The sequence below is a fragment of the Equus asinus genome, chromosome 12 (genome assembly GCF_041296235.1).
Source record: "Equus asinus isolate D_3611 breed Donkey chromosome 12, EquAss-T2T_v2, whole genome shotgun sequence".
Lineage (NCBI taxonomy): Eukaryota > Metazoa > Chordata > Mammalia > Perissodactyla > Equidae > Equus > Equus asinus.
Window position 1 is genome coordinate 76,519,556 of NC_091801.1, and position 121,896 is coordinate 76,641,451.

The following is a 121,896-nucleotide window of genomic DNA, read 5'->3' on the forward strand; positions in this document are numbered from 1 at the left end:
CACTCGCCAGGGACCGCAGAGTTCTCTTTTCCTTCCTCCCCTTGGGTGATGGGGTCCCCCAACGTGAGAATAGAGCGGTCTTAGTTGCAGCTGCCCCAAGCCCCCTGTGGGCAGGTGAGGAAACTGAGGCCCAAAAGCGATTAGCCAGGATCACACCGGGAGTCACTGACCAAGATGAGAGCCCAGCCAGAGGCTCAGGTTCTGGATCTTTGTGTCACCTGGGGGAGGACCCAGAGGTGAGAAAGGATTTGTCTGGTTTGAGAAACTGAGAGGAGGTCAGTGCGGCCAGGTGACGTGGGCACTGAGTGAGGTTAGGGCGGGCTGGGGAAGGGCATGGTACCCATGGGAAAGACTGGCTGCCTGCCCTGTGATCTGGCTCTCAGAGGGGCAGACCCCCCCATTCCGGAGATCAGAGCTGCTTTCAAAGGAGATGCAATACATCTCTTCATGCAAAGGCACAGAGAGGTAGGGACGGTCAGGTGGACCTTTAAGAGGCACAGCCTTCTTTTGGCCAGATCTCTGAGACGATGTCACCTGTAGAAACCCCCTCAACCCCTTCTTGTCCCCTTTCTCCAACAGACAAGGAAGCTGGATTCAGAGAAGGGATGGAACTTGCCCAAAGTCCACAGCAAGTTAGTGGCGGAGCAGAGACGGAGCCTGGAGACACCTCCAGGTGTCCTGGGCTGTTCCAGCAATCATGCAGCCTCTGCATGGAACTCTCCTGTCCCAAAGTTCGCGTTTTGCAGATGAACAAGCTGGGGCTGTCCACTGAGCATTTCTTTGTTGGTTTGGGAACAAAACGATAAAAGAACGTGTTCCGTAGACTCCTGTTTCACTCCAAGCCGAGGTCTCCCTGGCCAGAGTTTGCTGGGCCCCTCAGAGTTGTTGATTCTGTGCATGAAGTCCCTGTTTGGAACTTCAGGCCACTGCACACCAGAGAAGAGGAGAGACATTCTCTGGGTCAGGGGTGGAAGGAGGGCATCTTCCTCCAGCCCCTGGGGACCAGTCCTTGGCTTACGACTCTTGACCCCAAGGCCACTTCTGCCCTGACAGTCGCTTCAGGGGGCCGGCCACAGGGGCTCTGTGGTCTGACAGAACTGACTTTGTATCCTGGGTCCCCTTTTCCCTGCTGTGTGACCTCAGGTGGGTTGCTTGACCTCTCTGCTCAGCGTCTCTTGCATGCCCGGTGTACCGACGCCTGGGAGTGAAGTCCTAACCTTTCCTTAGTGAGAGCTAGTTCCTCTCTCCACTCCCACCTCGAGGCGGTCCCTTCCCAGTGGTACAAACAGGAATGGAGCTGGCTGGAATGGCTGTTTAAATGAACTTTCTGGCCAAGAGGGTGTGTCTGTACAATTTGATTCTCTGCCCCTAGGGCTCTGGGAGAAGTGCCAGGCCTGAGCAAGTTTATCAGATTCCTTTCTTTACCCACCCAGCCTTGAATTTCATGGAAAACAAAATAGAGAAGAAAAAAAACAAAGCCGTCTAACAGTTGATTCCGTTTTTGCGTGGATTTTCAAGTCTTTTAAAGCTGGGTTTCTGCACCTGACCACCTTCCAAACAGGTACTCTTGGGCAACGGATTTCAATCTCTGCGAGCCTGTTTCCTCGCTTCCTGGGTGTAAAGTGGGTAGAAGAACGAAGCTCCTGCTGTGTGTTTAAGGACGAGCATTCTGTCCTGGGGAGCACGCCGCCCTGTCCTGGGCATGGAGCCCCTGCTCATGTCGTGACAGAGATGGCTGGCGTTGTTCTGGCAGCCTTCCACACCCGCAGCCTCGCACACGCCCCAAAGATGTTCATCGTCTTAATCCCTCGAACCTGTGAATATTTACATGGCAAAGGGGCTTTGAAGATGTGGTTCAGTGAGGGGTCTTGAAATGGACCAATAGAGTCACAAGGGTCCGTAAGAGATGGAAGCAGGAGGATCAGAGTCAGAGACGGAAGGAGGCAATGTGACCATGGAAGCCGAGGGAGAAAAGGCGATGGGATGCGGGGCCGTGAGCCAAGGAATGCGGGCGGCCCCCTAGAAACTGGAAAAAGCAGGAATCAGCTTCTCCCCTGGACTCTGCAGAAGGAACACAGCCCGGCTGACACCTGGATCTTAGACCTCTGACCCGCAGAACTGTAAGACAAGAAATGCGAGTTGCCTTAAGACACTGGGTCTGGGGGAAGTTTTCCAGCAGCCACAGGACGCTAACACAAGCCCTGAGGAGACAGCGACCCTGCTCCTCCAGCCTGCTCTCTGATTCTTCCGGCCTCCTGATGCTCCACGCTGCCCACGCTCCTGGCCACGGGCCGGGCGCTCCCGGGCTCTGCCCGCTGAACGTGTTCCCTGCCATGTGTGGTGCTGTTTACTCCATGTGGCTGTTCCTTTGGCTATTTATTTCCCCCTTCGGTTGGCAGTTCTGACTCGGCTGATAAAACCTGTGCGGCTGAAGGTTTGTTTGGACTTGTTGTGAATACTCAAAGGAAGACTATTATGCTGGATGCAACAAAAGCGAATATTCAGGTTCCTGGAGCTGCCCTTTCAGAAAATGTTAAAGAAAAACACAAAAGAAAGATGGGTGGGTAATTCAGGTCTGGAATCTCTCTGCAGCCTGCGGAGGGTTGACTCCAACTGTGTGAGTTCTGCAGACATGGCACCACCGGTCAAGCCATGCTGTGGCAGGCGTCCCACGTATAAAGTAGAGGAAGATGGGCACGGATGTTAGCTTAGGGCCGGTCTTCCTCAGCAAAAAGAAGAGGATTGGCAGCAGATATTAGCTCAGGGCTAATCTTCCTTAAAAACAAAAAAAATTAAAATTAAAAAAATAAAACAAAATAAAAAGAAAGGGAGAATTAATTTATATCTTTATTGTACTTCAAACGTGTAATCAATTTAGATAGCAAAATCAAACCAAATTTAGCAGTATTTAAATTGGGCTGACTATGCCCACTTCTGTGCCCACATACGAGCTTAAAATAAGACAGAAATATAAAATTACCTTTTAAAAGAGAAATGTAATCACTGTACTTTGTCACTAAAGTATTTAGAGTTGCAAGGAGTGAAAATTTTACCTTGTCTCCCTAATTTGCGATGCTCACACTCATCTAGAAAGAATCCATCTCCAGCCGAGGGGATTTATAAGGAAATTATACCACTTATGTTTCACCCATTTGACATCTGAGTGTTGTTAATTCTGACCTTGTGTTTCCATCATGTGTTTATTTTCGTTTAATATTAAATCTAAACTCTCCATAAGACGTATTAGGATACAAATTGAATTCTATTAGAATTTATCTAATATACTACCAAATTAGAAGGAAAAAAAGACATTTCTGGTGCTAAAGGGCTGAACCTCTCAAAGAGCCTCTAGTTACTTACTTAATTCCATATCGCTCTGATTAGACCGCGAGTTCCTAGAGGTCAAGAGCAGATTCACCTTCATCTCCAGTCCCCAGCACCTGGCACGAGCCAAGGTCCTGGGGCACAGTGGGTACCCAATGGACATTGGTAGGCTGAAGCTTTTACTTCTCTGGCTTCTTCTCCTGAACTAGGCAATCCCTTACATCTCCAACACTTCACATTCACCAAAAACTATTAGGAAGGTCCAGAGGAAAGAACACTGTGTCTGAGTTCGAGTTCCGATGGGATCCATGACTTGGCCTTTGGGAGGCCACTCGCACCCTGGCTTGCCTCAGCTGTGGAGTGGGTGATAACACCTCCATCGGGGGGACGGGTCTGTCTCCTCCAGGAGCAGCTCTCCATGGGAGGACCCCTCGGTGTTGACTGTATCCCGTAGTGCCCAGCACAGGCCCGGCATAGAGTGGGCGCCATGAGTGTCTGTTGCTGGAACTCGGGAGGGTGTCTCTAGACACCGTGTTGTCTCCCTTTCCTCATTGTCTTCCTTTCTTACCTGCACCCTTGGCCCTTGGCTTCTGGTGAGCCTTCCCTTCTGAGGCAGAAGTGATCTGCCCAAAGGGCAAGGCAGAGCATGGATCCCCTCCTCTACACCCTGGAAGGTTCCCCTTTGACCTCAGCCTAAAGGCCCCGCTCTTAAGCACAGCTGGCAAGGCCCTCCCTGCTCTGGCCCTGCCCTTTCCCTCCATGGCCCCATTGCACTCCTTGCTCCAGCCACATGGAATGCCCCTAGCTCCCCACCCACCTTGGGATGCTTAGGCCTCTGTGCCTTTTCTCCCACCCTTCCCTCTGCTGCCATGCGGGGCCCAGGCAGGTGGTAGAGAGCGGTGGTTACAAGGGCGAGCTCTGCTGTGGTCATAACCTCTGTTCTTCCACCTCCTAGCTGTGTGGCCCTGGGCATGTGACTTAACCTCTCTGGGCCTCTGTTTCCCCATTGGTCTGATGGGAGAATAACATGCCTCCCTCTGAAGCGCAATGGGCTGATTTAATGAATTTCTGCAGGTAAAGCTTAGCACAGGGCTTGGTATATGTGTTATATAATTACAAAGTTGTCCCTTGAGCTTGGGGACTCTTTTCCAGTATTTTGCATCTCAGCTCCAGTGTTAGCCCTTCCATGGAACCTTCTTTGAAATCTCCTGCTGTTTTTGTGTTGCAGTCTGTTTCTCCCTTCAATTCTGTCGTGTTGCTTCCTATATTTAGGAGCTCTGATGTTTGGTACATAAACATTAATAATCGCGGCATCTTCCCGGTGAATTGACCCATTGATCGTGACGTGGCATCCTTCTTTGTCTCTTGTGTTGGTCTGACGTCCAGTCCATTTCATCTGACGTTAGTATAGCCATCCTGCCTCGTCCGGGTTGCCAGGTGCGTGGAATATCTTTTCCATCCTTTCATTCTCAGCCTATGTGCGTCCTTAGATCTAAAGTGAGTGTCTTATGGGCAGCAAATCGTTGGAACCTACTTTTCTAAATCTATTCAGCAAACTTATGCCTTTTGATTAGTGAGGTTAATCCATTGTGGAGCCTGCTTGACCCGCCCTCTCTCCAGGAGGGTGGTGCCTCCTTGCTGGTGCCCAGGGAGCCCGCACACCCCCAGCTCAGTGCTCGACTGCCCGCGTTCGCTTCTATCTCAGGATTTCACTGAACGCTGTGGGACCTTTGAGAACAGGGATTTTGTTGTTTCCCTGCCACCCAGCACAGGGCCTGGATTTAGCAGGCATCCCATACATCTTACCGAATGAATAATATTGATGAGAATAATAATAGCGAACTCTTAGTGAACACTTCTCTTGGGCCAGGCGCATTGTGAAGTTCTTTAGTTGCGTTATTTCTGTTAATCCTCATCACGAACCTATGAGGCAGGGGCTATGAGCATCTCCATTTGACAGATGGGGAGCCCAGGTTCAGAGGAGTAAAGGAGATGTTCAGACTCATCCAGTTGGGAAATAGTAGACCAGGATTCCAGTCCAAGTTGGCCAAGTCCAAGCCTGGGTCATTACTCACTGCCCTACTCCATCTGTTAGCGTTAGGTCTGCCTGCATGTGACAGAAAGCCCCAGGGACAGTGGCCTAAATAGGAGGGAAGTTATTTCTCTCTCGTGTAAAAGAAGCACACAGAGAGAGGCTGCCTGGGCTGCCGCGGCAGAGCAGCAATCTCACCAGGAACCAAGATTCTGTTTTCTATGCTCCATTTTCAGCATATAGCTTTCCTCCGCCAGGTCTCATGGCCCAAAATGGCTGCTCCAGCTCCAGCCACAACAACACCTATAGTCCAGGTCACCAGCAGGAAGAGGCAGGTTAGAAGGGGACTCTCTCTCTTTAAGGCAATTTTCCGGAAATCTCATGCATGTTTTCCATTGCTGTCTAACAAATTACCACAAAACTTAGCAGCTTAAAACTAGGCGTTTATCACACCCTAGTTTCTATGGGTCGGGCGTCCAGACACAGCTTAGCTGGGTTTTCTACTTCCTGATGTTGGCTAGGGCTACAGTCTCATCAGAGGCTCAGCTGAGGAATGACTCACCTCCAAGTTAACATGGCTCTGTTGAGAGCATTCCAGCTCTGTTGTTGTGGGACTGAGGGCTTCCGTTTCTTCCCGGCTGGTGGCTGGAGGCCTCCCTCAGCTCCCAGAAGCCACCTGCAGTTTCTTGTCCTGTGGGCTCTCCCCTAAAGGCCACTTACTTCAGCAAACGAGCAAGGAAGACAGAGGCTGCTTGGAAGACAGACATTACCATCTTCTGTACGTAGTGATGTACGTATGAACACGTAATCATGCACATGGAGTCACAGACATCCTACCACATTTGCTGTATTCTCTACCTCTAGAAGCAGGTCAGAGCTCCTGCCCACCTCCAGGGGAGAAGATCACATGAAGATGTCAACCCCTGGAGCCGAGGGTCACGGGCATCGTTGTAACAGTTGGTCCACCACATCTATGTGACACTTCTATTAGCCTCCCATTGGCTAAAACCTGGTCATGTGGTCATCAGAGATGCAAGGGAAGCTGGGAACGTAGTTTCTTAGCTGTTCAGCAATGTGTCCATTTAAAAATTAGTGTTCTGTTACCAAAAGAATGAGTATTAGCAGCTAGAAGTCACCTCTAGACCATTTTTCCATTATTTGTAAGAAAATACATGAAAGAGATTGTCAATAAGCACAGATATTTTATCCTTTCCCTCAGTTTGCCTATCCCTAATAATATTAATTTAAAAAAAAAACCCACTAAAATGGATCAGTGGGATGTCCCCTTGTTCTTGAGAAAGTTCTGGACTGACTTTGCCATGCATTTCTGTCTTCACTGGGTTTTCTGGGTTCCTTGTATACTCTATCATAATAGTCTGATCTCTTGAGTCAATATTAGGGGTGGAATCCTAAGGAAATAACCTGAGAGCTCTGGGCACGAGGATAGTCATCAGTGTGTTTGTTACAATGCAAACATTTGACAACCTCGATGTCCAGCTATTACGCACTGAGAAGACCAGACAAAGATAACCCACACGTGGGCGTGATAGGCAGCCATAAAAGTCATGTTTGCAAATGTTTACTTAACAAGAAAAAAAAATCCTCAAGATACGTGAGGTTAAAAAAAGCAGGACAGATAACTGTATACATAAAACTATGCCTTCAATCATCTCAAAAATGTGTCACGAACAGAATCTGAAAGATTAATTGCAAAAATGTTAACAATGTTTATCTCTGGGCGATGGGACTTCAGGTGTAATTTTTTTTCCTTCTTTCCACGTTTTTGTATCTTCCAGACTTTATATAATGTGAAAGTAATGCTTCTAGAGTCATAAAAAGGGAAGAGAAATACATCTATCTACATGCACTGGCAGGAAGCAGTTTCACCCGGTTTGAATTGCATGGGTGGGACGGGGCTGAGGCGGCAGCTGGTTTTATGGTTCCCTCAGTCAAGCTGAAAAGGAGCATTCCTCCCAGAAAAACCATCAACTGGTGGAGAGGGAGGGACTCAGAGCCCCTTAGACCAGAGTTTCTCTTCCCACAGCCCCCGCGATGATCAGAAGTGACAGAGCTGGCCTGAAACAGGGGCAGGAGCTTACACAACCCATCAGGGCCCTGTGGTTTCACACACTGGCGACAATATGCCCAAGGAAAACCTCTGCACCCTTTCCTAATGCTGATGGTGTCGGTGATGGCCCACCCATTTTCTCTCAGTGACCAATTGTGTCTCTCCCCAGGACCTGCAGTGTTGTCCCCCTGAGCAGGAGCAGCTCAGTCTGTGCAGGGAGCCGGCCAGAGGAGACCAGGAGGTCCAGGGGCCACCCCCCAACCAAGGGCGGGTGGGCGTGGGTGGACTCTCTTGGGGAGCCGGCGCTGAGTCAGGCTCCCGCAGTCTCTCAGAGAACCACAGCAGGCGTGGGCCTGGGCGCGGATGCAACCAGCATTGGTCTCTCTTCTTGCCTAACTTTCCCACTGCCCAGTGCTTCTTGAGCTCATTTTTCAAATAAACTATCTACGTGCAAATCCTCGTGTGAAAGTCTGACTCTTGAGAAACTATCCTGAGCCTTAGTATCTCTCACTGGCTCTGCTTTGCATTTCGAACATTCTTTTCTCCTCATACATCTCACCTCAGGGACACATAAAGGCAACTGTCTCGCCCCAGGCAATCACTCCTTTCCCACATCTCTGGCTTGCCCCGTCCTCATTTCTCTGGCTTGCAATAGTAGCACCCCATTTCTCCAGTGGCCCTCGTCTTTGCATGAGGACCCATCTGTGCTTTCTTTTCTGATTTTGCAAAATTGCCGGGTTTTATGCCCAGGTTCTCTTCTCCAGCCATTTCTCCAATTCCTCAGGTGTAATCACTCTGCCTAAGCGATGTCAGTTGCTGCTCTCCTCCTGCCCCCATGCAATTCTCTCTTCCTTTAAACCAAGTGATAAAGATGGAAGCCTGCCAAGAGTTAGCTGGAAACATTCGGTGAGATGATGGGTGGAGGAGCCAAGCACAGTGCCAGTAACCACGAGGTGCTCCGTTGGTCCCCCTGCTGGTGACACACTCCGCGGTGTGCTGGCGCACCGTGGATTCAGTTCTGCTGCTTGTTTGGGGCCTGGGACCAGAAGGGTGGCCCAGGGAGGCAGCTCAGCCTGGCCCTTGTGGGTGGAGCGTTATGATTCACAACATGCACAAAAATCATACCATTGAGTGGATTCCTAGCAGCCCAGAAAAAGGGTCATATTTAACCCAATCGATGGACAACAACTGGCTTGAAGTGACCTATGGCACAGCAGCCATCTTGCTAACAACAACAACAAAGACAACAATAATAAAAGCGGATGTTCTTGACCTTCTAACGGCTTTCCATCTCACTCAAAGGAAAAGCCAAAAACTTTGTGGTAGCTGCAGTGTCACGCCTGACCTGCTCTCCTTCCCTTCCTTTCTGATCCCACCTTCTCCTCTCTTTTCCTTGCTCCAGCAGCATGAGACATAAGATAAAAATAGAGGAGAGAGAAATAAGGAAGACAGAAGGTAGCGGACATATTCTTAATTAGGGTTTCTGAGAAAGAAAACAGAAAATGGGAGAAAAATTATTCACATTTGTAGCAGAATGAAACTTTCCTAAAATAAATATACAGATTCAATGGGCAAAATACCAGGAAAAAAAAAATAACGCCTGCAAAAGAAGCAATGCCAAGATACACTTACTGAACCTGAACGCTAGGAAAGGAACTTGGAGACATTCAGGAAGAAAAAGCCGTGGATACAGGAGGGGACAAAGCCAGGCTGACTCCTGATTTTTCCAGAGACAATGGCAGTGAAAGGTTGAAGGAAAGAAGTGGGACCAGAACATGTGAAATCCAGCCAAGCTGACTTTCGTGTATGAAGACAACAGACAGACATTTGCTGTCAAGCAGGAAATTAGGAACCAGAGTGTCCATACGCTCTTCTTGGGGAAAGAAAAAGAAAACAAGAGAGAAACCGGTTGATATGAGTTCCTGTCACTGAAGAGAGAAATCAAGATGTAGGACCCTAAGATGTTGGAGAAGCCGCCCTAACAGGCTGGTGAGGAACATGGAGTCCTTTAAATGCCAAAGTAATTTAAGACAAATACAAGAATCATGGTTCTGAAACACAGTGCAAGCGGCATCACACTTAATATTGAAAACATCAATCATAATAAGGATAACAGCCAGGTGGTAGAAATAAAGAATGTTGGAAACATACATAAGGGCACAGACTTCCTTTTCATCATCCTTCGTGCATCATTCATTCATTCGACAGCTCTTAGTTGTGCATTTACTTTATGTCGGGCCTGTTCTAGTCTCTGGGGACAAGAGACGGAAAAAGGCAAAGTTCCTGCCCTCGTGGAGCTGACATCCTACTGGGCACGGGGACAATAATTCCTGCTACTTGCTTAGTTTGGGCTCTTGTTAGGGGTCCCTCGAGGGATTCTAGAACCCACAGGCTTGTTCACGCTTTTAAGTGTCCTCTCTGTCTGGAATGCTTTTCCACTCTTCTTCTGTTTTGCTTTGTTAACTTCTACTCAACTTGAAATACTCAGTTTAGGCATTGCCTCTTCCGGGAGGTCTTCCATGATCTCACGCTCTGGCTGGATTAGGTACCCTTCTCCCGTAGCTCCTTCAGCCATATCCACTTCCCCTACTCCTGAGACCTTTTGCTATCTTGATGCCTGTCACACTTAGTGTAATTGGCTTTTGTTCAACCGTCAATTCTTCTAGAAGCTGAGCTATTCAAGGCAGAGATTGTGTCTTTCATGTATTTGCCTTCTGAGCACAGTGCCAGGCAGAGAAATAGGTAGTAAATAAATGTTTATTGAATGGATAGATGGATAGATGGACTGAGAATGAATGGATGGGAAGAGGGATGGATGGATGGACGGATGGATAGGTGGGTGGATGGATAATGAATTAAAGAATGGATAAATAATTTAATGGATAGATGGATGGACGGATAGGTGGGTGGATGGAGGGTGAATTAAAGAATGGATAGACGTGAGCCAGCCCAGGTGGCCTAGGGGTTACAGTTCTGTGCTTGCTGCTTCTGTGGCTGATGTTTAGTTCCTAGGTGTGGAAACACACTGCTTGTCTGACAGTAGCCATGCTGTGGTGGCAGCTCACACAGAAGAACTAGAAGGACTCACAACTAGAACATACAGCTATGTACTGGGGCTTTGGGGAGAAAACAAAAATGGAAAGAGAGAGGAAGATTAGCAACAGGTGTTAGCTCAGGGTGAATCTTTCCCAGCACAAAACAGCAACAACAGCAAAAAAGAATGGATAAATAAATAGTTTCACGGGTGGGTGGATGAATGGATGATAAAGAATGGACAGATAGATTAGTTAAATGTTTGTGTGTATGTATATATTTGCGGATGAATTAACGATTGGATGGATGGACGGGTGGATGGATGTTTGATGGATTAAGGAGTGGTTAGACAGGTAGTTGAATGCATGGATGGATGGAAGGCAGTGGATGAGCTGGTTTTCCCCATGTAGCATCACCCTCTATAATCCACACTCCATCCTATCAATGTGAACTAGGAATCTAACCATGTCACCCAGTGCTAAAGAAAGGCCAAGCTCTTTGCTGTGACATGCAATGCCCTCTATGATCTGTTTTCCTCCTTCCTCTCTGCGTTCGTGTCTCAGGGTCCCTTCAGACCCTGATCCAACACATACTGTATCTAAGAATCGACACGTTCTCAGCTGGAGTTCCAGTCAACTCCTCGACATGGCCTCTAACTGGCGTCTTCCCACCTTCGTGCGTCTGCTCATCCCGCTCCCTCCCCTGGGATTGACTTCTCCCCTCCAGCCCTTTTCTCTTCCTTTGTCCCTCCGTTCTCTGTGTGCAATGACATCTGTACATCGAAGACTCTTTAATTTGCTCTCTTGTTTACCTCTTTGCCATCTGCATTAGCCTGCGAGTTCCTTGAGAAAATAGACTCAAATCCTATTCTGTTCAGAATAAGACACTACAGCTGGCAAAGACGGGGTATCAACATGTGTGAACAGATAACAGTGTGAGAGGCAGAATAACGGCCTCTACCGATGTCCATGTCCTAATAGCTGGCACCTGTGAATATGTGACTTTACGTGGCAGAAGGGACTTCGCAGATGCGATTAAGTTAAGGATTTTAAGATGGGGAGGTTGTCCTGGATTGTCCAGGAGGACCAAGGTAATCACAAGGGTCTGTAAAGGACAGATGAGGGAGGCAGGGGAGTCAGAAAAGGCGATGGATTGATGGAAGCAGAGGTTGGAGCGATGGGATTGCTGACTTTGAAAATGTAGGGAGGGGCCACCAACCCAGGAATGCAAGTGGATTCCAGAAGCTGGAAAAGCCAAGGACACAAAATTTCCCCAGGTCCCCCCGAAGGAACGCAGCCCTGCTGACCCCTTGATTTCAGCCCACTGAGTCTCATTTAGGACTTTTGAGCCCCAGAACCCTACGATCCTAAATTTGAGCTGTTTTAAGGCACTGCATTTCTGGTCCTTTGTTCCAGCAGCAGGCGCGTGGTAACCGCGAACACTCATTGAAGGCTCCCGGTATGTGTCCACTGCGCTCGGCACGCTGCATGCGTTATTCCACTTCACACTGAAGGCTGCAAGAAGTGAAGTGACTGTCACGTGGGTAGTAAGTGGCAGGTGCGGTGGGGAACCCAGACAGGCTGGCTCTGGAACCCCAGCTCTTAGTTGCTCTAGCAACCTTCTTCTCTGGGCTGCAGAGATGCATTTGTTGGCTGTTTTAGTGTCGATTCTGAGGGAGAATCTAGCAGGATCCTAGTTCCTTCCGACTCCAGACCTCAGAGGCAGGAATCTCTCTGACTTCTTCCACTTTTACTTTTTATCTTCTCTTCCTGCCTTCCTGGAGGAGGAAGCCACAGCCCAAAGGAAAACAGCCTGGAGGGGTGGCGGCTGGTCCTTGCTGGGAACCAAGCAAGCTGGGAGCAGGTCAGGGAGCCAGCCAGGCTGCACCTCACCTCTGCCTTGGCTCCCCCCTCCCCGAGTCCTGGCCTCCCACTCAGGTGGGGAGGCATCAGGGTGCCAAGTCAGCTTCGGGCACTGGCCAGGTGGGTTGTGGCTTTTCTCAGAAATCTTCACACTGTGCCAAACTTCTCCTGGAATCTTCACTGCCCAGTGTGCCAGGCAAAAATTCTGGTTCATCCTCAGGAGAGCAGGCAGCACAGGGGGGCTGGGGGCTGCGGCATGTGGGCCTCGGGTGGGAGGGGCCTTCCAGAGCAGTGCCTGATGCTGCATCCTCCCCTCCAGGCACAAAGCAGAGAAGGAGGAAACGTCAGGGGCTCATAAATAAATGCAAAACGCAATTCCCTCCTCCAGCCATCAGAGAAACACCCGCTGGTCACTTGTCAAATTTGTGAAGTTAAAAATGCTGATACTCACTGTTCTTGAATGTCCTGGGACAAATTTTCCAGAAATCATGTATGTATTTCTTTTTTTTTCATTGACATCTGAGCTAACATCTGTTGCAATCTTCTTCTTTTTATTTTTCCTTCTCCCCAAAGTCCCCCAGTACATAGTTGTATATTCTGGTTGTAGGTCCTTCTGGTTGTGCTATGTGGGATGCTGCCTCAGTGTGGCCTGATGAGCGGTGCCAGGTCCCCACCCAGGATCTGAACCGGCGAAACCCTGGGCCTCCAAAGTGGACCACGCGAACCCAACCACTCGGCCATGGGGCCTGCCCCATGTATGTATTCCTTATGTATTACTTTTAAAACTTCTTACCCTCTGACCCACTGATTCTGCTTCTATAGGCTCATAATAAAAAGAGAAGCCAAAACCAAAACAGACATCTGGACAATGATTTATGTAGAAAAATCATCAGTGCGCTATTTGTCAGAATAAACAGAACAGCAATAAATAACACAAATGGCAAAAATTAGGGGATCCGTTAAATAAATTTTGGCAATTCCCTATGATGGTATGCTATAAAATGAAGATTATATAAAACTGCAATAACAGGAGAAATTTTTTCTGATAAGAGGTGTGAAAATGACAAAGTATAAATGTGAACATACTGTGTGATTCTATAAGGATACAGACACACACACACACAGAAATATACATGTGCACACACCTATGTTTGAAAGAATACACCAGAATTAGTACACATGGTTATCTCTGTGGCTGGGATATAGTTTTTACTTTCTTTCTTATAATTGTCTATGTTTTCCAAAATAACACTGTATTAAAGCTGACATTACTTTTCAGTCAGAGTTACTAGTTTAAGCCACATCAGAGATACATGGTCTCATTCATTCATAGCGTCCACCGAGCTCCTGCGATGAGGTAAGCGCTAATAAAGCCAGGAGTGGGCGAGACAATTCAGGCCGGTGTGGGCGCCGTCAAGGAGCTCTCGGCTTTGAAGAGGAGGCGAAAGCTATGGCTGGCCGAGTGACTCAGGGCCCTTGATGAACCACCTTTTCTTCTAAAAAGAAACTGGTCTGTCTGGGACCCTGCCAGCAGCTGCACACGTAAGCAATCAGCCCGGGGGGCATCTGCTGACCTCACCTCGGAACCAGCTTCAAACGTGCCCTCCTGGAAGGACCCCGGGCCTCTCAGGTGGACGCTTCTATTTATGCAAACATTGTGACCAACCACAGGCAAAAGCCTTTTCTGCCTCTGCCTTCTGGGGACCTGGTCCCGACTTTCAGAAACCCAGATCTGATCTCACAAGGGGCCCATCACAAACCCCTCTCTGGCCTCGCCAGGCAGCCCCGGGCGTCTGAGTGCCCGGCTCCTTCCCTCCTCCTTCCTGTAGTGTAGACAATTCTCTTTCCCCAGAAGACCCGGCCCTGTAGACCGGGGGATGAGAGCAGAGTTCAGGAGCCAGAGACGTGAATCTGGAGTCCAGCTTCACCATTTAGAAGCTGTAGGACTCTGAGCAAATTGCTAAACCTCTTCACCTCAGTTTCCTCGTCTGAAAAATGGGCCTAATGTAGTGCTTCTTTCAAAGAAATGGATGGTGCGAGTGTTCGCCTATCTGGGGAAGTACTGACTGAGTTGTTAGTGCGTGTGGCCCCTGACATGGAGGGACAGAGGCCGTGCTGGGGAACACACTCTGCAAGAGAAGGAAAAAGCCCTGAGAGGCGGCCTTCGCTGATGTCTGTGTTGGAAACAAGCCCACCATCGTGGACTTCAAGCTGCAGCAGGTGAACTGGTTGGCAAGATGCCGTGTATTCAACAGCTGGCTTTCAGGGTCTCATGACCTTCTGTACACCATTCGTCCCCAGAGGGCAAACTCTGTCCTGGTCTTCCCAGCTCACGGTTTAACAGGAGGAGACCAAGAGTGATTGGTATAATTATTTAATATATATCGTCCTACCTCCAGACTAGAGGCTTTGTGATGGCAGAGACAATCGATTTTTAAAAACACTTTTTCTCGCCATGTCATCCTCCATCCTGGCAGATAGTAAGTACCCAATAATATGTGTTGAATGGATGAGTAAATGTCTTTGATAAAAAATAAAAGGATGGAAAGTTAAGTGCCAAGATGAAGAGTAACAGGAAATAAGTTTTTCCAACAGGTGGCCTCTCAGAGGAAGAGATATTTAAGAATTAAACTGGGGCCGGCTCCGAGGCTGAGTGGTTAAGTTCACGCTCTCCACTTTGGCGGCCCAGTGTTTTGCCGGTTCGGATTCTGGGCGTGGACGTGGCACTGCTCATCAGGCCATGCTGGGGCAGCATCCCACATAGAGCCAGAAGGAGCTACAACTAGAACGTACAACTATGTTCTGGTGGGCTTTGAGGAGAAGAAGAAGAAGGAAAAAAAGAAGATTGACAACAAATGTTAGCTCAGGTGCCAATCTTTAAGAAAAAATTAAATGCAACGATATATTTAAAGGTCATAGCTCAATGTCCACTATCTAGAAAGTACTCAATAACTCAACACATGGTAGCTAAAGTTCCCTTTCTTTGTTCTTTGACACTAGATCTCACAAATATCTGGCTCAAATGGTGTGTCACTTCCTGTCACAGCATCCTCCGACTTCCTGTCTCCCCCATTGCCCCCTGTGGAGACCCCCATGGTGGCCCTGCCATAGCTTCCTGGAGAACCTGGGTCTTTCCTCGCCCATGGCCCTAGTGGCTGAACCAAGGCATCTGAACATGCTGCATTTGTGCTCTGGAATGTTCTGGCTGGTGGCGCCCAGAGTGGAGCATTGGGTCTTCTCTCCATCAGGGCCAGCCTGGGTGGCTGAGGATGCTGAGGAAGCCTGCAGGGTTAGAATGGGCTTGTGTGAAGTCACAGTTCTGTTCTGGGCACTGCCCTGCTTATGCAGACCTGGTTGGATTCCGGGCTGTCACCTTGGGCAAATCCCCACCCCTTGGGGTCTCAGTTTCCTACTCTGTAGAATGAGAGTTTGGACCTGACAGTGTCTGCACCTGCTTCCAGCTCTAACATGCTATGATTGCATCAGCTACACTCTCTGAAGTGTCCTTGACATCTTCAGATTCTCTGGACCTCAGAACAAGCTGTGCCTTTCCCACGGCCACAAAGGAGCCTCTGGCAAGATCACACCGCCTGGACCCCCGTGTCCTGGTGGAGGGCAGGTCTGAGGAACAGGGGCGCCCTCCTGACCCCATCGCCTCTGCTGCTTTCTCCCTCCATTGCTCCCTGTCTCCTCAATGGCCGGCCTCCCTGGAGGGCCCTGCCAGCAACAGGTGGCTCAACAGGACCTCAGACCACTGAATATGCCCATAAATGCCAATCTTTCCTCAATACGCCACATATAGAAGTCTGATCTCTGCTGGACATCTATCCACGGGGAGCTCCCTACCATACAGAATGAGGTTTTCCATCGCTGGGGCTCTGAGGGAGCGGAGCTGAGGGAGAGGCGGGAGCCACCTTCTCCCGGGCACCTGCCACTTGCCAGCACGCAGGACGCAGCTTTCTGTAAATCGTCTCCTCGAGGCTCCCAAGCTTCTTGGGAGCCATGACTAATTATCCTCATTTTAGCGATGAGGCAACTGGAACTCTGAGATGCTGGGTCACTTGCTTGGGGACATAGAGCTGGGATCTCTGAGCCGGGCTCCTTGCACTGTGCCACAGGCAGTTGGGTGCACAGAGCCCAAACCTGACGCCACGGGGATGGCGACCTTTAATATGCCCCTTACCCACTGGAGATGCCTCTCTTAGAGGCCCTGGGGCTCTGGGGGCCTCTGAGGGCAAACTCACACCACTGTTATTGATGCCCAGGGACTGCAGGGGATGGAATCTCATTTATTGGGTAGTTATTAAGTGCCCCCAGTTCTCTCATCCACTTTCCTTCCATTATATCATGTGCCCCTCAGCAGAGGCCGTTAGAGTTCAGGGTTAATCAGCATTGGCTGAACGACAAAGGCAGGTCCCTTCCAGAGGCAGACACGGAGCTTCTGAGAGGCTGGGTGACCCCCAGCAGGTGAGGAGGGCTGGGCCCTGAACCCAAGTTTAGCTGGCTCAGGGCTCAGGCCCCCATCCCCACAGGAGGCCACATGTCCTCAACCCCAGCCCAAAGTCCCTGGGGAGATGGGAGCTGTCAGCTGTGTGTATAAAAGGCAGGTGTGGAGGCCACAGGACCCTGGTTACTCATTACACTTTATTAAATGCTGATATGGCAAACCCTCAGAAATAGGCCAAAGGGTGCCAAGTCACCAAAAGGCTACACCAGACAAACAAGAGCCTTACTCATTAACCAGCCCTGCTGTCCACCCTGCCAGCTGCTCAGCAGTCCCGGAAGCCAAAACCACCACCTCGGCCAAGGTCGCCGAGGATGGAGGGCTGGGCTCAAGCGGGGCCCGGCTCCTGGGGAGTCTTGAAAACCAGCTTCAGAAAGGCCCCTTGGCTTTGGCGCCGACTCCTGGGGCCTCCGAAAGGCCTAGTTGTGGGGTATTTTTCAGGGAAGGTGTCCGTGGAGTCCTGGCTCCTCTGGCCTCATGAGTCCCACTGTGGGGAAGCTGGCTTTCCTCTTGCCCTACCTCCAGGCATTTTGGGGTTTGGCTATCTCCCTCCCACTGGACCCCGGCCACCACCTCTACTCCGGCCCTCAAGCTGGCTCGGAGTCAGGGACACTGGCAAACATTCTCTGGCACCCCGAGACGAGCCCACAGGTCTTCTTGGCTTCAAAGTCTTCATGAATAATATTTGTAGAGAAATAGAAAAAGGGGAACAAAAATGACCATCAAGAGAGGCAATGGCAATTAAAGAGAAGTCCTGGGACGTTTCAAGGTCCCCACAGCACTGTCTCTGTTGACGGGTGTATGCGTTTCCTGTGGCTGCTGTAACAAACGGCCACAAATTTAGCGACTTGAAACAACATGAATTTGCTGTCCTCTAGTTCTAGGGGTCAAGGTCCAAATTGGGCCTCTGTGGGCTAAAATCAAGGTGTGGGCAGGACCACATTTCTTCTGAAGGTGGGAGGAGAGAATCCATTTCCTTGCTCTTTCTAGCTTCCAGAGGCTGCCTGCTCTTCTTTGGCTCAAGGCCCCACATCGCTCCATCATCACATTGCTCCAGCATCACATCCGTGTCTGGGACTCTGCCTTTCCTGCATCCCTCTTACAAGGACCCTTGGGACTACACTGGGCTCAGCTGGCTAGTGCAGGATGAACTTCGCATCTTAAGACCCTTAACTTAATCATATCTGCCAAATCCCACTTGCCACATACGGTAACATATTCCCTGGTCCAGGGTTAGGATGCAAACATCTTCAGGGGGCCCATTATTCAGCTGAGAACAGCTGTTTTTGAGCTCTGTCTGCAATGATCACTGACAGACCTTTTGTCCTAAGGTCACCAAGCCTCCCACTGACCCACAGGCACAGGCATCCAGGACTTCTCCTTCCACAGGGCTCACTGCCCAGGGCTGGGAGCCTTCCCTCAGGGTGACAAGGTGCACTGCGGGCTCATGGTGTGTGGCACTCAGGCTGCCAGGCGCTGGCCTCTCCCCAGCATCCCTCTGGGCACTTCCTCACTCTTGGATCCTGATGGAGCTTTGGCTTCTGTTCTCCACCATGGCTCCTCTCTCGTTCTTGGGTTGGGAAGTAGACCTGGCCACGCCAAGGTCACGAGTGAGCATAGACAAATGACAGCAGCTTCTGACCCTCCAGTTCCTCGTGTGCAGAAAAGGCTCAATGCCACCTGCTCCCCAAAGCTACCATGAGGGTTGGAATGGTAAGCTGTCATTCAGATAACTCAGACACCCGAAAAGGCCTCCTTGCCCTCTGGAACAAGGATAAGAGCTTTGAAAACACAGATCCTGGCACAGCCCTGTTTTACCTCCTCCAGTGGCTCTCATGGTCAGGATCGAGCTCCCTCCAGGAACGGCAGGGTCTGCCCCCTGCCCACCCCAAATCCTCCCACAGGCCCACTTCCCGTTCCTGGAACACACCGAACCAGGTCCCGCCTCTGTCCAGGATCGCCTTCCCCAGCCATGCGAATTGCCAGCTCCCTCTTGCCCTTCAGGTCTTGGCCCAAGTCCCCTCTCCTCGGACAGACCTGACTCAGCAGCTCAGCGTGGATTGGTTCCTCCGCTCACTCCTTGTCTCCATCCCTTCTTTCCTTCCTTCATAGCATTTGTCACGTTCCTTCTCCTCCTGGGCACCCAGCTGGACCGTACCTCCCAGCCCGCCCTTTGGTGGCACGGGTGCATGAGGATGCCTCCATTTCCAGCCTGGCTTGTGAAATCTCCCACGTGGTCCTCTATGCTCGGTCGGTGCCTGTCTGCAAGGTCAGGTACGGAGGATCCTACTAAAGTGTCAACTCCATGAGGGCACAGGCCCTGGCGTCTTGGTCCCTGTTGTTGCCTAGGCTCCTCATCTAGTCTATGGCACAAAGGTAGGTGTATGTCCGAAGCTTATGGGATAAAAGAATACACGAAGAACAAATAAAATTGTCCTGAAACCTCTGTCTGAGCTCGATGGAAGTCCAAAGACCGCCCAGGGTTTTGCAAATTCCCAGGGACTTGGGCTCAAGGGCTCAGAGCTCAGCGTTTTACTGTCTCTTCTGCTGGATGAATTAAGTCTGTCTTCATTCCATCTTTATTCACTGCACGACGTTGGACATGGAGCTCTGGAACTCCATCCCTTTCTGTGAAACGCACTTGCACGCACACACGCACACATGCACACCCCAGCCCCAGGGCCTTTGTGTGTACAGGATACTTGACTACAGTTTGTGGAAGGCAGAGGACAACATTCACCCCACAGCAATGCCTACGATTTCCAAATGAAGTTGACACCCCGTTTTTAAGTCTGTGAGGCCACCCCACTCCTCTGCCTGGGGACTTCTCACTGCCATCCCCTCCACACAGTGTTCTAATCGCGTGTTAGTCTTTTGCTTCTCTTTTCACTTCCTCCTCTCCTCTCTCTTGTGGCAGATTGTGCTTTTCCCCAAAGATGGTTGTAACGATGTCTTCCATCTCACCTGCTCTTCTGCTACGTGACCGAGCCCCTCTCCAGTAAGACGTGGGGTCTCTGTCCCCTTCCCTTGACTGTGGGCAGGCCCATGCCTCCTTCACCCAAATAGCACACGGAGGAGGTGATGTTATGGGGTTTCCGAGCCTGAGTCATAAAGACAGCACAGCCTCTGCCTAGTCCACTGGGATGCTTGCTTTTGGAAACCTCATCTGGCCCGTAGCAAGTCCAGCTCCCCCGAGACCACCATACTGTGAGGAAGCCCAGATCCCACAGTGAGGCCGTGACAGATGCTCCAGTCACCAGCCCCAGCGGGGGCCGCCTCTGCCCCCAAACTGGCAAGGGCGATACCTTTGGATGTTTCCGGCTACCTGCTGTTGAGACAACCCATTCTGCTGAGTCTTCCCTGCTGAGGCCCAGACCCCCGGGAGCAGACACAGGCCCCCCTGCCAAGCTCGATCCCAATTCCAGACCCGCAGAACCGGTGAGCAAAATAAAATAGTGGTTTACATCACTAGGGTTGGGGGGCTTTGCCACATTGTAACACAGCAACGGGAACATCCCTTCCTTGCTCTCTCAGAGGCAGAAAAGAGTTCCCTCATCTTCTTAAGTGTAGCAGGTTACCCATGTCCTTTCTTGGGCCTGTCTCAGAGTCTCAGATTCCACCTCATGTGGCTTGTTAAGGTATTTTCCTAAACAAAGCTTCTCTCTGAGAGGTGCCCGGATGCCAGCAATTCAGATCGCAAAGCGTTTTCTCTCTGCCAAGTTTTTGAGTACTTGGCACAAAGAGATGCTCCATTAATGTTCGTTTTGAATTCCACATTCTTCTCCTTTGAACTCCCGGGGAGCTGGAAGGTGAATAGAGGCTGGGGTAAGGAAGTAACTTGAGGCTTCCAGAAATACACCAGCGGCTCCTGTTGGACCCGGCATTTGCATCGAGCAGGATCCCGAACAAAAGAACCCCTTCCAGGAAGTTTAACAAGGGACATTGAATACAGAGAATGAGGTACAATGGTGTTGGAAGAGTTGAGAAGTCTTAGATGGAGAGTTACCAGATAAAATAGAGGATTAGCAGTTAAATTTGCATTTCAGATAAACAGCGCATTTTTTTTTCTCATGTAAGTATGTCTCCTGCAATATTTGGAAATATTTATACTAAAAAGTGATTTGTTGTTTATCTGAAATGCAAATTTAACAGGGCTTCCTGGATTTTTATTTACTAATTCTGGTAAACCCTGCTCACATGGGACTCTGAGGCAACCTAAGAGTTAGCAACAGCAGGAAGCACCCCTTCCTGGGATGGCGGACAATCGAGGATGGACTGTTATCCGGGCCCAGGCTGAGACTGCCCTGTGGAGCTGGCCCGCTGGCAGGGAATGTCTGGCTGGAGCTGGGACCAGGCAGGGGACACAGCCACTGCAAAGATGCTGCCTACAGCAGAGAGAGAAATACCATAGCTTCTTCCTTCCTCCTGCCCAGCCAGAAGCCATTGGCAAGGGAGGCTGGGAAATGTAGTTTGCAGGAGTCAGCCCTCTGGGACACGGGCAGAGCAGGGCATGGTACAGTGTCCACATGATAAATTTCACCATATTTATCAAAAATATGTTAGACTTCTTTGGCCATTTCTTGAGCCCTCACAAGGTCTGTGGCACCATAATGAGCAATTCATTTGCGGTGCGTCCTTCAATCCTTAACCAAATCACGAGGAAGCTGCTTGTTCTTTTCCACATTTTACAGAGGAGGACAGTGAGGCTTGGAGATAGTAAGAAATTTGCCCCAAATCCCACACAGGAAGTATGTGGCAGGATTGGGTCTCACTACACCAGCAGGAGGTGCTGCAGCCTGTGGGAAGGTGGGGGAAGTGTGCAAGTGAGATAATCAGGCATAGCATGAATTCATCACAGACGGTTGGGTCTGGAAGGGGCGCCATCTTGATCTGCGTCCATGTGCTTCTGTGACACTATACCTGAAATGCCTTCTCCTTCTCTCTCTTCCTAAAAACATGAAGTCCATCAGTTCTTTCCTCCCAATATTCAAAATGCAGGTGTTGGCAGCCAAAAGTGGTAGGAAAAAGCAAAATGTAGCAGTTAAGAGCCACAACTCCGGAGTCAGGTGGCTGGTTCAAATCCTGGCTCTGTCATTTCCTAGTTCTGTGTCTTTGGGCAAGTTACTGAAGGTCTCTGTGCCTCTCATTCTTCATTTATAAAATGGGGCTGATGATGATGACGGTGAAGACAAGGATGATATCTGCATTACAGACAGGTTCATGCTATACATTCCTGCCTATTGCTCACTGCCCAAGGCTGCCTCTCTGTGTAACGGGCCAGCAGCAGCCCTGACCCTGGATGTGAAGGTTCAGTGAATTCATGCATGTGAAACACCGGGGCAGTGCAGGGTCCATAGTCTGCTCCTGTGAAACGTCGGCTGTTACCGTGTATATCACAGAATCAGCTGAGTGTGGGGCCCTGTGCGGAGGATTGAGGACGCGAAGCTACAAGGCCCCTCGGACTGTGTGTGGGGGGAGGCGAAGGTGGCAGGGAGCCACACCATTTTAACAAGTTGTCCTGAGTGCTAATCGAAGGCACTGTCATTAGCCCAGGGGGACAGAGCAGAGACGGGACCCATTCTGGCTGGGAAGTGAACATCAGGACTGAGGAGGAGCTGGTCTTAGAGAGAGCACAGGAAGGGCATCGGAGGTGGGAACAGCCAGGGAGGGGCACGGAGGAGGGCAGATGCGCAAGTCGGGGGAAGGGTGGGCATGCTGGAGAGAACCATCCTATCCCTAATAGGAAACCTGCCTTTGCCCATTGACCCAACTCCCAAATCCGTTCCCCCTCCCCCCACTCCCACCTCTCTCTCAGCCATCACTTTGTGGCTCCTCTGACTCCCTGCCCTCAAATGGCACTCAGACTGGTAGGACACTGTGCTCCGGAGCCTCCCAGCACAGAGTGACCCCTTCAAAATGGATCTGACCTCTGTCTGAAGCTCCGGGGCCCTGCTGGGGGCCAAGGAGGGCATGCTAGGCAATTTACACAAAGGGTCCTGGGCATCCAGACCTACTGAGCTCCTTCTCCAACGTCAGTTTTGCCTGTGAACAGAGACCTTCCAAGCCAAATCAAGCACAGCAATGCTATTTGTTGTGGGGCCTTGCTAAGTCACTTCACCTCCCTAAATGTGGAGCTGGTGGCTTCTGCTCCTGGCTGGATGCAAGGGCAGCCGGTAGCAAATAAGAGGATGGCCGCTAATAAATATGGGAAAAGTGAGAATTTGGAATACTGCACAACATTCCTGGCGACACCTGACTCTTAGCACCAGGCTCACCCCTGTTCTAGGTGGACACCCTCCTCCCCATTCTAGGCAGACTTTCCCAGGTGGGGCCACTGTGCAGAACTCCACCAACCTGAGTCTTCGGTCTTGGGAGGGTCCATCCCCTCCATCCCACCTGAGGCCACGGGCTCCGAGTCTCATAGAGGATCAGAGCAGGACAGGCCTTCGGGCATTGGTCCCCCAGACCCCTTGTTTTATCCATAGAGAGCGGGGGTCAGTGCAGGGGCAGGGTGGTCCCGCAGCTTCCCAGGGAGTCGGGAACCCTCTCTGACCTTCTGATTTCCAGTCCCCTGTCCTTCACACTGTGTTTCAATGCTTCCGTTTACCTGTCTACCTATCTACCCAACGTTTTAAAAAATGATGCCCTTTTCCATTCAGCCCGCACTGCCCCAGCCGCCCCAGCCCCCACTAGCTGCCAGGCACTGTGCTGGACACTGAGGACACAAGGAGAACCCACACACCTCTGATTAAGAGCTCCCGTGGGATGAGATGGACAGAAAGGCCAAGAAACAATTCTGATAGAATAAGCGTGTTTTTCTGAGGGTGGCTGGCTGTCCTGGGGGCCTGATGAGACGTGGGCTGGGGGTGCAAGGTGGAGAGGGGTGATGGATCCTCTAACCAAGGCTAAGAGGGTGGTGGATGACCTTCCAGTGGCCTAGAAGGCTGCTCCCCTCCCTGTCCCTGGTCCTTGTCCAGGCTGAACCAGTGCAAAAGCAGGAAAGGAGGCACCCGTGGCAGCCACAGCAAGGAGCTCGGCAGAGCCGGGGTCAGGGGCTGGCGCTGGGGTATAGCCTTTGCTGTCAAGGCTGGGACAGGGGTGGGAGCCCTGGGAAGAATCTGGCAGAGGCATCATCTCATCAGCTCTGCTTTTCCTGACACTCCCACTCAGCTGTGTCTACCAACATCAAGCTGAGGAGACTTCTACTGTCACGCAATAATGACTCAGAGAAGCTGTGCTGTGCATTTTCCACCTGTACTGGGAAAGCATAGCTGCTTAAGGGAAGCCATGCTTACATAACAGGAAGTCTGACTTCCAGGACCTGCCATGCAATCACGGCTCTGTTTCTGGAACAATTCTTCAGGCTCCAATGTCTTTAGAAAACTCAAATGAAACCCCACAGGGCAGTGGACAATGGAAGGGTTTGGCTTTTCTCTCTCCTTGTTCCTGGTCTCGATCCACCCGCCCTCCCTTCTCTCCATCCCTCCCTTTCTGTCCCAAAGGCCTGGCTGCTGGGAATGTGTAACCTATACCCCTTCGTTCAAGGCTTCAGGAAGAACCCCCGCCCATGGGACACAAGCTGGACGGCAGCCCCAAGACTCGGCCCGGAAGGGGCTCCTGCCTCCCTAACCTCTGGCTGTGGGCCCAGAGATGCAGACACTGGCCCCTTGATTCTTCCCCAAAGCAGGACAGTCAGGGAATCTGGGTTTGATCTTCCTACTACTGCTGAGACCCCACGAGACTTTGAGCAAGTTTATTAACCAGCCTGGGCCCTACTTTCCACATCCATGAAAGGGGATTATTAACACATATTCTGCCTGCCACATAGGGCTCATTCTATCAAATGAGAAAACACATGAAAAAAATTTTCATTTATTACTATTTTTAGTTACTTATTTTTTTTAACTTGGGTGAAATCCACATAACATGTAATTAACCATTTTAAAATGTGCTATTCAGTGACATTTAGTACTTCCGCAACATTGGGCAACCATCCCCTCTATCTAGTTCTAAAACATGTGCATCAACCCAGACTATAACCCTGCACCCTTTAAGCATTGACTCCCCCTTCCCCACCCCAACCCACCTCGCAGTCGTGTACCTGGAATCTGCTTTCTGTCTCTGTGGACTTTCAAATGATGGATATTTCACATAAATAGAATCATACGATACGTGACCTTTTATGTCTGGCTTCACTCCTTCATTCACGTTGGAGCCTGTATCAGTGCTGCATCCTTTTTCGGGGCTGAATAATATCCCCTCGTGTGTACTCATCACGATGTGTTTATCCATCCTTCTGTCGATGGACACTTGGGTTGTTTCCACCTTTTGGCTCCTGTGAACAGCTCTGCCGTGAACATTCACGTGCATGTGTTTGAGGACCTGTTTGCAATTATTTGGCGTGTACACCTCGGAGTGGAATTGCCGGGTCCTACGGTAATTTTCCCTTTAACTTTATGAGGAGCCACCAAACTAGCTTCCACAGGAGCTGCACCATCTTACATTCCCACCAGCAATGCACTGGGCTTCCAGTTTCCCCACATCTTAGGCAACATTTGTCATCTTCCACGTTTTTGTTTATAGCCATGCCTGTGGGAGTGAAGCAGAACCTCACTGCAGTTTTGATTTGCATTTCCCTATTGACTAATGATGTTGAGCATGTTTTCCTGTGTTTGTTGTCTATTTATACATCTTCTTTGGAGAAATATCTATTCAAATCTTTTGTGGGATTTTTTCCTTTTTTTTTTTTTGGTGAGGAAGATTCACCCTGAGCTAACATCTGTGCCAATCTTCCTCTATTTTGTATGGGGGATGCCACCACAGCACAGCTTGGGGCGTGGGGTGTAGGTCTGCACCCAGGATCCAAATCTTCGAACCCTGGGCCATTGAAGCAGAGAGCACGAGCTTAACCACTACGCCACCAGCCCAGCCCCTTTTGTGCATTTTATAATTAGGTTGTTTGCCTTTTTGTTGTTGAGTTGTAAGAGTTCTTTTTTTTTTAAAAAAAAAAAAAGAAAAAAATTGGCACGTGAGCTAACATCTGTGGCCAATCTTCTTCTTCTTTTTTTTTTTCTTCTTCTCCCGGAAGCCCCCCAGTACATAGCTGTGTATTCTAGTTGTAGGTCCTTCTGGCTCTGCTCTGTGGGACGCTGCCTCAGCATGGCCTGATGAGTGGTGCCATGTCCGTGCCCAGGATCTTAAACCCTGGGCCACCGAAGTGGAGCACTCGATCTTAACCACTCTGCCACGGGGCCGGCCCCCAAGAGTTCTTTGTATATTCTGGAAAGGACTCTTATCAAGTGTATGATTTGGGAATATTTTCTTCAATTCTGTAGATTTTTAAGAAGAATTTATTTTTAATGCTAGTTAGAAGCCATTGTTTATTATATATTAGTAGCTTTAGCATTATCTCATCTTCCTTCTTCCTCTCCCTCCTTCTTCCCTCTTTCCCTCCTTCCTTCCTTCCTTTCTGACACTAGCTACATTCTAGAACCTGTGCTGAGAGCTTACATGCACTTTTCCACTTATTCCTGAGCCAGAATTCCTACTTTACAGACAAGGAAGCAGAGGTACAGAAAGGCTCTGCCCGTGCCTTTCTGCCTGCCTGGGACCCCCTCCTCTGCCCTCTTTACTTGGCCAGCTCCCTCGACCTCAGTTGCCCCCTGAGCCGCTGTCCCCCACGCTCAGACCTCAATTGCCCCCTGAGCCGCTGTCCCCCACGCTCAGACCTCAATTGCCCCCTGAGCCGCCGTCCCCCACGCTCAGCCTGGGTTTCCTCCAGCTGAGGGAGGTGCCCTCTGGGTACCCGAGGCGCCCTGCTCCCTCCCTCCCAGGCTTACCTACTTAATTGTGAGGTTCCCCCCCAAGGACCCCCAACCCCAACAGTCCCCGTCCCATCCCTCCCCATCTCTCTGTTTCATGACACCATGCCAGGCGCACAGTGGGCACTCAATAAGGCACGCCGCCTCCCAGACAGAGGTTCTTACTGCCATTAATATGGTGATGAGGAGATAACATTTCAAAGGAGAGAATAATGGTTACAAAATAACAAGTCAATAGAAGGCAAAAATAGATCCCGGACGACTGCAACTCTGTTAAAATACACCACCTTCACTGCTGCCATCTCCACGCCTCCACAAATGGCAGTCACTGTGCACCAAGCACTGAGCGCTAAGACCTTTACATCCCTGAACCGTTTAATCCCCACAGCCACCCTCTGAATTTGATAGTAGTGCTAAACTCGTCATCTAAAAGAAGGAACAGATATCTGTCAAGCGCCTACCGTGTAGTAAGACCAGGTGCTAGGAGCCCCCAGCTCTGGCACAAGGCAGGCAAGATGGAAGCTTGCAATGGGCTGGAACAGTGAGGGAAAAACAGAATGGACAGGTGTGGTATGTTTTGGTGAGTGAACTCATAGATTATGTCGATGGATTGAAGGCTGGGGGTGGGTGAGGGGAGAGGACTCAAGGTTTGGGCACTTGAGCGATGGATGGTGAAGAGGCCCTGAACTGGGCTGGGGAAGACCGGGATGACCAGAGACGGCGAGGCTGACCCACCGCGGCACAGAGCTCCGGGCACACCACCTTCTCTATCTGTGCTGCCTGATCCCAGGTGCCTGGAGCCTTCCTCCATTGCGGCCTCATTGTAGGATGAGGCTAACAATGCCCTTGGCTGCCACGATGATTAGAGGTGGCCCATGGAAGCCCCCAGCACAGCGCTTGATGGAGTAGGTGCTCATTTTATATTTATAGCTCCTGTCGCTGGAGCTTCTCTTTTAGTTTCAGCATGCGCCAGGTTCTGAGGATGTAGTGGTAAATGAAACCTGGATCCTGGTCTTCAGAGGCCCCAGCCTAAGGATAGACATGAATGAGTAAAGAGATGACCCCAAGAGCATCATAAGGAAGCTTGGAAGGATTTAGAAGGCTTCAGAAGGCTTCTGTGCTTGCATGGGAAAATCAGAGAAGGCTTCCCAGAGGAAATGGCCAAAGCTGGGATCTGAAGGTTGCGTAGGAGTTGTCCAAGCCAAGAGGAGGGAGAAAGGCATTACGGGACATGCTGATGACAGACTCTCAGTCTCGGAAGTGAAGGACGACATGGACTATCAGGGACTTTCAAGTGGCTGGTGTGGGGGCCTGTGGGGCGTGGTAAGGAGGAAGGTGGGCTGGGACCAGCTCTTGGTTCTCTTAAGGAGCTTGGTCTTTATCTTGATGGGGGAGCCAGGAAAGGTCTGAGTAGTTGGACATCATGGTCCCCATGATGGATTCAATGAGCGCTCCCAATGCTTCATTCTCTCATCATTGAAGTAGGCATCCATACCGCTGCCAGGGCTTCCTACTGGGAGGAGAGTCCTTCCTCATCCCTAACTTTGGGCTCAGTCACCTATTCTGGTATCTATTACTGCGTAACAAACTACCCCAAAATGCAGTGGCTTAAAACAGCAGTACTAATTGACCCAGCTCACCAGCCTGCCATTGGGTTAGGTCTTGGTGGGGATGGCTCGTCTCTGCTCCACGTGGTATCAGTTGAGGCAGCTCGGCTGGTGCTGGAGAAATCTCTTCCAAGATGGCGCATTCACGTGGCTGGTAAGTGGTGCTGGCTGTCGGTCGGGAGCTCAGCCAGACTGCTGGCCAGGAGCTTGGTTCCTTTCCACACAGCCCTTCCACGGGGCTGCTGGAGCTTCCTTGCACTATAGTGGCCATGTTCCCAGAGCAAATGTTCCAAGAGACAGGAAGTAGAAGCTTTCAAACTCTTGAGGCCTGAACCCCTACGAGGCATAGTCACTTCTACCATTTTTCGATGGTCAAAGGAGTCACAGAGCTTGTTCAGATTCAAAGGGAAGGGCCACTCTTGATGGGAGGAACATCAAAGAGTTTGTGGTCGCCTTTGATCTGCCTCACCATGTTAGATTCTGCAGCTAATCTGATTTTAGAGCACAAGATACAAGCAGCAGCTTAAACGTGCTTTTATGAAGAGTCTTGTCCCCTGGGCTGCTGCCTTCTGCAGATGTGCTGGGCCATGGAAGATGAGACACATAGAGAAGATCTGGATCCCACCTGTAGCCGGAAGCCAGGCTCAAGTTAGCTAGAGCCTCACCCTGAGCCTTCCCGGTTGACTATGGCCTGGTGATTTGTTACGCAGCACTATTGTGGCAACAGCTGACTGATACAATCAGCTATGAGTTTAGTACATTAGTCTACAGGCAGGTGGGGAATGAATTGGAGAGTGGGAAGATGAGAAGCCGAAAGAGGGATTTACAGTTAGTAACTCCTTGATGTCACCTAGTTGGAAGATAACAAGGGCCTTATTTGGGCTGAGGGAGTGGGGCTGGGGATGAGAGTAGGTTTGAGCAACACACACGACAGAAGCAGAATGGACCTGGTTTGGTGATGGGATGGCTGTGGTGGGCAAGAGAGGAAGCCCCAGGGACGCTGCCTGGCCCATCTGCCTTGTGTATCAGGGTGGTCTTTCCTGTCATGGAGACCCCAGGAACAGCAGAGTGAGGAAGGTGACGAACTTGGTTTGGATTTGTGGAAGTTGAAGGGCTCTAGGATGTGGAAGGGAAGATATTTAGAAGATGGATATGAGGACCTGAGTGATGGGAGAGGAAAAAAGAGGGAATGTGACCCCAGCAGCCAGGAGAAGTGTGAATGTAGTTTGTAGGAAGAGGGCCAAAGATGGCGTCTTGGGAAGCCCAGATGTTTGAAGATGGAGTGGGGGATGGGGCAGCCGCAAAGGGCCTGAGAAGGAATCAGAGGGGAAGGAGGTGGGCGGTGGAAACCACAGGAGGAGTGCTGGCCCTGCAGCTAGGGAGGCCCTTTCCCTCCGTTCCTCTTTTTGGTAAACTCCTCTTGTACCCTCAGCACCCAGCTGGGTGTGACCCCCCTCTCCTTTCTGAGCTGGACCAGTGCTGCTGCACCCCTCCTGCCTGGTCTGGTCAGTGCTCTTGGCCAAGGTAAAGATTAACCTTCTGCAGCCCTTGTCATTCCCTGGACTGAGTTGGCTCGTCCATAAGAAATCAGCCCACAGGGCACACCTCCAAAATTCTTCAGTTTAGAGCGAAACGGACAGTCCCCTGTCCTCATGGCCTTGGTGAGGGATGGAGCACACATAATCATTAGTCGTGACTTATATCATTTCCAGCATCTTTTCTCTCCAGGAGTTGGTCCTCTGCTGTGCCTCACACAGCCTCAGGGGCCTCAAAGGTGCATTTGACAGCTATTTCGGGGGACACTGAGAGGAGCCTAGGGTAAGGGTTCAGAATGTAAGCTCAGAGCCTGAGCATCTGGTCCACATGCAGGGTCCACTGCTGAGGCGCTGTGTGACCCTGGGCAAGATGGTTTCCCTCTCGGAATTAAAAAAATTTGTTTTTATTTATTATTTTTTTAATTGAGGTCACATTGGTCTATAATATTACATAAATTTCAGGTAACATCATTATATTTCGACTTCTGCATGGACTATACCATGCTCACCACCAACAGTCTAGCTGCCATCCGCCACCATACACAGGGGCCCCTTTACCCCTTTCGCCCTCCCCACCCCTTCCCCTCTGGTTACCACCGATCTGTTCTCCCCTATCTTCATGTTTGTTTGCTGCTGTTGTGTTTTTGATCTGTAAAACGTGCATGCCGGTAAGATACCCGCCCCCAGAATTGTGTGAGAGGCAGGCGAGTTCCACCACACAAACACCGAGGAGAGAGATAGTCCATAAACGTGAGCTTCCGTTCTGTTTAAGCAGAATAAATCCCCAGAGACCTACTAGTCAGCCAACACGAGTTTTATTCGAGTGTGTACTATGTGCCTGGGACGGGAAGGGAAGAAAGAGTTGTTCTGAGCCTCAGGAGACTGCTGTGGGGGACTTTGCTTGGGCAAGTTGGGTATCAGGGGTCTTTGGATGGAAAAGCTTGAGACGTACAGATCTTGTCCAGGACCTCCAATATGCAGATTATAGATTTGGAAATGGAGGCACCAGAAGTAGCGTGTGGGAGCGGCCACCAGGGCAGCCTGCTGGAGCGGAGTGGCTTGGATTCATTGCACGGTCTACCCGCCTTCCCCAGTGTGTCTTCCCTGCCACCCAAATTGCCCTCCAGCATCTCCCAAAGGTGGTCCTCCAGGCTTTGCTCAGACAGCTCCCAGGACAGAGCTCACGTCCCCCCACGAGACAGCAGCTCATGCTGGCGCTGGAGAGTCTTCACGGGGAGGAACAGGCTTGCACAGAAGGAGCCAGCTGAAGATAATAGTAACAGCTGCCTGGAACGCACCAAGCTCCTCGTCCATGCACAGCCCTTCAGGTAATAGAAGGCATTGACAGAGACGAGGCTGAGCAGCCTGGGTTCCACCGCCCTCTGTTGCTGGGGTCCTTCCTCAGGGTCTGCCCTGAGGCGTCTATCTTTACTGCGCCTGCAGAACTGAGCGCTCTGCCCAGTACCGGGGTCTGGTCCATCTCCGGCCGGGCCAGCTATGCGGTATGACAATGCAATGCCACGTAAAGCTTTTCAGCCAATTCACACTTGCTTGGGCTTTAGATCTTTTCCAGCTGGGCCCAGACTTTTCCTCTTGACCCAGTGCCCTTGGCTGAGTGACAGAGGTATCAGTCTCCTTCTCTGGAGGGTGTTGGACTTGATAATATCTAATGCCAAGTCTTTTCAGCGTCTGACCTTGCACATGGCTGTGTGCGTTTTCTCAGCTTTCTGGGTCCCAACCAAACCCTGTTGGGAAGTCTGGTTGAAGGTGGATCCATTGCGCCCTCTGGTGGCCGTCATCACCAGGCGGCCAGGTCAGCGCTCTTGGCCAAGGTCAGAATGAACATTTTATCAGCTCAGCGTCCATTCTGGGCTCTACCATGGCCTAGCAGCCCGTGGGGGCTCATCTTCAAAGTGCTTCAGTCTGGAGCAAAGCTGAGAGTCCTCTGACCCCTTGCTCTCGTGGGGAACGGAGCATTTATCATCATCACTCAGGACTCAAACACAGCGCCTTGCGTTTGAAGTTCTGGCGACACCCCTTCCTCGCTGGTAAGTTACTCCGCCTCTCAGAGGCTCAGTTTCCTCCTTAAATTCTCCTCCAGTGGGAATAGTCCCTCTTGGCAGGACTGTCGCGAGGATTAACTGAGATTAATGAGGGCAAAGCACTTAGCCCGTGTTGATGGCGTGCGAAAGGGCGCCACGGCTATTATTAATAATCTCCTTTTTACGGGCATTGCTGCTGTCTGGCTGTCTGCCTGTCCCCCTCTTTAGATGGTGACCTTCTGATGGCAGAGAACTTGTCTTCTCCGTTCCCAGTGCCCAGTGGCCCTCGGTACATATTTGTCCAATGAAGTGGATGCATCCATAAAAAGTATGTTCGTTTTTCACACAATCCCACGAGGCAGACAGATCAGGAATCGTCATTCCCACTTTACGGAGAAGCTCCATGTCTGGATCTGGGTCTTTGGCTCCCAGGACCTGTGGGTGCCCAAGATCCAGCCAAGCCCTCTCCTTGGGGGGCTTACAGAGGGAAGAAATCTTCCAACCATCTACAAACCTACACCACCTATAGCTCCCTGTTTTGGACAAAGTTCCAGGACAGCCAGACCAAATGGTTATAAAACACGGAGGGGAGGGAGTTCTCGGAATTCTTGGAAGTTCAACAGAGAAAGTTGAACCTGGACATCTGTGTACTGAAGACGCCCACAGGGCATTCAACTCTCCCCAGCAACAGAACACCCGTAAGCACCCCTTCCGAGGGTTCCAAAAAGGATACTCTGAATTGACAGCAATCACGACCCTTTGCTTAGGTCTTCTGTGTCAGGATGTGTGCCAGGCATGTGGCATCATGGGTGTCCCTGGCTGCAGAGGCAGGCTGGCTGCCTGCCCTGTGAGATGTGCCCGGGGGTCCTGAGGACGCTGCCACCATCCCAGCCCATGGCTGCTCTTGTCCAGCTCCCAGCAGCAGTGTCCAGGGTGACCACTGGCTCACACAGAAGCTTCTGGACTTCTCGCCTCTTCAACACCCCCGCCCCCAAGCCTTTCTTTTCTGCACAAGCCATCTGGGCATCTGGCTACTTGCATGTCCCCTTTACCCATCACTGTACCCACCACCTTGCTGCCTACTTTCCCTCCTTCCTGGCAGACTTTGCATATTGGTTAAGTGCATTTCTACTCAACTTATGCCCTCATCTCAATGACTTTGGTGTCCCTGTGGAGCTCACGCACAGCACCTGCCCTCTTGGACGCTGGGTGACTGCCCACCCCCCACTTCCTCGCTCCACCTTCTCTCCATCAAGTGGAACTGCTCCATCTTGAAGGCCACTCACCCAGACATCTGGGGCCCACAGCCTCCCAGCCTTCCAGCTTGCAAAGTGGTTTCTGTAAATGTCCTGTGTCCTGACAGCTGCAGGACTCCAGTCACTCCCTCACTTCAGCCAGTCCGTTCCTAGGGTCTTCATCTCCCATGCCTCCTGGTTCTTCCCTCCTCACGGACCCCCCTCCCCTCCCTGTACCTGGAAGGCTGCTGAGCAAAGGCGCCCGGCTCCACAGATGGGGTCCCCCTAAATTCATCCTCTCCAACCCCGGCTGCCCCAACTCCGTCTTCACAGTCAGCCTGCCCGGTACCCACAGGAAAACCCTTCTCATTGGTCCCTGTCTCCTCCTGCCTCCTCCTCACTCTGGGCATATTGCCTCCCCTGACCCCAGGGGAGAAAACGAAGCTGTCAGATGGCAATGACTTCGTGCCACTAAAGCTGCCCACACCTCAGTCCCCCAGCCTGGCCCGTCTTGTAATGGAGGTGGGGGTTCCTCCAGGCCTTCTCGCCTCTTGGGGACCCTGCTCCATCCCTTATCCCTTCTCTCTCCTGCCTCCTTTCCCTTCCCCTCTGCACCAGCTCCATCTCTGCTCCAGTCTCTTTCCTTGGAACGTCCCCCCCCATGATCAAGTATCGAGCAAATATTCTCCCCCTCTAGCTCCAGACCTCTCCCTCCCCTCCCGGGATACGACTGGAGTTGCCTCCGTTCTCTCACCTGCTCCTCTCCTGTAACTCCCAAGGTCTTCCAGCCTGGCTTCCACTCCCAGACCCCCCCTGAGGCCGCCACCTCTTGGGGACAGGAGGCACCATGAGGTCTCATTTCTCCCTGAAGTAATCTCGCCCAGGGCTTTGGGGACAGCACACAGCCCCGGGGCCTGGGGCCTCCGCCAGCTCCTCCCAGCCTCCTTGCCTGGTTCCTCCTCCTGGACCGCCCACTCACCTGCCTGAACGTCCCCATCCCGGCCCACGGCCGCGATGCTCTATAGCCTGACATGGCCCAGGTCTCTGTCTCCAAGAGGCTGGGGTCTCAGGGCCTCAATCCCCGCTTTCCAATGTGGGCTCCGAGCTACTGGGGAGGTAGATTCAGGAGCCAGTCGTAGTCAATGCTAATTTAACTCTGGGTCAAGCTGAAGACTTAACACGGCAGCAAAGCATCCAGTTCCCTCTTGCTCATCTCATCCAACTGAGCTGACTGTTCCCCACCCTCGGAGGCGGCCTCCTGCCTGCAGCAGCCAGGCCAGCCTGAAAAGCGAGCCCCGTGGAGGCCGAGGTGGGGAAGAGAAGGGGCAGCGCTGTGTTTCCCACAGCCCAGCTGGGAAGTGGCCTCCCTGAGCCGCTGTCTCGCTGCGTCCCCACACGGAGTGGGGGAGAGAGCTCTCTGGAGTCCTTCTTACAAGGACGCCAATGCCATCATGTGGGCCCCACCCTCATGACCTCACTGTACCCAGTCACCACCTGAAGACCCCACCTCCACCCACCACTACACTGGGAATGAGGGCCTCTGTATATGAATTTGGGGGGCACCCTTCAGTCCACAGCAGTGGGCCTGGAGTTGTGCACAGACAGTCTCTGTGTGCTCACAAGGGTCAGGTGTGGCCAGATGCCCAGTGTCTCCGAGAAGCAGGTGCCCTGGAACCTGCCCATGCCATGAGGGCCCTGTGTTTCAGCTAAAGATGACCAGGAGGGCTGTGGCTTCTGACACGTGGATGGGGCTCCAGGGCTTGGACCGGCCCACGGGTGGCCATTAAGGGAGGGAGAGTGACAGGGCAAAGAACACATCATCATCCTCATCCTACAGATGGAGGTTAATGAGGGAGGGGTGCTCGAATCTGAGCCCCGGGGGGCCTGTGCTTAGTAGGTGCTGAGTCTGTGAAGGAAGCAGCTGCAGACGCAGAGGGACCCGCTAGTCTGTCGGGGGCACTTCCTCTCAGGCCCCAAGAGCACAGAGGTCCTGGACCTCACATGACCTCTTCACTCAGGGAGGCACAGACCTCTGAATATATGCATAACATCTTTCTGTGGCACGGCTGGTAGTGATCCTGGTGCAAATAAACCAGCCGCCAAAGGCATCTGAGGACCCGGGGACACCCTCCATCTCGCTGGTGACACTGCAGCGCGACAGGACAGGCACGTGTCCAAGGTGCTCACTCAGGCTCATTGGGGCAAAGCAACTGCCGATGGTGGATGCTTTAACACGGTGGAAATGAACAAGGAAAAAGGAAGGGAAAGAAAAGATGAGGGGGTGTGTGTGAAAAACAGTAATGGCTGTCGAATCTGGAGGATGGACAATGGGGCTCAGACACGCTCTTTTCACTCCCGTGTGTCTAAGAGCCGTCACGTCATAAAACAGACAGGAATGAGAAGCCCTGGGCTCAGAAACTTTTTTGATTCCACTAGCTCTTCATTGAACCATCAGGTGTGCGTTTGGAGCAGCCAGAGGGGTGTTCCCAGGAGGATGTCCCAGGGTCCCCACTACCAAACCCTGGAGGACCTGCATTTGTGGGGGGTGAGGGTGGTGCAGCCCCTGGAACCCCTGCCCACTGAGCTTTGCTAGGGGGGGCCAGGCTGCATGTGCCGCCCCCTCGTGGCCGCCTGCCCATATTGCAGCTGTATGTGATACCAGCCAGGAAGGGACTGGGGAAGCTGAGTCTCTGATGGAGTGGAGCCAGTGGGGACTGTGATGACAAGTGATGAGAGCAAGACCCTAGCATGGTGGGACTCACTGAATGCTCAGTGCATGCTTATATGGTAGGTCCTCCATCATCCCAACTTTATCCATATGGAGACCAGGCACAGAGAGGTTAAGTATCTTGCTCACACTCACTCAGCCTGGCTCCAGAGCACCTGTGTTCCTCTCTGCACTGACCTGCCTCTGGGGGCTGCCTCCAGAAGGTCACCCAGATGAACTTCTCAAATGAACTCAGGAGGCGTCCTCCTGGGCGAGCACAGAGGAACTGGGAGGCAGCCGTGACAGGGAGCCCGGACCTGGAGAGGGAAGGCTGGCTTTGCCCCCACCTCTGCCCTCCACTGACTAACTGTACCTGCTTCCTCACGTGGAAACCTGGCGAGCATCCACGGGCCCTACAGGCTGTTGTGAAAGCTCAAGACCATGCCAGGGGAAGGGCTGTGCAAACTGTGAAGCCACACGAACTGGGAGGTATTATCATTTATACCAACTTTATGTTACTGAGTCCCAGGACTGGATTTCTGGATCTATTGGAAAAAACAAACAAATGAGAGATTCGTGCCAGCTCTGGACCAGACTCGTGTCCATCCACGGATGTGGCCATCAACTGGGAAAGGATCGACACTAACTGGGCCCACATTAGGCCCTGGCCAAGGTGATTTCATTCTGCAAATGCTCAGAGCAGCCGGCTTGTGTCTCCTCGGGCCTCCTGAGATGCTTTATTCTGGCTCACACCTGCTCTGATGGCCAGTACTGTGGCATCCACGGACAGAGGAGGACGCTGAGGTTCAGAGAAGTTAGGCGAACTCACCACTGTCACACAGTTGCGTTTGGGGAGAGGCTGACTCCCCATCTCCTAAACCTCCGGGCACTTGGTCGGGGCGGACACTAACCCAGGAGGCCCTCAGGAGGCGAGGCATTGCGCCATTTTAGGTCTGAAAAGATCTCCCGAGTGGAAAGAGCGAGGGGCAGCACCAGCGTAGGGCCCTCTTAGGAAAACAACCAACACAGCCAGACAATAAAATAGCTCTTTTTTTATTCACTTGATTCGGATCATTGGAAATGTTCAACAATAAATAAAACAGAGCAGAGGCCCAGGAAGGCAGACTCTGGGTAACTTCATTCAAAACGCATCCAGCTTAACGCTAGGCTGCAAGACGCGGAGCGAGGACGGGGTGCGGGGTAGGGGGGAAGAAAGCAAATTTTCAAACACCAACAACCAACCCAATACGATTGCAAAGAAGAGAAAGTGCTCAGGAAACTTTGGCTTGGACGTGAATTCAGTGACGTGCTAACGCGATTGTGCCCCACAGGCTTCCTACGGGGCGGGGGCTCCTGACACCCCGGGTAGAGCCGGCATCTGGCTCCAGCCATCAGCAGGGGGGCCACGAGTGGCAGTTCTGTACTATGAGAGAAGCTAAGCAATGGGGTCAAGTTCAACAGGACTACAGACCTCTGATGGGCTGGGAGGGAAAACAGGAGGCGGGAAGCAGACTGGCGGTTTGGAGGAAACGGGGCGCTCTTTTGCTATGAAAAACCTTGCTGATGCCCTGATGTTGACAAACTGAGACGCCTGTCTCTGCTGTTCCTCCAACATCCCTCTTCCTTTCTTTGCACAGAGGTGTCACGTTGTGCCCCAGGGGCAGGAGAACTGATGTTTTATCACAAACAAGAGGAGGAAAGCTGATGCCATCTGGAAAACCTGTTAGCCCAGACCACAGGGGAGGATGGCCACAAACCCAGTAAGAGCACCGAGCTCTTTGGAAAGGCGAGGACAGTGGCTGGTTCCTGGCGGCACGTGGCCAGCATCCAGCCCTCTTTCCCTGGACAGCGGCCACTCAGGGCGTGGCCGTCCCTGGAGAAAGCATTTTCGATCATCCTCACGTGAGGAACCGTGAGTTCTCTCGGTTTTCCATTTTCCTTTGTGTTCAGGCTGCCTTGAAGAGAAGAGTTAAAGCAAACCTCACAGCTCTGAACATTCCCTGGGATTCCATCCCACCCTGGACCAGAGGCCCAGTCCACGTCAAGGTAGAATGAGCCTCTCACAGCCCCTTCCGGCTGCAGCAGACACTGGGATGCCATCAAGCCTCTCGCTACCAGAACTGCCCTCTCCACCTTCCCGTCTGGCTTCTGTATTTTAGGTCCTATTCTCTTGGCTCTGGCTGCTCCCTCTAGGCCCAGCCCATGTGGCTTGCTGGACGATACCTCACGAAGCCAGAGGTCCAAAAGGCATCAATTTAAGAATGTTCTTCTCTGCTCCCGATGGATCCGGGAGTCAGAGGCTACAAATCTGCCCTCCTTTCTCCCCTAGCAGGTGGGCGAGGGCAGGGCTCCAGGGGGATGTGGGTGCAGGTGCTGGCTTTGCTGCAGGCGGCTCCACCTTAAGAAAATCAGCCTCCTGGCTCACTCGGGGGCCACCGAAGGCTGCGACGCTGCTGGGAGCTCTTGTTGCTGAGACTGTGGGCAGGGACTCTCTGCTCCCTGCCACTGGGTGTGCTGGACAGGGGAAGGCCTGTCCACATCTGTTCTCCTGCCCATGGCACGCCCTGCGGGAAACACTCTTGTCCGATTCTCAGCCACCCTTACCCAGGGATGGGCCCCAGCTGGCTTAAACCAATCGATGCATTTAATCCCAGCCACGGTGACAGCTCTTATTCAGGTGAGTGTCCATTGCGGAGCCAGTGAGACGTCCGCTGGGGCCCGGGCAAAGAGCAGGGTCGTCTCCTCCACTGGAGAGATGGTATGACGTGGCAGGGGCTACAGCTTGCCGGGAGGAAGTGCAGAGCTGAGAGGCAGAGCCAGACACCCACACCCGGTTACAGCTCTTGGAGATGCTGGATGGAGCCCAGCTGGGAAAGCCCACCTCCAGACGTTTTCAACACGGAGCCAGTCACATCGTCCTATTGCCAGAACCTATTTGACTTGTGCTGTCTGCCACGATCGGGTCACTCTTCCAAGTCACTTCCCTTCCCGGGGCCACGTTTTTCTGCAAAATGGGAGAGCTGGATTCTGCAGGCTGGGAGACATCTCCCAGCATGGACAGCCTAGTGCAAGGGAGGGAGAGACGGGACGGGGACCAGATGGTAGCCCCGGGGGGCGTGCAGCTCCTCTGTGGACAGGTCCTCCCTTTGTGGACCTGCTCTGGCCTGGCAAAGCCCAGAAGCAGATTGCTCACTCTGAGCCCGACATCCCTGAACAGACTCAGCTCGCAGGAGAGGGGAAGAACTCAGGAGTCCCCGCTGCTCCCCGTCTCGGTGTCCGTTTTTCTCAAGATGTGTCCCTGGGACCGACCAGCCAGGGCGCAGACGCACGCTGAGTTCCTCCGTCAAGGACGGCCCTGAGCTCTGGGCTCCGAGGATTTATGGTGACCTCATAGCAACTGACAAGCCTTGATCAGTCAAGAGAAGCTTAAGTTTTGACGGATTTTAAAGCCGGAACATTTTTTTTAAAAGAAAAACACTTTCTGGATTCTAAATCTTTGAGAATCTAATAAAAGCTACGGCACCGGTCCCCAGGAAAATGCTCAGATGCACAGACTTGGGGGAAAAAAAGCAGACGTGGCATGCAATATCTGGGGCCCCTTTGATTTGCATGATGCCATCAGTGACCCCTGAGCGCCCATAATTCCTCCCTCCCCATTTGCAGAGGGAGAAACTGAGGCTGGGGAGGGCAGGACTTGCTGGAGCACTTGGGGGAGGGGAGGAGGTGGGCCCCTTGGTTCCGAGACTGACACCCGTCACGTTTCACCAGGAAGCTGTCACCTGTCCCCAAAGCAGCAGTGGCCTTTTAGGAAATGCTCTCAACAGGAACAGGGGCTTTTCTGATTAAATGTCAGTCATGGAGCCAACAATCACTATCCTCCTGTGCCTGTGACTCCACTCCCCACCGGGCCCCAAGCAGGTTCCGCTGAGTTTTGGAGATTCCTAACCTGAGACTTGATCCAAGTCGACAATGAGAAAGAAGGAAGGGAGGCTTGAAGGGAAGGGAGTTCAAAGCATTCTGCAAACCAAGCTGACACCCCAGGATCTGCCCCCCAGTGAGCCCCCGGGCCCTAGATACCCCAAAACCCCAAGTCTGAGGATTCCCACAAACCTCGCTTTAAGCTCCCCACTCCCCAGCTGCTGGGTGAGGCAAGAGCAAGCTGAATTAAAACACCAGGACCAGCGATGAGCCACAAAGTGCACATGATGTCAGCTGAATTTAAAAAAAAAAAATCAATAAATAATCAGGAAGGCTGATGAGGAAGGAAGAGCAGCGGGCAGTGAAAAGATGAGGTATGACATCTCCTGCTCTGACGGCCACCTTCCTACGACGGCCGCACGACTGCCAGGACACTGCGTAGGTGGCCAGCAGGCACTTGGCCCGAAGCTCGGGCCCTTGGGGGAAATGCGGGCTGCTGGAGGCGCTCTGGGTGGCCTCGGAAGGGCGCCGACTCCAACAGTCTGTGAAATGAGAGTGACCTTCCAGACACGGCGAGTGTCCTCCGAGCTTTGTTCCAACTCACGCTCTGGCTCGGGAAACGAGGAAAGATGCCCCCAGCTATGGAGCCATGGGGGGCTGTTGCTGGGGGTCCCCTTTCCTGAGTGAGGGCTTGTGCCTCATTTCAGCCAATGTGTACATCTCTCCCCCCAATACAAAGGCACGTAGAAATAGTCAGGCCTGCTCTCAGCTGTAAGTATAACCACAAAGATTGATTACTCGAGGGAATGTCAGCATGGGAAGACATCTGCTGGAGTCAGAAACACCTTGCCAAGGGTCTACGAAGACTTCAGGGTGGGGTGCCGCTCCTGGCCACCATAAATAAGTTTCGGGAAGAAAGGGGAGACAGGGTTGTCACGTCAAGGGAGAGAGAGGGCAGGCATCGTACAAAGAAAGGTGTCACCTCGGGCCAGTGCCTACGTTGCCCAACGTGGCTCTGTCCTGGAGGTGGTCCTCACTCAGAAACATCCCTGTGAGAATCTGAGTGTCAGCCAGGACCATTGCCCCTGGGAAGCCGTCCTTTCCTTCGGAATACGAGAGTCTTCCATCTCTGCACCCCCCGATCCCTCAGCGTTTGGAGACTAGACCTCTCCATATTTCTCCCCGCCTCCCCCAGCCCGGGACCGCAGCAAGGGGCTTCTCCCCTCCCGAGACCAGTTCTGAGACTTGCTCTGTAGCCCTGGTGGGGCCCGGCAACCTTGCTGAGTAGATGCTGCCAAATGTCGGGGTGCAAGGGGCTGCAAGGGGCACCCAGGCACACCCCTCAGGCTGGCCCTCGAAGTTCCCGGGACGGGACGGCTCCAGCGAGAGGCTGGGGCTGGCCCTCGAGAGGCGCGCTCTGGTGTGTCAGCAGTGTCATCTCCCCTTGAATATTCGGATCTTGTCGATGGACGCCAAGGTGGCCGTCACGTTGGACTCGAAGTCCCCATCGTGCACCCCAGTCTTGCGAAAAGCCCCCGCCGATGGGTTGTTCTCCCAGTAATGGTGCCAGTTCCCTCTGCTGTCTGCCCCGAAGCCGTACAAGTCCACCTGCAGGGCAGAGCGACGGTGAGACCCAGACAGAGGACCGCACGCAGAACCTCTAAGAAAGGAGCCTGAGGGCCTGCCCGAATCTGTAATTGCCACCCCCAGGGACCCCTACAGACTGACCCTTCTCTAGGGTCCTGGGACGCCCAGTGGCTTAGTGAGGCCAAAGCGAGTTAAGTAAAAGTGTGCTCCAGTGCCAGAAGGCACAGTGGGAGGCTGCTGCATGTGGGTGGCCCTGAGGGCGCTGGGTCTAGCCTCTGGGGCAGGGACGACCTCTTCTCCAAGGCTTGAGGGGCTAGGGAGGGAGGGAGGGGGTGGAGTGGATGGCAGGGCGGTGAAGCCCAGCAGGCCGGCCTGATCCCGGCCCTGCCACTTGCTGTAGACCCCGCGGGTGCCGCCAAAGCGCTTCTCTGAGTCTCTCTTTCCTCGTCTGGAAAATGGGGCCAAGAGTACCCACCACCGTGGGGCAGGTGCCAGGTGCTCAGCTCTTCTTCGCTTAGGCTAACATGCTTCTGGTCCAGGGGCCCCACTGGCCACTGGGCGAAGGGCCTTTCTTACACATGACAAGCCTTTACTGAGCACTCAGTCTGTGCCAAGCACTGGCTGAACACGTCAGAGTGCAGGCTGACCTTCGTCAGGCACCACCGGTGGCAAATTAGGGGTCGCATCTCAGCCCTGGGTGCTTACAACTCATGACAAGCACAGTGGTCTATGAGGGCCAGGGGCTAATGTCAGGGCTCCCGCAGCACGGAGAGGGAGGGGCCGATGACCGGAGAGGTCAGAGAGAGCTCGTCCGGGCAGGTGACATTTGAATTGGGTCTGGGAAAATGAGCAGAAGATGGCCAAGAAGACACACGGGAGGGGCTGTCAGGGTGAGGGAATGTGACCTAGGCTGCTGAGCGGGGGGACCCACAGGGGCCGAAGACAGCTCTGTGGCAGGGGCAGCCTTTGCAGTCAAGGTCAGCATGGACACGGGCCCGCCCCAGAGCAGGAAGGAAGAGACGGGAGCAGGGTTTCTGAGGCAGAACCCCACGCGTCTGTGACCAGCAGGCTGGGGGGTGGGGGTGGAGACGATAGGGAGATATGGTTTCTGGGACGGATGCCCAGGTTTCTGGCTGAAGAGACGGGGGGCTGGTGACAGAACAACCGAGGCAGAGGGGATGGGCTTGCCTTGCCACCGTCTTGACCTCTCCCTGAGACGTCCAACCATGAGCCAGGAGGGGGGCTGCATGTGACAAGAAGGGACATTGCGTGCCCCCCTGAACCCCGAGCCAGGGAGGAAGGGGGGGTGGGCACTGTGGCCCCCCTCCTGCCCCTCTGGCCAGGGTGGCAGCAAGCACCCCAGGTCATGGATGGACACCGGGCACAGGCTGGCGGATGGGGAGGCCAGTGCATGATGGGAAGTGCCTGCTTGCCAAGACCACAGGTTCTCAATCTCGCTGAATACTGGAACCCCTGGGGCACGGCCCCCACTCTCAGAAATCCTGGTGAAAATCCTGGGCCGCGGTGTGGCCTAGGTGCTGGGGTTCGGTGCCATAGATGATGCAAATGAACACCCGCCATCCAACCTGCAGCCTTGACAGCTTCCCTACGACAGTCTCCTCCTTTATTTTGCCCCCAGATCTGAGCTGCCACCCCTCGGTCCTGGCTCTGCCTTGGGAGCTCACACAGAATGAGCCAGAACTCTTGCTCCCGAGAACATTCTCCTAGAACCCTGCTGCTCCTTCTAACACCCGATGAGAGAGGCCTTGGAGGCCCCTCTGCAGAGATAAGGAATCTGAGCTTCTGGAAGAGACGGGCTAGGCTGGGGCCTGGAAAGAGGTCTGAGGTCAGCCTGACTCCCACGCCCTCAGCCCTGTCTTGCGATCATGCGATGAGGAGCTCTCGTCCCCCAGCGGCCAGGCGGGCACAGGGGAGAGGGCGGCCCACCTCGTCACAGATGTGCAGGGAGAAGATGACCGAGAGGATGCCGGTGGACGGGTACCGCCCGTGGCCCTGCAGCCAGTTGTCGAAGACGTACTTGATGAAGGCCGGGTGGTATATCAGGATCTGTGGGAGGGGAGGGTGGCCCACAATGAGGTGGTTGGCAAAGGATACCCAGCCCCGAGCCCTTGTTAGGTGCCACACACTGCTGTGGGCACAGGGGACCCAGCAGTGAGCAGAACCGAAAAATGGCCCCGCCTTGTAGGGCTTATGTTGTTGGGGGAAAAGATGAGCAGTAACCTTAATCATGAAGACAGAGGATGCTGGAAAAGAACTAAGCAAAGAAAGGGGATAAAGCCTGGGGTGAGAAGGTGACATCTGAACAACCACCAAATGAGGCCAGGAAGCCAGACAGGAGGCTGCACATGGAGGTTCCAGGGAACAGCAGGAAGTGGGGACAAGGATACTCCTGTCACACACATGCACTGAGCCACCCGTTCTCCCTGATACAGGCCTGAATGACCTTCAGTCCTTAAAAATGACCCTATGTGCTAGCTTTCCCTCTCCTTGTGTTACAGATGAGGAAACCGAGGCTCAGAGAGGCTAAGTAACGTGCTCAATGTCACACAGCCTGTGAAGACTGAGCTGGGAGGTGTGCTGGTGCCAGGCCTGGCCTTGGTTCCACTGCACACAGCTGCCTGAGGACAGTGAAGGGGACTTCTCAGGCAGCAGAGGGCGTGCACGTCCAGAAGTCTAGGAAGGGACCTGAGCAGGGGATCATACAGGTCTCTCCCAGTTCCTTTCTCAGCCCGGCCTCCATCTAGTGCATCTCTGGGAGACTCTCCCTTCCACCAGCCCCGCCCTATAGATTCACATCTATACCCCTGGCTGCACAGCACCATGCAAGAGGCAGCTGCTGGAGGCATGGGGAGAACTTCAGTTCCACCCATATGGAGAACTGCTGTGTGTCCCTGAGCAACTTACTTGACCTCTCTGACCTGATCTCCCCATCTAAGTATGATAATGTGTACAAAGGACCAGTGTAGTGGACACTTCACTTCTTTCATCCTTTTGCCCTTTGCCCATGCCTTGGCCAATCCCATACCAGGGCCCGCTGGGGAAGATGGAGATAAGGAGACACAGGAGGCAAGGTCTGCCTTTGAGAAGCTCACACCAGAGCAGCAGGTCTCAAACTGCGGCCGGCGTCAGCATCCCTGGAGGGCGTGGAAAAGCCCAGGGCTTCTGATTCAGCGGGTCTGGGGTAGGCTGGAGGATCTGCATGTGTACAAGCTCCCGGGGGATGCGGCCGCTCTGGGGTCCCCACCTGAACAAACTTTCCACGTATGGGATTCCCTCCAGCAGGGAAGCTCAGTGGGGGCTACCCTCCGCCAGCCTGGGGGCTCGGGGCTCCCCGCAGCCGGACACCAGCGAGAGGGGAGAGATGGCGCTCTCTGTCATCGCGCGGACCCTTAAAAATGCGCCTGAGCTCAGCGGACAAGGGCTTGAGCCGGGACTCACCTTGTCCTGTTTCACCTTGATCTTCGCGGGCACAGGCACGTAGGTGCTGCAGGAGGAGAGGAGCGGGTGGTCAGGTGGGGAGGGGCCTGCATGCCCCTGTGGGGTGTCGCCAAGACGGGGTGGGGCAGCCGGGGAGGCCCCCTTGTTCTCCCTGGGAAAGCTCGTCCCGCAGCAGCCGCCCTTTACAGCCACCAGAGGGCGGTCTCGGCTAATTCCAGGACTTTCCGCTGCTTCAGGCCCCTTCTCCCAGCAAAGTGAAGAAAGGGACACTGGCCCCCGGTCCTCTGCACAGCCTGAAGGAGCGCAGCGAGGCCAGAGCCCCAGCCCCACTGCCGGGCGCCGGTTCACGAGGCCCCCAGGGCCCCCTTTTCGTCTGCAAGGTCATACACGCCCCCGAGGTGAAGGCGTGAGTGCCTGGCCACCTGGCCTCATGTAGGATCTAGTTGGGGCAGTTCACGCCCCCCAGCTGGGGGGACTGGGCAGGGGAGGGGCGCCGAGCCCAGGCCCCGCCCCACTCCTCCTCCGCCCAACCTGCTTCCCTCACTGCCCCTCCCGAGAGCACAGCTCCCTAGCTGCCTGCGGCCCCATCCCTCAGGGTTCCTAACAAGGAGGCTTGGGGCCATGTGGCCCTCGAAGCCACTTCTCTTCAGGAAGAGTAAGGACTCAGGAATCGGCCCCGGGGGTGAGCCTGGCTCTGTGCAGTTCCCCTGGGGCAGGCCAGGCCTCAGGGTCCTCCCTGGGAGAATGGGGGCAACAGTGACCATCGGGAGAATGAGTGACCACACGTGCGGACGTCGAGAGGGGTGCCCCGGACACGGCGGGCGCTCAGGAGACGCGAGGCCCCCTCCAGGCGGCACAGGGAGATGCGGAGCTCACGGCCTCGACGCCCCGGTTCCCGCCTGCCCCCGCCCACCCAGCGCCATCTGGACGGTTTGAAGGCAGGCGGCCGTTTTCACTGGGGAGCACTGCAGAGACGAGGAAGGGGTCAGAACCCAGACATGCTGAGTCCTTTCTGGGGAGCCCCCCCTCCCGAGCAGTTTCTAGGGTTTGGGGAAGCACAAATTGGAGGTCTGCTCGGGAGTCACCGGGGGAGGAAGGCCGATGCTCAGATGTGCTAAGAGAAATGGAGGAAAGGGGCCAGGCAGAGGCGGAGGGTGGGGAGGCACCCGTCACTCCAGGAGGAAGCCGGGAGGAGCAGGGGCTGTGGGGGGAGCAGGGAACCATACGGCGGGGGCGGGAGGCATCGCACAGCGAGCAGGGGCAGCCACAGGCAAGTCAATGGAGCATCCATCCAGATGCCCCCAGGGGACTTACTGGGAGATGGTGCCCGTGGTGGTGGCGCTGACCACCCACTCCAGGTCGGTGGTCTTGAAGGGAACCAGGACCATGCTGACGTTCTCCCCCAGCTCCCGGAAGCTCTCAGGGTACACGAGGTGGTGGGTGGTCTTGCTCCCCACGTAGGCCTCAAACCCCACTGTGGGGGCCTTGTTCATCCTGGGAGGAGATGGGAGAGAAGGACACGCCTCGCATCGCCTGGCACCTTTAGCTCCGTACCCTGCGGGGCGACCTCAAGTGCGGTCCCTCCTCCACCAGGCCCCATTTCCTCGTCTGTACGATGGAGGCAATCTGGCACGAGTTCAAAGGCTTTCCAGTTTACGATGTCAAGCGAGCCTAACCATGGCCACCACCGAGACCTACTATGCGCAAAGCACTGCTGTGGCCAAGTGACATGTCTCATTAAACCTTATTGATAACTGAGTCCAGTAGGTATTTTATGGTCGAAGGAATCTGAGCACAAAGAATTTGTCCCGGGACAAACAGCTACTGAGTGGCAGCTTTGACCTCAGGTCTGTCTGACCCCAAACCTGACTCTTTCCAGTCACCGTGGCATTCCCACTGGACACCAGGCACACTGAGACTCCGAGAGGCCAGGGGAGTGGTCTGAGGACATAAAGTCAGAGATCCCAGAAACAGGAGACCATTCGAGAAGGCGTCCAGGGGGTCGTCAGCCCCACGGCCGCTCGTCCTTCTCACGCTAGGGCACTCGGGCCCCCGAGTCGGGTAAGTGGTGTGGTAGAGATGACAAGGAACCCCGGAGAGACGTGGGACATCGTCCTGGAATATCTACTTTACTGAGTGACAGGGAAATAGGTTTTAGGTTAAAAGTGTACAGTTATATTATGGCCTAGATTGTGGTATGGGGATGAACTTTAAAGAGGAAGCAAGAGTCTTCGAATTAATCTTGCCCTCTCGCCCGGCCTCTCGATGCCAAGCATCTGGCCCACTGGGTACCTCTCATGCGTGGCTTCCTCTCTGCTAGTCCGTCTCCATCCTGCAATGCACGGAGAGGGAGATTGAGGCACAGAGGGGCACTGAGGGGCCTGGGGTCCCCGGGTAAGTCTGGGCTCACCAGGACTGGGACCTTGACCTTCTGACCCTGAGCCAAGATGCCTGCTGCGACGCCAAGGGGCCCCTGGGCGCAGCGTGGTGGGCTTGGGACGAGGGTGCGGGCACTCACCTGAGCACGAAGTCGTGACTGTCTATCTGCGGCCCATACGACGACTCCTTCAGGTTGCCCGAGTTGCCCACGACGGCACAGCGCCGGCAGCCCACCGACCTCTTCCCCAGCAGGGGGTCCACGTTCCCAGGCACCACTCGGAACAGCTCCTTGATGGTGTCGTTGAGGTTACTGGGCTCCTTCTCCCGCTGGAGCCTCTGTGGGCACAAGATGGAAGGGGACAGGTCAGCCTGGCTGTGCTCCCTCTGGCTGGGGGGGCTCTGCCACCCTGCTGCTGGGCCCTGAGCCCCCATCTCTTGCTCACTGGGCTCCTCCTGTGTACCCTTCTCTGTGCTGGGCACCTGGAGGTGGAGGAGGCTCCGACAGCCACCTCCCCTTGCAGGATCACTCAGGGAGATGGGAAGGAAAGGGACCATTCATTCATTCTGCAAAGGTTTACTGAGCACCTATTACATGCTAGGGACGGCTCCGGCCACTTGAGATAATCAGCCTGGCTGATCTGAGTAAGACACGTAAGAGAAGGGTCAGGTGACACTCCGTGCCTTCCTCCCCTGCCTCTGCTCCCCTCACCCTCCCGCCCCTTGGCTCCGCCAGCCCCAGGAGCACTGGGCTCCAGCCACAGAATCAGCCCTGTGCTGGATGCATCAAGGCCTCCGATGTCTGCCTAGCAAATTGTCTTCATCCTCTAAGACCCAGCTGCAGGGGCAGTTGCCCCAGGACCTCCCTGACCCCCGGCAGGGGCGAAGGCTGGTTTTATCCTGAAAGTGACCAGCCATTCTGGTTGGCCTAGGTTGGAGGGGTTTCCCTGGAGGCAGGACTTCCGGTGCTAAAAGGGAGATGAGTCGGTCACCCTAGTGACACCCTCCTTGGACACGTCCTCCCACTGCGTCAGGTGGAGCTCCGCCACGTGGCACAGTGACGCCTGGTGACGCAGCTCACTTCCCTATTCAGAGTGGAACCTGGAGAGATTTCCTAAGAAGTCCTCCGTCTGACTCTGTCACCACGCCACAGTGTTGTGTCACTTCAACTGTACATGAGGAAGGCCCACATTGGTGGAGCCAGGTGTCCCAAATCCAAACCAGGATCCGAACCCAGGTTTTTAGAAACCTGCCTTAAAGCTTCTCCCACAATACCACCCCTGACCCAGATTCCTGGACCCTTGACCTTTGGAAAGCCCCATCCAGGGTTTGGAGGTGGGGAGGTGGCTATGGTGAGTCCCACCACTCACTCCCAGCTCCAGGGACAGGGGAGTGGCTGGGAGAGAAAGAAGAGGCTAGCATTTGCTTTGGCCATTGTCTAGGAGATTAGTGACCAGAGCGTGTGTAGGGAGATCCCGGGGCATCCGGTCCCCACCTGGGATGGAAGGAATCAGGGTCCCCAAAGCAGAGGCACACCAAGGAGACCCGGATGGCTCCTCTCGTTAAAATCGTCTAGCATCTCCTCTAGCATAAGACACTGCACCTGCCACGGGGGAGCCGCAGGCAACAACATCAGGACCACAGACAAGACTTCGCACCGGGATGGTTAGAATTAAAAAAAGGGAAAAGAACACGTGTTGGTGCGGACGTGGAGGATCTGGAAGCCTCGTGCGTTGCCGGTGGGAATGTAAAATGGCGTGGCCACTGGGGAAAACAGTTTGATGGGTTCTCAAAAGGTGAAACATAGAACTACCATATGACCCAGGATTTCCACCCCTAAGCATTAAGCACCCATGTTCGCAGCAACATTATTCCCAACAGCCAAAAGAAAGGTCAAAGCACCCAAGTGTCCATTGAGGGATGAAGCGATAAACAGAATGTAGCACGTACGTACAATGGGATATCAGTCACTCATCAAAAAGAAGGGCATCTGGATCTCTGCTACAAGTGATGGACCATATGCTCAGCGAAATAAGCCCAACACAGAAGGATAACTATTGCACGATTCCACTTAGATGGCGTAGCTGGAATCGTCAAATTTATCGAGACAGAAGGTAGAATGGAGGTTGCCAGGGGCTGGGTGGAGTGGTCGGGGGAGATAGGGTTTACTGGGTGTGGGGTTTTTGTTGGGGTCGATGAAAAAATACTGAGTACAGATAGTGATGATGGTTACACAACACAGTGAAATGTATTTAATGCCACTGTTTCTTCTTCTCCCCCAAACCCCCCAGTACGTAGTTGTATATTCTAGTTGCAAGTCCTTTTGGTTGTGACATGTGGGACGCCGCCTCGGCATGGCCCGATGAGTGGTGCTGTGTCTGTGCCCGGGATCCAAACCTGCAAAACCCTGGGCTGCAGAAGCAGAGCGCACAAACTTGGCCACGGGGCCGGCCCCCAGCATGTGCTTCTGTAGGATCTCCTGGGGCTGCTCCATGCTCCTGAATGCGTGACCACCCAGGATCTTGCGAAGGGGTGGACCTGACTCAGTGAGGCTTGGCTGGGCCCAAGGTTCTGCATCTCTAACAGCCCCCAGGCCACGTGGCTGCTGGTGGTTCAGGGACGAACTCCTCTGTGAACCCCTGGGGCCCACGGCCGTAGCCAAGCCAAGCTCCTCTGCAGGAAACTCCTGGAGGTCCCTGCCCAGGGAGGCCCCTGTGCACCCCAACATTGTGAAGACGCGCTCAGGACCAGAGAAAGCCCTCCGTTTGTGTCATCACCTCAGGAGAGCATGGCCCGGTATGGTGGATCAAGGAGTGACATGGCATTCTTTCATCCAGTGCCCGACAAGCTTTACTGTGCACCTACTGTGTGACAGGTGTGCATGCTTTGCCTCAGAGGCCCGGGGGCTGGAGGACTCAAGGCTGGCAAGATACATGTGTTGGGAGCACAGCACAGCATCAACTTGATGCCTGGCCCGGCGATTATTGACTTTCTCTTCTTTAGTGACTCACTTTAGAAAAAAAGTTAAGTTTATTTTCAAAGGAAATTCACATCTCTACCACTAGTGGAAAGTAAGGGTTACCTGGCAGAAGTAAAAAAATAATTGTACGACACGATGAAAACAAAACGACGCTACTTGATCCCAGCTCCATCCTTTTGCTCGCGCAGGCGAGCAGACCTCTCTGTCGGCAGGAAGATTGACAGGTGTTAGAGAGGAGCACAGTGAAACATCGGGCCCAATTAAAATCCTTGCGCCGCAAAGATGGAAAGAGAATGAAGGCCTGAATTACTTCCTCGCTTGTGATGCGATGTTCCAGAATGACCTGCCCTCGTATCACCTAGAATCACACTGTGGGCCACACTCTGCAGAGTCTTGGATCTGTTCTGGTCCTTTGTTGGCAGAAGGGGAGCCTGAGGCCCAGAGCAAGGGTCTGGGCCACGGGGTGAGCACATCAACACATCAACCCACGGCAGAGCCCAGTACAACATGGGTGGGAAAACTGAGTTGTGTGTCTGCGGCTTAGAATCCCAGAGCATCACTCACCAGCCGGGGTAGCAGGGGCAGGTCAACACTATGTCCCTGTCTCCCCTGGGAAGGAAAAGTCTGATTTCTCTGCCTTTTGTAAATGACAGTGAAGGTCCTACAGGCCGGCTGAGGCTGACACACACACAGGAGAGAAAGGTGACAAGTTCTAAGATGCCCTCTCTCCCTCAGTCTTCCTGACTAGTTTCCAGGGATGTTTCTTTGTGTACAATCGGCACTCAACAAGGGCCTGCCAACTGACCCTCTGGGCTCCTTGAGGAAGCAGCATCTTAGGGCAGCACTTGGAAGCAGAGGCCGAGACAGGGATGCAGGCACATGGGGCGGCGCTGTCTGCAGAGGGATGGGGGGAGTGGGAGAGGGAGGCGGTCTCCATCATGTCAGCAGGCTGGGACCAGCGGGAGGCGAGTGGGGCGTCCGGGCGCCCAGTTTACGGAGGAGGCATGCTGGAGCTCAGAGCACGGCCCGGGAGAGGGCGCTTCACTCCTGCACCTGCTCTTCCACCCGATCCCACGGGAGCTCTGGGGTGAGAACTGGAGCACAGACTCTGTTCCGCCTTGAGGCATGATGGCTGGCCTTCCATACCCCATGTTGGGCCCCCTGAGCGTGCTGGCGAGAGGTTCGCTCTCCTTCCTGCCCTCCCTTCCTTCTCTGCCTGGTGAACTTGCTCCTCCTGGGCCAGCTCGCAATGCAGCATCTTCTGGGGGGCCTTACCCACGTATTTAGGACCACTGGCCCCTCATCACGGGCCTTACTGTGATCCAGATGCTGGTGGCTTGTGTGTCTGGCCCCCTCAACATGAGAACAGCAAGCACAGGCATAACACACAGTATCTGCTGGACAAATGTTTGCTGAATGAATGAGTGACCTCTGCCAGGGTTGATAACATTCGTTCATTCATTCATTCTACCCATCACCACTGGGCCCCCATCAGGTGCCAGGCGCTGTGTGGGGCGGGCAAGTCAGAGCTGGGCAGCAGTTGCTTAGGGAGCACTTGTGCTGGGCGTTGAGAACTGGTCACAGGTGGAAGCCAGCCTTCTGTGGTTCTTACATGCCAGGCCCTGTGCCAAGAGCTTTAGAGGCGTTTTCTCATTTATTTCCCATGACTGTCCTATGAGATGTGTGGTGTCAGGTACCCATCTTACAGATGAGAGGACTGAGGCTTGGAGAGGTGAAGTGGATTGGGAGGGCCCCCAAGACAGTTTGCATACTGCAGCCTGACTCCAGAGTGTGTCCTTTAACTAGAATGTGATCCGAACGTGCCCCGCCCCAGCCAGGTGAGCCTGGGAAGAGCAAAATGGAGGTGATGAAATATTCACATCCCCTTGGGGGTGTGGGGAAGGCGAGGGGGCAGGGCCTGGAAAGCTTGGCCAGGACCTGGCCAGAAGTGGCACTTGGCATTGGATGGGAGCCCGCATTGCACACTTCTGCACTGAGCACGGATGTTGGAGGGGAAGATGCTCCTTGTGGGGGGGCGGACAGAGACCAGGGACAGGAGGCCAAAGGCTGCCTCTGCCTTCAGAACGCTCCCCTGGGCACCATCACCTGCTTCCTGAGTTTGAGTAAATAGACAGGAGGATTCGACAGGCTATGTGGCTTGTCTCACATCGGGGGAAGAAGGGACCCTCGTCCTGGTGTCTGGGACAGAGACTGGAGGCGAAGGCCACCGGGTCGGCAGGCTGATGGAGGGTGGTGGGTCCAGCCAGGGACGGGCCCTTTCCCGAAGCCACGTGGCCCGATGCCTTCAGTCTCCTGGCTTGCGGGGCATGTGGGTAATTTGTAAACTGACCCGGGAGTGATTGCTCCCATCTTCTTATTCCTGCTAGAGCTTTCATCTGCTCCGTCTCCTTCACTAACCGGGATACTGACGCCCATCGGCCAACGGGGAATATGAAGCTTAGAGGCAGGATGGGAGCTCGGGACCCCACAGTTCTCACCTAACACTCCTTCAGGCCCACTGGGTCGGCTGTGGGCCCTGAATCTCATGCCCTCCTGTTTCCCGAAACCCTGAGGAAGAAGGGATGAAGTCTCCATTGGCCTGGCTCAGCCAGACAGACAGAGACACTGGGCTCTGTGAAAATGGAGGCAGAAACTGGAGGGATGCGTCCAAAAGCCAAGGAACTCGAAGGACTGCCACAACCCTCAGGAGCTAGGAGACACATGGGACAGACTCTCTTTCGGAGCCTCCGGGAGGAACCAACCCCGCCAACACCCTGATTTCAGACTCTGCCCCCAGATCTGTGAGAGAATACATGTCTGTTGTTATCAGTCACCCAGTTTGTGATGATCTGTTACAAGAGACACAGGAAGCGAATACAGATCCCCCTGCTCTGACTTATATATAGCAGATCCTCAATAAATAGTTGTTGAATGAACGAATGACCGGTATTCTGAATCCTGCTACGCACCTGGCAGGGCCCCAGGTGCACACCGGGGCCCGAGCGTTTTGCAGCCGGGATCCGCCCCCCTACTCGCCCTCAGCCCCACCCTCAGCCCCAGGTCTCACCAGCCACCAATTATAGGCATCTTCCTCCAGGAAGGCGTTCTGCACTGTCAGCAATGGCTGCATGGACCGGTTGAACCTCTCATCGAACCAGGACGAGACCTTCTGCTGGCCGATGCAGCGGGCGCAGCTGCAGGGCCTGTGGGAATACTGTACCAGCTTCTTGAAGTTCTCCGAGAGCTCGAGGACCATCTGCTTGGGGAACCAGGCGGTGGTCACCACAGTGTGGGAGTAGTTCAGAAAGAAGGAGGTGAGGAAGATGAAGAGGATGAGGAGGGTGAGCACTTTGAGAATCCTTCTCCTGTGGGTCGCCATTTCTGCTTCCCTGCTGGGGGCCTCCCGGGGATGGGCTGGAGGAAATCACAACTAACTGAGGACGGATTCTGCAGAAGGATCTCAGAGAGAGAGGCTCGATCCCAAGGTAAGGTGGGGCTGCGTGGGGGCCTCAAGGTCTGCCACGGCCGACTTCCCTTCCGCTGATGTGTCGACGACACCCCGAGACAGTCAAAGGCTGAGTGGACCACTCATGTGGGTTGGCTTTTCCTGTGTATAATTTGTCTTTTCAGGAAATAAAGGAGCCTGCTTCCTTAGCAATCCTTCAACAGCCGATAACGCCTCTTGATGAAGCTTTAATCAAACTTAACAGTGATTTCCTTTCTCATCCAAAGAGGCTGAGGGGTAATTAATCTTTGTGACAGTCCAGGGTCCCTTGGGGGTGAGGACCTCGAAGGGAGGGTCACAGTGCAGGATAAAGGGAAGCTGTCTTGGCCACCGTCCTCCGGACAGGATGGCGTGTGATGCCCTTTAATTAGAACTCGGTCTTTCCGATGCTGTCACCAGAGATGTGGTGGTTACACAGCCGGCTTGATGAAGGCACTGAGGGTTGTCTGTCATCTGCATGGAAAAGGAGGAAGAAAACAGGATGACATTCTATTACCTTGTTATAAAAAAATATTTCTCTCTCCCCACCTCCTCCAGGCTGAATTCCATTATCTTCCATTCCATGGTCAAGCAGACGTGGTAGGCAATCTATATGCCCTCTGGAGCCTCGGCGTGTGCTTGCAAACAATGGGATGTTAGCGTCTATTCTGCAAGGTTGCTAAGGCACATGGGTGTCCCACCCATCTTTCCTGCAGCCAGAACCTAGGACATTTAAGGATTCAGCCAAAGTGTGTGAACTGAGTCAACGATGCGCACGGAGCACTGCCCACCGACTGCTAATACAGGCCGCTTTTCCTCACCTTCACTCTTTTGGATTCTGAATTTCAACAAGAAACATGGTGTGCGTGGTACCTGGCCCAGACCGTCCACTTACCCTGGCATTCAGGCTCTGCCCATCAGCCTCGGTCCCACAGAGTGGGCTTCAGAGGGCCCGGGTTCAAGTTCTGGTTTACCAGCTGTGTGGCCTTGGGAAAGTTCCTCAACCTTCCTGACCTTCAGTTTCCTTTTCTGTAAAATGGGATGATCATATCCCCACTTACAGAATGGCTATGAAGATAAGATAAACTGAGATATACTGAGCTTCTGGTATCTGTTAGGCAATTGCTAAACCTTAATTTTCCTTTTTCAGTGTACTGAATGAATGAATGTTCTTGGATGATCCACGAAAAGCCAGACACGATCGTACATTCCTAATTATCTATTTCCTTAGATAATCCTCAAAGTATATTGCCAGCTAGATAGAGAGTTCCCATTTTGCCCTTGGAAGAAACTGAGATTTAAATGACTTGCCCACGGTCATGGGGAAGGAGGAAGCGGAATGTGGACGCACGCCTGCAATGCTCTGATTCCGTGCACCTGGAGGCACGGGGCACCAGAACGGGGGAAGGGCTGTGCTCTGGAAGTGACTTTCATCTGTGAACTGGTCTTAGGATGACCATAGTTGGAGGGATACAGAGAGAGGGAGTATATTGAATCAAACAGAGGAGGCGGAGGCTCCTCAGACGCTCATAACACAAGTCCCCAGACGTTCCTGATTTCTCGGGCCTTCTGTGCAATTGTGGTCACCCCTCTGCCCCAGAGCCTGTGACTCCGGTCTTTGCACGGAACGTGCCCCCATCTCTACCTATCTGATCAGTTCCTCCCCATCCTCAACATGCAGGTCGTCAACGAGCAGGACATATTTTTTCCAGTAAAGTGACAGCTGATGGGAGATTGATTACCTTTTGGTAGAAAGAGGGGCAGCTGGAAAATCAGATTAAATCCACGGGGCCATCTTGGCGACCTCTAGGGCTCAAGACATGCTTGGTGCAACCCCCTGCAGCTTCCTCGCTCCGGGGGCGAGGTCATTTTGATTTGCCCACTGCTCCATTTTTCACTTTTCACACCAGCCTGGCTTGTGTTTAGAACCTACTGGTGTCCACAGCTGTCCCTTCCAGCCGCCCCTGCCCCTCCATCCGAAGCAGCTCTGGCATTTGAGTTCCATTAACTTGCCTGTCTTCAAGAGCAGGCTCTGATTTAATTTGGCCTGCACAGGGTTCCCCCTCCTCTTACCACAGTAATTGGTCCAGGGATGGGTATGTGTCCTAATTCATCAAATCAGAATGAGGCCCCTGGCTTTGGAAGGGAGGGAAGAAACTTTCTTTGTCTCTAGCTGGTGTGATGTTTGGATGTGGAAGTCAGGGTCATGCTGGCCATTTTGGTAGCTTATGGGGAAGAGCTGAGAGCTGAACATGGCCCAGACAAATGGTGCTAACGCCCTGATCTAGCCATACCTGCAGCCCACCCTACACCTTGACTTTTCAGTGACATGAAAGAATAAATCCCCTTTATTGTGTAAAGCAGATTACCTGTAACTTGAAGCAATATGACTGACCCAGAGAGGTCACAGTTGCTTCTGCCTTTGGGCTTCTGCCCAGACTATCCCCACTGTCCAGAAAATCCACCCCACACTGCTTGGCTCTTACTCATTCTTCAGAGCTTAGCTGGCGCTGACTCCTGGAGGAAGGTCTGACCACTCCTCGCACCAGGAGGGGCCTCTCCTGGCTCCCGCAGTGCCCTGGCTCGACACTGCCTGTGCTGTTTACTCACTCATCTGTCTCCTCCCTGGGCTGGGAGCTCTGTGAGGATAGAAACTCAGCCTCACTCATTGCTAGGGCCCCATCCCCTGGCACATACGTGGCATGAAGGGATGCAGAAGGGAACGAAGGGAAAGGCAAGGGCCAACAATTCAGAGGAGAGATCTGAGCAAGAAAGCACAGACTAAGAGTTGGAAGATTCTGATCCTCACCAGGCTGTATCACCCACTTGCTGTGCGACTGTGAACAAGTTACCTACCCTCTCTGAACCATTCCTTCAACTGGAAAATGGGGCTGAAAAATAACACAGATTCTGTTCACTTCTGGGGGCCATCAACCGAGCAAGGTGTGTCCATTCATTCGATATTACTCATTACCCATTTGCTGGGGCCTCTGTTTGCCAGGTTCTGTGCTAGGTGGCTGGGATACACCACGAAAGATTCACGGGTGGGAGCTTCCCAGACACCTACAAGGCCCTGGTGCCTTTGGGAGAAAGGAGGCTGTCTGCCCAGATCAGCGTGGAAAGGAGCAGGTTATGGGATCAGAAAGGAGCAGGCACGTACGTGGGTGGGGTGGAGAGCTGGGGGCTGTGGAAGCCACTATGAAGACTAAGTTTTCTCTGAGTGACAAGGAGACCAGCTGGAGGGTCTGAGCAGAGGAGTGACACGGTCCCACTACATTTTCTTTACAATGAGCAGGGACCTTGATGTCCTTCTGACTCTGTACCCTGATGCCAAGGGCAGACAAGGTCACTCCAATAGGTGACTGTTGAGCTGCTGGGATCAAAGAAAGTTCTGAACTGAGGTTTAGGCGCCCTGCCACGTCCTGGCTCCATGAGAGCGGCGGGAATGTTCTAAGCTGATGCTGGGGGTGGGGTGAGAGTTGGGACAGAGGGCGAGGCTGAGCGGCAGGAGCGAGGGGGCGGTGACACACTCCTCCCGTCCATCTGGCATGTCTGGGAGCAACACCTCCAGGGCCAGCGTGCTCGGTGGGAATCCCACCTACCCTGAGGGGCTCCTGGGCTGTATCAATTAGCACTTTGGAAAGCCCTGGAAAAAAGTGAATGGAAAAGCAAAAAGCCTCCTCCACCACTTCCCCAGCTACGGGGAAGAAAGGAGGAACGCGTGACTTCCCCATACGCTGTGAGCGAGGCAGCCGGGAACACGTGGGGACGCAATGGAACCCATGCCGAGGCGCCACGGGTCAGATATCTTTGTGTGCGAAGAGTGCGGGTGAGGGAGGCCGGCCGTGTCTCCCCAAAGCAAAGAGGAGAGGAGACGGAGGCGAGGGGACAAGGCTCCCGGTCCCGTCTGTGGAGTGGCCGGCATCTCACGGCCACACGCTAGAACCCTGGAGGAGGCACGGAGACCGTGTGTGTGACAGCCTGGCGGGGTCACCAGCACACGGTTGACACATGTCAGGGCCCTGGCAAGGACTCAGAAAGTAAGGATTTCCCTATGGAGGGTCCCTAATGAAGACACACTCCCTCGGCAATAGGAAGATGGTGGCAATCACCAGCCGCAGAGAGAAGAATTGTTTCCGATGCCTGGAAAAGCAAATGAACGAACAGGATGGGTTTTTGAACGTTTCGTTGATGCCTGCTGACTGCACAGTAGTTATTGCATGGCTGGGATGTGCTGCGAGCTCTGTGCATAGCCTCCCTCGCTGTGGTGGTTGGTGAAATGACTCAGTCCTGCAGGTTGGTGGCAACGTTAGCACTTCTAATAAACAGCTGCTGCAATGTCCTCCACGTGACCCTCACATCAACTGAGCGAAATGCATGATCATGCCTCTTCCCCTGAAATGGGAAACTGAGGTTCAGAGAAGGCAAGTGACTTGTCCACGGTCACACAGCAAGATGGGGGCAAAGACAACAGTCCAACTGAGGCTTCTGCCTCCTGCTCCTTTGACGTTGCCAGGGCTAATCGTTCTATTTCATTGATACCTGCTCCCATCTTCATTATTTCCTTTCTTGTCATTTCTCTGTGTTTGAAAACCTGCCGTCTTTCCAACCTCTTGAGCTGGGTATACCGTGTCCATCCTCTCTTCCACCGTGTCTAATCTGTTCAAAGAATATAGTCCGTTCTTCATTTCCGTTATTCTATTTTTCAGTTCTAGAATTTCCATCTGGGTACTTTTTCTGTAAGTTCTAGTTTTCTGGTGAAATTCTCCATCTTGTCATCTCTCTTCCTGCAGTTATTCATCACCCTTATTTTAAAGGCTTTGTCCATACTTTGTGACATTTGGACAACATGCGGGTCTGCTTCTGCTGTCTATTTTCTCTCTGTCTCTCTGGGGTCATCTGGTCCTGCCTCCTGGCACGCCTGGTACCCGCGGACACGGCGCGCCCCTGCCGTGCATGGGGGAGGCTGTCCTTACTCAGAAAGCAACTTTCCTTCTCCTGGGGGCAGGCAGAGCAGGGCACATACCCTGTTCCAGCTGGCGATGGGGATGCTTGGCGCTGCCCTTCCCTTTGCATGACGACTCGTTATTTCCGGTTTGCCCTTCCTCATAGGGCAGAGCCCTTCACGTCCCATAGCCGGGATGCCGCCCACGGCACCTCTTCCTGTGGGCCCTGGTCCCCAATTTCTGTCTCCCTGCCCTGGTGAGATGGCCAAACGCTCGGTCCAGCCGTTCAGCCTCTCGCTGCTGTTTCCAGCTCGGGCTCCCAGGCTCTGGTGCCGGGCAACTTCTCCACTGGAGATGCCTTGAGAGGACAATGGGGCATAGGGCGACTCTCTTCCCTGTGGTTCCCTTTGCCCTAGGGTCTTGGCTGACTCGGTGGTCCTGAAATCTATTTTTTATTACTTTATTTGTTTTGCTCTCCACCAATGTGAGACTGCCCAGCACAAGGACCTGCTGCTCTCAGCATGCCCTCTGGACTTACAGCCAGCACAGGGAACGTGGGACTCAGCCCCCTCGTTTCCCTCCTCTCGGGGGTCTCCACCCTCAGGTCCTGGCTGCCGTGGTTGTTGTGGAATGGCTTCAGAGAGCCGGAGCGCTATCCTATCCAGCTCTTACAGCCCCCGGCGGGAGGAACGGGCCGGCACAAGCTCCCGCCGCTGCCAGCATTGGAAATCACAGTGTGTCTCCTCCGCCTCGCGGTGTGCTGGTGCCCGGCGTGGCATCCTGCACGGGTTAAGGGCTTCGCCTTTCTGGAGAAGACGGTGGGGCCCATAGGCACCATGGCAAATCTCCTGTCGGCAGCCGAGTGAGCAGGTGGTGGCAGAAGGGAACGAATCAACAGGCCAGAGGGTTGTCGCTGCCACCTGTGTCCGCCACCACCTCTGTCCGCCGGGGGAGGCCCAGTACCACCTGCTGTCACGGCGGCTCCTCGCACACCCGCTGCGGGACACACAGTGAGCATGACTTCCAGCTCAACCCGTGAGGAGTTGCTGTCGGGATTTAGTGTCCGTGAACCTTCAGAGAGTTGAAAAACGGATCCCACCACGTCCCGGCCTTTGGGGGCCTGGTTGGCTTCACGCGGTGGCCCAGGGGACGCATGGAACAAGAACTGGCTGGTGAGGGCTCCCAACCTTCCTTCAAAGAAGAACAACTCTTTCATGCGCTCCAGCCCAGGCCTGATCGCTGGACACTTGAACCCATCGATTCTGGTTCTGTGAAGGACCTGCTAATGGATCATGGCCAACAGTGGTTGGCATAAAAAATGGCACAGACAGATGTGGGTTCAAATGCTGACTCATGCTCCTAGCTGTGTGCTCCTGGGCAATGGCCTGCATCCCTCGGACACTCGCTTTCTGAATCCAAAAAGCAGGACTAATGGTGCCCACATGGTGGATTGCTGTGGATAAGATGCTTGCACACAAGGGACCAGCTTGGTCTCCGGCACAGAGCAGGTGCATTGCGAATGTCCATTCTCTTTCCTCCCAACGTCTCGGGCTCCTCATTTGCAAAGAACCCAACAGAACTGCTGGCTTACCCTACTAGTGGGGTTATTTAAAAGACCGAATGAAACCAGGCACGAAAGAACAAACCTGGGGTATTATGGAAACGGTGATTCCGACTGGCTGCGTCAGTTGCTTCCTTCCCTGGAGGGGCCGGACAGCCAACCCTTCACTGCATTCTGCTCCACTGGCCATGCATGACCTCTGAGATCTTGCAGGGAAGGGGTCCCCAAGCAATGAGGGGGCTAGCGGCCAGCGGAGCGTCTGCAGTTCACACGCCCAAATTCTCTATTCAGAGGTTCAGTTCTCAGAGCATCCATGCGGTCTGCATGGGAAGACTTCTGGGGCGTGCTGGGTCTTGCTGCTTGCAAGGCCCTGATGCTGGCTGCAGTCTAGCAGAGCCCCCTTGCCTGTCACCTTTCCAACAGCTTTGCAGGCACCAGATCCCCTGAACCAGATCCTTCTGCCTAAAGCTTCTGTCTCAGTCTCTTCATGCATATGTGGGGATCAGAACAGGGCCTGCCTCACTGGGTTGTGTGGAGAGACATGAGTCCGCACGAGGAAAGGCTTCAGAGCTGTGGCTGGCACGCAGCCGGTGCTCTCGAATGCTCAGTTTGCTTCCTCAGATCCCTCCAGCGGTTTGCTGTCCTGCACGGAGCACCAGATGCACCTCAGCCCTGTCATTCTGGCCCCACTGCATCTGACACATGTGCAGGCGGAGCTCAAAGGGAGAAGTGACTCGTCCAATGACACACAGCGAATGGTGCCAGAGCTCAGAAGACAGGCGAGCCCCAACTCCAAGACGCGCCTCGTCCTTAGACGGAAGCCACTCTGTGCCAGCAGCTGCCCCTGCAGGGAAAAGGCGAAAGGCCGAGCCTTTTGCAGGGTGACCCGGGGATGGGAAGGGGCTGCTGAGCCTCCGGTCCCCTGTCGATGACATGGAGATAAACATCGTTCCTGCCTGAGGTGGCCGCAGAGAGTCATAATCAATCTAAAAACTGGAAGGACACCTACATTTACGGAGGGCTCTTCTCTGCCGGACCCTGTTCTAAGCACGATCATGGATCAAACGGCCCCAAACCTGCACCAGACCCTCCGCTGGGAGGTGGTGAAACGAGATTCCAGGGGAGGTAGGGCCCAGCGGGGTTGGGGCTGGGGTCGGCCCTGAGCCCGGTGTCTGAGGTGCAGGAGAGGGACAGAGAGGACCCCTGCTGGGTGACGGCAGTGTGACCACTGCCAGGGCCTCCGTGGGCCAGCACGAACCCTTCTTTGCCTGTTCTGTTTCCTCCCTGGTTGGTGGCTCCAGTTCAGCCCCACCTGCCGAGTCACCCATGAAGGTGGCAGCTGTGTTCCCCCGCCCAGCCGAGACCTGGACCCACTCGATGCCTCTCTGCTCCCCGGGTCAGGAAGGACCAGCCTCGCTGTTGCTGGACCCGCTTCCCTGCACAGAGCATCATCCGGGAGAAACCGGCCATGGTGGGCTGAGGCCTGGGAGGTGGCCCCCGCCACAGAGAGGTAAACGGGTGACAGGCTCCTTGTCACTGCGGGAGTGGGGGCGGCCGCTTCTCCCCTTCCACAGAGTAAAACCCAGGTCCCTAATTAACTCAGTCAGCAACTGCGCTGACCCTGAGGCCTCTCTCCTCTCTGTGCCCCCCAGGGGATGATGGAAACAGCCTCTGCCCTAGGGCAGCAGCCTGCAGTCCGGCCATGACACGGAGCCACCTCGGGACTTTAGGCCAGTCCACCCCCCTGGGCCTCAGTTCCTCATCTGTAAAATGGGACGATGAGGCCAGCCCCTGCTCACCCCAGACTCAGTGGAGCTAAAAAATGAATGCATGCTTAGTTAGCCCCGACAGTCACTTTCCTAAGGGACTCTAGCATATAGCCCCCAGATTATAAAATTCTTACTTAGAATACTGGCTTATTTAATATGCATCAGCATCAATGCTACGGGTTTATGGATAGCGAAAGAGTCTAGAATAATTCCTGGCCCTAAGTAAAGGATCGTTAGTATTAATATCTGGAAAATTTCTGTTCTGGTATCATGCATTTGAGGAACCAAAAGTACATGTGCATGTGTGGGAGGTTTAGAAGGAATAAGAAGGACACGTGTGGAGTTGAATGCTGACTCCAGGCCGGTCGCTCTGCACTGGACGTCTTGCTGTCTGGGCAGCACCCTCTGAGCACCACACTGCCCTCCCTTTTGCAGATTCTCTCTCTCGATTCTTTTCTTCCATGCAACAATTTCTGGGCACCTGCTATGTAGCAGACACTCTGTTAAGTGCAAGACAAAACAATGCTTAGAGAAAGTAAATGACCTTTGTCCTTGCCCTCCTGAAACTTTACATTACAAAGTGGGGCCAAGGCCAAGATGATTAAGAAATGACACAAAGAATTTACAATAGCCATAGTGGTTCAATTTTATGTGTCAAGTTGGCTAAGCCATGGTGCCCAGTAGTTTGGTCAAACACTAGTCCAGGTGTCACTGTGGAGGTATTTTATAGATGTGGTTAACAACTATAACCAGTTGACTTCATGTAAAGGTGATTATTCTCAATAACGTGGGTGGGCCACAACTCATCAGTTGAAAGTCTGAAGCAGAAAAACTGAGGTTTCCTGGAGATGGCATTCTGCCTCAAGACCATAACATAGAAATCAAATCCTGCCTGAGTTTCTAGCCCGCTGGCCTGCCCTACAGGTTTTGAGCTTGCCAGCCCCACAACCACGTGAGCCAGTTCCTAAAAATAAATCTCTCAATATACACGTGCATCTGTTCTATTGGTTCTGTTTCTCTAGAGAACCCTGACTGATATAATCACCTTCAGTGCTATGGAGGAGGGCATGGGATGGAGCTGGGGGATGTCCGAGGAAGTGGTAATGGCCTGAAGCCTGTGGGATGGACAGGTAACGAGGCAGAGGACAAGAGCCTCCAGGCAGGGGAAGCTGCAGGTACAAAGGCCTGTCGGGGAGGACAGCTGAGTCCCAAGGAACAGAAATTCAGAGAGAAGGTCCAGTGCAGCAGAAACCCAGAGAGGAAGATGCAAGATGGGGCTGGAGGGTGGAGCTGAGCCCGGGCAAGCTGTGGTGCCCCATAAGGGCTGGGCCACACCCAGGGAGCCCGGGGAAGCCCTCCAGGGTCTGAAGCAGTGGGGTTTTCTGATCGGGCTCAGGGTGGGTTAAGGCTTGCTTACATCGTGCTGGTCAGAGGCATGGCCAGGGCGGGCCGAAGGGGTGCAGCCAGGCCTTCCGGGGGCTCAGGCACTGAGCCCTGGGTTTCCCTCCACAAGTTCCCTGCACCCTTCCTGCCCTGCTTTTTTGTGCCTAGGGGCTGGCCTTGGGGCCTGCATCAGTGGGCTTCCCCGCTGGCTGGCTGCCTGTGGGGTTTGGCCCATGGGAACACAGGTAGGAGATTAGAGGCCCTGGCCCCCTCCCCGTGGGGCAGCCAAGGGCTAGTGGCCTCTTGCTCCTGCCAAGCGGCTCTGTCTGGGAGTCCAGTACTATCCCCTTCCTCATCCTAGGGCTGGGGAAACACCCCACTGTTTCCATCCCGAGGGACCACACTGTCTTTGGGTGTTCCCTACCCCAGACCACGCCCTCGTAAATGACCCTTTCACTAACCTGCCCTCAATGGCCCACTCTGAGTGCACCGTTTGCATCCTGCTAGGATGCTGCTGGGGGTCCCACAGTCCTGCAGGCAGCCCTGCCACCCACCGCAGAGAACCCATCTGCTCCAGGAATGGGGCTCCCAGCCTCAGACGATTTGCACGAAGAGCCGGCTAGGGCCAGCTGGGTCCCCCAAAGGTCCGGGTCCCCTCCCACCTCGAGTAGCTGCTCCTTCTGGAATCCTCCTAACCCTGCTCCCACTGCTACCCAGGAACCCCCCCCCCCCATCAGGAGGTCTTCTTGTCCAGGCTCACGTCATTAAGATGGCCCGTGGCATGGACAGAACCAGGTCTCCCCATGGGCACCACTCTGGTTCCAGGCTCAGGACATTCCAGGCCCCACAAGCCGCCAGGCTGCCTGGTGCCAACCACCAACCCCCTCCTGGGCCCTGCCTCCCACAGGAACACACCAGACGCTGGTGGGAGCCACAGGGTAAGGTCCCTTCAGCCTGCGGCTACTCCAGGTGGTCAAGGTAGCTTGACCCCACCCACTCCTGGGCCCCTTTCTAATACCGATTCGCCTGTCCCCTTCCACTCGTGGGCTCTCTGACTCCTGCTGGACTTAAATATCAAGCTATTGGAGAACACTTCTTGTTTTCCCTGTGGACAAAGGTCCCCAGAACATCCTGAAGCAGATCTGGTACCCACCGGTAGCCTCTTCTCACCCTATCTCTGGATTGGTTTGGTAGCCTCAACCTCCCCATCTTATCCATGCGCAGTCTGCCCACCGGTCTAGCAGGGTCAATATCTAAAACATCTTTGTGCCCGACACCTGGCAAGGCGCCTGGTGGACCTTTGGGGACAGTACCCTATCTCTGCTTTGCAGGGGAGGAGGAAGCTGGGCTCTGAGACGCTGAGCTGTCCCCAGGCCACACAGCTTCTTAAAGACTCACTAGGGCATGAAAGCGGCAGTGTCAGGTCCTATGGGGGACGTAGGACTGTCAACCCCATTATACAGATGGGGAAGCTGAGGCCCTTGGACTTCGGTAGCTTTCTCAAGGTCGCACATCTTGGAAGGGCCAGGGCTGACCCCCAAGTCTGCTCTTCAGTGGCGCACTGCCCGGCCTCCCCCGGACACGGGACGACACCTGTAACGCTTCATTGCACCCACCAAGCGGCAGGTCTGTCCACACCACTAGGTAGCAAAGCCAGGCCGGTCCAGCTGCAGCCTCCAGCACGGGGCGGTTCATACACATAACTGCTCATGAGGGACCAGTGCCTCCAAGGAGGGAATGCCAAGGGCCCCAGCGATGTGGAAGTGGCTGGTTGGTGACAATTGATGGAGAGGGAAGGCTCTGTGGAGGTGGCCCTGGAGATGGGCTTTGAAGACACGGGAGCTTTCGCACTGATGGAGGAGACTGGAGAGAGTGGGGTAAACCAGGCAGCTTCCAGAAAGCGCACGGCGGTGGCAGTGGTGCTGGAGGACTTGATGTGGCCATGGAAAACAGAGAGTGCCCTTCAGAGAGGCTGCGGTGGGCAGGGGTCAGGTCATGGAAGTCTGTAGGAACACCGACTTTGGGATGAAGGCAATGTGGAGCTACTGATGGTTTATGGCCAGTAGACGGTAGCGATGCAACTGGCATATGGAGGCTGGACTGCAGGAGGGTGCACACGATGCCCCTGGAGTCTGGAGAGCAGCCCTGTCTCCATCCTGGTGCCTTGGAAAGCCTGTCTCCTTTGGGGCCTCAGTTTCCCCACTCCTTCCTGCACTGACTTGACCCTTTGCCCATGTCCCCCCACACCCAGGAAGTGCTGGCAGGTTGGGAGAGACCCTCCTTGTGCTTGCAAATCTCCCTCTTCTCTCTTCCTACCCCTCTGCCTCTGGCGTGCTCCTGTGCTGGAAAGCAGATCCCCGGAAGCACAGATAGTGGTTCAGAACGGGCGGACGGGAGAAGCGCCCCGAGAAACACGATTAACCAGGATTAGGGTCATATGAGAAGGAGCTGGATCTGTTTTCATATTTTGAGCCACACAAAAGGAATTTAAATCCACAAAGCTTCTTATGAGTGTGGATTGAAGGGTGATAAATTCGGAGTCCAAGGACATCCGTTCGACAGCCTTTGAAGCCTGTAACGTGGTCAGGAATTTAGGGAGGCACGTTGCATGCACGTCCAGGCTGACATCTGTCCCCAGAAGCAAAGGACGGGCAGATTTGGGTGGTGCAGAAACCGTGACAAAGGAGAGACTACCCAGAAGTAGGAAAGCCGCACCCCACCCCTGCCTCAGGGATCTGGCGCGGGTTCCAAAGAGCTTATGCACAGAGAGAGGCTGCCGGCTGGTCCGGGGCGGCGGAGGTTTAGAGTTGACTGGGGCTTAAAGAGAGAACTGACTTTCATGGGGAGATTCTAACTCCAACGATTTACAGGGGCGTCCAGAGGCTCTTGAAGGGGTTCGGGGAACAACGTCTGGTGACCTCCAGAATGGAGACTCAAGACTTTAGGATCAAGCTGGCCGCTAAAATGGCAAGGAGCCCAGCACCCACTGGTGTCCCGAGACCCGTGGGAGCACCAGATAACAATCCCGTGTCTGGAATAGGTCATCTGCAGAAACCAGGGCTGTTGTCCCAGCCTGCGAGACCCTGCAAGGGCTGCTTGCTCCTTGCCTACTCTCCGACCCCATTTTCTACGCCTTTTCTGTGCTCACTCTGCTGGAGCCACGCGGACCCCTGCGCTCTCCTGCGAGCATGCCAAGCATAGGACCTTTGCACAGGCTCTCTGCCCTGCCCAGAATCTACAGATGTTAAGACACCCTCTACTTGACTCGGGATGCTGGGCCAGTGTGAGGCTCTTGGAAAGAGTGTCCCCGAACCTTCTGTATCCCTGAGTCATGGTGAGCACCACCCTCTGCGTTCTCTCTGCCTTTGTTTCCCGACAGTCTATCCTTGTGTATAGCTGCAAAAATTCTGCATGCAACTAGGTTCCTTGAGCCCAGGGACTTTCTTTTATTTCCCACTGTATTCTTAGGAGAGTTCTCTAACATAACCTTCAATAATCACCTGAAGGTAGGTATCACCCTCACTTAACAGATAAAAAAACTGAGATGAAAAGAAGTCTAGCAAGGGGCCAGCCCTGTGGCCTGGTGGTTAAGTCAGCATGCACTGCTTTGGCAGTCTGGGCTCAGTTCCTGGGCACAGATGTACATGACTTGTTGGTGGCCATGCTGTGGCAGCAACCCACATACAAAATACAGGAAGACTGGCACGGATGTTCCCTCAGGGACAATCTTCCTCAGCGAAAAAAAAAAAAAAGGGAGAGAGAGAGAGAGAAACAAGTTGTCCAGCAATTGCAGTTTGCCTAACCTCAGTTAGCAGGTGTTAGGCCAGACTTTCAATGGAGACACTCCTCCATGGGTCTCATATTCATAGGTGATTTCTGGGTATACTACGAATGAAAGGCCCTGACCGCTCTTTATCTGGATCCGTTTTCAGGGTTGTGTTTGCAGGAAGCAATCAGGAAACACGAGGAACTGTGTCCCTCTGGGGCAAAGAGATGGCTTGCCTACTGCTGGCTGCAGAACGGCGGATTCCCCGAGCTCAGGGCTCCTGTTCTGCGCTGCAGCCCATCACATGTGCAGCCCTCTGCCTGGCCCTCTGCCTGGCCCCAGGGCTCCTTTTCTGCGCTGCAGCCCATCACATGTGCAGCCCTCTGCCTGGCCCTCTGCCTGGCCCCAGGGCTCCTTTTCTGCGCTGCAGCCCATCACATGTGCAGCCCTCTGCCTGGCCCTCTGCCTGGCCCCAGGGCTCCCAGCAGGGAAGGCAGCCAACACAGACCCAATGCTGCAGCTGCTGGCTGTGCCGTGAGTAACAGAGTCCCTTGTCTCTGACCCAGGAGCCCCACGTCTTCTGCCAACTAACCATGAGTCCTTCTTCCCCCAGCCCCCCAGAATTCACCTGGGGCTTGGATGTATTGGATGGAATGGACCAGAAGAAAATTTGATTGGACCGAAGAAGAGAGAGACATTAGCTTCACTCAGTAAACACGGAACACGTTAAGCCAACGAATTTGGGCAGACGTTGGAAAAAAACAGGTAACAGCGACAGGTGAAAGTTTCTAAAAGTTTGCATTTTGCTGACCTTGAGAGTGAGCTCAGCCATGAACTCTCTGGAATTGGACCAAATGGACAAAGTGGTCAGGTTGAGCCTGAACTGCCGTGGAGGGCACGGACCGTGGCTTATTTACTTCTGTGTCCCTGGTACTATACCCTTGGCCCCGGCCTCTCATGGGGACTGTCCAATGGGCAGATGGACAGACGGACGACTCAGTGGTGCTGACTGACGATGGGCTTGCCAGTAGACCACCAGGCTGTCTGCCCCTGCGGGAGGAAGCAGGGAGCGCCGGGCTCGGAGTCCCGGGGTACAGAAGCTCTCTGAGCGTTCCTTGTGAGATGCATTCAAGGAGCTCAGAGGCCAGTAACCAGGCAGAACGGCTTTCTGATGATTATTTTTCCAGCTGAATGAGATTCAGTTAACCGAAGACTTAGTAAGTCCTTCTGGGCCCCGAGGAAAGAGAGACATTCCTCTGCCCACAGAAATGAGTTTCTGGCTCTGCAGCCTCAGGTCCCAGATCAGGGAGAGGCGAGGACTGCTCAGACTCTCATCCGAACGCTTGAGGCAGGACCACCAAGGTCGTGCCCCCTGTGCGGGGCGTCTCTCTGCTGAGACCACAGGTCCACAAAATGAAAGGGGAGCTGCCCGGAGGCTCTGTCCTCCTTGTGCGCGGTTGCTGCCTGCCTTGGAGGCAAAGGCTTGCGGCATTTTAGGATCGCAGAGGAACGTGGGGAGGACCACAGATTTCTGCTTCCTTCTCCAGGTAAGGAAACAGGCTCAGGGAGGGGACGTGACTTGCCCAAGGTTTTGCACGAGCCTGTAGTGGCACCAAGATAGAACCTAGGGACCCTAACTTCCAAAGTATCTCGCTTCCGGGGCTCCTGACCCATGCAGCAGTCAGGCATCAGTACCACCATCAGAGGGCCAGTGAACAGAGCCCCCAGCGGGGTGGGGCCCGCCCGAGATCCCAGCCTGCTAATGGCCATGCCCCCCTCCCCCCACCCCAGGCTCTGCCACTGCAGCGCCCTCTCCCGAGGTCAACTGAGTCAGCGGTGCAGCCCCAACACGATTTCTTGCTCTATTTCTGTGGTTTTGGAATCCAGGTTCCCGCCTTGCTTGGAAAGATGGGCCTGAAATAGTGGATTACAGTGCACTAAAAACTCATGGTTTGAACATGTGTTTCAAGAATAAATGCAAAGCGAGAATACAAAACTACTTTAAATGTCACCCGAGTGAACTGTACAAGAGGATTAAGAAGTGAGGCAAGTAATTTCCTGTTAGAGATACCCTTTTCTTCTGCCTCATTTAATTCTGTTTGCTTTTTCTTGCCACACAACCACTACCCCATGCCACACCCCTAGACACGTCGGGGTGACAGATGGAGGGAACAATCGAGATGATTCGTAGCTGTGCTGCTGGGAGAGTGGGGAGGCAAACACACACAGAGAATCAGAATCAAAGGGGGAGATGGTACAATAAACATATTCCCTGCCCCAGGGCCTCTGTACATGCTGTTCCCTCCACCTAGAATGTTCTTACCCTAGAATCCACATGGCTTGCTCCCTCACTGCATTCACAGTTCTGCCCAAATGCCCTCCTTGGAGAGGCCTTCCCTGATCACCCCAGAACAGCATCACTGTCTTTATCCCCTTGCGTGGCTGCATTTTTCCCTCACAGACACAATCACAAAATGACACTCCTTTGCAGCGTGAATTCCTTCTCTGTGTGTCTGTCTCCCTCCCAGCAGGAGGGCAGGGACTTCCTCTGGGTCCCTTACTGCTGTGTTTTCGTTGCTGAGAACGGCGGTAGGCCCTCTGCTATGTGTGGACAGAAGGCAGAGTGAAAAGCACGCCCAGCTCAGGGAGCAGAGGTGCTCTCTGGTCTGTGCGTAGCGAAAGGTCGGGGGTCTTGGTCATTCGTGGGCCTCAGCATCCTCCTATGGAAAATGAGATGATTGCAATGACGACCTCAGTCAGCCCTGACCAGGAATGGCCCAGGACAGGCTCCAGCTCACAGCAGGTGCCTTCTGACCTCTGGACCTTGCGTTCGGAGGTTTCCTCTCTGCACTGAGCTCTGTGCGTCCTCGGCTGAGCAGATCAGCCGTTCTCAGGGATGGGAAGGTACAGCTCGGCCTACAGACTTCCTTTGGCTTTTGCAAAAACAACAAAGCTAAAAATACTACGAAACCGCACTGTGCATCTGTAGAGCTGCCCAGAGCTGTGCAAGCAAGTGTGCGTCCCGCTTGCTGGGCTCCTCTGTGGCTGGGGCAGGATGTGGGGACACAGCACACGAGGAGGCACCTGGCCCTGCCGTGGGGCCCCCGGGCCTGGCTCCCAGAGGGCCTGGAGCCTTGGAGCTGGACTTTGCTAGAATGGTGGGATGGCCCCTGTCAGCCACGGGGGGCTCATTCCTGAACCCAGGTGTGTGTGTGTGTGGCTCGGGTTTGTCCTGACCAGGGTACCCATGGAGGATGGGCTATTTTTATCAAATACCATCCCTTCTCAGCTCTCTGCCCTCATGGCTCTTCCCTGTCAACCCAGGAACCTTCAAGAGCATCATCAAAGGCTCACTGATGCCCTGGCTGGGAAACCACAGCCAAGGGTCAAGCTTAGCAGGATTTGGTCCATATCCCACTGTACAGATGGACAAACTGAGGCTCAGTGAAGGGAAGGGGCTTGGCAAAGCCACACAGTGTGATGTGGGACAGCCAGACCCAGAAACAGCTTTCTGGATTTCTGGAGAAGAACACCTGCCTTTAGAAAGTGGTTTTCATGTTTTCTTTAAACTGGGTCTTACCCAGGCAGAAACGAGCTCCTGAAACCGAGCTTTTCTAGTTGAGGTGGAGCGGGGACCCCTAGCCCAGCTGCCAGTCCTCCTCCCCTCCCCTACGGTAGTCTGAAAACTAAACCACTTAACAGACCACACCCACTGTCTGTGCTGGTGACCCCAGAATGTACACCCGCTTCCACCACCACCCCCGCCCCCCCAGGGCTTTTCTCTGGAGACTTCGAAGACCAAATCAGGCAGTTCATCTGCGGTCATGTTACTAAGTGGGGCTTGTTCATTCTCAAAGATTTTTCAGAAATAGGTTCTAGGAAATCTGAAAAGAAGAGAGTGGGTTTCAAGGATGAGGAAGAGGTGATGATGGGCACTCCTGGTGACGGGAGAGAGAGGACATGAGAAGCAGCAGGACCAGGTGAAATGGATGTAGTCAGAGCCACGGCAAGGATGCTGGACCCCACCTCCACTGGCTCCCTGCCCTCCTTCCCATCACGAAGACAAGGGTCCTACTTTCTGAAGCACAAAGAAAGACACATCCATGTTCGAAATGGTCTGTGGATCCAGCCTGCACATGGACATCCCATCACTGTAACAGTGGCAGAATGCATTGCTCATTTGTCCGTGTTGGCGACTCGTTCATGCATTTGAATACGGCGAAAAGGGGAAACACTTGATTAACCAGAACTTTCCAACGATCAGATGAGCATCCCATTTCCTGAACACTGCCCCACCACACGGGACTGGAAGGGCTGCCTTCTAAACATCCTGGACATGCAGAGAGGCTGCTGTGTCCCAGGAGCTGGAGGAGGGCATGGCAGACATAGGACCAAGTCATGTCCCCCACACTGGAGTGGCAGGGGACAATCATCTCAACACGGTTGAAGGCAGAGAAAGCCAGGCCAGTAAGAGCACAAAGAGAGTCAAAGAGAGCTGGGTTCAAATCCCAGCTGTGCCACTTACCAGCTGTGGGACCTCGGGGGCATTCCTTAACCTCTCCGAGCCTCAGTATCTTCATCTGAAAAAAAAAAAAAAAAAACTCAGACTTACCACAAGGAGCGAGTGTGAAGATGGAACCAGGGAGCGCCCACAACGTGCTCAGTGCAGAGGCTTGGAATGAAACCTAAGTGCTAATGTGAAGCCACAGAACCTGGGGCCTGGCCGCCGATGACAAGGGAGCAGCAGACACCTACAGAGCGCTGGCGGGAGTCAGGGGACCCGAGTGCGGTCCCTCATGTTCCAGCTATAAATGAAAGCTCCTCCTGCACGACCTCTCAGACCACTTCCTGCCCAGAGGGCAGGCTGGAGCAGGTGCTCCCCACCTGAGAGCTCGCGTGCCCAGCGCTGGTTATGCTGCTTCACACATGGTCTAACCTCACAGCTCCAGCCTCCCATCATCGGACAGAGGGGGAAACCGAGGCTCAGAGAGGCCAGCCGAGCAGCTGGGTGCGTCACAAATGGGTGAGCGGGGCTGGGAGCCTGTCTGTCAGGTCAAAGCCCTTCTCTCTCCCACGACAGAGGATAGAGTCCTGTGCAGGTGGCACCTGCAGCTGGGCTGGTGGCAAGTCCCAGATCATATGGTGGGGAAGGGGGCGCAGTCTGACTCCGGAATATTCTAACTGGCAGGAAACAGACTGCTGGGCATCTTGTGAAGGGAGAGTGTACTTGAATCTGAGAATGAGCGAGGTGTTACGGTTGTTTTAGGTTTTCTTCTAAATACTGAGTCATGGGAGGGCCCTCTCCAAACAACAACAAATGATCATAATAATACTCTGCCCAAGGTATTAATAATAACTCCTGAGCCTGCAGCAGCTTCCGCCACAGGCTGTCTTGGCTCTTGTCACCTGTGAGGCGTGCAAAATGCTTTCCTTCTGGGAGTGGGGATGCAAAGAACTTTCCGTATGGTTCCAATTTTAGTCTATGTGCTGTGGAAGCAAGCACAAAAAGAACTTTCTCGATGGTCAAGATGACCTGGGCTTCTTTCTCTCCCTCTCACCTGAGTGCACCTGCGCCCGTGGACCTGGGCTCGCTGACCTCTGCACGTCAATAATGGATGACCCACAGGCCCACGGCTGTCGATATGGCATAGCGGCCGCCCCGGCTGGCAAGAGGGAGTCGGTGCCCAGGATGGACCTGGCCTGCCTCTGACTCTCCATGGAAACAACACAAAAGGAGGAATTTTTGCAAATCACAAAATAGTTTAATTAAAGTAATTGCTTTCCCAAACAAGCAACATGTGTTTCTTCCAGAACAAGCAACTGACTAACATCGGATGAGCCTCGAGGCTGTATATGCAGTGGCTCGGGGACTGCCAGCCTGTCACTCCTGACTGCACATCCCTCTGTGAGTCACTTAGCCTACTGTGCCTCAGCTTGCTCACCTGTAAAACAGGGATATTGTCAGTGCCTACCCGCTAGGATGGTGAGAGGATAAAGAAGGTCAATGTATATGAATGGCTTAAAGCATGCCTGGCACGTGGTAAGTGCTCTCTAAGGGCTAAGCTACCATCATCATCATCATCATCATCATCACCACCGTCATCACCATCACCACCACTATCACCACCCCCATTGTCATCATCACCATCATGACCATGACCACCACCACCATCATCATCATCAACACCATCATCACCATGACCACCACCATCATCATCATCATCATCATCACCATCACCATCATCACCACCACCACCAGCACCATCATCATCACCACCATCACAATCACCATCACCATCATCATCATCTCCTCACCATCATCAACTACTCTGGGTCAGATGCCGCATGCCTCATGCAAAGTATCACTGTTCCCATTTCTCAGGAAATGAAGCCTGAGAGAGTCCACACACACTGAATTATTCATCATACCAATAATTAATTCACAGCCACTGGGAGGAGGCCCAGAACTTTCACATGGTGCTCTCTGTGACACTGCCGAGCTGAGGTACATCAGGCAGAGGGCTTGGAAAGGCTGGCTGTCCCCATGTCCTTTGATGTTTTCATCCCCAGCTAATGGAGCCCTCTGCTAAACAAATGACCTCAGACACAGCCCTTCCTAAGCAAGGCCAGACGCGGGAAAGGTAACACAAATTACGAAGGAGAGACAGACACGAGGTTTTTGAGCGCTGCCACGGAATCCCAAGAGGTCGCTCCGAGCCTGGTGGTTCTGCATCTGTGAGTGGCTATTTAAGATCAAAACACACCCAGACTCATAAGCAAGACTCAGAAACCTCCCCGGACACAAAGCAGCAAGAATAAGTCCTCCTGGTGCCCAGCTATGCCCAGCGCTGTCACGCACGGTCACTGTGGTGCTTTGCTGGTGGGGGACAGTACCTGTGGGAGGGGGCTTGGAGAATTGCAGCCACTTTGGAGTTTATAACAAGATATTTGTTAAAAAAAAGATCTCTCTAAGTCAACTTTGGCTCTGAACATTGCCCAACTACTGCAGTGTAGGCAAAAAAGCCATGGAAAAATGAAATCTGCTGAGATTTTGCTGGTAAAACGACCTCTGTCTTAATATGATGGATCCTGGTTGGCATAAGACAGAGTCTTGCCCAAGGTCACATGCCGGTTAGTGACGTAGCTGGGAGCACAGCCCAGCGACCCCCAACCCTGGTTGGCTCCTGGCAACTGCCTTGTGCTTTATTGTAGGATTCCAAAAATATATTTTCTGATCACCTAGTCTGTGCCTGAAATTGAGATGGGTACCAAGGATATAAAGATAAAAGGAATGAGGACTCCTCATTGCCAGGGAATGTGCAATGAGCATAGCATGGGAGAAGACACAACCAAGTACCAATAGCAACCTAGCATCTCTTCAGTGCTCCCCTGTGAGCCAGGCACTGACCCACTCAATCCTCCCAACAGCCCTATGGAATAGCGCCTTGCGATGGACTGAATTGTGTCCCCACAAAGTCATATGTTGTGACTGTATGGGGAGATAGGGCCTTCAGGGAAGTAGTTAAGCTTAAAAGAGGTGATAAGGTGCGGCCCTAATCTGACAGGGCTGGTGCCCTTATAGGAAAAGGGAGACCAGACAGTGCTCTCTTTGCACACACAGAAGAAAGGCCGTGTGAAGACACAGCGAGAAGCTGGCTGTCCACACGCCAGGAAGAGAGGCCTCACCAGAAACCAACCCTGACAGCACCTTGATCTTGGACTTCTAGCCCCTGGCACTGTGAGAAAATACGTTTCTCTTGTTTAAGCCACACAGTTTGTGGTGCTTTGTTACAGCAGCCCTTGGAGACTGCTACAGAGCTATAATGAGCATCCCCATGTTACAGATGGGGAAGCTGAGGCACCGGGATGTGAAGCACTGTGCTGAAGGCCACGTGGCTTCAAAGATGCAGAGCCAGGGGTCAGCCCCACGCATCTGGCCGCAGAGCCCAGGGGTCTGTGGCCAGTTGCATAACGCAAACATTTATTGCCTCACACCCCCCGCTGTGGGAGGGCTGCACCTCCCCGTTCCACTGATGCTGGGCTTGGTCATCTCCCTTGCTTTGCCCAACAGAGTATGAACAGATAGGACCGGGGCCATCTCTAAGAGGAAGCTTTCAGTTTGATTGCATGGTTCTTTCAGTTCTGGCACGGGCGTGGCATGTCTAGACTGCGACCACCTTCAACCTTGACCTTCGACCGAGAACAAGAAAACGCCAGGAGCATCGCTGAGCCACGGGTGGCCTGCAATTGACCCTCAGTCTACTCGTGACGGGAATAAGAAATAAGCATCTGTTGTAAGTCGCTGAGACTTGGGGATTGTTTGCTATGCAGCAAAGCTGACACATGCAGCCTTCCTTTCGCAGTTATTCTGTCTCCTACCAACATTCACGCTGAGTAGAACTGAGCAGGTGGTCCGGAGGACTGACTTCCAGCCCAGGCTCCGCCACGCACCAGCTCTGTGGCTTTGGATAAGCCACGTCACTTCTCCAAGCCTCAGTTTCCTCATCTGCAGAAGAGAGAGAATAAAAGCACCCACATCCTGGGGTTGTTGCAAGGATTCGGTGAGAGATGACAGAAAGTTCTCAGCACAAAGCCTGACAGTAAGTGTTCAATATGGCTGGCAAGGAAGATGACGGTGTGCCGTGTGGAGGCTGCAGGTGGATGGGGCTGGATTCGAATCAAGAGCTCCTCTCTCAGCACATCCTTAAAGCAAGCGGTCCTTCAGTGGAGATAGCCGGAGGTCTGCAACCTACAGGAGGAGGGGCTGGTCCCACTCAGAGGGGCAGCAGGTTGTGGGAGGAGCAGGGAGGCACTTGGTTCTTGTGAAGGCAAAGCTGAGCTCTCCAGACCCAGGGGCAAGGAAGCAAGAACTGGAAGGAAGGCTGGAAGGCACCTTGAGGAGCTAGCTCCTCTTCTCCCCGTCCAGTCCCACTGCAGAGATGAGAAACTGAGGTTTGGAGAAGGGGAGCATCTTCCCCAAGGTCACACAGCCCACTGGCCCTGGAACTTGCAACAGAACCGTGGTCTCCTGACTCCAGCCCAGGCATCTTCCACCGCCCTCAGCTCGTCTAGGAGGAAACGAGACTCATTCCTTATGCCGGCTGGGAAGGCAAATAATGTCAAGTTTCTCTGCCTCGTGGGTGGATTTACCAAAACTCAATGCAATCCAACAAGCTTTTCTTTGAGTCGCTTCATAACCCCTTGTCTCTTTCTGGGTCAGTCAAGCCCGTTCACGCACTCCCTGGACCCTGGAACGGGAAGCGGGCAGTCACTGTGAATTCAGTTCAGGATATACACAAGGAGTTGGTGGGCTCTGGATTGTTTGTGGGGTCCTGGTTTGTTGGTCTGCTTTCCCCCAAGCCTTGCGATAGGCACTGTGTGGGGAGAGTGGGCGCGGGAAGGTAGAGGCATGGTCTCCAGAGAAAGAGATGGGATGCTCTGTGTTAGAGAAGAGACAGGAGAGATCGGCACAAGCCGTGCTGGACCGGAGGGCTTCAGGGAGGCGGCGAGCCTGGCACTGGTTCTGGAAAGATGGGAAGAACATGACAAAGGAGAAGAGAAAAAGAATCCCAAAGTCTTGTAGGGTAAAGTTTTGAAAGGGAGCCAGGAGGACAAACGTCCCAAGTTTTGGGGGTTTTCTCTGCAGCATGGGGGGCAAAGTTAGTAATGGGTAATAGGTAAAAGCTGCAATTTGAATGTTCAGGGGGAGGAACTGGAGTGAGCCTCAGCTTATTCATCTGCAAAATGGGGAAAGTGAGGCCAGCTCCATAGGCTCCTGGAGGGTGGTGAATATGAAACATACGTGGAACATCCCAGAGCAGGCATTGTGGGCAGTCTAGAGCTGTGCTGCCCAATGCAGCAGCCGCTGAAGAGAGACAATTCTCCGTGCGTCTCCTGCACTTCTGTGTGTCTTAGGAGCAAAAGCACTGACAGCTTCCGTTCCGGACCATCTTTTCAAGGATGTACGGAGAAAGGAAGACAGAGGCCGTGCGTCCCTCCAGAGCAGAGCTCAGGTGCGCTTACCGTCCAGTATAATAAAGATGCTGTCTCCCTCTGGGGAAAAGCTGGGTAGGTTTGCTTGCAGCCCATTATAAAAGATCGTGGTTCCTCATCTAGGGAGTAGAGCCTCGGGATGTGGGGAGCAAGTAGAAATGATACAAACACCAAGCTCCGGCTGCCTGCTGTGCTGTGAGCAATAGTGTGCTTTGTCTCTGATGCAGGAAGCTCAGCTCTTCTGCCAGCATCTGCCAGCAGGCTAACCTGTGAGCTTGCCAGTAAGGTAACATCTCAAGATTTTCACAGTTCTTCACAGCCATGGGCCACAGATGGCATTTTTAATTAAAATTAAATAAAATGTGAAATACAGGTCCTCAGTCACACTAGCCAAATGTTAAGCACTTAAGAGCCTCCTGTGGTTAGTGGCTACTGGCCTGGACAGGGCAGATCCAGACCACTCCCATGACTGGGAGCACTCTATCAGAGAGCACGGGTCTAGCAGAAAAGAGCAGAGGGTGTGGGGCCCTGCCAACCTGGGCTCAGTCCTCCCTTCTGCCACTCACTGGCTATGAGACTTTGAGGGTTCTTGTGAGGATCCCACAAGATGACACACACAAAGTGCACAGCCCAGCCTGGGCATACGGTGAGGGCTCCCAAACCAGGAGCCACTATTTTTAGGTATTGGGCAAATGCCAGGTCCCCTTCACACTACAGTGGGAGGGGGTGGTGGGCAACACTGAGAGATGGGATTGGAGAGGAAGGAAGGTGGAAAAACACAGATGGGCCCATGAAGCCAGGCCCAAAGGTTCAGCCTCACCCCAAGGGCAAGTGGGAGCCTCAGAAGATTGTAGGCAGTGGCATGCCTCTTCTCTCCCCACCCAAGCTCATGGAGGCAGTGCAGGGAGTGGGGAGATCACAGGCTTTGGCGCAGAGGACGTGGGTGGGATTCTGAGGCTGCTGCTCTCGAGCTGTGAGGCCTCGGGCAAAGCATTTTACCTTGAGAGCGTGGCTTCCATCTTGTAGACATCGGCATTCCAAGACCCACCTTGTGGGGTTGTTGAGGGAGTTCAATGAGATTATACATGCAAAGCTCCCAAAAAAGTTCCTGGCACACAGTAGGTACACTAAGAGAAGGAAGTCCGTTAAATCTTTCTTCTCTGGGCTGGAGGACGAGCAGGAAACCTGAGTGGCTCTGAGGGACAGGGGTGGTTACCAAGAGCTGCTGGACTGTCCTCGGGTGGCAGATGACTCCCAGTGACCCTTGGAGTCACTTCACCTGGAAAGGCAGGTTTCAGCTTTCCTCAGCAGGGGTGAGGCCACCTGGGGTGGACTGTGGGCGCCAGGGCCCTGTGGGGTAGACGCTGTTGGCGCCCAGCCCGATGGCCTTTTTGGGCTGGGCCGCTGTGGCCATTGCCTGCTAGCAGCTCTCAGCTGCCCCTTGCTCCAGACGATTGCCCCAGCCAGACAGGAGCTGCCTCGCCTGGGAGGTGACCACTCCCTGGCCTCCCACTACCCTGGGCAGCCCCCAGGCAATGACTGAGGGACCCCCGGCTACATAAGGCTGGCCCCCTTCGCCTCAAAGTGGGACCAACTCTGCGGTGGGTGCCCTTTGTGCTCGAGGGTTCCCGGGGGGTCAAGCTGAAGGTCAACTCCAGCAGTAGACACATCCTCGCTCAGCCTCTATCCTCCCCCTGCCCTCTCCTGCTTCCCTCACCCCTTCTCCTGGAGCACGTCCTCAGTGCTCCATGCACACCCGAATGCCTGCCTCAGGCTCCGCTGGGCAGGAACCGAGACCCCTGCATGAGGCTGGTCTGAGCAGTGATGGTGGGGAAGAGAAATTCCTGGAAGCGAAGTGCTCTCAAGTCCAGGGAACTTTTTCAAGAGGAGGAAGGCTCCTCAGCAACTGCTTGGTCCAAACTCTTGACTTTATAATAAGCAACCCGAATCCATCAGTCATCGAGCAAAGACTCCCCGGGGCCCAAAATGTGCCTGGCCCTCTTCTGGAAGCTGGTGATACAACAGTGAACAAGGCAAAGGCCCTCTCGTCCAGATGGTCATGCGTCAAATCAGACAGAGCAGATCATGGGAAACACTTATGCAGAAGTTAAAGGGGTGGTATGCCAGGGGAGGACAGGCGAGGCGGCCCCGGGGAGAGGTTGCAGGGGAGCTCCCCGCAGAGCCAGGGGTGAGGGGGGAGGAGCTCAGGCAGAGGGAAGAGTCAGTGAGAGGCCGGCGCGGTGCCAGTGTGCTGAGCAAAGGGATAATCTTACAGGACGAGGTCAGAGAGGGAAGCAGGGCCTGATCATGTCACCCAGGAGGACAGTGACTTGTCACCCAACAAACTGGCAAAGGTGAGAGGCTGCTCACGACTTCCCTTGCTAGTCACTTCCTCTGGGTCAGCTCTGTCCTTGGGAAACCGGCCGCACACCTGTTACCATGGGAGCTCCAGGGCCAGACCGTCTTTGACGTGGGACGTTTCAACGCCAGAGATTAAGCCCTGCAAATAAACCAATCAGTGGCCTGCTGAACACCAGCTCCGCGTTCCCAAGTGTTTCTCTGGGCTTTCCTGCAAAGGCGCCGATCAGACAGGAGGCCATAAATATTTCATCGCCCCTCATTTCATCTCACATCAAATGAAACGTGGGCTGTGGGAGCGTGGGGAGGACCTGCGGCCGTAATTAGAGAGGAGCTGGGGCGCAGGGTGGCCCTTCGGAGGCGGCTGGCTGCCGGGGGAAGGCAGTGGCAAGCTCTGCTGCTTGCTTGCCGGGCAACTGGAAACCGGGGCCGAAATCGTTTGGAGACGATCCCCTCTGAAAACTGGGAACAGCAGTAACCGTGGGAGAAGGATGGAAGGCCGCTGGCGAACTCGGCTCCCTGTGAGTGTGGCTGTCTGGTCCTCTTATCATTAAGGACAGCGGTGATGCGCTCAGTGGTCCTCCTCCACCCCGGGGCGGCCACACAGCCGCGAGCAGCAGGGACGCAGGGCGGACCCATCGTGTGGGACAGACAGGGGATGGAGAAGGACCCTGAGGAGGCCAGTTTCTGGTTCGTCCTTCCCAGGTCCCCATGCTGTGCCATTCACACGAATAACCGGTGACCTTTTCAAGTCAGATTTTAAGTGATCAACAGAAGTGCTCGTGGCCACAGCAGACAGAGGACAAAGAAAGGAAACCCTTGTCATTTTCCCTCTTTGAATCACCAGCGTTATTCCCTGGCGCCCGAATTAAATCCTTTGGAGACACTTGCATATTTTGGCAGTAAATGCTCATCTCAGGGTTTTAAGAGATTGGCAAACACGTTTTGAAAATTCTCATCAAGACAAAGCTTGCTAAGGACGGAAGGGCGAGGTTGTCTGGGCTCGAGCTTTTGTTAACCGTGCGCGGGGAGGGGGATGTGCATGGAATCCGCAGTCCCATGAAAGAAGCAAAGATTAACACAATGGAATTGCTCTGGCACATCTAATAACACAGAACGTCCTTACTGCACACCCACTGTGCGCCCAGCACTGTACATACAACAATAGCTACCGTTTACTAACATGTGCCTTGTTTCCAACACCAAGCAACCTCATATGAGGTGCCTTATCATCACCCTCTATTTAGGCAAGCACAGAGAGGTGAAGCACTTATCCAAGGTCACACAGCGTCTGGGTCAGTACCTGAATCCAGACTGCCAGCCTCTGGTGCTGATGCCAACTGTGACACACTATCCTAAGTGACCTCCCCTCACCTTGGCTACAGACCTGGAGAGTCACTATCCTCACTTCTGTTCTTAAAGAGAGTCCATCAAGATACAGAAGGGTGGCAGGCCTTTCCCAGGTCACACAGCAAGCTGTGCGTGGACTCAGGGACTGTCCAGCCCTCCAGCCTCGGTTCTGCAGTACGTCCTAAGGCCAACCAAGCCGAGGGCGGGGAGGTAAGCCTTGGTGGAGGCGTCTGCCTCAGAGAGCCAGCTCTTGCCACCATCTTGGGGGAGAGCACCTTCCCATAAGATGCCAGGCAGCTGGCCTGCCCTCTAGAGACCACACCCTCCTCCTGGCAGTCCTCGAGACACCTCTCTCTGCTTTGCCCTCACACATTCTCTCTTTCTCCCTGTGTTCCACTCCCGCTAACTCCACCCATATCTGTTCTTGAACCCTCCAAGCTCCTTCCTGCCTCAGGGCCTTTGCACTTGCTGAATACGCTGACTCCTTCTTAGCATTCCTGTCTTAACTCAAAGATCACCCTTCAAGGAGGAGGCCTATAGGCCAAAAATAGTTTCCATTTCTCTCTAGCATTTTCCCAGGCAGTTTAGATCCATCCGCTGAACTACACTCTCCCAATAGCTGTGTGATGTTGGCGGGGCCACAATGATTGAAATGGCCAGGCCAGCGTGAACCGGAACTGCTCTCATAACTCCAAGCCCAACTTCACTTCCCCAAGGCTGTGGCTGACCACAGGGGCAAATAAACATCCCCCACCTGGCCTGAGATGGTAGAAGCAGACTCTTAAGGAACGCACATTCAGGGCAAGAACGCGTCCTTCGATGGGACTCCCGGCCTTCAGTTGGAGGACCCTCCAGAAAGAGGCCAGAGACGGTCTCTGCCCCTTCAGGGCTGGAAGTGTCCCTTCAGCTGACGCACCCACAGATCTCCCCGGGGAGCAGTGGCGCTGTATCGGCCTCCCGCCCACTGGGCTGTCAGCTGTTTCCAGCTGATTGGCAGTGAGTCAGAATCTGGCCTGTGACGAGCGAGCCCCGGCTCGGGCTTTCCCTGAAACCATCCCAGGGCTGTTTCCCGCAGCACGGTGGCCAGCCCTAACCCGGACCCTGCCGCCTGCCACACGCTTGTGACTTGAGAGCAAGTCCCTTCCCTTCTCTGGGTTTCAGTTCCTGCCTTGGGAAAAGGTGGTGGGGAGGAGCCCATCAGGGTGGTAGGCAACAAGCCCGCAAAAAAGCCACAGAGGACCGTGCTTTACGTCCACTAGGATCACTGCCTCCCCGGGGACTTTTGGTGAGCCCCTCGGTTTCCCCAAAATTGTGCTAAATCAGAAGATAGAGAAACTGTTGACTCATGGGTGTGTTTTGTCCATGCTGTGCAGCAATTGACGAAACTTTGAATTCACTGCAACTTTTACAAATCAGAAAGCTTTGCATAATCCTCTGGACCTCTGCCTTCTTTTGAAAAAGGAAGGGAAGACTCAGGAACCCTGGGTTCACGTTCCACACAGCAACAATCCCCTGGAGCTGAGCAGCAGCCACCTCCTTGGGTCAGAACCCGGTCTGTTTTCCAATTTGCCGCAGGCCCCACCACTCTCTATTGCCTCCTCCAGGCCTATTTTCCCATTCACATTATCCACAGGGCCCCTGTGGACACCTGAGGCTGTGACCCATGGGCTGGATGTTCTGAAGGTCTCTGCTGCTTTGGTGGTCCGTGACTTCCCCGGTGTTATTCACACTAGAAGCTGCCCTGCCATCCCCTGGGGGACACGGTGGGGGGCTGCCAGCTTGAGGCCGAGTCCTCCAGGGCTGCCTCCCACCCTACTGATGGGAGGGCCTGCCTCGGCCAGGATTCTGATGTCCTGGTCAGCGGAAAGATGATCCTCTCAAAAATCACCGACCAGCCCTCAGGCCACGTGGGGTGCCCCCCTCTCCCCCACAGCCTCCTCTAATTACCTGCCGCGGGCCACAAGGCCCCATTTGGAAATCTTATAAAGGACCCCACCAGGAGAACTTCTTCCTGGGTGATTTCCTGATTACAGAATCTCGGGGTTGGAGGGGACTTTCAAAAGGCTGCTAGACCAACCCATCATGTGATGCTCAGCTCCCTTCCAGGTCTGACCATCTGCCGAGCACGGCCGGGAGCTGCAAACAGAAAACAGCACTGAAGGCAGCACCACCCTGGAGTCCTCCCAGCCATGAGGCCAGTCAGGTAAACAGATGATGACGACGCAGGCCGGCAAGGGCTCTGACACCCAACAGCTACCGTCTCTCAGACACACTGTGGACCACTTTGCATAAATGATCTCACCAATTCTCAAGAAACTCTCCCAGGAGGTGCTGCTTTTAATCCCTGGTGAGGGACTCTGAGGCTCAGAGAGATTAAGGCCCTTGATCTAGGTTGCACAGCTCATAGGTGCTAGAGCAGACTTCGATCGCAGCCATGTGAGACTCCGGAGCTGCGTCTGTAAACACGACCTTAGCCTGCTATTCTAGAAGGAGCAGAGAGGAGAGGCCCGGGACGGGAGCCTGATGCAGGAGACAAGGGTCTATACTGAATCCTGAAGGAGAAGCAGAAGACAGAGCGAGCCCAGGGTGGCTGAGGGTCCGGGCGGAGGGCAGGGCAGGCACGGAAGGCTGAGCCTCATTAGCAACCAGAGAAACGCAAATGAGAACAGGATGAGACATCACTTGACACCTATTAGCCTGGCAGGAACTGGGATGCACTGTGCCACCAAGGGGCAGCGGGCGTGCGGTGTGTGCACACACGGACCCCACGCCCCGCAGACGGGAAGGTGGACTCATCGGGCATCCTAGGGGGCCCCCAGCAGTACACACAGGCACACGCAAAGCCGCGGCGGGTCCACCCCAAGGTAAACACCAGGACTATCCAAAGCGTCAAGGAGAGTATCAAGCACCTTCTGGAATGTTTGTCATGTCAAAGTGGCAGGAGTCAGGAAACACACGGGACGGTGACTGCCACCTGGGAGGGTGTCACGAGGGAGGCGTCGGGAGCATGTGCCAGGCACACGTGGAGAACTCAGTCAGCAAACGTGGTGTGGCAGGACCTGTGAGTGGGTCTGTACGTTCTCCCCCACCCACCGTTCACTCCTTCCACACTCATCTACTGAACATCCGCCACGGGCCACGTAACGTGCCAGGAGGCCGGGCTACAGAGGGAGCAGACAGATGACGGCAGCTTAAACGTAGGTGCGAGGGAGATTCAACCAAGAGGTAAAAGCCTAACAGGTCCAACGTCCAGAGGCCAGTGATGAAGGATGAAGAGCAGGGATGGGTGGACACTGTGGAGAGCAGGTGCGCGCGCCCGTGCGCTGTTTTGGGTGTATTCTACGGTGAACCCCGTCTAGCTGGAGGCAGCCCCCTATTCCAGCATCACAAAAGCGCCCACGTCCTGACACTCGGGCTTCCAGTCGTCCCGGCTCCAAGTGAAACCCAATTTAGATCATCGGGATTCCTGCAGCGGCTTCCAAGTCATCGAGAAGCGACGTGGGGTTTGGCCCACCGGGTGCCTTTTCCTCTGAGTCAGGAGCGTGCGGGTCCTGACCCCCTTTCAGCAGAAACACAAGCCCCCTGCAGTGGAGACAGCTCTTCCTGAAGGCTCTGCTCCATCGCAGCCTCGGGCTATAACAAAAGGACGTTCTCGCGGGGCATCGAAGGCTCCACGAGGGCTGGGCGTCCTCCCCAAAATTCCCTGCAAGGAATGGAGTCCAGGAAACGGCTCAATGTGCAGACAGAGTTTGGTGCCCAGAGAGGTTTCTCATCATGTTAATTTTCAACAGTAAAATGTCAGGGAGCCCCCACGCGCTCCACGTGAAGGAAATTATTAAGCGCATCGTGGGGCGTTCAGATCTGCGTTATGTGACGGGAAAGTGGGCAATATTCATAATGCTCAGGGAAAATTTAAAATCACATAGGAAACAGCTGCTGGAACAGACACTGTTAAGTTGGAAAAAACAAAGGGGACGGGATCAGGATCAAAATGACAGTTTTAACAATGTAGGAACCAGAAATACAGTGAGAGGAGACATTCTAAAACGCTAGGAATGGTGCTCTCTGAGAGGCGTGGGTCTGGGGCGTTTCTTCCCCTGGGCCTCTACACTTTTCTCTCTTTTCAGGATTTTCTTTGCTGCTCGTGACTACTTTTATAATCGGGGAATAAAACCAGCAAAAAAAAAAAACCCCAAACCAATCAACCCTAGAAAACGGTGGGAGCTGAGCTTCCAGGACCCCATGCCAAGCAGGATCCTTGACCTAGCAATGCCCAGAGAACCGGACTTACTGAGACAGCCCCCAGCACCCGGGATTTCCTGTCCAGACGCCCAGACCCCGCGCAGAGAGGGAGACATCGGGAGCCACAGAGGACGCCAGCAGGCGGGAGGAGGCAGGAGGCGTGTGAGAACGCAGACCCAGCACAATTTTTCAAACTTAAAAACAGCAAATGGGTCCCAGGACGGAGAGACCGGGGACAGGGTCCCTGGAGGCTCCCTCGGGCCCCACCTCCCCTTCCCCTCTCCAACCCCAACCAAGAAGCCTGTGGGACCAGAGCTCCTTGCAATATCCCTGTGGGCACGTATTACAATGTCTTGTGTACTCCGTGTCCTAGCTGAAGGTCTGAGGCTCAGAGAGGTCAACCGACTTGCCTGAGGCCACACAGCTGGTAAGAGACAGAGCAAGAAATGGGACAGGCCTTCTGATCGGACCCTGGAGTACATTACCCCACACACAGCTGGCCCATGAACCGAGCGCTGGCATCGGAAAGAAAACCTGGGTCTGAATCCCAGTAGAGTCACTCAGTGGCTGTGCCGTCTTGCCAGTTAACCCCTAGGAGCCCAGGTTTCATGTGTAAACTGGAGACAAACCTAATACTGACCCAACGGGTAAAATGCTAGTGCCTGGCCCCCTGTAAGCACATAAGAAAGATTATTATTATTGTTGTTGTTTGTCACCATCATCTGCCCTGGAGTAAAGTCCTTCTCTGGTCTCGGGAGGTGACCCCAGCGCACTGTCCCCCTCCTAACACCCTTGCAGGGCAGAGAAAGGGTGACGTCTCGTCTGTGCCCCAGCCCAGCAGGGAGCGGGTGCTGGACAGTGGGCCTTGGAGCGAAGAGGCCTGGATGCCATCGCGAGAGGAGCCAGCTCGGCTCAGACACTCGGCAGTGTGTCCAAATCCCGCTTTCTGGCTGAACGGAGCCAGTTTCTGGCCAACTGTGCTCAGTTCGCGTCTAATTCCAAACAGATGGGTCTGTGCCCCACCCCCACCCCGCTCGGCAGCTCCCTGCCTGCTCCAGGGGCCCCAGAAAGCCAAGCGGGGCCCCCTGCCTTCTGACCAGACCACAGCGGAGCTGCGTGGCCTGCTGTGGGGAGGCGGGTCACAGCCCGTCATCCGGGGGTTGTTCCGCCTCCAAACACCACAGAGGCAGAGACAGTGAGGCCCAGGCCCACATTAGCCACACACACAGACCCGGCCCCATCCCTGTGCACGCCTTGGTCACAGCACACATCTCACGGCGACAAGCACATAGGTGCGCGGCTGTGCCTCCCTCCAGGCCGAGAAGCTGTAAAGCCTAGTGGTTAGGCATGTGGCCTATGGGGTCAAGTTGCCTGAGTCTGAATCCAGCTCTGCCAAATCATTGCTGGGCACCCTTGGGCAAGTCTCTTAACCTCTCTGCACCTTTTGTTCCCCCCTCTTCTGTAAAGCGAGGATGGTGATGCTAAAACCAGCGCCTACCTCAAAGGGGCACTGAAAGGATGGATGAGGAGTCGAGGTGAAGCACTTAGAAGAGCACGTTGTAGATGGAAGGAGCCGATGGAGACCAGGACGGCATGGCCAGCCACCTCTCCCACTCTGTGTCAAATGCACAGTCAACTCTTAGGGGATTCCCAGGATCTCCCAGGGCCCACCGTGGGGTCAGCACTCTCCTCAGGTATCAGATTTACGACTGCTCAAAAATACCCATTGTTAACGAGGATTGAAGGAGTTAGTATCATGCCAATTTTTCAGATGAAAATCTGAAACAGAGAGGTTGAGAACTTGTCCAAGATCACCCAGCCTGTAAGTGGGAGAGCCAGGAAACAACCCCAGGCACTGAGCCCAGGCCAGAGCTCTTAGTCACCAGGCAACCCTCCTAGCTCCCGGTGACACAACTAGTCTGCGGGTGAGCGGTCCCTGCCACTTCTTTCAGTTCTCACCAAGGGGGCCTCGCGTTGGAAGGCTGGCTGGGGTTCCGTGGTGGCTGCATCATTCTGGCAGCTCCTGAGCTGGGGACCCCCACCCCCACCCTGTCCCCTGCAGACATGAGAGCTCTCCCCAGCCCTGGAGCCTCACCCTCTGCTGTTCCCTCTCCCATCACTCATTTCCCAGCCAGCGCCCAGGGCCTGGGCTCCTGCGGTTGGTTCCAGATCAAGAGGAGGGAAGACAGGAAGTGTTGATGAAGACGCGAAGGCTCTGCAACCGTGCAGAGCCAAAGCCACATGAGGCCGTCCCGACAGGCCTCGTCTGATCACAGTCTGCTTCCCCCGCTGAAGTCTTCCTTTTCGCCAGACATCTGTCTGCGGAGAAAAAGGCCTCCACTCAGGAACCGGGGGCCTCACTGCTGTGGGTTCCTGAGACGCAATTAGATGTCGGAGAGAATAGTGGGACTTTGAGGCCACAGAGAAAGCACAGTAAAACCCTGCAAATTATAGGGCAGGAACGAAGAAGGGGGCTGCCGTGGCCCCGGGGGTGGAAACAGCCCCGCGTGGTTTCCTGGACGTGGCGGACAGCACACGATGGGTCCCAGCGGCTGCTCAGAGGCATGGCTGGCGGGAGCTGCAGCTTAGTGTGGGGGGCAGGGGGGCACGGCTGGACCCCAGCACCGAGTGCGAAAGGGAGCCGCAGGGAGCCAACGAGGCAGCGGAGGCAAGGCCACACGGGCTGAGGGCAAGGGCCCAGGATGCTGGCCACTGAGAAACATCACCACCACACTTACTCTCAGGACACTGCGGCCAAGGGGCCCTGCAGCCCCAGATGAGACACCCGAGGGTCAGAGACGTGAGACTGGCCCAAGGCCACCTGAGAACTGATTCCTGGACCCACGTCTGGATGATTCCAGGTCCAGGGCACCCACCTGTGCTAACTAGGGTGCACATTCATCCTGGAGAAAGGGCTGCTTTTTAACAAAGGATAGGTGAGAGGTCATTTCATTCTGGGTGGGGGAGCACCTTGCCTCTGTTTACCTATAGATCCCAAGAAAGGAGGAGTTTGGGCCTGTGGGTAAAGCACTGGATTGGGAATCGAACACCCAGCTTCAAATCCTGCCTCTACTACCAATGCTGTGTGAGCTTGGGCAAATTCCTTGAGGTCTCTGTGCAAAGGTGTCCTCAGCTGGAGGAAGGGGGTTAGGCGGGGCGGTGAGTTTGATCCACTCTGGTTCCCTCCAGCCCTGACTCCTTTCTATCGCACATCAGCCTGGCATGGGAGTTACGAGCAAAGGAGCTGGTGCCCGATTGCTGGGTTCACATCCCGACACTGCCCGTGTATTCTGTGACCTCAGGTGAATACCGCCCGTTCCTGGGACTCAGTGTGCCCTGTGTAAAAGGAGGGTAATACCACCCAGGACGTAGGTCATCATGACAACAAAATCATGTGCATGATCACGAGCACACGAGTCGTGCCCCAAGAGTATACGGGACTCAAGCCAGGGCCATGCAGAGCCCAGGAAGAGCCTGGGGCAGGAAGGGAAGAGTGGGCCTCTGGGTGGCTCTGATACCCCAGTGCCTCCTTTTCAGGGACTCACAGCAAACGGAAGCTCCACCTGCCTGGCCCCATCATAGCTCCATGGAGAGGTCAACCCATGGGGGTCCGGGTCAAGGCTGGGCACTTAGAACTCTGTGGGCTGTCGCCGGGAGGGAGGCCCTCCCAGGATGTCAGAGTCCAGAGGGCTGAGTCGAATCCTCCCAGGGCCACTTGGAGGGGACAACGCCCATCCCCACCCAGAGCTCATTAACGTCATTCCAGAAATGGTGCACCTGGAGGAGGAATCCGGTTTAAGACCCAGGGGCCCAGAGGGCATGGCCAGCCCCTCCCCAGGATTCGGCGCTGGGAGGGAGGGGATGGGGTCCAGCCCAGATCGCCAGGCTGGGCTCCTGCAGAAGCGTCCTTCGCTCCATCACTGACTCATTCCCGTCTCCCAGCTGCCCGCGTTGTGTCAGGCACAGTGCTAGACCCTGAGGGGGGACGCCGAGGGCACCACCGTCCGTGCCCTGCAAGAGGCCCTGCCCGGTGACGGGCCACAGTGAGCGCCCTGGGCTGGTCAAGCTGTTTCCTCCTACCGCCCAGACTGAGTCAAGACCAAGGGTCAGCAAACCACAGGCCACGGGCCAAGGCTGGCTGCCCGCCTGTTTTTATAAATGAAGTTTTACTGGAATACAACTCAGCCCTGGTTCGTCTGTCTGTTGCCTGTGGCTGCTTTTGCGGCAAAATGGCAGAACCGAGCAGTTACACCGGAGACGATCCAGCCTGCAAAACCCAAAATACTCACTCTCTGGCCCTTTTCGCTCCCCCTGCTCCAGACTGTGAGGGCTCTCAGGGCAGCCACGTGAATCCTTCTGGCACCTGAGACCCTTCCAGAACATTGTGGTGAGATGAGAACATGTCACCAAATAGGGGCAAGGGCTGGCACTAAAGGAGATGTGACATCAGGGACGGGTTTCCCAAGGAGGGGCCCCTGCGTTGAGTTAGTGAGGACGGGCAGACGATGTGCTGGGTGAAGAGACAGGACAGGGGCGCTCCTGCAGAGGGACAGCCGTGCAAGGACCATGGATGCTGCAAGCGCCCTGCAGTGCAGGCAGAGGGGGGCACACAGCAGGACAGGCCGGACGTCAAAGGCCTCGGGGCAAAGCTTGTGGTGGCAGGTCCTCACCCTGACGGCACAGAGCAGCCAGGGCATGACTCCCTAGATCTTTGTAGCCACGGTGCAGAGGGTGACACACACGGAGCTCTGGCTGCCGTTTGCACGGTGGACCCAGTCCTCGCCCTGTAGCATTTAGCATCTAGTGGGGGAATCTGCCAGGCCAGCGCCATGCAGAATGGCTGAGTGCCTTGGGAGGGGCACAGAGAGAATGCGAGAGGGATCTGATGAAGGAGAGGTCGGCCCATTTTGGGACAGGATGAAAAGGGCTCTAGAGGAGAGCCTGCATTTGAGAAGGGCCCTAGGGACTTAGAGGTTGGGGGTGGTGCTCCTGAACATGGAGAGGAGCTCAGGAAACCCAGGACCAGCCAGCTGTCCCCCTTACAGAGGGAAAATTGAAAGAGCCAGCTAACGGGTCTCAGTGTGGTAGGTGGATAACTCCCAGCAGAGGCAGAGACGGAGACGGGGGATCACAGAGCCCAGAGGCAGGGCTCCAAGCTCAGGGATGGGTTCGTGGTGGTTTCCCAGACACGGCAAGGTTGAGTAATTTGAGGAGCTGAGTCATAGGACTCAGCTAGGACTAATTAGTCATAGGATGTCACTGAAGTCCATCCAGAGGCACAATGTCACACCCTGGGAGCCGCGTGTCACCTGAAGGCTAAGGAGGCCCTCATCTTCCTCTCTGACCACATACTGGCCCCTCACTCACTCCGCAGGGGCTCCCCGAGTTCTCTGCGGCTCAGACTCGCCCGGCGTACTCCTCCCACCTGAGGGCTTGGCATGACTGTCTGGGGGAACAGTCTCCACATGGATAATACCCTCACTTCCTCCAAGTCTGCCCGCCTGTCTCTTCCCAGTGTGGCCAGCCCAGGTCACCCCCACCAGCAACACCCCAAATCCTCTTTCCTCTCTCCCTCGCAGCTCTTTGCACTTCCTACACATCCTGGAATCCATGTGTTAACTTCGAAGTTTCTCAGAAGTCACCCCAATGGAACAGACGCTTCGCGAGGGATGGCTGTGTGTTGGCTCTGATCCTGCCCCGGCCCTTGACCCTGCCTGGCCAGGAGGCATTCAGCTGACATCTGTGAACTGAATGAACGAAGCAGCCGGCTGGGGATGGCCACTGTGAGCACAGACCTGTCGGATTGTCCCCCAGGTGGGTACGGCCCGGAGGACCTGGTGACTCAGGAAGCAGCAGCGAGAGGGGGCCAGTGCTTAAGCAAGAGACCCGGACCCCCGACCCCGTCACAGGCTCTGACGCCGTGTTGAGATAAGCCACGCGGAGCTTTTATCTTTTTCTTTTTGGAACCTATCTGTACTTTCCAAGGCTAAGGACATGCATATGCCTTTGCAAAGCTCACACCGAGAGCTTGCAGACAGAAAGCATTTCAGGACCACGCTCCCCATGCGTGACGTACCCCTAACAGGGCACCAGGCAGCCCCTCGGGAGAGCTGGGGTTTCGGGGGTCCCTGGGGCGGGGCTCTGGGCATTCCATTCCTTCTTTGATTTCTGCTCACCCGGGGGCCAGATGTTCTCAATCAGATGGCTAAACGAAGACAGTGGCTTCACCAGCAAAAGGAGGAGTACGGTCAGGAGTTGTCACCACGCCCTTGAGCTGGGCTCCAGGGAAGCAAGGCGGTGGAGCAGAGGTCTGTGGGCGCTCTCCGAAACGAGGCGAAATGGGTGACTTCTGCTGTAGTCACTTTTAAAAACTTTTTTTTTTTAAAGGAAACTATTCTTTTTTTAAAGATTTTATTTTTTCCTTTTTCTCCCCAAAGCCCCCCAATACATAGTTGTATATTCTTCGTTGTGGGTCCCTCCAGCTGTAGCATGCGGGACGCCGCCCCAGCGTGGTCCGACGAGCAGTGCCATGTCCGTGCCCAGGATTTGAACCAACGAAACACTGGGCCGCCCGCAGCGGAGTGCACAGACTCAACCACTCGGCCACGGGGCCGGCCCCACTTTTAAAAACTTTTTATTAGGGGCCAGCCCCGTGGCCGAGTGGTTAAGTTCGCGCGCTCCGCTTCAGTGGCCCGGGGTTTCGCCGGTTCAGATCCTGGGCGTGGACACGGCACCGCTCATCAGGCCATGCTGAGGTGGCGTCCCACATGCCACAACTAGAAGGATCCACAACTAAAATATACAACTGTGTACTGGGGGTATTTGGGGAGAAAAAGAAAAAAAAAAAAAAGAAGAAGATTGGCAACAGTTACTAGCTCAGGTGCCAATCTTTAAAAAAAAAATTTTTTATTAGCTTTACAATATGTATAGTATACATAATATATATAGTGTCTTTATATAGTATAAATATATGTAAACAATGTACATAGTATATATATACAGACACACAGACATATAGTATGTATATGCATAGGTGTGTATAGCTATGTCACTTAGTTACATGTAATTTAATATGTACTTGGCACTGTTCTAAGAGCCTTATACATATTAACACATTTAATCCTCACGATAATCCTATGAAGCAGGTACTATTACCCCATTTTATAGAGGATGCAAGTGAGGCACAGGAAAGTTAAATATCTTGCCTAAGGTCACTCACCTGGTCTCAGTTGGACCTGGGATGTGAGCCCCCTTGCCCTCCAACACCTGCTTGAGAGGCCATATTCTTTTCTTTCCTTTTCTTTTTTGTTGGTGAGGAAGATTGGCCCTGAGCTAACATCTGTGCCAATATTCCTCTTTTTGCTTGAGGAAGATTAGCCCTGAGCTAACATCTGTACCAATCTTCCTCTATTTCGTATGTGGGATGCCTCCACAGCATGGCCTGATGAGTAGCATTTGGTCTGTGCCCAGGATCCAAACCTGCAAACCCCAGGATGCCAAAGCAGAGCGTGCAAACTTCACCACCACACCAGCAGGCTGGCCCTGAGAAGCCATATTCTTAACCACCGTACCTGTGCTTCTTAAGTTTTGTTCCAGGGGCTCCTGAGGGTCACTGAGGCCCTCCTGGGGGGGTCTGTGATGCCAAAACCATTTTCATAATAACACTAATGCATCATTTGCTTTTCTGCTGTCACTCCTCGCATGTACAGTGGGGTTTCCCAGAGGCAAGAGATGTGGGATCTCACCCCAGATCGAATGCCCCAGAAGACAGCAGAACCCAGCCGTTTTCCTCTAAGCCAGACATCGAAGAGATGTGTAAAACAATACCACCCTTCTCACTAATTTTCTTTTTTGTTCTGGAAAGTAGTTGTTTTTCAATATATTTATGTTACCATGCGATGGACTTACTATAATCACTTTTAAAGGAGTAAATATGTAAAGAATTTCTCAATTTTAATAAATTTAATTAAAATTTAATTTTAATATGATACGTATTAATAGATATAAGCCACATCAACAAAAGCTCTTTGGGACCATCAGGAATGTGAGTCAAAAGGGATCCTGAAAACAAAAAGGTCGAGGACTACGGCGTGACACCAAGCCAGGCTGCTCCATCCCGGAGGCCCCACAGGGTTTCAGAAGAGGGCAACTTGGCCATTTAGACTGGAACGTTCTTCCTGCCCAGCACAGGACTGTCCATGTTGCAAGGTGTACAGCAACTCTGCTTGAACCTCCAAAATACCAGGAGGCTCCCCAGGTACGTGTGTGCACATATACACATGTGTGTGCATGCGTGTGTGTGGCGCGGCGGGGGTGGTGTTCGCTCCAAGGTGGAGAAGCACAGCTTTGAAAGGGTACCTTCTGCTTCGCTCCTTCACTTGCTCGCTGCCTCACTCATTCCCGTGTTCATTCATTCAGACCGCTCAGGAACTAATTAAGGGCCAGGTCGGAGCTGACGGAGTAAATTAATTTGTCTTTCCTGTTTTTTTTCAGTGGAATTGCTCGGGAGCCACGGCTCTCTGGATTTCCACTGGCTGCTGGAATGCGGGGAGCCCCTGGGTTTCCACAGAGGGTGGGCATTCTGTTCCCCTCCCAGTCCAACGACCCTCTGAGTGCCACGGAGACGTGTGGTTCCTTCAAACCCGGGAGTTCCGTGAAATTTTGGAAGTCTGCGGTGCCCTGAACCAGGGCACATGACCTACAGACGTTTGCAGACAACCAGAATTTCAAGATGCTTGTTTGTGCCGTAGGCACAGATGTTTCCCCTGGGAATTACTGACGCCCTGATTTCATGAATGGACTTGAGGTCAGCCTGAGGCTCCAGGCCAGCCTGTGCACAGCAGCTGGAGCTCCTTCCTTAACTGTTCCCAGAACACCACTCCCAAGAAAGCAAGGCCCTGAGAACGTCTCTCCCTCACGTCACCAACGGCTCCACTGTCCCGGCTTCGTGTCCCCGCCTTAGTGTCTCCAGCCCTCCCGCACTTGTCACCATCACTCCTCGTGCCTCCCTGACCTGCACGCTGGGCCCAGCTGTAAGCAGAGCCACTTGCCATCACAAGATCCCACTGCTGCTGCCCCCGGGCCTTTGCACGGTCCCTCTCCTAGTCCCAGCAGGATTGTCTTCCAGCTCTTGTTCCCGAGTCTGCCTCCAAAGTCAGAATTGGTAACAGATGGCAAGAACCCTAAAAAACATTTTCAGAATCTCTCTCTTGGGAGCTTATGCTAAAGATATAGTCCAAATGAAGGAAAATGTTCAAAGCATAAAGATGTTGGACATAGTGCTGTTTATAACAATGATGATGATATACACTGACATATATTATACACAAATACACAGTAACAGAGATGGTTAGGTAAAATGGTACGGCCACTTGATGGAACATTCTACGGTCATAGAGTATGACACATGTGCAGGGCAACTCCAGAAACTCTTCCACAGTGACCCCTCCTTGACCCGGGGACTGGGGCTTCAGTGGAGAAGGAGACAGCCCCTACCCTCAAGGAGGTTCCAGTTAAGTCACTGTCCATCTGCTGTGGTTTCCAAGTGCCAGGAGCCAATTCCATTCTATTCAACCAGCAGAAGGAGCAGATTTATCTCCCCGGCCCCAAGGCCTTTCCTTCCTTCTCCTTTTCTGACGGCCAATCCCCCAGCACATAGGATATTTATAGTGCCTGTGAGAAAGTGTTCACATGAAGACCATTGAGCAATGTGGGGATGCGTCCCTTCCTCGCCTGGCCCTTGGACAGAGTACACAGGACATGATTGCCAAATAAATTTCAGACAGGCTGGCTCTGGTTCCCTCCCATGTCGTTCTTCCTCCCATGATCCACATCACAAACGGTGGTGAGCTGTTTTAACAGGGCACGCTCACATTAACCCGAAGCACACAGATCTATAAACAGCAGGTGTTCTGGCAAGCACACAGGCAAAGCTGTGAGCAACAGAGAAGGTGGCCAGTCCCAGAGTTAAAGGACCAGGAGCCCCCAACATGGGATCCCCTCCATTTCCAGTTCTGCAAAAGCTGGAGGCAGAGGTCGGGGGCGGAGTACAAGGCCAAGTGAAGCCTAAGGCAGCTGAAGAAGAGAGGAAGACCCCCCAAGATGGCCCAGGCCTGTGTCCGGCCCACGGAGTGGTCAGCAGGCTGTATGCCATATTGATCAAACCAGCAGCCGGGGCTGGGTGTGTGCGGCTAAGACAAGTGGTCAGACTGTGCGTGCCTTCAGATATCCATTCTCGGCCCTGGAGATGCAAAGAGGCACCTGGCACAGGTGGGTCCTCAATAGGTCCCCATAAGGAATGAAGCACACAGTCCCGTTGCCCAAGGGGCTCCCAGTCTGATAGGGAAAACACAGGCCACGCACAACAAGCAGTGGTCAGCGGGAGGCAGGGGGAAGAAGGGGTGCGCGGGGGAAGGGTTCCCCAAAGAGATGCTTGAGTTGAGTTTTGAAAGAGGGATGATAATTCAACCACGAAGGTGGGAAGAGAAGGGCGTTCCAGGTGGAGGGACAAGCACATGCAAGTCATATTTTCCAAGTCCTGGGGACATGAAAGTTCCTGCATTTGGAGTGACTGTTATTTAGGGTGATGAGAACAGAGGTTATAGCTACAGCTGTGTCTGTATCTCTATCGATGTCTCTAGCCATAGTCACGTCTCTGTCAGTGTAAGTGTCTGACAATTAGCTTTCCTGATCATAATTCTATCCATTTCAAAGACATCCATCTCTAATGAACACACTGCCAGCTGCACAGCGAGATAGAGCCAGGCCGCCCCACCCATGAAGTTCCCCTTTAGAAAGCTCCAGGTGGCCTAGATAACTGACTACGTGAGAGAAGTTTTCTGAAACTTCCTGTGCCCTAATTCCCCTCTTCTGTTACGAACCCAGCAAGAAAGAGGGATCCAGTAAGACTCTAGACACCCCAAAAAAGGCGGATCCCCAGGTCCACACTGTCTCTCTACCTGCGACCTCGCTGTCTGGCCCTGGTGGCCCGCGTCCCCCGCAGGACCTGTGAGGAATAAACCTTGCGTTTTCAAAGTCCCCGGATGCTTGTTGCTGAGTGCATCCTACAATCATAAGGAGAACCACAGACACTAGACCAGCCACAGTGGTGATGAAGAAACAGATCGAGAGAGGTCATATGGCCTGCCCATGGAACAGCACGAAGCAGAAGCACGATTCGAACTCAGGCCATCTGCCATCACAGTCCACACACAACGTTACTCTTAAAACCTCTCTGAGATTAGCAGAAGGTGGAGTGGGGCTGGGAGCACAGAGATAAGGCCGGGGATCCCGGGGGGCTCAGGTCACGGTGAGCCTTGTCCGTCCTGCTATGGAATCTGGACTCTGTCCCATGGCCATAAGGGACACGGGCATGAAAGCAGGAAGGACACGACTGGATGCCCTTCAGGAACAATGGTTATTGGTAACGCCCAAATGCTTATCAGACGGGCACAATGAGAGTAAAAACTGGTCTTCTGAGGATGACTCAGTCTGTACGCTTGACTTGTAAAAGCACCTTCCACGCTTCCAGAGGCCCCACTCTCGCTGTGACACTAAGGGTGTCAAGGCCTCTGGGCCTGGCCGCAGCGGTCACTCCTGGAATGTCCATCTTTTCCTGGCAGAAATGTCTTTGCTGTAGCCAGACGTCCTCTGGGAGCTGCCGGGAGAAGCCCTGCTCCTGTGGGCAGGAGCCTCTCCCCATCAGCAGTGGATTTGGTTCCATAAACAGCGTGGCCCAGCCATAAATAATAATGACAACATGTCTGTATTTATTCAGCGTTTCCCGTGGGCCAGGCAGGGGCCCAGCTTTGGGAGGCATCATCTCATTTAATCCTCACAAACCCTAGTTCCCTAGGTGGGTACCACAGTTGTCTCCTTTCCTACAGACGGGGAGTCTGAGCTGCACAGAGTGGGAGACCCGTCAAGCTCCAAGAACTGGAGGGGGCCCGCCAGGCTCATTTTGTTCCAGGGCATTGAACAGCTTGCACATCTCCCCGGGGCGTGGGAGTTGGGACTGGCCCTCTTTAGCAAGAGGACACATCTCAGCAGGTTAAGGACACACAGCTGGCAGGTGGAGAAACATCTTGAATCCAGGGCCCTCACTGTCTCCCTTCCAGCCCGGCTGTCGATCAAGGATGGACCTCTGAGCAGTGGGAGGGCCCACATACTGCTGGCCGCCCTGATGTTGCTAGAAGATAGCAAGGATGCAAGTTACACTTGCAAAGCCTGTTGCCGACAACTGTGGAGAGCCCGCCCTCTGAAGTCTGGAAGGTCTGTGAGTCCCCTGGTCCGTTTTACAAATGAGACACCAGGGGCAGGAAGGGGCTGGATCTGGGGGCACCGGGGACCGATGGGGGCTTCTGGAAGATACGTCTAGTGCGACACGGAGGGAGAAAATACGGGCAGAGTGAGCACACAGAATGCTGATCTGTGAGCTACATGAGAGCAGAAACCACGCTCCCTACTGCCGTATCCCCACCACTGTACCCTCACAGCTGTGCCCCCACTGCTGTAGCCCCACCATTGGGTGCCTAACAGGCACTCCACCAAAACTTGTTGCACGGATGCGCAAACGAATAAGCCTTTATAACTGTCCAGGAGACGGAACAAAGGCTGTGAACACTGGTTATAGTTAACACTTTGCCTTATTTTCTCTGTATTCCACCTTCGGAGCCAATAATCAAAGCATTTCAACGAGCTGGTAAGAACTCTTTGTGTGGCTCAAACACACATCATTCTATTCTATGCATGTACTTCAGCCACTCCCCAATCTTGGCCACTCAGGGTGTTTCCAGGATGTCCCTATAAGAGGATCAGGCAGCGAGGATCATGGCCAGGCAGTCCAGCAAGGAAATTGGGCTCTGGAAGTAGACTGAGCGCCTTGAAAGCCCAGTTCCTCAGCTTATGAGCTGTGCATCTGTGGGTGAGTTACTCACCCACTCTGTGCCTCGGTTCCATCAGCAGTAAAACGGGGAGAGCAACAGCAGCTAGCTCCCCGGCTGGCCGTGGGAGTTAAGGCTGTCAATGTTTGGGACTGTCAGAAGAGTGTCTGGCAGACACTCCACTGGCACTTACATTCCTGAAGCTCAGGTGACTCCACAGAATGCAGTCCTGGAAGTGGGAGGGATCATACGTCAGCCTGTAGAACTGTAAGGAAAGTGCCTTTGACAATTCCAGCAGCACTAAGAAGAAAAAGATCTTCAGCCCTAATTAATTAGCTCAAGAACAAGGCCTCAGAAGACCCCAAAGGTAAGTCAACCCTCCTACGGACACCAGAATTCCCACTGCCGGCCTTCCTGCCAAGTGTTGGTCTGTCTCTTGCAGTCAACAAACCCTTCAGTTACCCAGTGAGAGACAGCATTCGCAACCTGCCCCGCACACTTGCAAACCCCCGGGAGGCCCGGCTCACGCCAAGGGAGCTGAAGCTCCAGGCCCCTCAGTGGCACCCCACTTATCTAGGGCTTGCATTTTAAATTCCTAACCTCGTATCAGTTTTTCTTACAGAGAATTCCCACACTGTACCTCACAGAACTCAGAACTGCATCTGTGCAGACCACTGATTTGTGAATGTCTGTTTCTCCCATGAAATTACTAACATCTTGAGGATGTGCCTCTTGTCTTACTCTATTTTACCTCTGGCGCTCAACACAGTGCTAGGGGGTGTTTGCAGAATGAATGAATGGATGGATGAAGGAATGGATGGACGAGAGGGAAGGAAAAACACACTGAATTGAAATCTCCTTCTCTGTTAATTTCCCTCATTCTGCTCAGATTCCCTCCTGAAAATCGCCCAGGACAGGTCAATCCTCTTTCCGCCTGACAGCCTTTCAGATATCCAAACACGGCTCCTCCAAGTCTGCCCGCTGCCAGGTCCACAACCCCTGGTCTTGAAACTCTTGCTCTTTTCTTAAAGGTTATCAGCAACAGAAATTCCACCAGCTTCTCCCTGCCGCCCATTTTAATTTCTAATGACTGCCAGGGGGTCCTCTTCTCTAGTCACAGTGCCTTGGCCTCCAGCCCGCCTCTGGGCCAACTGATAACCTTTATTTTTCGGGACTCAATGCTTGAGTTCTGAGGGAGGGTGGCGATGCACGTGACCCTTCCAGTCTGAAAGGATGCACTGGAGCAAACGGGTCTGGCTCTCGGGGGTCAGGCCACAGCCCCTGGAGGAGGCGAGTCCCCTGCTTGTCCTCTGATCAGCAACCCCTTCTCTTCCTCACCATGCATTGTTCGTTCTCCCCCAGCAACAGTGTGATTTGGTTCCATAAACATCTCTTCTGTTCTCCGGGACCACCACACCTGCACTGTCACCTACTCCCCGGTTCTCTGCCTGCCCCTGCCCCTCACACATATGTTTTTTTCCTGCTGCCGTCAATCTCTTCCCCTTCCCCTCTCGCTGCTAGGATGGGAGCTCTGCAGGTGTCTGTCTGCCTGGAACAGTGCCTGGCACCTAGAAAGAGCTCAGAAATATTTGCATGAATGAAACTGGTACTTATCAAGGGCGCATTCTGCATAAATTCTGCTGGGAGCTGGACACACAAATGTGTTTCAGGGAAGGCCTTTGCACTTAAGTAGCTCACCCGGGAAAGCCCCACTGCAAGAGAGGAAATGCCCCCTCCCAGAGATGCCCAGTTCTGTAATTGCAACTTCAACCTCATCAAGGTCTTTGCAAGTACAGGACACACAGCAGCCACAGCCCCACACAGAAACACTCAGGCACACACGCGATGCCACACAATGCACATTCCCACACCGCCACAAGCATCTCTGCCCCCCCTTCTGTGTGACATGACCCCACCTGAGAGATGCGGTTCCCAGGGAAGGAAGGAAGTGGGCATCCATCAGCATGTTCTGGCTTTCCTGCTGCTGTGAGGGCCAGAGGCCTTGGGTCCGTGGGGATACACGCTTCTCCCACCTTTGGCCTCTGATTTTCTTCTGGGACAATGTTGTCTCCCAGGGCCATTTGATCGAACACCGAGGGGCAAACCAGCACGGACTGCAAGCTTGCCACGTTTACTAGCTGCACAACTTTGCCTAAGTTAACTAGCTTTTCAAAATCTTGTTTCCTCATCTGTGCTCGGGCCACTGGGTTGTTGTGAGCAGTAGCAGCTAGGCAATGGTCTGGAACAGGCCAGATCCACAGTTTGATAAATGTGGTGGTCAGTGGTATCCACCGTGGGGGTGGGTGATGTCAGCATCATTAATACAGACTTGAATTTCAAGAATGTTCTAGCATCATTAGGGTGCACGCATGGCGGTTTTAATATTTAGACAGGTGGATTCAGAAATGATCATGTTGTGCATATGTATGTATATACACATATAGATGACGTGTATGATGTCTGTGTGGATGGATGTACGTATGTCTATAAATATGGACGTGGGTGTGTGTGCACATGTGTACACACACGCTTTCCCATTCCCCAGCTCTGTCTGCTCAGAGGATCTAGAAGCAAAGCTACCCCAGCAGCAATGGACACACCTAGGGACCAGGCGGTATTTCTAAATACCGTTCCCCACTGAAAGCAGCCAGGGCTCCTTGACGACATGCTGATTCTGTGGCCAGGGCAGGGAAAATACAAGACGAGGCTAGAATATCTTGTCATGCCAACAAGTAAGAAAGTGTTAAAAAACAATGGGGCAATGTTAAAAATACACAGGAGCCAGCCCCCACTGGGTAAATTTGGGCCCACTTCAATTTCACAAAAACTAATGATCAGAAAGGATTCAAACCTATTGAATAAAGTTAAAATCCACGAGTGTGCACTCACATACAGAAAGGCAGGAGGGGGGGCAAGAAGGATGAAAAGAGGAGGGGAAGTTCTTCACAGCAAAAAACCAACTAATAAGTGGAAAAGAAACAATGAGATTCGAAAAATCGCCATTTGGCAACCATGATAATGATAAACTGATTCAGGCTAGAATCATTAATAGATGCTAAAACTAAGGGGTGATAGATTAAGGAGTAATAGGGTATTTACACAGGCTCAGAGCACCTCCCCATAAGAGGCTTATTAATTACAGAGGTGAAATGGTGATTTCACACGCAGACACCTGGCAGACACCACCTTAACCAAGGGACAAAGCCAACGTCACTAGTCATGGGACAGACCAACATCTGCCTCCAATATTGCAGCTCTGAGAAGGACACAACGTCAGCTCTGTAGTCGGTCTGGTAAAAGCATACAATGTAAATCTAATTACAAGGAAATATCACACAAACATAAACTGAGGGATAGTCCAAACAATCATTGGCTTCAATATGTCAAAAAGGTAAATGTCATGAAATACGAGACAAAGGAGGTTTTCCAAGAAAGAGACACGCCACCTGGGTTTCCTTTTGCCATGAAGGACCTTATTGGAGGCAATCAGTGAAATCTAAATAAGGTCTGAAGATTAGATCATAGAAGCAAATCAACGTTAAGTTTCTCACTTAGTTGTATTGTGGTTAGTCAGAATTTGTGATTTCAGCGAAAGTGTAGAGAAGAAAGGCTACCATGAACATAGTAAAATGTTAACCCTTGAGGAACCTGGGTGAAGGGTATCCAGGATTTTTTGGCTATTCCTGTGGCTTATCTGTAAATTTGAAATTATATCAAAATAAAATAATTGAAAAAGTATTTTTAATTGACAAGAATGCTTTGAGTTTATATGCCTGATAAAAAGTGAATATAGTCCTTAGTACAATGATTGGAACATTAAACATGCCCAATAAATTAAAACTATAATAATAATTATTGTGATCATTAGCAGAGCAGTGCATCTGGCATGTAAAAATCTTGAAATGGATGGAAAATATTATCACTGTCATCATCATCACCATCATCATCACTATCACCATTCTTGATGTGCTTGGAATTAACAACTAAAAGATCGGCCACAGGGTCTCTGTTGCAACTGTCGCTGTGCTGTGACAGCGCCATAGACATCCCTGAACAAATGAGCATGGCTAGGTGTCAATAGAACATTATTTACAAAATACAGCCAGGCCAGCTGTGTTCTGGGGGCCACAGTTTGCTGACGGTCACTCCAGGACACACCCAGAGTATCGTTCCAAGCCTTCTTTGGAAAGGCAGACTCTTGGCATAGAAGGATGACCCCAATCCAGGTTTTGACATACCAGTTTTCATGAGAGTTCAGAAGGCTTCCCTTTAAAGAAAAAGAGAGGTGGCTGGATTTCTACTAGGCCTGCATTTTTCCCACAGGGAGAAAGTATTCTCTCCTTGTGGACTATCCGGGGAGAGCAGGCCAAACTACAAAGAGAACAAGAAACAGAGGAACATTTCCCCACCTGCCCCCAGTGGAATCCATGGAAGACACTGGAACAGACAACAACTCCCACTGGTGCGGGGGTGACGGTGATTAGTCATCGACCTCAGTAGGGTGAGGGAGTGTCTAACTCTGGTCTCCAAATGGAACCATCCTGGCCATGAAGCTCAGAGCAGCTGCTCCCCGTGGCCCCTGGAGACGTTAATTACTTCCATTGGCATTTCCAGGTCAGAGAGATTGAGGCTGCAAATGGTACCGGCTAGAAGGGGAAGGAGAAAAGTGGAAGTCTGTTTGACATTTAGTTCATCACTGCCTTCGGAAGATGACTCACGATAATTAAAAGGCATTCACCCATTTCGCCGCTCGCTCACCCCAGGATTTATACATCAAAGATTTTTTAAATCAACATCTTTTCCGTTCCATGCAAGAGCCAAGTGCCAGAGACAGAAAGGGGAGTAAATCGTAGTTCATGCCCTCAAGGAGCTCGGCCTGGTGGAGAAAACAGACAAATAAAGAAATAATTCGGGGCGATGCGATACAGGACGTGAGTGGTATTTTGGAGATCTGAGGAAGAAATGACCACCTCAGTCTGAAAGAAGAATCTGAAGATGGAGATGATGTTTTTAGCTGTTCCTCGATCAAAGGACAAGGGAGATGCTGTTTGGCAAAAAGAAAAGGCTTCGGGAAGGTGTCTTTCGAGACCTTCAAAACAGGAGGAGGATGAAGAAAGATGTAAGATGTGAAAGCGAAGTGCGAGCTCAGGGTTGGGATGAGTCAGGCTGAGGCTGGTCCGGAATTGGCTTTTGAAGACCCCATCTGAGAATAATAGAGACTCTCCGTTGAGTTTTTACTGCATCCCAGGCACTGAGAGATGTGCAGACCATGTGTTTGCTTGGCTGAGCCTCCCACGAAATCCCAGAGGGGGCCACACTGATTTTTCCCATATTATGGATGGGCAGCTAAAGCTGGAAGAGCTTACATGAGCAAACTTGCCTGGGGTGACAAAGCCAATAAGTAGCAGAAAAGAGACCACAACAGGAGATCCCCACTCTGTCTGGTTCTTGAGTCTTCATCTTAGCTCCGGGGACTGATGATTGCAGAAACAGGCCCCCGCCACCTTGTGCACCCACCCCTCTGCAGTGTGGCTTGCTTCCTCTCCCAACATGAGGTAGACTCGATTTCTCCATCCTTTGAATCTGAACTTGGCTGTGTGACTTGCTTTGGCCAATGTGCCAATAACAAATGTGACACAAATAAAGGCTTACAGGTGCTTATTTCCGGAACTTCCCCTCTCTTGCTGCTGGAAATCATTCTGCTGCCACCTTAACATGCCTGAGCTAGGCCCTCTGGGGGATGATGAGAAACAACATGGAGAGAGGCCCAGGGCATCCCAGCGCCCCCAGCTGAGCCCCCAAAATTGTGGGTGAAGCCCCAGCCAAGCTGCCCAGACCAAAAGAAATGCCCAGTCAACCCACAGAATCAGGAGAAATAACAAATGTTTCTTGTTTAAGGTTTGGGGCTGTTTGTTATGCAGAGAAAACTAACTGATACAACCCCCAAGTTATCTTCACGCTGCTGGCACTGACACAACCCAATATACTGGCACGTTAGTAAGAAAAGTCAGCCCATGTGGGCGACTGTCAAGAGAGGATGAGGGCCAGAACTAAGTCACGGCTGTAGGCAAAAGAGCAAAGGAAGACTCAAGAGCTATTTCAGATGTAAAAGCAACAGGATTTAGTGACAGACTGACCCCAGATATGTCCAAAGGCATCTGCTGTTGACTATAAACAGATTCTATTTGGAGCTTGCTGACGGGGGCGGGATGTTTACAGGAAAGATCCACACAGTGGTCAGAGGCAGAGCAGAGTGAGTTAGAATGGAACGCTGGGGGAATGGAACACATCCTGTTTAGCCCCCGTTGTTCAAAACGAGAATTAAGGAGCTCACCGCCCCCACCTCCTAACCCCGCTTGCCACTGTCACCTCCTCCATCACCAGCCTTCAGGCTCAGCAGCAGCCAGAGGGATCCTTGTAAACGGTGACTCAGACCTCAGCCCTTCGCCCACCCCACGCTGGCTCAGACCACCCCTCCCCTCTGTACTGTCTCCTCACCTTTTAGTTTTCAGCATCAATGGCACTTCCCAGGGACATCTTTGCTGACCACCCAGACAAGACCAGGCACTGCCACTATGCATTCCCAGCATTTCCTGTGCTCCTATGAGCGATTTTCACTAACCCGATATGGGGGCAGGAGTGTGCCTCCCCTACACACACACCACTTGCCACATGGGAGAAAGTCAATTACTGCTTCCTAAATGAGAGAATGAACAAAACAATTCACGCGTCAGACTTCTAAGATGTTTCCTTTGACACACCCCCCTCCACACTCCAAGCTGGGTTAGGGACCTCACCGTGGGGCACCTTTGGCTTCCTGTGCTTATCTTTATTCCTTTGTTTATTCCTTCATTCTCTCATTTAGCAACAATCTACTAAGCACCAGACACGCCTCAAACCTATTGTCTGTAGTTCTCATTAGACTGAGCCCCTTCAGGGGCAGGGGGAAGGAGGCACTATCTTACCCATGCCCAGATTTCCCCACCCCCAAGGGAGAGTGCGTGGGTATAGGGGGCACTCAATAATGACTGCTAAATGAATGAATGAATGAATGAATGAATGAGTGAGTGAAGGGGTGGAGGAATCGCTGAGCATCAGCTAGGATGTGGCTGACTGACAGCTAAGCAGCGGCCCGTAACTGGGTGTTACCTCTGTCACACCTCACTACGGAAGCCTGCACGGACATACGTACACACAGGGACACACACTGAAACTGTCCTGGACCAGGAGCCGTAAGGGGGAGACCTGTGAATTAAAGAAAAGTAACCACGGAGCTCTCCTCCCATCCGAGCCTCAGGTCTCTGGCCCTGCAGCCTGGCCGCCATGGCCACCTGGGACCTTTGGCTGAAGCCAGAGACTCATCTCGGAGCCAAGCCTAAGCCGGAAGCAGTTCCTTCAGTAGCCTCCAGCTGGCTTTGGAAAAATACAGTTGGCAATTGCACGGGACTCCAAACCCCAACTGGCCAGCTTTTAGAAACTAGACTGTGCCCCACGTGACCTCCACCCTGAAGGCCTAGGGCGCTTTTCGGCCACCTTACACGCTGGCCCCGGATGCAGCCTACCCAGCTACTTAGACCATCTGAGCCTTTTGTTTCTGGACATGGGCCCAGAAAACCTTTTCTAAAAGGCCCTATCACGGCTCTCGTCCCTGTGCCCTGCCACCCGGCGTCTCCTGCCGTTCCTCCCGTCTCCCCAACCTTTCCGCAACTGCTTCCTACTCAGAACAACAACTAAACTCTTAAAAATGGGCAAAGGATGTTCATACACACGAGCTACACCAGGAAGACGAGTGGGACATAATCCCCATTTTCGGGGAGGGAGGCCCAGAAAAGCTCACGTGATCACAAACGAGAAAACTGAGGCCCAGAGAGCTGGGGTCGTGGGTCACGGCTGGAGGGCAGGGCCGTGGGGGCGGGCGTGGGCTGCGGCTTCGGGCACGGCTAGGTGCTCTTACTGCTGCCCCCCTGACAATTCTCACCCCTCCCTGCCCATTCACCCTTCACTTCTATCCATCCCATGGCAGCCACCAGGTGCCAACCCACGCCCTTAGCAGCGAACGGCTGGGCTGAAACCAGGAGACTTGGAGGCAAGAAAAATAGCCACCAGCTCTAGCTGGGATTCCGAAGATTAGGACAAATTCCAATAAAATAAAATCACGCTTATTTCTCCCTTCTCCTGCTCTGGATCCAAGTCATTCCCTCTTGGTCCCTATTTGTGCATCCACTGGTCCACCCTTGGCAGCCCCCTCATGCCATCCTTAGTTCCTTTCTACGGTGCAACACAATACAATCCATCTCATACGAGATTCTGGCCTCCAATTTCGTTTCTTCTTGGGTACAGCAGGGGACTGGAAGCGAGGTTCGACAGGAACGCAGCCAGTGTGCTTAAGAAATCACAGCTTTTCTCCTCCAAGCGGAAAACCATCACCTGAATAATTGTTAACACCAGACCTGGCTGAATAATATTGCTGCACTTTTAAATTACAGGAATTTTTTTTTTTTTTCTCAGAGGCCTGTGGTCAGGTCATGTTCCAAAACAGCGTGGCCTGCTGCGGAGGGTGCCAACCAGAGGAGGCCGGGCAAGACCAGCTGCGCGGTTTCAGAAAAACAGCCAGATTTTCTCTGAGTCTCAGTTTACTCATTGGTAAAATGGAAACTGTCTCTGTTTCAACTACTTCGCAGGGTTGGACTGGAAAACAAGTGACTAAGAAACATGAGATCATTTTAATAATAATAATAAATTAAAACTTGTAGTAGTAATAGCAGCAGACACCATTTCTAAGTGCTTACCGGCACTTTGCTAAACGATGCCCTTCGTGCTCAAAAGCTCAGTTAATCCTCGCAAAGCTTCCCATGATGCACCTACTGGTAATTGCATCACTTTGCAGATGAGTAAATGGAGGTTTGAAGAGATGAAATAACTTGCTCAAGGTCATAGGAAAGATGGGAACCTGAATTATAACTAATTCCTAACTGGACTCTATTTAAGGCCAGGACGAGCGCAATTCACTTGCCATCAGCGTTTACTGAGCCCCTCGCGTGCTGTGTGAGCACTGTGGTCTGCCCTGGTGGGACAACAGCACACTCTTGGGCTCTGCCCGTGAGGAGCCCACTGTGTGGGGAGGGGACAGAGCACACAAGCAGGGAACCATGCCACTCTGTACCCAGTGGGAGGTGGTAAATGTACCAGGGGTGGTTTCTTAATCTGAATTCCTGTCCGGAACGTGATGATCACGGGGAACGTGGTGATCACAGAGGATGAGATGAAGACTGAGACTGGTCAGCCAGATCAGTTTGCAAAGCCCACAGGTGACCCAGAAGTAGGCAAGTGGGAGGGCAGATACAGAAGCTGATGCGACACGACCTAGAAAAGTCTGGTGGTTAAGTGCTGGAATGCCCAGAGCAGGGCTGCAGGCCGGGCATCGCGAGGACGGCGGGGCAGAAATGCCGGGTGTGGGACCCATGGGTACCAGGGCTGACACTGAGGGTGGAAGGAAGCTGACGGGGGCAGGTGGGATGGCCCCTTTGGGGTGCTGTTGCCCCACCCCGCGGTGGCCCAGCTGGTCTGAAAGTGAAACAAACACAACTCGGGCAGGCAGCTTGTGTGCCTGTTAGGCTGAAAGCTGATCTCTGACATGCACCCTCCCTCTCTGAACCGGCTCCACACGTGGGAGTCCTCGGAACAAGTGGGTTTTGGAATTTGAAGGCTAAATGCTGAGGTTCCGCTGCTTTGCCTGGGGAGATATTATTATTAACAATAACTACCGAGGAATGAGTGAGGGCAATGAGGCCAGCACCGCAGTAAGCATTTCAGGTGTGTGATTTTGCTCCATCTCTACAGTAGTCCTCTGTGCATGGGAGTCTCGCCCCCATTTCAGATACGGAAACTGATGCTCTGAAAGAGTCATGTCATGTGCCCAACGCCCCACAGCTGGCAATGGCAGAGATGTGATTTAACACCAGGGCTGTCTTGAACACAAGCCTTTCTCTTCACCACCCAGCCTGGCCGGCTCTATGGGTCCTCTCCCCACCTCAAATCCCATAGGCCCGCAATGGGAGGGAAGGCATGGTTCGTTGGTCTGCACCTCTGTTGCTGGGCTCTCCCTGTCATCATCAATGGCTCCCCACTTCTCTCAGTGATCAGGCTGGAAATCTCCAAGTGGCTTTCCATTTCCAGTCTCTCAGCCCCCGAGGACGATCGGTTCTCAAAGCTCAGAGACATGAAGTCACCAGCTCCTCGCACGTTGGCGCAAATACTCCAAGTGTGGCTCACAGTAACGCCCACGTGGACCACTGTGGGACAGGCAGACCTCTCCCTCCCAGCCCCGGCCAACCCTGGCCAGCAGTTTTCCTAAAACGTGGGACTGATTCCGTCTCTTTCTGCAGGCAAGAAAAGAAACCTCCACTGCAGCCTCATTACTGAAAGAATGCAGGGTGTTTATCCCATCCCGTGACAGCAGAGGTGCCCCAGCTGGGTCTGGGGTTCCTCCACGGGGCCCCTGCTCACTGGCTGTCTCCACCCTCACTGCTGCTCTCACAGGTCCCACCCCTCTTCCAGCTGGAAGACCCTCCATTCTCTGGGGCGTCTCTCCATCCCCACCTGTTTTATTTATCTCAACTCCCCAGCCAGAAAGATGGGTGGTGTCATCCTTAGAGCACAAGTGGGGAAACTGAGGCTCGGGCACAGAAGTCGCTTGCCCCAGACCCCATAGCTAACGAACAGGGTGGCCCGTGCTCTCCCCCTGGCCATTGCTGCCTCCTCTGCCCCCACGGCCTCTGGACAGAAGATGCCCTCCTTGGCCCTCCTTGTTGGGTAAACTGAATGTGGCTTGGCAGGAGGGAGAGGCTGGCAGGCCGGGCGGTCCCCTGGGCTGGCCGGGCACTGTCTCTGTGTCTGCCCAGAACGGTCCTCCTTGCGAGAGATGCACGTGTTTATCTTCTAGACAACCACAGCCTAATTAAGGAGGCATAACTACGTGCTTTTGAACAAGATTGTGCGGACGAGGGAAGAGAAGAAAGGAAGGAGGGAGGGGAGAAGGAAGGAAGGAGAGAAAACTTCTTCTGCTGACCCTGGCCAGAGGACACGGCCGGCGCCACGCAGTCTGGGGTGGGGAACGTCCCCGAGTGGCACCATTAACTGTCCTATTTATAGCGCTTTGAAATATGGTTTGGTGAAGGGGGGAGCTTTCTTCTTTGGGCCTCTTATCTGATGCTCAAAACAAAGCGTGGGGAGGTGGGAGTGAAGCTGGTGGTGGTCCTGTGCCCGCCGGCCGTGAGACCAGACACCCCAGCCGAAGAACCTTCTGCCCCATGGGTGCGTCGGAGGGACACTTGGTGATGTGCAGGGAGGGGGCATCCAACGGCCCCCAGCTTGACTGCTCCCAATGTGGGGACCTTAGGTCAAGGGGCCGACTTCAGCAAGCCTCAGTCATCACTGTCAAAACACCGATGACAATGACGACTGCACAGCCCTGATGAGAAGGTGGCACGAGTCCAGGTCCAGGACGTGGCAGGTCCTGGGCAGAAACTCAGGAAGGATGAGAGGGCAGATGGACGGACGCCAGAACTCACAGCAACCAACCCCAGCCTGCTCTGATGGCCTGGGGGCCTGCAGTGTAAACACAAATGGGACTCCCCGGGGGCAGAGGGGCCGCGGTGCAGCAGGGTCATCTGGGAGACCTGGCACCTGGGGTCCGTGCCTCCTGGTGGCTCTGGCGCCCATGAGGGCATGGAAACTCATCTCGAGGACCCCCCCAAACTGCCCCAATCGGGCAGAGAGCCCAGTGGTGACAGCAGGTGTGGCAGCCTTACACGCAGGATGGCTTCTGGCCCTGGCTCTGCCTGCGAATGGGCTGAGGACTCGCATGGCCGGGCCCCTGTCTGAGCTGTCTGCTTCGTGGTGAAATCAGGAGCAGAGAATGTCTACAATGTCGTGTCCAAAGTCGTAGGTGTGCCCCACCTGCCTCTGGTGTCTGGGGGCCACACTACGGCTTTGTCAGCCCAGACAACTTCCCCAGCCTTAAATTCAGATAGCTCCAGAGAGGCTGTCCTACCTCCTCCTCCAGGAAGCCCTCCATGATTGGGAGTTATGTGTGAGGAAGAGCTTTCTCATCCAAGGAGGTGGCCAGAGGTCAAAGGGCCACTCTGTGGAGCCCAGATCTGACTATCAGTGGCTGCATTCAAGCAGATGCAGGATAATCACGTGGTGGAGTCGAAGGAAGGAAAAGTAATTCGTGGGAGGTTGAACAAGAGGGTTTCTAAACTCCAACAATGATGATGATCACAGGGTGTACTTAGCAAGGTCTTCTCGAGGCCTGCAGAGCCCTGTTCTAAACACTTTCCAAGTAGTAACTCATTTAGTACCTACCAGGAGGTAGGTACTATTATTATTCATATTTTATAGGTAAGGAAATGGAGGCACAGAGAGGTTAAGAAACTCGCTCAAGGTCACATAGCTAGGAAGTGGCAGAGCCAACACTTTTATTGAAGGAATCAATGAATGACTCAGGAGATGAATAATTGACGTCTTGGAGTAAGGGAAGGTTGAACAAGGGCACCGGTTAAGGCTCTTTGCAAACGCTAAGATTTTACAATCCTTTCTCGTTTCACACTTTCTAAACGTGCAACCGTCGTTAACTTGTTATCATTCAACTAACTCACACAAACTTCCTCCCACCCTCTCCTGTCATGGTCACAGTTTCTGACACCGTGACTCATGTTCAGAGGAAAAGAGAAAATCTCCTTTATTCCATCCCATGGGCAGGTTCCCAAAGACGCAGGCCTATTCTGACATTCAAAACTGTCTCCGGGGCCAGTCCATTTTTTTCTCATTGTTTGCATGTTTGGCATTGTCTAGACATCGATTTAATTTATAGAATCCTATAGTTCACGGCTCATTTTCGCTCAGCTCAGTTTGCTCCCTGTCATAGGTAGAGACAGAAAAATTGCAGCCAGCCTTGTGTTGGAACCAATCCTTCAAACCATTATGAAAGGCGTGCTTTTCATTTGAAACGAAATGAGGCGGTGGTGCACAATCTCGCTGTCTTCTCATCTCCCCTTTTCGCTTTAATTTCCTTTTTTGCCCAAAGACTGAAGTTTAAAATGTAAGATTATGCTTTAGAAATGACCACGAATACTTCCCACAAAGACATTCTTGTTTGTGGCAGCTAATATGTTTCTAAGCAACAGTCTTTATTCATCAAACTCTCCACCAGGTGGTAGGATTAACAGCGTTTTCGAGAAACAAGAAGGACAACAAACCTTTCTCCCCATTGTGAAGATGTTATTAAAACAGAATTTTCCAATGTGGCAATAGCGACTTTTACTATTTGTTTTCCTTGCAGCAGGCTGCCCGAGAGGCACCTGTCTAGGGAGTTGGGAAGGCTGACATGCCTGATGACAAACTTTGTCCCGCCTGCTCGCAGCCCTGTTTCCAAGCCCCTGGCAGGCTCTCAGTCCTTCCTGAGTCCCCAGGCTCAGCGGAGGATTCCATTTATGCTGACAAGCCAAAGACGAGCGCTTGCAATCAGCAATGCAGGGGCCGAGCCGGAGATCTCAAATCCAGCCAGGCCATCGTGGGCTAAATAAATCCAGGCAACTAGCCCCAAATGGTGACTCAGGCAAAAGGCCTGGAGCTCCAGCCTCTGTGAGGATGAGGCTGCTGGTAGCAGACAGGAAATAGCCTGCAGAGCAAAACTCAGGACCTCCTTTCAAAAGGGAGGCACAGAACTTGGGTCCACCTGCCACGCCCACTGGGTGGGTGGCACACCTCGTGGGCCGCGATGGGGGCAGACAGCCAGTGTGACGTGCTTCCTATCCGCAGCTCTTAGGGACGCTGCCCCACCCTTCCAGGCCCCCCTGAGGTATAGATCCAGGATGATCCTGGGAATGACACAGCACAGTGCCTGAGATCTTAGGCTCCGGGCACAAACGGAGCAGTTACGAATTCTGGTTCTGTCACTTTCCAGCTATGTGAGCTCGGGCAAGTGGCTTAACTCCTCTAAGCTTCTGTTTCCACATCTGTAAAATGGGATCAGGAAAAAAGTACAGTGACTTTACGGGGCTGTTGTAAAGAATAAGGAGCGACTATTAAAGGAATGGGAAAGGCTGAAGGGGAAAAGTGTGCATCCGGGCCCAGCCAAGGCGGAGGTGCTGATGGCGGGCCCCGAGCAGACAGGACCCAGAGCCGGCCCGTCACCTAGGCTCCACAGGCAAACTCTCAAGGTTTTCAAGAAAATCCACGACCTAAAATTATTTTCTTCGAAACCCTACTCAAGGACAGAATGCAAGAACATCCTCTTTGCTCACTGACAATCAGTTTACCCTAAATAAGTGTGCAAGCAAGACGCCCTGCTCCCAGACCGTCTGCACATTTTCTCTCCTTTCTCTCGTAACTCCTGTTTATGCCTTTTTTCCTTCACTTTGACTCCATCTACTAGCTGACACAGCCCTGGTGGGCTAGTGGTTAAGATCCATTACTCTCGGGGCTGGCCCCGTGGCCGAGTGGTTAAGTTCGCGCGCTCCGCTGCAGGAGGCCCAGTGTTTCGTTGGTTCGAATCCTGGGCGCGGACATGGCACTGCTCATCAAACCACGCTGAGGCAGCATCCCACATACCACAACTAGAGGAACCCACAACGAAGAATATACAACTATGTACCGGGGGCTTTGGGGAGAAAAAGGAAAAAATAAAAAACATCTAAAAAAAAAAAAAAAAGATCCATTACTCTCACCGCTGTGGCCCAGGTTTGCATCCGGGTCAGGGACCTACACCACCCGTCTGTCATCGTCATACTGTGGCGGGTGCGTGTTGCTGTGATGCTGAAAGCTGTGCCACTGGGATTTCAAATTCCAGCAGGGTCACCCATGGTGGACAGGTTTCAGCGGAGCTTCCAGACTGAGACAGACCAGGAAGAAGGATGTGGCCACCCACTTCCAAAAAAATGGGCCATGAAAACCCTGTGAATAGCTGCAGGACATGTCTGATACAGCGCTAAAGGTGAGAGGATGGTGCAGAAAGACCGGGCAGGGTCCACTCTGCTGTCCACAGGGTCACTAGGAGTTGGAATCAAGTTAATGGCACTAACAACAGAAACTAGCTGACTCCCTCCCTGGTAAGGAAACAATTTATATGCAAAACAACTAAGTAGAGGGGAAATTACCTAACTCAACATCTGAGCTATCTGTTGACACCTCCTTTCTGGAGGGTCCACGTGACCCCTACCTGGGGTCACCATATGAACCCTGCCTTGGCCCACCCTGCCCCAGTCCCCCCTAGGTGACGGAGCTGAGCCACGGAGCTGGGCGACGGAGCTCCCGGGCATTCCTAACGCTAAAGCTGGTTCTTGGCCAAGACTGCTCTGGTTCCGGTCGGGTTCCAGTTCACTGTACCTACTTCACGTGAACTGCAAATAGTAGTTGTGGTTGCTGTCTTACGTTATACCGTGTTCTGTTGCCATGATGACAAAGCTGTGGCTCGATAAGTTGGCTCTACCATTTAATTAGGATGCGGAGACTAGATTTACGCTCCTTTGCTACTGTTCTCAGATTCAGCCAATGCAGATGGAGGGTGCATGGGGTGTGGCTGAGACAGCAAGGCCCGGGGGCCGGCGGGGGCAGGCAACAGGGATAAAGGGAGGGGGCTCGGCTAGGGTCAGAGGCCTGGATCTGCTGTTTCCCGGGCATGTGCCCAGTGTGGACCAGGTCACCCAGCTGAGCTTCCTCATCGGTATAGTTCAAGGTGGGAAGCGGGGGGGTTCTGCAGGGGTGAGCTGAGGAAGACGTGTGACAGGGCTCCCCAGCCTGTGGAAGTGTGGGCATATTCTTTCCCCTGGCTGCTTGGCACGAAGGTGATTTCAGGCACAGAGATCTGTGTGGGGAGGCCATGTGACCTTGGGGAAGTCACTTCATCTGCAAAATGAAGAGGACCCTAACCCAGTCCAGCACACAGAGGAGTTGAACTGAGGGCCGAATAGGGTCAGGGCTGCAGATGCCAATGGCTGTGCATGCCAAGGTCGGGGTTTCAGAAGGTGTTTCAGTGCGCGGGGAGTTCTGGGAGGTTTTGACTGCTACAGTGTGCTAAAGGGAGGGAGGGAGAGGGCTGTCCTTCAGACTCAGCCAAGCAAATTCAGGGGATTTACTCTGGGCTCCAGTCTAGTCTTCCAAGAAAAGAGGGTTGCTTTTTCTTTTTTTCTTTTCTTTCCACTGAGTCTTATATTTCTAAAACAGTAAATGCCCAATTAGGTGGATTTTCATCTTTCACGTGGAGCTGTTTCAGGCTTTTCGAGCATGAAACAATATTTTGGAGTCAGTCCACGCTCTCAGGTAGAGAAGGAGCAGGGTTTGCTTTGGCTGTATTTCTCGGTTGGGTTTTTCTCAAGAGCCCTCGGCTAAGTCAATATGCACGAAGGGAATTTTTAGCCACTCCAGTCTGTTAGTCCAAGGTGGATTCAAATGGATTTTTTTTAAACGTGGCAAAATCTGTTACAACACTATCTATTTGGGTTTGATTTTTTTTTAAAGGTATACGGTGAAAGCCAGGGAAAGTATGTTCTTTGCACACTCCAATGTGTTCTTTCCAAAAGTCATGTGCAACCCCTTTATTAATTCTGCCAAATAATTTGGAACTAATGTTCTTTTCTTCTCAACTTCTCTGAGTCACTGTAAGTGATTTTTAACTCATAGTTTACCTTCTCTTAAGGGTTCCAGAAGCATACCTGGTTAGATAGCTTTTATGTATTTTAGAGGAGCAAAAATATATATATATAAAAAGTATATATAATACGATATAAATATATATTTATAAATATAATATATAATAAATAAATATATAAAATATATATATACATACACACACACACAAAACACAGAAGAAATGGTCCAAACATCCCCAGATGTTTTTGGAAGGGAAAAACTTTTAACATAAGAATATTCAAATAGTCTTCTTTGACTATTGATTAGGGTAAAACGATATGAGGCAGCACAACCCACCCCTACAGCATCATGTCTGAAACTTGACCCTGTCAGCAAGAAAAGCTAACCGTTTGTTGAGCGACTCTCGTTTACTTTTCACATCAACTGAAGGAAGCATCAGCCCCATGACAAAAGAGGAAACTGAGACACAGAAAGGTAAATGATTTGACCCCTGAGTGATCAAACATCCAACTGAAACCTTAATACTTAGGCTATTCTGCTTTTCATTAAGATGCTATTGATAGAAACTCAAGAGTCTTAATGATAATATCTTACACTTGATGCTTTTCTTTTACTGGGGGCCACAGAGCATACTGGATTAAAACTCGGGCTTCCACCAGCTGGGTGGCCCTGGGCAAGGGAGGTCGTCTCCTGCCTCTGGGCTTCTCCTCTGTCCTTTGGGATTCCCGTGACCACCCACGCCCCTGGCTGCTGCAGAAATGAGATGACATGACAGGTATGTGCAAGATTACCCTCCAGGCCAACACTCCCTTTATTCAACTCTCTGCCCAACTGGGGTGTCCGTGTTTTCCACTGGAACACAGACGATTTGATGTTCAAAATACTTGCCACTGTACTGGGCACCCGTGAGACGCTTAAGGAAAAGTCGATGCTACTAAATTTATTATCAAGAAGGCACGTTCACCTGCCTTATCCTGTGGGTTCCTCCCAACTCTCCGGGGCAGAGCGGGAATCCACAGTGCCACCTCCTAGCAGAGGAAATGGAGACTTCACGAGGTTACAGTGGAGCCAGGAGCAGGCGGAACAGGATCAGAACTAGGATCCAGGAGTTCTGAGTCCTAGGCTAGGGTCACCCTGTCTCTGTAGGAAATATCCTGACACCAGAGCCCCCTCTCTAACAATTGTCCCAGTGTTAACCACAGTAGACCGAATCCACTCCTGGTCCCTTCAGCTCTCACACATGTCACACCGGCTGCTGAGCGGCCAGGCCACACAGGACGGGCTCAGGGTGCTACCACCCTCCACCAGCGCACGGCCCCTCCCCCCACCCAGGTGTCCCTACTCCTGGTAATTCTCTGGGTCAGGCCCCAGGGAAAAAGCAACTTCAAAGTTTTATACAACCCGCAGGAATGAGAAAAGAATGCCACCACTCCAACACAGTCACTCCCACCCTTGCTCCTTGGGGAGACGCGGGATTATTAACGGAACCGCTTAACCTTAAAACCAGCCTTGTATTTCAAGTGTCTTTCCGTGAGCCTTCCAGAACTTTCGCACCTGCTGGTCCCCACGCAGTGCCTCCAGCAAGCAGCATGTCCTCTTACAACCCGCTACCTGGGGACTCTTAACTGGGATACCCGGGCTCCAGGCACCGGCCCCACGGGCCTCGCAGGATACCGGGCTCTCCTACGTCTGACCTCGTGGAATCTTCCCAGCGCCCCGCACCCCGGGCATATCACCACCTGCACCTCGACTCTGGCCTGGGGAGGTGCAGGGCTTGCCGGAGCTCACACCCTAGCCGGCAGCAGCGTGCTCCTGAAAACCTGGCGGGGCTTCCCCCACAGGCTGCCTGCCAGGGCTTTTCACCCCATTCTCCCAAACCAGCTATTCAAATCCGACAGAAAGTACAAGGACAAGTGTTAAAGAGAAACCACTGGAGTATATTTTTTTGAAGCAAAGCTGCCCCTTTCTACCTGCCACCGCCTCACTGTGAACCATGCGACCCCTGGAGGACCCCATGCCTCAGGGACCCGGGCCCTGGCTGAGCGGCAACGGTGGATCCCATGAAGGCAGACAGGAGACCAGGACACAGTGCGGGAAATGGGGGCCGGAGCCCCGAACCCCTAGAACGCCCAGTTCCCTCGCCTCTCCGAACCACGCAGAACAGACCTCTGGCTCATCTGTTAGTTTGTCCTTCTTGTGCAGGCAGGGTGAGGGTCCTTTGATTAGATACCAGTTCTATGCATCCCAAGGAAACCTTTGCTCCCTGCAGTCTGCCTTATGTCTAAAAGAATGCCCCAAGTCACTCAGGCATTGTCCTCTCAACGAATCCTTCCGTGGGTCCCCCAAGGCAGACGAGTCCCTGTCCTCTGTTCCAGCCCCCTCTCAGCGCACGCCTATTTCTGCTCTAATACAATGCACACTGCAGCATAACTTATGTCCCCATGTGCCTCTCCAGGCCACTGTGACCTCTGGGGGGCACGGGACAAGGACCACATGTTCTTCCATCTCTGTATTTTCAGCACCTTGCATGGTGCATGAAATATAAGTTCCTAATAAATGTTGGTTCAACTGAAATCAACACAATCCAATGGGCGCAAAACCCAAAGAAAGAATAAACCGGTTTTCCAGGATATGTTGGTTCCCAAGAAGGAACAGAGACAAGTGCATGGAAAAGAGTGTGGGTTTGCGGGAGGCGGAGCACAGAGGGCTAACCTATTAGGGCTTTAGGAGACCAGCCAGCAACTCTAGATCAGCTCTGTCACTCACGGTCCCCATGACTTCCTCCTCTGGGCCTCAGTATTTTTGCATTAAAACAAAAGAGCTGAACAAAATGATTTCCAAGAACATTTTCAGCCTTTAAGAGCAGGAGCAAAACAGATCCTGGGGAGGTCACCGTGATTCCTATTTGCATTACGCACCATTTGGGAGTCACCACGGATGTCAGCTCAGCTCTGTCAGGTTTCAGATCTCAGAGTCTGAAACGTCTGAGCCATCTCGCAATATCCAGCAGAACGCCTTGGCCAAGTCTGTGAGGCCCCTGCAGGCTCGGAGAGTGGGAAGGCACTGCTGTTGGCAGGCGGGCTGGGGCTGTCTGGGAGGCCAGGAATGCCACCAGGGTTCTGAGGATGGTGCTGGAGGCAAAAGCAAATGAGGTGGGGGCCGTCTTCGCAAAGAAGGGCTTTAATGACCCCAAGAAGACGTCTACAGAACTCCAAGCCTCTCCTTTGCAGAGAGTGAAACTGAGAGCTAGAGCCTGGAACAGTCTGGGTGCCAAGTTGCAAAACAATTAATACAGCCCTGGCCCGGGGATAGGAGGCAGGATCCTGCCCAAGGGCCGGGCTCCTGGGGTCCTGGGGCCAGAGGAGAGAGGAGGAAGCCCTCAGGTCCTCTGGGCTGCCAGAGGGGTGCTGAGGCTCCACAAGGGTTCCACAACTGAACAGTAAACCTTATTCTAGAATTCTTTGTGACCAAACCAGCTCTTCCACGGGCTTGTGCTGTGAGAGAGTGTGTGTGTGTGTGTGTGTGTGCACAGAGCACTCCCTGGGAAGCAGTGAAGACCAGATGACCGGTGGATTTTATTTTTCACTTTCTTTGGCACTTTTTGCCATGCAGGAGGGCACCTCGGGAGAGGGTTATGGTTTAGATCTCATAAGGCAAAGCCTTGTCCAAATATAACTTCTTTGAGTCAGCAGTCTGATGCGCAGCCATGGGCTCAAGCAAGGTTAAGTGACCGGCGGACCAGAGGCCCCTTCCCGGGGGCTGCCCACAGCCTGCCCTGGAGGGCTGCCTGGCAGACACGGGAGACAGGGACCTCCTGGCACAAAGCCCCACATACCCCCAAGGCTCCAGGACCTCCCAGGACTCCTCGCGGCCAGGCCCACGGATACTCCACCCCACCGTACCTGCAGGATCAAAGGCTCCTGACAGCTAGTTCTGTGGAGGTCCCTGACTTCAGGAGGAGCCCAGCCGGGGGAGGGCCTCGCCCATGCCGCCAAGCGGGCCCCCAGCCCTGAGGTCAGCAAGAAGGCTGCTTTGAGATCATTACCTTCCGCGTGCTGGCGCGGAGCTGTGAGGAGCAGAATGCACACCCCCTAAAGAAACCCTCGGCCATCACTTCTGGCAACACTTCATGCTGTTCTCTTAGCCCAGTGCTCTAGGGGGATGCTGTGGCCTGCCAGGGGAGTGAGAAGGGGGGAGACCCTGCTCCAGCCCAGACCCTGGCATTGCCCCAGTGGCAAAACGGGCACAGCAAATGCGGGCCCAGCAAAATGCAGGCACAGCACATTTCCAGGCTCGTATGGTTGTTCCCAGGCGTGGAAGGGCCCTCCGCTCAGTCTTTCATTCATTTATTCAGCAAAAACTGTACCATGGGATTCCTTTCCCCAGGCTTGAAGTCATAAGTGCATATAGGACATGGCATACACATAGACACATACATGTATAGTGTGTGAGTGTATGTATGCGCCCACATATATACGCACTCCCACAATATATGTAATATTGATTCTGTAGGGTAACATGGATATATCACATAGAGAATATATATTGAATATATACTCTGTAGGTGAAATGTATTTGTAGGGTAGTAGTGATGACCCCATTTTATAGATATGTAACCTGAGGGCAACAGGTTGAGTCTCACGCCTGGAAGAGAGAGAGAGAGAGAGAGACAGGGACGATGGGAGACCAGAGGAGCCCTCCACACAGCACCCAGCTCTGGGCAGAGACAGAGAACATGGAATGGTGAACTAGGGTTGGCTTTTTCAGCCAACCACAGGATTTCAGAAAATGGCCAAGCCCTGGTGTTCGGGGGCAGGCAGGGGAGGCGCTGTGAGCGAGACCCCAGGCACCCCGAGGCCCAGGCCAGCGCCCCTTCCCCACCAGGGAGCCAAGCGGCAGTTTCCACGGCAGCCGGCAGGGGGCGGTGCACCTTGCCTTTTCTGAACCTCCAGGGCACTTTGCCGCAGACCCGGGGAAAGAAAACCTGGCGGCTCCGCCGGCAGCTTCTAGGAACAGCCCAGCTTTGAGCCCCGCACGTAGTAGGTGCTCAAGGCGCGTGGAGAAGCCAGAAGGGCCTGACTGGGTAGACGAATGTGAATACAATAGTAGAAACGGGGAGGGGAAGCAGGCAAGGGGGCGTCCCGGCCCCTGCCAGCGCCTTCCATCTTAGCGGCCTTTTCCAACAGCGTTAGTACCTACTATGTGCCAGGCGAGGTGGCGACGACAGGACAACCTCGTCCCTCGCTTATCTTGTTTTCTCCGCTGGCGAGTACCCCTCCACACGCACACACTCAGCCGTAGAGCGGGGGTGGGCGCTCGCCGTCTCCCTGGGGAACCACCTCGGCAGAGATCCGCGGGGAGTGGAGAGCCGCGAGGGGAGTGAGCCGCAAGAGGCAAGGATTCCCGGAGGTGGGCAAGCGAACGCGGGAAGGTCGCTGCCCTCAGGGTCAAGGCTGTCTCCCGCTGCGGGACACGCGGAGCCCGCGACACGCAGTGGCCCACCCAGCACCCATCCACTCGCGCACTTCTGGGCGCGCACGTGTCAGCTCGCCGCGCGGGAGGCGCAGGCTGGGACCCTCAGGTGGGAAGGAAAAGAGACTCAAGGCTCCAGGCAACGGACACAGCCCAGAGGATCCGGACACCAGTCCCCAGAGGCCGGGCTGCGGGGTAAGGCGAAGGCGCGCTCGGGCGTATCTGTGCCCAGCGTGGGCACAGCCTCAACACCCACCTCGAGTTCAGCCGTGCTTCCGCCCACAAGGTCACGCTCAAACACACTCACGCTTAGCAAAGAAGGACCTGAAAGTTGCGCCCCGTCCTGATCCCCAATCTAGCTGTACCCCAAACCGGGCTCTCCGCCCCAGAGTCACCGCTCCCCCCCTTGCGCTCTCTGAAGGAGCTGCCCCTGGCCCGCCCGGGTCACCCACCCGAGGGACGCAGACAAGTTGCTAACTTTTGTCAGATTATTTCGCGGCAGCTGAGGCGCCTAACGGGTTTGGGGCGGACTCAGAGTTTCGAGTTGCCACCAGTGCCACCCCGCCAAGCTCCCCTTCGCCTACCCGAGTCCCTCACTGCCCACCACGCCACGTCCAGCTGCCCCGTCGGGGGTGCCAACTTCTCCACCGCATCCCGAGCAACGCGGGCCGGCGGCGTCCCCGGGGGTGATGGCCACCTCGCGGATCCGCGCCTGCTCGCCCTGGATTTGGAGGCTCCGTCCGGATACTGTCCCGCGGCCGCTCCCCCAGATCACCGGCGGCCTCCGCGACCCCGAGCCCGCTCCAAAGCACCCAAGCGCCGCCGCCGCGTGGGGTCTCCTCCCACCAGCGGCCCCGACCTGGGAGACTCTAGCCCGGCGCCGGGTGCAATGTCACTGGGGCCACCCTGAGGACCGCTGCCCGGGAAAAGCGCAGGCTCCCCGCTGAGCTCCGGGCTGCTCTTCTAGTAACGGCCAGAGACCTCCCTGGAGCCCGAGCCTCCTCCCCGACCTCCTTCCTCTCCCAAAGATTCCGGGGACGCCGTGGCTAGGGAAGAGGTCTCCCTACGTGTGTCTTCCTCCTGGCGCCTGGGGTCTTCGGTCCCACTTCCACTGTCACACCCTCCTAGACCCTTCCCCACCACTTCTGTTCCCGCAGCCGGGCAGTCACCCCTCCGCTCGGAGAACACGCACGAAACTGCCGAGCCCCAACTCCGGCGGACGCAGCCCCCGCGCGCCCCGGGCAGCGTCCGGCTCCGCGCGCTCACTCACCGCGGCCGGGGACACGCTGGAGTTTCCGGGGCTTGGGGAGGAGGGGGTTAGGAGGGGAATCCAAGGAGGGTATCCCGAACCCTCGCCTTCTTCCCAGCTCACATAACCTCTTCCTTCGCTCTCTCCTCCTCCTCTTCCTCCTCGTCCTCCTCTTCCTCCTCCCTCTGGTCTTTGTCTTTGCAAAGTGTCGAAACTGTCTGGCATAGTGGAGCTCCGCCGGCGGAGGCTGGAGCCGGGGAAGCGGGGAGGCGGGGTGAGGATGGGAGCGGCCTCGGGAACACCTTCCCCCGGGTGTAACGGGCGGGGGAGATGGGCCGGCCGGGGAGGAGCCGCCTTCCCAGGCCGCCCGGGGCCGGGAGCCGGGGCGCGCCGGAGCGGGGCGGGCGCCTCCGCCGCGCAGGCCCTCCCCTTCCTCCGCCCCGCGCCCGCCCCCGGCGCCGCGGCTCTCCGCCCCGCCGGCCCCCTCCTACCCGGGCGCCGCTCGGCTCTCCGCTCGCTCGGGGCTTCCTCCGGAGCCACGTGGACCGCAGCCGGCTCGGCGGAGGCCCAGCCGCGGAGACGCCGGAGGCAGCGCGGGGACCGGCCTGCCGCCCCGAGAGGCGCTCTGCGGGGACAGCTCTGTGACACATCGCGCCCAGGCCGCCGCCCACAAGCTGGCGAGGCTTAAGGAAGAGTGGCCTG

General features: G+C 53.6%; 1 protein-coding gene across 2 annotated transcripts; it reads right to left on the reverse strand.

Annotated features, from left to right (window-relative positions):
* Window positions 1–36,802: 36,802 nt before the first annotated feature.
* Window positions 36,803–121,611, reverse strand: ST3GAL1 (ST3 beta-galactoside alpha-2,3-sialyltransferase 1). 2 transcript variants are annotated; one of them, XM_044781174.2, is made up of 8 exons: window positions 121,216–121,611; window positions 71,525–71,579; window positions 53,158–54,048; window positions 47,253–47,449; window positions 46,049–46,228; window positions 44,735–44,780; window positions 43,223–43,342; window positions 36,803–41,296 (listed from the first exon to the last, which is right to left on the reverse strand). In XM_044781174.2, exons 3-8 carry the CDS (start codon window positions 53,467–53,469, stop codon window positions 41,123–41,125), a joined length of 1,029 nt encoding a protein of 342 aa, XP_044637109.1. In that variant the 5' UTR covers window positions 53,470–54,048; window positions 71,525–71,579; window positions 121,216–121,611; the 3' UTR covers window positions 36,803–41,122. The 2 variants fall into 2 exon arrangements, with proteins under 2 accessions (XP_044637109.1, XP_070337744.1); XM_070481643.1 differs by lacking the exon at window positions 121,216–121,611 and adding an exon at window positions 71,712–71,816.
* Window positions 121,612–121,896: the final 285 nt, after the last annotated feature.

Excerpts from the sequence above, each read along its gene's own strand:
- ST3GAL1 (XM_044781174.2), bottom strand. The coding sequence starts at position 53,469 with ATGGCGACCCACAGGAGAAGGATTCTCAAAGTGCTCACCCTCCTCATC. Across the intron at positions 47,450-53,157 it reads ATGCCTATAATTGGTGGCTG|AGGCTCCAGCGGGAGAAGGA; the intron begins GTGAGACCTGGG and ends TTGTGCCCACAG. Across the intron at positions 44,781-46,048 it reads ACCACGGGCACCATCTCCCA|CACCTACGTGCCTGTGCCCG; the intron begins GTAAGTCCCCTG and ends CTCCTCCTGCAG.